Source organism: Rhinolophus sinicus, chromosome 1 (assembly GCF_057876585.1).
Source record: "Rhinolophus sinicus isolate RSI-liver-muscle chromosome 1, RSI-T2T, whole genome shotgun sequence".
Lineage (NCBI taxonomy): Eukaryota > Metazoa > Chordata > Mammalia > Chiroptera > Rhinolophidae > Rhinolophus > Rhinolophus sinicus.
The window spans coordinates 12,835,019-12,977,898 of record NC_142501.1 but is presented as its reverse complement, the minus strand read 5'-3'; the positions used below and the strand labels follow the sequence as shown (position 1 = coordinate 12,977,898).

General features: G+C 48.7%; 2 protein-coding genes across 6 annotated transcripts; both read left to right on the top strand.

The window, feature by feature from the left end:
* Positions 1-70,868: 70,868 nt before the first annotated feature.
* Positions 70,869-101,917, top strand: HMGXB4 (HMG-box containing 4). Of its 3 annotated transcripts, XM_019728414.3 has the most exons (12): positions 70,922-71,004; positions 75,544-75,642; positions 76,260-76,408; positions 76,670-76,748; positions 76,856-76,968; positions 77,834-78,789; positions 91,429-91,510; positions 92,482-92,546; positions 93,550-93,655; positions 94,626-94,792; positions 99,177-99,299; positions 99,789-101,917. In XM_019728414.3, the coding sequence occupies exons 6-12, from the start codon at positions 77,902-77,904 to the stop codon at positions 99,831-99,833; spliced, it is 1,476 nt and encodes a 491-aa protein (XP_019583973.2). In that variant the 5' UTR covers positions 70,922-71,004; positions 75,544-75,642; positions 76,260-76,408; positions 76,670-76,748; positions 76,856-76,968; positions 77,834-77,901; the 3' UTR covers positions 99,834-101,917. The 3 variants fall into 3 exon arrangements, with proteins under 3 accessions (XP_019583971.2, XP_019583970.2, XP_019583973.2); XM_019728412.3 differs by lacking the exon at positions 76,856-76,968 and having other exon boundaries at positions 70,869-71,004; XM_019728411.3 differs by lacking the exons at positions 75,544-75,642; positions 76,856-76,968 and having other exon boundaries at positions 70,895-71,004.
* A 2,836-nt stretch (positions 101,918-104,753) lies between these two features.
* Positions 104,754-138,897, top strand: TOM1 (target of myb1 membrane trafficking protein). 3 transcript variants are annotated; one of them, XM_074326278.2, is made up of 16 exons: positions 104,754-104,982; positions 116,788-116,872; positions 120,065-120,143; positions 121,072-121,221; positions 121,547-121,681; positions 121,789-121,935; positions 124,460-124,576; positions 126,924-127,057; positions 128,872-128,905; positions 129,275-129,368; positions 130,034-130,154; positions 132,549-132,624; positions 135,446-135,499; positions 136,914-136,973; positions 137,879-137,918; positions 138,005-138,897. In XM_074326278.2, the coding sequence occupies exons 1-16, from the start codon at positions 104,931-104,933 to the stop codon at positions 138,157-138,159; spliced, it is 1,533 nt and encodes a 510-aa protein (XP_074182379.2). In that variant the 5' UTR covers positions 104,754-104,930; the 3' UTR covers positions 138,160-138,897. The 3 variants fall into 3 exon arrangements, with proteins under 3 accessions (XP_074182379.2, XP_074182380.2, XP_074182381.2); XM_074326279.2 differs by having other exon boundaries at positions 104,755-104,982; positions 135,446-135,484; XM_074326280.2 differs by lacking the exon at positions 135,446-135,499 and having other exon boundaries at positions 104,756-104,982.
* The last annotated feature ends 3,983 nt before the right edge of the window (positions 138,898-142,880 follow it).

Below are 142,880 nucleotides of genomic sequence, written 5' to 3'. Positions count from 1 at the left end.
GGGATATGTCTCTCCGGAGAGCCCAGGAATTCTGGGAATCAACATTCAACCATCAGCAAACACTCTCTATACTAGACACGGACGCTGGAGAAAAAAGAGCCAAAATCCTGCCTCCTGAGGCTAGAGAAGCCCCAGGAGGCCCTCAGTCTAGTGGGAAGACGGCTGCAAATAAACGGAGCATCACAGCCCATAGCTAGGGTTTCCAGGTGGAAATTCCTGCCCGTTCTCAGGAATTTTTTTTCGCTCTCCCATTCCCAAATCCTGAGATATAAACTGTTTTCTGTTCTCCACAATGAATCGTTTCCACAAAGTGATGGCCGATACTACCAACCACCTGGGTTCAAGGAGCCGATTTCCCCGATTTCCCGACCAACTTTTCTCGGGATTCAGGAACAGAAAAGTGAAAAAATTCCCGAGAATGGGTGAGAATTCCTGCCCAGAAACCCTAGTGATAAATAGGAAAAATGTCTAAGAGCTACATTGTGAGTAGTATGTTTATTTCCCATTGTGTGTATGACTGCGTACAAGGAGCCAATTGACCCGATTTCCCGACCAACTTTTCTCGGAATTCGGGAACGGGAAAGCGAAAGAAATTCCTGAGAACGGGCGGGAATTCCCACCTGGAAACCTTACCCATAGCAAGAGGTGTCCCAGGAGCGGGCCGGCCAGGGTCTGTGCAGTGCAGAGACACAGACGAGGGCCACCTGGGCCTGGTGCTGAAGTGAGAGCAAGAAGGCATCAGGAGGAGAACAGGCAGCCAAGCAGAGGGGAGAGCATGAATCAGCTGGGACAGAGGGAGGCTGGCAGAGAAAATGAGCCCCTCAGTTCTCCCACAAGGAGAGCCCCACAACCAGTGGCATCACAGGATGGCCAAACCGGAGCCAACTCAAGACCCCTTGCCTGGGAGAGCAGCCCAATGGTCACCTCACTGTCCAGGTGGCTCCAGACATTTTATACTAGACCTCAGGTATCGCCCAGCCCAACCCCCTCACGTTGGAGATGTGTGCTCCCCCATTGGCCAATCACCCTGCCTCTCCTTCCAGGTGAGTGCAAGGGACACCTCCTCTGTGAGGCCTTCCCTGACTTCATGGGCAGACATGCTCAGGCTTCTCTTATGGAACTTACGGGGTGTATTGGGATTACCAGCCCGCTTCTGTGCTCAGCTGTCAGCTCTCTGAGGGCAGGGACGGTGTTTCATCACAGCACAGAGGGCAGAACCTCCAGAAAGTACACAATTAATCACAGCCATGATAGCGGTAATGACGAACAGTTACTGAGCATTTCCTAGTGCCAGACGTGATGCTTAGGGCCAGGCTCTGTGTGCCATCACCATCCACAGAGGCTCACTATTCGCTGAAACTTCTGACGTAGTGCTGCTACTATCCCCATTTTACAGATGAAGGAACTGAGGCTCAGAAAGAGGGAGTGGCCTACCCAAGGTTAGACAGCAGTACTTCAGGGCCAGAATTCAAACTGTGGTTCAGACGTTTGTCCCTAGCCAGGTCAACGTTCCTGGATTTTAGCAGCAGCTCCCCTGACCTCTGACACCACTCCCCCCAGCTCTTCTGGAACTTACATAAGCCCCTGCTTCTATAGTGATCCTTCCTGCCTGGAATGCAGAGAAGCTTCTGTGTTCCTGCCCAAACTCTGACCAATATAAAAGTTTATGCCGAAAGAGAACATTGACTTTTGACTGGACTATGGATTTATGAGAAATGTTGAAATGTTAGGAAGAGATGTCTTTATGTTCCATTAAGTTCCCAGAAGAGCTATGATCCAGAAATGAGCTGAATTCGTAATCCGTGTCAAAGAGGACACTGAGCTCTGGGGACAGACCTGCCGGTGGCCCTGACTGATAAGCCAGTGGTGGCCCCCGACTGCTGCTTCCAACCAGGACTGTCTCCTGACCATTTTGATTTTGGAATCCCATTTGGCGGAAATGGAGAAAAGTGCAATGTGGCTCCTCTTCGGAGAAGGCAGGAGATGAGAGGGGAGGGATGACGGCAGGGAAAGAGGACGAGACTCGCACTAAGCAGACCGCTGACTTCCACCTGCTGACTCTCACGCTGGTTTTGCCTGCGAGGCCCCGACAATAGGCTGGGCCTCGTACAGATAGCCTGTCTCCTGAGAACCACTCCTACCATCCCAAGTAGGCGTGACAGCCAAAACATTGTCCCCAAAAGACATTCGCCTGTGAGTGCTACCTTCTTTGGGAAAAGGTTCTTTGTAGATGAGAAGTCAAAGGTACTGAGAAAAGGAGCCGATCCCGGAATTTCCTGGTGGGTCCTAAGTACAATGACCAGTGTCCTTATAAGAAAGAGGCAGAGGGAGATGTGAGACAGACACACAGAAGAGAAGACAATGTGAAGACGGAGGCAGAAGGGACTCCCGGCTGCCACCACACTCTAGGAGAGAGGCATGGAACGGATCTCCCTCAGCATCTCTGGGGAGAGTGTGCTCTGCCCAACACCTCAATTTCAGACGCCGGGCCTCCACAATTAGGAGAGAATAAATGTCTATTGTTTTAAGCCACCAAGGTTCAGGTCATTTGTTACAGCTGCCCTGGGAAACTAAGGCAGTCGCACGCGCTTGAGACCCTTCCCCCACCCCCCCAGAGCCTCCGTGAATCCTCTGCAAACCCTGCTCCCAGGAGGGATTGTGGGGGCAGCTTCAGGCAGGGGTGGGGTGTGGGAAGTGGACCAGGCTCCGGGCCTGCTGACCCACATGGGCCAGCGCAACTGCCCAGCTAGCCACACGCTGTACGACTGGGTGAGATTAAGAGGTAGTGGGGTGGGGAAAAATTCTCCAACACACCTCTAATCCAGTCCCTTTATTTTTCAGTTTTCTCAGAAGTGACTTGCTACTGGTCACACGTCAGTAACAGAGCTGCAGTGCGAGCCTGAGTCTCTGGGCTTTCCACAATGGCACCCAGCTCCACGCTGCACCATTTCACTACACCAGGACCTAGAGCTGGGAAGCACTGCAGGACGCTACAACGTCTGATTAGATGGTTAAAAGGCTGTAACTTGCATGAGACAGAACTGCAGCATCGACCAATCAGCTGCCACGACCGCTTCCCTGCAAGCACGGTGTCGCCTCCTGACGGACTCTGCATCCAGCTGATCAGCTTCTCTCAAGGGCCTGTGAACAAGAAGGGTGGGAACTGAGGTGGCCCAGGTCACTGACACGCATGGACGAGCTCTGGACTTGGGTTCACTAGAAACCGACTCTGAGATGGAGATGTGCTGTTTCCTGAGGAGCCCTTTCAGGGACAGCACCTGGAAGAAAGTGCAGGTTGCAGGGCTGGGCAGAGGGAAAAGTTGAGCTGAGAAGCAATTATTAGAGAAGCTCAGCTGGTCCCACGAATTGCTAGAGAGCTGGGACAGCCTTTCAAAGACGTCCCAAATTGTATACCGGGACTGGTCACCGGATACAGGTGGCCCCCACAAAGGGGGGGGCATGATCTAGGACAAAGTCACTCCCTTCGACCAAGTACAATGTCGCAGAAAAGGATTCAGCTGGGAACCATCAACAGACTCCAATCCGGGCAGCTGGAGGAAAGAAATGGGTGCCCTGAGCATGACGGGACAGCTGGGCAGCCCACTGCAGGTCCATTATCTATATAGTCCTCACCATTTGACAGAAAATGATGCCTGGAGGACTTGGTAAGCAGCCACGGTCAGAAAACTATTATGATGCTTTGATCATAGGATGACTATCCCTAGGATTTAATAAGATGTCAGGGTTGGGATGAGCCCTCGAGTTCATTTAGTCCAGAGGTGACAAATAAGTGGCATTGATAATGCCAGTCTCCCACTCCAGGCCATGGCAGACATCACTAATCAATCATAGCATTCTTTCTTTGCAACAAGACCGCAGGCAGCCAGTACCAATCAAACAACATTGACCTGCAAGGTCAAATCTGCCCCATCATTTTCCAGAGGACACCTGCTTAAAGAAGTGGCTTACTCTCCAGCGCACAGGAAGTTAGAGCAGAGCTGGGTGGGAGTGCCGGTGCCTAACCTCCTGCCAGTGCCTCACAGGGCACTATGAGAGAGCAGCCGCTCTGCTCCCTCCCCTTGCTGAATCCGGGTCTCAGCAGCAGGGCCTGCTTACCCATGCCTGCCCTGGGACACGGCCCCCCACACCTGCCTCTGGCAGCCCTGTCAGGAAAAGGTGGGGTTTTGCACCAGGACTGATTTCTATCATCCTCTCAGTGGGTTAGCAAGGGCTTAAAGTAATCTGCAGCCCAGGCGCCAGGAGGCCTTCCTTAAGCATTAGGGGGATAATACTGATCGTGGTATCCAGGAGTCTTTCCCTAACTTGGGAGAAAAGAAATTCACAGGCTCAAAAAGTGGGGGAGAGAACACCTAAACAAGTTGTCATCCTCGTGCTGCTATTTTTAATCCTCCATGACAGTCGGAGATGGCAGCCAGATGTGGCGGCTCAGCACCCCCCTCGCAGAAAGGCAGAGCTGGAAGGTTAGAGAGGGGGGGAGAACAGCCCCTCAGTGCTGCAAATGGTGTCCCTGAGCGGATTAGTGACAAGCCCAGACACCCACCAAGCCCCCCACCCAACCCAGGACTCCTGACATACGGGCCAGGACTTTTGCTACCACACTCTGCTGCCTCCCAAAAGGGTCCGGGCCGTGGCGTGGCACGTGACGAGGTGATGTGTCCAGCTAGTTTGCCCCAACGGGTCTGGCTTCCCGCAGTGGAGCTGGCGCTAAGAGCTCTGTCTCCCCCTTGTGGCAAGACCAGGGATGTGCCCAGAATAACGCTGTCCAATGTCAGGGACAGAAGGGGAGGAAGCGAAGGAAAAGCGAAGAGGTGAAAGGAAGCCAATTGCCCTCCAACACCACGCAACCAACCTAAACGTCACTGTCCTTGGAGTTCCTCTTCTAGAATCTCTGTCAAGTTTTCACCCCCAAAATAGTAACAGAAGGGACCTGCAACCCCATTGTGGAATGAATTGTGTCCCTACAAACATTCATATGTTGAACTCCAAACCCCCAGTGACTCAGAATGTGAATGGTTTGGGAGATAGGGTCTTTTAAAAGGTTATTAGGGCCTTTTTTTAAAAAGTCCCTAATCCACTATGACTGGTGTCCTTATAAGAAGAGGAGATCAGGACACAGACCACAGAGGAAAGACCACGTGAGACACAGGGAGAAGACAGCCATCTACAAGCCCGGGAGAGGTCTCTGGGGAAACCAACCCTCTGACACCTCAGTGTTGGACTTCCAGCCTCCAGGGCTGTGAGAACATAAATTTCTGCTGTTTAAGCCGCCCAGTCTGTGGTGCTTTCTGACAGCAGCCCTGCTGCCTCAGACAGATCTCCAGTCCTTTTTCCTTCTGGCTTCGCTTTCTGCTTCTCTCCTCCCTCTCCCCTTACCGGACTCTTTCTTTCTCCTTCTCTGAAGATAAGCCCGTGGTCGTTCATTCTATAAATGTTTACTGCGCATGGCAATGGACTAGCTCCTGGACACAGAGAAATGAAAAAGAACTTTTATTCATTCAACAAATATTCACTGAGCACCTATTAAGAATCAGCCTCTGTTCTAGGCATTGGCTTATGATCATACACAAGACAGGAGGGGTCCTGCACTCAAGGTGGAGCCAGTCTGGTGAGGGAGACGGACATGCAAACGTCTTCCACCACACGCTGGATGCAAATTCTATGTGGAGTTTTCACTGGGTGCCTGGCTGCTCAGAGGAGGAAGTAACGCACTCCCACCAGAGTGGAGAGGAACGGGCTTGGGAAACCAGTAGGAAGAGGCAAAGCTTGTGCTAAACCTTGAAGGATGAGGAGGAATTCTCTCTTCCTCCCAGTCTCCAGAAAAGTGTCCATCACTGAGCAGAGCTCAGTGGATATTTGTTGACCACGTGAGCAAAGGAATTAAGGGATGCAGGTCTGGATGGGTGGAGGGAAGGGGGAACAGAGGAAGGGATGGGCAGGCAGGGGCAGAAAAAGGAAAAAGAAATTTGCGCTCCCCAGAGAGGTTGGCCCTCCCCCAGCTGTCATCTGTTCTGATCTGAAAGTTAATTATGGTATTTGGATGTTTTATTTTCCATCCTGCTTAATAATTACAACAGGACCCAAAGTGTGGGATAACTGAATCATAAAATGAGATTTAATTATTCTCCCAACACGCAGGAATTCACGGGCTTCGGAGAACACACATGCTTTAACGTAGCCATTTGGCAAAGCAGGTGTCTCCCTCCTAATTCCTCCAGTCCCTCAGAGTCAGTGTGCAAAAAAGCCTAGATGGCAGCTTCTCCCCCAGGCGCATGAGTGTGTGCACGTGGGCGCACAACTGCACGTGGCTACTGTGTCCGAGAAAGCAGCCTGGCTCTTCCTCCGGGGTTGGAGTGGTCCCTGTAGTTGGGACTGTAGACTTACTCAGCGTTCCTTCAGTCAACAGAAGGAGTGCCTACTATGTGCTGGGCATCGATCGTCCTAGGTCTTGAGCGAGGCAGGGGAAATCCCTCCTCAAACACTGTGTTCCAGACGGCAGACTAGACTAATAAACAATCGAAATAGCAGATCGTGAGAAGTGCTGTGCAGAGAATTTAAGTAGGGCTTTGGGCTAGATGGCTGGATGGCTATTTTAGACCAGGTGGCCCGACACAGACCTGAGAGGAGGTCTGAATGGAGCCTGCACACAAAGTGGGTTTGGGGAACAGCAAATGCAAAGATCCCCAGGTGGGAATGAGGGAGAGGAGGGTGCAAGGAGGTGGGAAAATGCAGCAGATGAGTCTTGTAGTTCAGGGTAAGGAACTGGGATTCATTTAAGGGCAAAGGGAAACCATGGAAGGGTTTTAAGGAGTGGAGTGGGGTCATCTCATTTTATACTGACCTCTGTACATTAGCAGCTGAGAAGGTATTTTAGTTTTATTATGACATTGAATTTTGATCCTCATAACAAATGCAAGAGACAGGTAATGTCATCCTTGCCTCACAGATGAGGAAACTGGGGCTCAGAGAGGTTGAGTGACCTGCCCAAGGTCACACAGCTAGTTAGTAGCAGAGCATGGGACTGGAAGTATATCACCACCTGATGAGAAACAGTTTGGAGAAAGAATGAGGTCTGGTTTTTTGGAGAAACCTAAAACTTGCCCAGAGGCAAGTTTTTTGGAGCAAAAGCCAGGATTTTTACAGCCTAATGACCTTCATGGCCACACCCTCCAAAGAAATGCCCACTGTGAGTGGACACTCATTCTAACAAGACGCTTGGTTGTCAGGACATTTCCAGAGCCAGGGCAGAGGGGCAGATGGGTATGTACTTTGGAGCCAAATGTTCTCAAACGAGATTCCAAATCAGCCACTTCCTGCTGGGCCACTGGGAACCTCTGTCTCCTCAACTACAAGTGAAATTAATTTCAGAACGGCTGCAAGGCCTGGGGCATCTTTGAATTTTCTCTGTGGGGGGAAATCTTTATCATTAGGGTTAGTTTGAATTTTTTGAAACATCCCACAGGTGTTGGGAGTCGGGGGATACGTGGGTGTGGATGGCAGGGACACTGAAGCCAAAAACAGTTGTTCCGTGTGCAGCTCAAGGCCTGGCAGGCTGAGGCGGCCCCCCCCCCCACACCCCCCCCCCAACCCCCGTCTCCGCTTGGGGGATTCCCCACTTCCATTTTGGACTCGACTCGGGCAACACCGCCACCTAGTGGCTCCTGTCTCCTCTCTCCGGGATGGATGAAGAGTCAGGTAGACAATGAGGCTTTAGGCAGGAATCAGTAGGCATCCAGTAAAAATGCAGATTCTGACTCAGCAGGTGAGGGATGGGGTCTGAGACTGCATTTCTAAGGCGCTCCCAGGAGAGGCTGGTACTGGCAAGGAAACACATTCCTGAGCCACGCTGGCCAGCCGCAAACTGGCGGCGGCTCATCCACAATGCTTCCAGTGTGCCCAGTCTCCCAAAGAAATAGAGTTGGGCTGGGTTACACATGAGACAACGCTTCCCGGTGTTACCAAAAAATGTGTATATGGAGAGTGCCCACAAGTACAGGACACAGGGGCAAGCGCTGGGGATGGGAAGAAAATGAGCTCACAGCTACAGGAGTCCCGGGGGGGTTAAAGCTGATTTCTTCACACTCTCAAGAACTCTGACTATTTCCAGAAAGCCCAGCAGGAGGCAGGAGAGGGCTGGTATAGCAGAAAGGGTCCTGGATTCAGAGTTTAAAGACCCACATGTAATCCTGGTTGTGCCTTTACTGGGTTGCACGACCACAGGCAAATAAATCCTCCACTTCAATTTTGGGGAGAAAGAAAAGGGGGGGGGGGGGGTTGGTCACTGGTTGACAACATCTCTAAGAAATTTTCCGTTAGTGAGATTTCAAGATTCAAAGAAAACTGTGTACATAGCAGTTAGCACACAGACACCTGTCTGCTGGGCTTTGTAGCCTGCCTCTGCCTCTCCCAGCTCTGTGACGTGGGGCGAGTTACTGAACCTTTCTGTGCTTCAGTTTCCTCCTCTGTAAAGAAAACTTACTTCTACTTCATAAAGTTCTCAGAAGGAATAAGTGAATTGATTAAAAAACACTACCTGGCCCTTGGCAATTGCCGCCTGAGTCTTCACTATTATAACATGAAGTGCTCTTAATTCCTTATCAGTCCTTTAAGAACCTCATTAAGCCCGGCAGAGTGGGAGAAATTCTGAAATGGTGAAGGTTCTAAATTATGGAATACTTTAAAACCAAGGCAGTTTTAAAGTGCTGGGCATAGGAGTTCTTTCCCTGCCCCCTTTGTTTCTGGTCCTAGAGCAGCTTTGCAAGGGAGATCCCATCCTCAACTGGCCTCAAAAATCACACACACACACACACACACACACACACACACACACACACACTTTTCAAGCCATCTCCTTATGGCTAACTATTGGGAAAGAGACACCTCTTTTCTCTGGGATCAATAATTGTGAAGAACTGGAACCCTGGCACTACCTGTGTCATCTTAGCTATCACAGAGAGAGCCTGCCTGAGAATGGGGCCAAAACAGAAGAAACCTGAGCCCAAAGATGGAAAGAGAGTTCTGAGGGTGTCATTTGAATTTCTGACCCAGACAGTCCTGACTCCAAACACCCAAACTTCTGAGTTACATAGGCCAATCATTTCTTTTTATTTCTTAACCTGGATTGAGGTTTCGCCTGAAACTTTACTAGAGCGTCCTATGATGGGTATAATGGAATGTCTCTTTTCTGTCCTGTGAGGTTCTAATCTAAAGTCTCTTTCTTTGTGGAGGAAAAGGAGACACCTGTCACCACAATGCATGATGAGGGTAAGTGTGCCCACTGTACAGATGGGGAAAGTGAAGGCAGCACATCAAGGCCACACAGGTGGCAGAACTCTATCAAACCTGGTCTATCCAGCTCCAAAGGCCATGCTTTCTACACTAATCCACACTGCCTTCCTTGAACCCACCCATTCCCCTCCCCATGAAGGAAACAATGTTAAATGTAGATTGGTGGTTCTTAAAAGGTGGTTCCTAGATCAGCAGCAGCAGTATTGCCTGGGAACTTGTTAGAAATGCAAATTCTAGGCCCCTCCAGACCTACTGAATCAGAAAACTCTGGGGGGGGAGGGGGGCATGAATCTTTTAACAAGGCCTCCAGGAGATTCTAATGCACATGAAAGTACGAGCACTTCTGCCAAAAGTGAACAAATCAGCTTCATTTGCGTTTAATTAGGTATTTGCTGAGCACTGTTTGCCAGAGCTGGCAGTGTAGAAGAAAGCCAGACATGGCCCTTGACCTTGAAGAGCTCTGAGCCTGGTGGTTAACGGCCAAGTCCGCACTCCACAAATACCCAACCAGCATCTCTGTTTTAGGGGAATCTGCCACCACCGTTTTCTTGGCCATGACAAACACCTTCAAAGCTCCAGACCCTCATGTACTCACCCCATCTGCTTCCATCCTCTCCACCTTGGAAGACTGCTGCTCTTGCCTCAGTATCACCTCCCTGAGGCCTCCGAACAGAATTCATCAGCCCTCCCCTGGGCGGGGAGGGGGGGAGGGGTCCCACAGCAGGGCCTTCAGCCCTCTCTTGGCACTGCTCCCTGCATTCATTAGCAGTGCTTATTGAAAAGGGATGTCTCCCACCCAACTGTAAGTAATGTGAGGGCAGGCACTGCGGTCCGTTTCCCTTCTATCCCCAGAGCCCAGTGCATGGCCTGGCTCACAGTAGAAGCTAATAAATATTTGATGAATGGCTTAATAAGGGACTTAAAGGCAGTCTTGAAGGACAGGAATGGCTCAAAAATACAGTCGGGGGTGGGGGTGGGGGGTTTTCTACACCTCGCTCTTCCTTGTGCGGTCCGGGGCCAGCAGCATCCCCTGGGAACCTGTAAGCACTGCACCATCTCAGGACCACCTGGACCCACTGAGTCAGTCTGCGTTTTAACACAATGATCAGGTGACTCGTGCATTCTAAAGCTTGAGAAACTGCACGGGCTGTCTCACCCCTCTGCATTCACGCTTTCAGGAACCATCATCAGGGTGGATTTTATGCATACAGAACTCATATATAGACACAGTCGGCTAAAGCTTCTTTCTTCTCCTCCTGGGAAAACTCCCAAACTTGACACCTTCCAGAAAACGAAGAGACCCAGGGACAGACAGCCTCTTCTGTCCCCACGCTCAGGACATAGCCGTTGGGCAGCATTCTGAGAGGAAAACAGAAATACGGCTTTCGCTCTCGGCTGAACCCGTGGCGCGGCGAAGACTTCCAAGAAAGATACACAGAGCTTAGTTCTGGTCGGAAAGTCTCCACTCATCTAAGAATGCAATCAATAACGGCAAGGGGAAATCGATGGCCCAGGAGATCGATCTCTGTATTTATGGAGTGCGGATCCCAAGCTGAAGGGAGGTTTCGGCGGACGGGACAGCCTATGCCTGCTTCCCAGAGGTCCCGATTCCCTTCCCAGGAATTATGGGGTGTCCTTTGTCTCTGCTCGATAACACCCTGGAGTTACACAGCCATTTAGAAACGAATTGGCTCATTTTTCTCTCTCCTCCTTGCTCACGGTGACAGGGCGTCCTAGCCTAGGAGTTATTAAAGGAGCAGACAGGACACTTTGCCCGTTCCATCTGGCCCGTGTCTGGCTTCACCAGCTCCCTCTGTCACCAGCAGGCCTTGAAGCTTTAACTCCTCGTCAGACATACAACATTCCAGAAAAAAGAAAAAGTTGCAAAATTGAGGAGTAGGCATTTTATTTTATTCCAAGTGTTGTTGTTTTTCTCGGAGGGAGAACATAGCATTTTTTTTCTGAAAGATTTCCCATTTTTCCCACCTCTTTATATGCCTTACCTAATAATCCTATGAACAGATGGTGTGACAATACAGGGTTTATTTTTCCCCAAAATTAGCAAAGCCATCTCCTCAAATTAAATTTACTGCAAGAGTAGGATCGAGACAAGGCACGTTAGCTCTCTGAGCCTCAGTTTCCCCATCCGTGAGGCTGGCAATCCCAACTGCTAAGGTCACTTGAAGGAAAGTGCTTCATACAGTGCCTGGGGCATAGGATATTCCAACAGTCATTAATTCATATCCATCTATGATGTGTTATTGTGAGACTGTTAACTGCCATTTACTGAGCTCAGGCCCTCTATGAAGTTGGCGTCACTTCTCACAGGGAGGGAGTGCCCTGTGCAGTGGCTAAGGCTTTGGCCCTGCTGGTTACTGGCTGGGGGTGGGGCATTGGTCATCTAACCCCTGAGCATCCTCATCTGTGAAATAGGATGATATTAAGGTATCACACAGGGATGGAGGGAGAGTTAAACGAGAGTGAGAATATTTAGTAACTCGTCGGGAACAGGGCTTGGAATGGGCTAAACCATCACATTTAATCTTCACAGGAACCTTGGTGCTCATTGTCAACTGCCCACATTATACCAAGGACCCTGAGACTCACTCAAGTAAACTGCTCAAGGTCAGACAGACAGCAAGTGGCAGAGCCAGGAATTAAACTCAAGGGTCTGATTGCACTGGGTCTCACTGATTTCTGAGTAAAACCAGCTCAGCTTCAGAGAAACCAGTTAGAGCTGCCCCCACGCTTGTCTTTGAAGGTGGTAAGCCACCTGTGCCTCCAGGCTTGGAACAGAAGCAGGGTGACCTTGACCCAGAGACTCTCTGGCCCTCCTGCTTCCTGTGGGGTTCAAACAGTGGGAGGCAGCAGAAGGGGACTGAGGGCAGGAGGAAGGAGAGGGTGAAGCGTTTATTCCTGGCTTTGTCCCTCTATCTTAATTTTAGCCTGCGTTTTCCCCATGGCCTTCAGGCAAATAGCTCCTGTGAATAGATATGTGAATCATTAGAGGAATTCTGCTGGAGGCTTGAGTTTTTGGAAGAACAGCCCCTTGCCAGGGGGTGCCTCTGCCAAGGAGGTGGGGAAACATGCAAAATAATGACTGTTTATCAAAGATTTACAGGCGCTTCAAGACCAGGCTCCAAACAGCAAGTGTGAACGGACTGGGAACAGCAATTTCAAGATTTCTACTCTTCCCGCATCCCTGTTGGTGCCCAGAGGTCTGCGGTTGTCCGTCACTGTTTGCCCCTCCCATTCTCCCTTCCCTTGACATAAAAAAAGCCTGAATTCTGGTCTCTCTTAAAGTGGATGTGAGGAACCTCTAAGCTCCCCATCTTCTCTAGCTGGCACCTTCTCTCGATCAATACCTTTCCTTACTCCAAACTGACATTTTGAATACTGGCCTTTTGAAGCCTCAGGCCCAAGGACTTCAGACGGGTAACAAAAGGAGTCCCTTTGGCAAACCTAACTGGCTTTCCGCTAATGCTTCAATGGACTGCTGTGTCTGAGGCATGTCTGTCAAGTTGTGACCGTAGGCAGAAAGAACAGGGCTGTGGGGAGATGGGGGGACGAACGGAAGGAAGACGTGTGGGAAAACCAGAGCAGCTGAGATCATTCCCAAGAAAAGGTGCAGCTACAGCTAATTGTCATAGATTGTAACACTTCTAGCATGGCAGGCAGGGGAAAATTGCTACTGGGTCGCCCGGACAGTTCCTACAAGGGAAGGAATCCCACCTCCTAACGGGAAGGAGTGGTCGGCAACAGCAAGGACCGGTGGGGCCCTGGGAAGGCCTGCGACACCACCCCTGAATATTTTGTGCCCTCACTCAAATATAATCCTAAATTTCTTTGTTCTTCAGGGCAATTGCCCACTTAGTAAGTCCTCGGCTTGCCTAGCTTTGTTTGCATGTATCAATAGTTTGGTGCGTCCAGGAATTCCTTCCCGTGATGTTTATTAAGGACCCTCTCATTCTCCCGGTAACAAGGTAACCTCTGGGGTAAACAACAGAATGGGTGAGAGTGAGCGGACTCTGAAGCCAGAGGTCTCCGAGTTTGAATCCTGGTTCTGCCTTTTACTAGTTAGTTTGAATAAGTTAATTTCCCTGTGCCTCAATTCCCTCATCTATCTGAAATGGAAGTAAAAATAGGACCTCACTCATAGACGGTCTGTGAAGATGAAGTAAAAATACATGGAAGCCTCTGGCACATATTAAGTACTCAGTAAATATCAGCTATTATCCTGACATCCATCTCCTGCTCACAGAGCAGGCCCTTTTATGTTTCTGAATCTTTGCACATGCTCTTCCCACTATTCAAAATGCTGTTTCTCTTTCTCTGCCTGGTCGACTCCTATTCATCCATCAAGACCCAGCTTAAAAATCACCTCCTATGGGAAGCCAGTTAGGTCAGTTGGTTAGCGCACGATGCTCTTAACAACAAGGTTGCTGGTTCGATCCCCGCATGCGACCCTGTGAGCTGCGCCCTCCACAACTAGATTAAGACAACTACTTGACTTGGAGCTGATGGGTCCTGGAAAAACACACTTAAAATAAAAGTTTAAAAAGAAAACAAGTCTTAAAAAAATCACCTCCTAATGGAAGCCACCAACAAGGATAGCTGCCCCCTCCTCCCTGCCCGATAGCAGCAGTTGTCAACCTGGGGGCATCAGATCCTAGGAGAAGTGGAGGAAGTGCAAGTGTCCATGATTCAAACATACACCTATCACCCTCTGAAGGCTAAATAAGTACAATGTCCCACAATGTATGAACAACTGCTCTGTAAATGGTTGCTGCTGTTGTGATCAATAAGATACGAAACAATTAGGATGTTGCTACATTCATAATATCATGTCATGCAATTCTATTACTGTAGACCAACAGGGCAAGGACTGCCGTCTGAGAAACCTTGACACTGTGTTTTTGTCGTGTATTTTGTGTCTGTGTGTATGCGCTTTTATGCTCATAGGAAAAGGTCTACACCACCAGCCAACAGTGCTCACGCTGCAGAGATTGCACTAGAGGGATCTCCATATACTCTCGGGGAAGACTTCCCCTCTCCTGGGTCCTCAGGGGGGGCTGGGAAGAGCCAGGACACTTGCCTCCGGTCTGACTCCCCCTTGGTCCTCCGAGCACCCTTCACCCAAGCCCCTCCTACAGACCTGCCCCCACCATTCCCCAAACTGCCTTGTGCTTGACTCAGCTCTTGAACTACCCGCCTCCTACCCTCAGCTACCCAGACACCTGGAGAAACAGAGAGTCAGTGACTGAGTGAGTGAGTGAGTGAGTGAGTAAGCAAGTGAATACATGAAAGCCAAAGGAACCACACTGTACCGGTAAGAACCCATGAAAACCTCAGAAAGCCCAGGTTTTTCCAGGAAAGACTACTAAAACAGAGAAAGATGTTTTAAATCCCTCATAAAAAATAAATAAAATAGGACTATTCTGCAGAAGGCTTGCTAAGGGCCTCAGGGAAGGACCAGCCCAGGGTCAAGGCCAGGAAGGTCAGTGGGCTGTGAGGCTCGCCCCTGGGTGGCATTGGCAAGGGGTGCAGTCAGCAAGCAGGCCAGGGCCACTTGTCTAAAGGGAACAATGAAGACTTTGGGCGTTCCGAGTGATGAGGCCCGCGGGTCGATGCCACAGGAGAGGTCAGGATGTGTGGTCATCGAGAGGGGCCTCCGTGGCCCAGTGGGGCCCACCAGGCTGAAAAGGTCCCAACCAGTGAGTGAGGACGAGAGAGACAGAGTCTAGACTCTGGAGAGGGAGTTTGCTGAGGCTGGGCAGGGTCTCAGGACCCCCAAAATACAGGCTGCGGCGTCAGTAAAGCAGTGCCGTACATACACAAAGTCATTCCCGAGCCAAGGATAGGGCACCGTGGCAGAGGTGGGGAGAAAGTTTGCCATGTGGCCGCCATCCAGATGCCCAGGACTCACCCCGTGTGCCCCAGTGACTGGGCTTACGACAGCAAGACTGGCCTAGGCCCCACTTGCTGGTGGGCCTGTGGACCCCTCTGAAGCCTGTCAAGTTTGGGTCATACAGCTAGTAATTGACAGAGCCAGGACTTGAACCAAACGGGTCCAACTCCAAAGCCAATGATGGTGATACTAGGACACACACTTCTGCACTGGATGGATGACTACAGAACAGCAAACCCAGAAGGAACCCCCCACACTAGTAGGTCCCCTCAGTTCATAGAGGGGGATGTAGAGACCCAGAGAGGGGAAGGGTCCTGCTTTGGGAGAGCCGGGACTGCAACACGCCAGCCTGTTAAGAACATGCTTCTCCAGGGGGTTTCCGTGTGTGGTATCCCCTTAGCCCGCTGCCTCTCCGAGGGAGGCTGTCTCAGTCTGTTTGGGTTTCTGTGACAAAAATAATACAGACTGAGTGGCTTATAAACAACAGAAATTATTCCTCATCGTTCTGGAGGCTGAGAAGTCCAAGGTCAAAGCACCAGCAGATTCAGGGTCTGGTGAAAGCCCATGGCCAAGTTCACAGACCTCCATCTCCGTGTAACCTCACATGGCGGAAGAGGTGAGGGAGTCTCTGGAGCCTCTTTAATAAGGGCACAAATCCCATTTCTGAGGGCCGCACCCTCGTGACCTAATCACTCCCAAAGGTCCATCCCCTAATACCATCACATTGGGGGTTAGGTTTCAATATATGAAGTGGGGAAAGAACACAAACATTCCATCCACAGCAGAGGGACTGTCTTTCTTTCAGCTGTCACTTAGAGGAGCATAGTTTCATCATCAAGTGTCTGTGTGACCCCGAGTGACTCCCATCCCCTTTCTGGGCCTTGGTTTTCTCATATTGGAAGGGCTGGGTCTACACCAGACGGTGGACGCTGTCCAGGAGCCATTCCCCTTCTAAGCGTTGTCATTCTGTTAGAAGGATTGCTACAGCCCAGAATTTCCAAAGGGAACAGGAAAAGGAAGCAAAGATTCTCCTTTCTCTGATGAACCAGTAAAGGACCATTAAGCATTCAAAAGTATAAAGGGACACAAAAAAGCTTAATAACTGCCAGGGATTATTTGTGAGAAATGGCAGAGAGAAAAGAAATGGGAGAAATGAACGATTTCAAGCCTGCAAAGTGGTTTTGCTCGCAGAGGACCTAAGAAAGATGCTTAAAGTTCAACTCCATTTCAGGACAAAATGAAAGATGCAGAAGCCAGGGCTGTGAACACAGCAAAGGGAGAGCAAACATTTACCAGAAATATTACAGAACAGGGATTCATCGCATTATATTCAAAGATATCATACAAATAGAGAAGAAGAAACATGAATCCCTAGTGGAAAAGTGAGCAAAGAATAGCTCATAAAACAGAAATGGTTAATAAACAAAAAAATACAAAACCTCACTAACATAGACATGTATATTAAAATAACAATTAGACACATTTTTTCTACCCATGAAAGAAGCAAAGTTGTTTCTTTCATGGGTAAGAAATGTCCATTTGAACATATCAAAAGTTGAGATGATAGGCGTAAATTTGTCCAATCTTCCTTGAAAAACAATAATCATTAAAAATTCATATCCTTTGGCCATTGAATTATATTCCTAGGAATTTAACCCAAGGAAATAATCAAAGATATGAACAAAGATTCCTATATAAGGGTCATCATCACAGGATTAATTATAATAAAGAAGTATTGGAAACTACCCAGACGCTGAACAACAAGAAAATGGGTTAAGTACATGCCTCTAATGTACATACAATGAACCTATGATAGTACATTCATATAATGAAACGCAAGCATGCTTGAGACGTCAGATTTCCCAAAAACATTTAATGGCATGAAGAATTGCTCACAAATGATGTTAAATAAAAATATAAGACACAAAACTGAGTATGTAATATTAGGTAAAAATATGTAATATTTGGAATACATAAACACAGTACAGAAAAGAACACAGAAAAATATGCACCAGAATGTTCACAGTGAGAGTTTAATCAAGAAAAGTTTACCACCTGAAAATAATAATAATAATAATAATAATAACAATAATAAAGAAAATAACAGTTAAGATATAAAAGGCCTTCAGATAAAACTTGGGATCCTACAGGAACTATTCGGCTGAAATTAGATTTCCGCCAGGTTGGGGGGGGCGGGGAATAGACACTAATGATCACGGTAGAATACAGATGGCCCATTAGAAACAGGAGCAGGGAAGGACTAAGTCCCAGCACCCAAGAAGTTCAGGTAAACTTTCTTGGAGAGGAGGGGTCCAGGATATTTGAACAAGTCTTTGAACAAGTCTATAGAAGTTAGCCAGGCAGACTGAGAGGGCAGGAAATTCCAGGCAGAGGGAACTGCAGGTGTCTGAGAGGCAAAACAATGGCCCCCTAAGGATGTCCATCTCCTCGTCCCTGAACCTGTGACTACATCACCTCACAGGGCGAAAGGGACTTTGTAGATATGATAAAAGGTTAAGGACCTTGAGTTGGAGAGATTAGCCTAGATTATCTACTTGGACCCCCATCTAATCACACGGGTCCTTAAAATCAGAGGCTCTTTCTTGACTGGTCGGAGGGAGATGTAACTACACAACAAGCTCGGAAAGATCCAACGTTGCTGGCTTTGAAGATGGAGGGAAGGCTGCAACAGGCTCCAGAAGCTGGCAAAGGTAAGGAAACGGACTCTTATTTCCCTGGGGCCTCCAAAAAGGCAAGCAGCCCTGCCCACACTGATTCTTGGCTCAGTGAGACATGTTTCAGGCTTCTAACCTACAGAAACGTAGCATGATAAATTTATGTTGTTTCAAGCCACCAGGTTTGTGGTAATTTGTTACAGCAGCAATAGAAAGCTAATACATTGTGCAGAGGCATGGAAATGGGAGGCGGAAATGCATATGGAAGGAACCACAGCGAGCTCAGTGGCGTAGTACATAATATTTATTGATCACCTGCCAAACATCAGCTCTTCTCTCCTGCTTTGTGCAAAACCTTTCAGAGCTCACAGACCAGCGCTAGAAAAGTGACAGAGCTGTGGGAGGCTCCAAGGAGGGCAGGACCCGAGTGCCTGGAGGACAGTGTCATGGCTCCATTGAGAAGGGGACCACGGGACTGGCCCTGGAAGAGTGAGTAGCCACTGACCTGGGTGAAGGTCCTTCCAGGGTGAGGAACAGCAGAGCAAAAACACTGAAAATTGCTTATCTGGGGCATGGCAAGTGGGCGAGGGTGACCCGGAGCTTGGGCAGAGCTGAAGTGTTGGGAACTCAAGCTGAGCAGGAATGACCGGTTTGTGAAGGGCCTGAAATGGTGGGTTACTGACTTTGAACTCTACCCTGTATGGAGCAGGATGGGGCATCTGGTTCTTAGCAAACAATAGGCCTGCTTCTCTTCTAAATCCCCGATGCACCGGCATTTTCTGGACAAGAGGACTTCCAGGTCTGAGGTGGTAGAAGACATCCAGACGGCACTGAGCTGGGAGGCTGAGCCATTCAGGACCAGCTTGGGACTGGCGGGCCCAGCTGGCAGCAGCTTTGCTCACACCTGCCTCCAGGCAGCGCTCCCTTTCCACGAGGTATTCCCAAAAAGCAGCAGGCAGGGATTGAAGGCCATCAGAAGATGCCAGCCTCCTTTTCTGCCCCTAGCCTCCAGGCCGGCCTCAGCATCACTGGGAGGAAAGTGTATCTGGATCTCCATGCCTCCCCACGCACACTCTACAGTCCCCTTTGCTATGCCTTCCCCATCCACCTCGAGCTCACCACTGTGTATGCTGTGTACGCTGGCCTTCTCTTTGACAAATAAAGATAGGGAGAGCTACATGAAGGGCATTGTCTAAATCAAGAAAGGCTAGAGCACATCAACCATGGTACTTGGTCCTCCAGCTTTTTCTGCAGCCCAGGTTCAGCATCACCTCCTCCAGGAAGTCCTCCCAGACCCACCCAGGCAATGCTAACCCTTATCTCCCACATGCCCTCATGTACCTGTGAATGACACTTATCTATGGAACACAGAGCATGACTGGGGTCTGTGTCAAAGGCTGGTCAGAAACTCACAAAACTTATATCCTCTTCTTGGGTTCACAGCCCAACTCCATTTCCCAGCCCCTCAGCATCTAGGTGGGACCATGGGCCTTGCTCTCACTAATGGAATGTGAACAAAAATGAGGTGTCCCTTCCAGGACAAGGCAGTTAGGAGCTAGAGTGTCTCCTCTAGGCTCCTCCTCTCCCCCTCAGAGGCCGTGCACAGGGCTCCAGATGGAAGAAGCCAGAACCCGAGTCGCCACCCGGAGAACTGCCTGAATAGGAGCATCCACAGAGGACTGAGCCCATCGCGAGCTCCTCAGGAAGGTACAGTCCTCTGTGCTCTGCAGGCAGATAGCCAAGGGCTGAGATCTGTAAATCCAATAGGGCCAGGCCCTGAGGTCCGGGTAAGTGATGAGTAAGGACTCCCATGACCGGGCACAGGATCAGGTCTCTCTCCATCTCTGGACCTCTCTGTCTCGGCATTTCCGCACTCGGGGTGCATCCCCCCCTCCATCGTGAGCCTCACAGAGCCAGGTGGTGTAGTGTAAGCCCAGACAGTTGCTGCTTTTTTGCTCTTTTTGTAAAGGAAGTGCCTGACTGAGGCTTTGATTGTGAGGCATCCACTTCAAAGATGGACGTCTGGCCAGGTCTCGATAAAGAGCCAGGCTGCCTCCCCCACTGAGCCTCCTGCTTTAGAGATTTGGGGTGATTGTGATAACTGACCATTTGGGCCACTTGTTTTTTCTGTTCCCAGGCTTTAAATTCCTGCTATTGTATTTTAAATTCACCAATAGTCTATGGAACCCTAGGCCCCCACCCTCCACCCCAATAAAAGCAGATCCCCCAGTCTCTCTCTCTCTCTCTCTCTCTCTCTCTCTGTCTGTCTCTCTCTGTCTCTCTGTCTCTCTGTCTCTGTCTCTCTCTCTCTCTCCAGGTGTGCGATGTAATTCCCAGGACCTGTAAGTCATAAACCTTTATATCTTTCAAAGTTTCCTGATGGGTATGGCTGAGGGCATCTCGCAACCATAATAAGAATCACAAGGGCCAGTCCAGACACACTATGGGTTCTTGACAGGCTGAGACCTGCACAAAGCAGGCTGTGCCTTGGTTTCCCCAGAGCCAAACACAGTGATATCATACATAGGAATGTTTACGGATGGACAGATGGATGACACATGAGTCAACGAACAGAACTCAGGTATAAGGCCGACAAACAGTCCCCGAGAGGAGCCAGAAGCCCATTCCTGAGGCACAAAGCCAGCGTAGCTCTGATAGGAATGAAACGAGGACGTGGCCTCCGTGCTATGACCTAAGGCTCTGCAGTCCAGGAGCACGCTGGCTGGATGGTGAGCGCAGGCCTGAGCCTTCAGGTCGAGGAGCTGCAGCTCCAGGGGGAGGAAGGTCATGAACAGGGAGGGGGCAGGCAGGTCAGGGCCCCTGCTGTCTCCTCCCGCCAGAGGCCAGGCTGCGGCTTCCTGCGTCCCCAGAGAGCAGGCATCATCAGTGGCTGTCACCACTTCCTGGACACCCCCTGGGATGCCCCTGAGCACTGTGGCAAAAGGTGACGCCTTTTCCTTCCTTTTGAGCCCCGAGGGGCTTATCATAAAATACTGCCTGCTTCCAAGTCTATAGGAGAAAATGCCTTCTAAATCCATTAAGTTGCTAATGCGTGCATTCGCAGACCAGAGAGAAAGGTGCGGGATTGATGGATGGACTTGTCATATTTATGGTTTGTAGCCATGTGATTAATGGGCTTTGTGGTTTATAATGCAATGCTCATTTCACTCTCCTCTTTAAGCTCGGGGTGATTTATAGGGCCGGCGTTGCGGTGCATTTCAATGGGATGACAGTGATAACATTTTATCACCCTGGATTATCAATTAGTCTCCTGTGAGAAAAGGATGCCCTCCAATCGGGATGGCAACAGGATGGGGAGAGGGGATGCTTCGTGAGAGCACCTGGGTCCCACCACCTGGAAACCGCGGCCTGAGAGCTGTGTCTCTTAGAGCCGCGTCCCAATTCAAGTCTCAGATGAGAGGCTGCAGGCGTTCAGAGACAGGACAGGAGCTGGGACCGTCCCGACGCAGCGCCTCCTCTCCGCAGAGACCACTCGCAGGTCTCCTTACCCTCCTGCCCGCGCTAATCCAGCTTCCACACACCGCCTCCAGAGGGATTCCTATGGGCTGGCATGTGCCCGCCCACCCTCGCCAACTTTACCTATTGCAGCCCTAACCCCCAGGACCTCAAAATGTGACGGCATTTGGGGATGAGGTCATTAAAGAGGTGAGTAAGGTAAAGTAAGGCCACTAGTGTGGGCCCTAATCCAGGATGACTGGTGTCCTTGCGGGAGGAGGTTAGGACACAGACACCACAGAGGAAAGACCACGTGAGACACAGGGAGAAGACGGCCATCTACAAGCCAAGGAGAGAGGCCTCCGGAGAAACCAACCCTACTGACACCTCGACTTTGGAACTCTAGCATCCAGGACTATGAGAACATAAATGTCTGCTGTTGAGCCCCCAAGCCTGTGGTCTTTGTCGTGGCAGCCCCAGCAAACCAATATAAAGATCCCCCTTTGTACATTCCCATCCTTTCTTAAAAACTCCATTCTTCACTACTGTCTCACTGTGTGACCTTGGCCATACCACTTAGCCTGTCTGAGCCTCAGCTTCCTCATCTGTAAAATGGAAATAATGATTGCATTGCAGAGCAGCTGAACGCATTGCATTGCTTAGCACTCGCCAGAGACACAGCCTGTGCTGCAGCCAGGCTGCCATCCAGCTGCTCCCTGAGGCCAGAATGCCCGGCCCCACTTCTCCCCCCACCGGGAAATCACATCCCTCCTTCAAGTCCCAACCCAAGTGCCGCCCCATCTCTGAAACCTGCTCCCACGAGGCTTTTCTGGACCTGTCCTTGGGCCTGTGCCTGCCTCTCTTTGCTCCACTAGCCTTGTCTCATGGTGCGACTGTGGGTTCCTGTAGGGTGGGATTGGGTCCAAGCCTCCTCTATCAGCCACACCTAGGGCAGGGCCTGGCACACAGTAGGTGTTCAATACAAGGACCTGGGACGGCCAAGGGCAGGGGGAGGAGGAGGCTGGGGCGTGGGTAGGAGCCCAGGTGTATCCTGGCGAGATCTTAGGAACCAGACAGGACAGAAACCCGAGTGTGGGTCTAACCGACTCACGCAGTCACCTGCCCCCTTTCATCCCAGCCTCTCCCTTTCTCCCCATCCTTGGTCTGCTTCTGCCCTTGGTCAGTCATCCAACAGACATGAATCACAGCCCACAAGGGTGCAGATACACATGGGAGCCAGACAGAGACGGCCCCTCCCTCGGGGGCTCGCAGCCTGGTGGGGAGTCCAGTAATAAATGAGTCAGCACATAAATGCACAGTTACAAATCTGACACGAGCTGTGACCACGCAAGAGAGAAGGGAGGACCAAAACAGCAGAGGAGACCTACTCCAACTGGGGCATTGAGGGATCCTCTCCAAGGAACTTGTTCATGATCAAGGGTAGAAGAGCAAGGCTGGCAGTCAGGATTGCAGCTGGTCCATGTGGGGCCTTTGTGTGACTCAGACACAGCCTTAAGCAAGCACTCAGGGAGGAGAGGACAGGCTGGATTTCAGTCCCCACTCGCCCTGCATGGTAGGTGTCCCTTTGGGCAGTTCACAACCTGCACCACTGAACACAGCATCCGAGTGTCCCATTTCTGGACTCGATGCCCCAGTTGGACTTGCGGACTCTGATCTTTTGTGCTTCCGAGAGCCTAAGTTCACATTCGTCACTTGTCCCCTCCCACACGTGGCTGCCCTGATCACACTCTTAGGATCCAGCGTGACTCTGGAAAGCAGATGTTGGTTTGAGCTCCTGGCTGGGGTTTCCGGGAGCTCGTGTCCGCCTCCAAACAAGAGGACAGAGACACCAAAGCAGAGAACTAGTCAGTGAGATAGAAGTAGGAACTCAGAAAGCAAAGAGGGACACGGACAAGGAGCCCCACAAGGGCAGGGACCACATAGTGCCATCACCACTGGGTCCCCAGCAGCCACTCAGTGCCACGCACAGAATAGGCAGCAACATTGATGGGAGGGGTCAGGAGGGAAGGAGAGACAGAGGGAAACTGAGGGGCAGGACAGGGAAGCATAGAGGGAAGGGAGAGGGAAGAAGGGACAACCTTGGGGACAAGAGCCCAGACAGGAGCTCAAGCAGCAGATCCAGGGGGCAAGGGTGGAAGAGGGACAGCAATTAACGCCACTGGTGTCATCCAGCTGAGTGACGCCAGAGGACATAACAGCAGACCTAGAGAGAGTGGACATAATTGAGACATATTTGGGGACTTATAAGGGAGAAGGAGGAATTAAGGATGATTTCTGAGCCTCTGCCTTGAAAAAAACAAAAAGAGTGGACATAAAACCATTACTGAGATGGAGAAGACGGGGAGAAAAGTAGGTTGGGGGCAGGGGTGAGAGGCAGTAGAATCAGGAGTTATTTTTGGAGTTGTAAATTTGAAATGTTTGTGAAATATCCAAGTAGAAATAGACACCTGTCAAGTAGACAGTTGGATATACACATCCAAAGTTCAAATACACATGGGCAGAAGATATAAATTAGAGAGGAGTGAAAGTGTGGAAGGGGGCCAGGGCCAGGTCAGCCTTTGGAAGACGAAGAGCCAGACAAGAAGCGTGCGTGACAGTGAGCAGGGCGATAGGAAGAAAACCAGGGAAAGTGTGGTTTCACGAAGCCCCAACAGGGGAGTGCTTCTAGAAGGAAGGAATGACCAGCAGGATGAAAAGTTACTGAGAGGTCAGTTAAGACGAGAACACAAACAGCAGATGTGGCCATTTGGGGTTCAAATTTGGGGGAGACGTACGAACAGATGCCTGATTGGGGTCAACAGTGAGTGAGAGACGAGGAATTCATTCAAGGGTGAATGACGGGAGTATAATAAACCCTTTCAAAGAGTTTTGCTGTAAAAGGAAGCAAAGAAAAGAGGGAGGGGCCCGAGCAGGAGGGAAATGTGGGGTCAAAGAAGGGTTTTGTTTAAGATGGAAAATATTACAGCATGTGTGTGTGCTGATGGGAACGATCCAGAGCTGAGAAGGGAACATTGATCCCACAGGAGAGAGGAGAGAGCTGCTGTAGTATCGTCCTCAGGAAGACAGAGCATGTCTAGTGCACAGGTGGGGGTGGGGGAGGTGGCCCGAGATAGCACAGCTCATCAATTGTACCAGGAAAGTAGCAGATCTGGACACAGACACAAGCCTCACACACACAAGATGCTCAGTGTACGTAAAAATTATTCTCTAAGGCGGCCGGTTGGTTCAGTTGGTTAGAGCGCAGCGCTCATAACACCAAGGTCGCTGGTTCGATTCCCACATGGGCCAGTGAGCTGTGCCCTCCACAACGAGATTGAAAACAACAGCTTGACTTGGAGCTGATGGGTCCTAGAAAAACATACTGTTCCCCAATATTCCCCAATAAAAATTAAAAAAAACAACCATACTCTACCACCCACCTGATCCCACAGCGGTTCAGCGGCTTCTCATCTGTCTTCTTGGCCTAGACCCACCGCCTGCCCTCTGCTTATTCCCACAGACCCGTGGCTGCCCGTGGCTGGCCTGGTGTGAGTCCTCCGCCTTCCCCCATCGTCCCCCACCTGGCCTTTCCTCCATTCTCAGAACTCGCATCTCTGAGACATCAAGCAGTGCCCGGAACAGGCAGCGATGGGCAGGAGAACATGGCCATGCCCTTGGAGGCCACGGGGAAGCTTCGAGAAGCTGGCAGCCGAGGAACTGAGCCATCTGCACAGCCGCACAAAGTCAGCGACCTCTTGCCAAATGTTAATGTCGTCACAGAAATTAAAATGCTATGAGTCCCCACTCTCTGCTTCCTCTCTTCTCTGAAGCAAGCCCCTTCCACCGCCATGTCTCCCCAAAACTAAAGGAGCGAGGCTAAGCCAGGCATGTCTGCCAAAGCCGGGGGCAGCCTTGATTGAAAAGGAGAATTGGAGAGCACTGAACATCACAGAAGCATGCGAGGAAGGCAAGGGAGACGCAGCCAGTGTTCTCTGCGGGTTCTCTGGGCTGGAGCGTCCATCCAAGCACGTCCAAGTGTGTGGCACTGCACAGCGGTCGAATGGCTGGCAGGGGAATAAGCACAGTAGGGATGCTCCAGCTGATTCCACATGGTCAGGGTTAACTTCCCGGTCTTCTTCCTAGGGAGTTGTCACAAACAGAGCTCAACCAGCAGGGAGCTAGAACCAGGACGCAGGGGAAACCTCAGCCCAGCTCTGCAGCTCCTGGCCCATCCGGGACTGTTCTGACCTGCTGGAGGCTGAAGGACCATCTTCCGGCTAGACACCAACAGTCAGCGCTGTTAGCTGGAAAGTGGTCGTTCACTGGTTGGTAAATACTTCAAAATGGTGGGAGATAGAGCAAAGTCTCTGCCTTCAACACATCAGAAATAGCGTGGCTCCCGAGTTCTCATCAAAACCTTGATGGATCTGTCTGTCTCCCTGACTCTGTCCCCCCTCTCCTGCTCGCCCCCTTGGCGGTTTTCTTTTTCTCTCCTCCTCAGCCTACCTCTCTTTTCTGCCTCATCAGTCCTCTTCCTTCACGGCCATGCCTTCTCTCTTCACCCCGCATCCTTCTTCTAAAATGATTAAGAGAGTGTAGGTATTATTTGCTATTTGCTAACTAGCCACTATTCCCTGACTATTAACATTAAGCCCTGAGCTAAAGTCATTAGCTAATTACACACACACGCACACATATGTATATCATATGTATATATGTATATATACATATATATATATTCCACACAATAGCCCCAAAACATAAAAATAAAATAATAATATATTTTTACTGTATGCCAGATGCTTTTCAAAGTCGTTTCACGAGTATTAAAACACATTTAATCCTCATAATAACCCTAAAGCCAGGTACTATGATTATCCCTTTGTGATGGAAAACAAAAAAACAGACGCACAAGTAACGTGCCCAAAGTCACACCATTCTGTACTGTGCAGAGTCAGAATTCACATGCAAGTCATCTGGATTCAAAGCCTGGGCCACTGAGACTCAAAGAGTCTAAAGTCATGGAGCCGAGAACTTGAGGGACCCGCATGGAAGCTCAGGAATGTCTGATCCCAAAGCCCAATTCCCACCTCCCGTCACAGGGGAGTGCCATTGGTCCCTGCTCCTGATTTGGAAAGCAAAAGAGATGGACATTCTACACTTTATTCTGTGATTCCTTGTCAGCTTTTATTTCTTTTATAGGGAACCCTTAACGAATTCTTTTCTCCCTAGGGATCCCAGGCTGTCACTAGGATTAAAAAATTCTCCACCCCTTAACCTACCTGAATTATCTCTCTTCAAAGGATACATACAGGGGCCAGCCCGGTGGCTCAGGTGGTTAGAGCTCCGTGCTCCTAACTCCGAAGGCTGCCGGTTCGATTCCCACATGGGCCAGTGGGCTCTCAACCACAAGGTTGCCGAGTCCTGCAAGGGATGGTGGGCTCAGCCCCCTGCAACTAAGATTGAACACACACCTTGAACTGAGCTGCTGCTGAGCTCCCGGATGGCTCAGTTGGTTGGAGTGCAGACTCTCAACCTCAAGGTTGCTGGTTTGACTCCTGCAAGGGATGGCAGGCTGTGCCCCCTGTAACTAACAACGGCAACTTGACCTGGAGCTGAGCTGTGCCCTCAACCTCAAGGTTGCTGGTTTGACTCCTGCAAGGGATGGCGGGCTGTGCCCCCTGTAACTAACAACGGCAACTGGACCTGGAGCTGAGCTGCACCCTCCACAACTAAGACTGAAAGGACAACAACTTCACTTGGAAAAAAAAGTCCTGGAAGTACACACTGTTCCCCAATAAAGTCCTGTTAAAAAAAAAAAAAAAAAAAAAAGGATACACACAATTAAGTACACACCCAACTAAAATTGCCATGATCAGGTACTAATTGCTTATTTTTCCTTTGACTATTCATAAGTGCCAGTGATTCATGTGTATTAGGTCATTGAACCAACATATCTTGAGTGTCCACTGTGTGTCAGAGATAAAGTGTTTCACAGCCTTCAAAAAGCATGCAGTCTGGAAGGGCAGATAAGACAGAGCCATTAACTCAGTCAAGGTTAAAAAATAGGTGATAGAAGCTTAAAATTGGAACAGGTAAACATGACAATGGGAGCTTGGGGGCTAGAAAGGTCCTGGAAGGCTTCCTGGAGGAGGCCTTAGAGCTGGGATCCTAGACACACTGGATTTGGATATTTCCTTTCCTGTAGAGTGTCAGCACCACCCTGCAGGTATGAAGATGAAGAAGGTGGGGATACTGGATAGACTGTGTCATTCATGTATGGATGTTGGGTTGTCATTCCTGTTAACCCCTCTATTCTCACCTGACACAGATCACTGTACATAGGATAATCGGTCTCTTTCTCCTAAAAAGAGGAGAAAACCGTTTTTCATAGTTTTCTGGTTTGTTTGTTTGTTTTTTCACTTCCTAGTTGCCTCAATACCAGAAAACCAAGGCTAGTCTTCTTAAAACACCATGTCACCTAGGCTTAAAACTCAATGCCTCCCCATCCCGCATGCCTGCAGGATTCCGTCCAAACACATCAGCTTGGCACTGAGGTCTTCCATGATCTGGTTCCAAATGATGGTTCTGGCCTTGTCTCCGACATTTGCATTCACTCTGGGTATACTATGGGAGTGACCCGTATGTTGAAAAACAACACAGAATGCTCTGAGAAGAAGGTCAAAGAAGCACCCAGGTAGCAAGGTGGCACTATGTAAACACTAGGACATTCCCTACTGAGCTTGTCCTTCCCCACTGAGTTTTCCCAACTCGTTTTTGCCTAAAAATCAGGCTCAAAACACCACCCAAGCACCGACACAGAGAGTATACCAGACAGACATCCAGGGGGTAAATCAGTGCAACTCTGGTTGGCCCAAAACATCATTCAACCATGTGGTTCAATCATTATGGGACATCTAGTAAGTAAGGGATACAACATAACATAATACAGTCAGTAGACTTGTGGGACTTGCTTGATAGAACAGGCAAGGAGGGTTGGGGAGATCCTAGGTGAAGCACATGATATCCCAATAATAACAATAATAGTCACCACTGCAGATGGAACCACCATTGCCAAAAGCTCAAGGATGCAAGAAATTAAACTTATTTTGCCATCACTGAATTTAACTTCTCTCTTAAGATTAATTTTGGTTGGTGGAAAAAACTAAACCAGTTTCTGGTCTGTTTTCTCACTGGGTAGTACTCATATTCACAGTTTAATGTCAACTCACAGGCATAAAGAACAGAATGTGGTCCTCAGACAGCTAACCATTTGGTATCTTCAGAGACTCTGCATTGCTGTGTGCTTGTCCCAGCAACAAAGCCTCCAGGCTCTCTCAAGGCTAAGTTCTACTCAAGGCCTTCAGAAAACCCACTGGGGATGGCTAAGGCTTCTCCTAACCTCTGTGATACAGCTGGGGTCCAGAGAAGTCCTTCTTTGCCTCCAGGAAACTTATGAGATTCACCCAGTAATCTCTACCTGACAGACACTTGGAACCATTTCTACTCAATTCCTCAGGCCACATGGGACACAGGAGTATCATGGGCATTGCCATTTTCCCAAAGCGTAGGCAGGAAAAGGGGCACATATTCCCTCTGCTATCAGGTACCAAAATTAATAGTCTTCACTGACTGTTCTCTCTCTCTCTTTCTCAATTCCAGAAGATTGGTGTCTTCTCTGTGGTGGGAAATATTTTAAATCATAATGCATTCTCACCCTTATGTTGAGTAAAGTACAGACTTTATGCAGTGAGTTAATCAAAGCTTACATTTTTGTTTGAAAAAACTTTGTTTTAAATTTCATTTCTAAATTTTTGAAACTCAAAAATTTATTTTAAACCCACAAATCCAATAAGAACAGTGGACTCCAAGCATGATAAATACAAATAAACCCACACCTAATCCCATCATAGTCAAAGTACTGAAAAGATAAACAGTATATTAAAAGTGTCAAGAGAAAAATGCCACATCATATATAAAAGGGACAATAATAAGAATGATGGCTTATGTCTCAGTGGAAACAAAGGTGGCCAGAAACAGTGGAACAGTATCTTTGAAATGTTGGAAGAAAAAAAAAAAAAATCTGTCAACCAAGATGTCTATATCCAATGAAAATATCCTTCAAAAATGAAAGTGAAAGAAAAACATTTTCAGACAGATAAAAAAGCTAAGAGAATCTGTCTCCATTAGACTTTCACTATAAGTGCTAAGCCAAGTTCTTCAAGCTAAAAGGGAATGAAATCAAATGGATGCCTAGATCTGTGGGACGAGATAGAGAAATAAGAATGGTAATGATAAACATGAGGGTAAATATTTATGTCATTTTAGTTACCTTTGTTTCATATATTATATATTTTTAAAAGACTGTTTAAAGCAAAAGCAATACAATTCATTGTGGGGTTTAGAATGTATAAAGAAAATATGTAACAAGTGTACAAAAGGCAAGAAGGGGGTAAAGGAAATATTGTTTCAAAATCCTTACCTTGTGAAGGAGTATGATGTTATTTGAAGGTACACTGATGAGTTAAAGATACATGTTGTAATTTCTAGAACAATCACTAAAAAGCAGACAAAGAAGTACAGCTAAAAATAATAAAAGAGATTACATTGAATACTAAAAATTATTCAACTCACCTGAAAAAACTCAAGAAAGGAAGAACAGAGGAACAACGAATAGATGAGGCAAATAAAAAACTCACCAAGATGGAAGATCAATACAGTGGTACCTCGGTTTTCAAACGTAATCCATTCCAGAAGACTGTTCGAGTTCTGAAATGTTCAAAAACCGAGGCACAGTTTCCCCATTGAAAGTAATGCAAAATGGATTAATCCATTCCAGACCTTTACAACCAACCCCTAAAACTGCAAATTTAGCATGAATTTTACTATCTAATGATGCCATAGATCCATAAAATGTACGACATTCATAAACCAAAATGTTTGTCAATGGAGACATTTGAAAACCAAGGTACTATTGTATTTTCATTAAATGTAAATGGACTAAGCATTCCAATTCTAAACCAGAGAGTTTTGATTTAAAAAAAAAAAAAAAAAAAGACAAGACCTAACAAATAACCTTGTTACAACACTTTAAATATGAAACACTGGCAGATTAAAAGTAAAAGTGTAAACACTTTAAATATGAAAACTGGCAGATTAAAAGTAAAAGTGTAAAAAAAAAACACAATGACATACCATGTGAACACTAAGCATAAGAAAGCTAGTATGCCCATATCAATACCAGGCAAAGTAGACAACAGATAAAGTGGACAAATTTCTTGAAAAATACAACTTACCAAAACCAACACAAGAAGACATAGGAAATCTAAATAGCCTTGTATTTGTTGAAGAAATTGAATTCTTCATCAAAAACCTTTCCACAAAGATGATTCCAGGACAAGATGGTTTAGCTAATGAATTGTAACTAATGAATTGTAATATTTAAAAAATAAATACAACCAATTTTACATGAACTCTGTCATGGGTTGGGTTTCCCAAGAAATAGACTTTGAGATGGAGTTTTAGTGAAGTGGTTCATTAGGGGATGCTCTTGAAAACAACACCTAGAATGGAGAAACTGAACAATAATGGAGTTGCCACAGAGGTTTCAGCCTCTTTAAAGTTGTCCCAATCAGAGGAGGGGTCCAGATCCTTCGTAGTCCTACATCACCCTCGTCACTGGGTGCAGATGAGGTGAGAGGGCTCCATTTGTCCGAGGGAAATTCCGGGGGAGGGGTCAACAGGAACCATTCCTGGGAGCTGGACAAAGGGGTATCTGGAGTGGATGGGGGTGCCATAGGATCTATTACAAACTTTTTCAGAAATTAGAAAAACTCAATCTGTGAGGCCAGCAAAAATTCAATAACAAAAACTGAAAAAGGTATGACAAGAAAGAAAATTACAGGCCAATACTCCCCTTGAGCATAAATGCAAACTTTCTTACTAAAATATTAGCAACTTGAATTTGCAATATAGTAAAAGGATAATACATCATGACCTAGTGGTGTTAGTTCCAGGAATTTGAGGTTGGTTTAATATAAGAAAGAAAGCCATGTAATTCACCATACTAAAAGAATAAAGGATTAAAATCACATAACCACCACAAAAGATGCAGAAAAGACATTTGACAAAACTCAATTCACATTTGTGATTTTTTAAATTCTCAGAAAACTAGAAATAGAAAGGAGCTTCTTCAATCTGATAAAGAGCATTTGTGAAAAATCTACAGCTAACATCCCACTTAATAGTGAAACATTGAATGCTTTCTCCCTACGGTCAGGAACAAGTCAAGAATGTCTGCTCCCACTGCTTCTCTTCAGCATTGTACCAGAAGTCCTATCCAGGGCAATAAAGTAACAAACTGAAATAAGGATAAAAATATCTCATTTAAGGCAAAATAGGAAAGAAAAATACTAGAAAAAATGAGATGCATAGAAAGTCAAAATTAGATGGCAGAAATAAATCTAAATATACATACGAGTATATATCACAATCAACATAAAGGAGCTAAACTCTCCAGTTAAAAGACAGAGACTGTAACACTGGAATAAAAACCCACTTATGTGGGTTAGGGAATGGGTTCTGCCTGGCAGCCTCTAGGGATTTTCTGTTCTGATGCAATCTCTGGCTCAGTATAGGATGGGACAAGGAGATGGATGAATATTTATTTGCTGATACCCTATTTAATATCCAAAAGGAATCAAAATGGCTTACAGAGATGTGTAGAGTAAAACAATTATAATGAAATCAAAGCCAAAGGAAAATAGGGTGAAAATATAAGATGAAGGCATAGCAGCACACAATATATTCATAAAGCCTTGCTGGAGGTTGGCTGGGGAGTTAACTCTGAGATTCTGAGTAGCAAAAGCAGAGAGGAAAACATGGGCATTATTATAACATTCCCAATGTCCAAAGCATTAAATACAAACCAGTCAGGAGAATGGCAGCTTTTTCTGGTACACACCTCAGAGAAATAAGTCCCAGTAAAGAGGAAAGGCTGCAAGGTCATGGAGACCACTTTCAATGTACCCCTATAACCAATCCTAGGACCTGGTTTGTTACAATGTATCCCTATAACCAATCCAAAGACCTAGTAAAGGCCAACATGAAAGCAATTCTACAAGAGCCAAGACAGTCAAGTCCAGATACACAGTTCTCTGCTGTCTCACTTGATCCAAGGACAAAACTGATAAGAACTGAGATAATGGTCCTTGATTGTTTGGGGTCGTAGGCCACTCTGAGAATACAATTAAAGCACAGAGGTGTCAGGAACATTTCCCGAAAGAAGTTGCACATTTGCTGAGTCTCAATTCCGGTGCCCATGAGACTTGCTACATTAGTTTGCTACCCTTGGGTTCTATTAGAGCTGAAGAATAACAACAGTAATAAGCAATAACAGTAACAGCAGCAGCAACAAATGCTTACATAGTACCACGAACCAGGCACTTTCTTAAGCATTTGGACAAATTTTGTAAACCCGTCCTCCATGCACACACACGTGTTTCTTGAGCAAGCCTGTACACATATTCTTTCCTTAAACAAAGATTAGGCATTAAAAGCCCACAGTAGGTTCTTTTAAGAAGTGGAGTAAGACCAAGACACCCTGTTTCCTCTCTCAGGAAGCTAAGCAACCTGAGATGAAAGAAACAAGAAGCAGGAAAACTGGTAGGGAGGGGCTGCAGCAATCTCGGCATGAGGTAGTAGAGAAAGGATTAAATACACACATATTAACAGAAGAGTCAACGATGTTGGACCAATTTGATGAAAAGGGCCGTGGAGAGGGAAGAGTTAAATCTAGGTGGCCGTGCACAAGTTGCTCTCCTCTTCTGTCCTCGGTCTGCCCAGTCGGGCAGTCTCTGACACTCTGATCACGTGAGCTGGCCTAGCAGCAGCAGGGCAATGCTGGGTGATGCTTATTATGTGTGTTGTCTGATTTAAATCGATGGCCTGGAAGTGCTCCTGAGCCTTGTAAACACTGAGGAAAGATTCAATTACAGCCACTGCAGCTTTGTTGTTGGGAGTTTTTTCTTTCTTCATCAAGAAGCTTGAGAAAGGCTACCAGGTGCCATCAACTGAGCTGGGGACCCTGAGATAAAAAGAGACAGCTCCTAGCCTGGAAGAGCGCCCAGTCTGCAGGCCCCGACCTGGGGAAAGAAGGATCTCCTCCAGATGCTCAAAGCCTGGGAGACACACGTAGAGACCCAGGGAAGGCCTGACGAGGGTGAGGGCGTGCTGCCCGAGCTCGCACACGGGAGGAATCTGGGGTCTGACAGGAGAGCACGATGGATTCCAGTGCTGTGCCTAGAAACAGGTAACTGACCACTGGGAAACAGGAAACCCCGTGAAGATGATTTTGTTCTCTCCAAAACGAGTTAAATCTTGAAACCTTATTAAGTGGGGAGAAAAATGGCAGAGGGATTTGAATGCCATTAAAATATAACCAGGGTTCTTAAACACATCAGTTTTTGCCATTGCCTACGAAAACACTCACTTTCACCAAAAAATAGATAGAGCTAAATGGCGGTCTCAACCTTGAGAGGTGGCCTGGCGGGGCAGAAAGGACAATGGTCAGGGCCTGCCTGGTCTGCCCTATGTAAATCGTACCATCTCCGTGCATGTTCATTTCCCCATGTGCAAAAGAGCTATAACAATTTCTGCCTGCTTCTCTCAGGAACGTCACCGTTACCACTTATTGAACACCTACAACATGCCAGACACCACACTAGGAAGTTTACGTGCATTTACCGTATCGATTCACAGGGGCAGGTCGTTATTATTTCACTGGGACCGAGGCCACGGGGAGCTGACATAACTTCATGAGTTCAGAGGGCTGTGTGGGGTGGGGGGAGCTACGTGCTCTACCCAGAGCTGTCTCGCTTTATGGCCTGTGCAACCGAAGTTGTTTTGGGGAGTATGGAACTCCGAGGAAATAAATTTGGTAGACATACGCCGGATTGGAACGCACCGTGAACACCAGGCTGAGGGACAAGGTGACACCGTCCCCTCTTTTGAACCACGTCCTCCCCTGACCTAGGCAACCCTGCAGTCAAAATTAAGGATCCAGCTGTCCAAAGAAAGACATAGGTTCTTAGCACTCGCCACTCTGTTGGCAGGTGCTCGTGAAGAAAGAGTCACAAGTAGATGGAGTCGCGTGAAACTTTCCCTCCCGCCTCTTGCCCTCTCTCTTGCCTCAGACCCCTCCAAGTGCTTTCCACCCCAACCCCCATCTCCACAGAGCCAAGCATGCATGCAGACCCACAGGAGTCCCGAATTAGCTCAACCTGCCTCCCAGCTGCTGGATGAGCCTAATTAGACCAAATTAATAATTTATTCAAGCAAAATGAGACATGCCAAGAATCTCCGGGGAGGCTGTAAAATGATAGTGCCATCTTATTAGAGAAATGTGTCAACACCCCATGCAAACTCTGGTTCTGGGAGAGAAGCGGGAGGCTGGCAAGACCCACGTAATTCACCTTCTGAGGCCAGCCCCTGGGCCCTCCCGCCTACCTCTCTCCACGCGTGACGTCTCCTGTCCCACTGCACATGCCTCCTGTCTGTCCATCCTCCCCCTCTCCCTCCCTCCCCTGCGGCTCCTCCCCCTCTTCCCTCCCCTCCTCTTCCTTCACCCTGACACATCATTAACCTAAACTCTCAGGATCACCCTCCCCCACCAGAAAGGAAAGCCGGATGACAAGCTAATATTTCCATGTCACACACTGAGTGATTCTTACGTAAAAATTAACAGGCACTTGACAAAGTCATAATTACTAACTAATGATGCATTATGCGATTTCCATAATTAGTCATGTTATTGATATTTCCTCCCGACCACAGAGCCGATGGGGCCACCTTTATTTATAGCGAGAAAATGGCTGGTCTGTGTGTGGGCTGGTGAGGGAGGACTTTGGGGGTACACTTTCCTTCCAGCACCCACCCAGACCCAGCTCACAGCCTCCTGTGGGCCAGTCCCCTCTGACCTGGTTTCTCTTCTCAGAGCAACAGGAACAAACCAATCAATGTGCACAAGTGTCAATTTGAGGACAGTGAGGGTTGACATGGGGCCAATTTCCCACTATCCCAGCCATTTGAGGCATGTCGTGCAGGGTCTCTGCTCCCCACACGAGAATGCAGGAGGTGGTGAGGCCAAAAAGGAACACCCACAGAGCCATAGATAGGGGAGTCATACCACTATATTCTCACTGGAGACACAGAAAGGAGCCAGCCACACGATCCACAACCTGCCGTCTGCTTCTCAGCCAACCGACCCCACTTGCTAGCCACAATCCGTGCTTGCTAGCTTAGCCACCGCAGTTAGATTAGTGGCTAATGGCTAACTGGTTACAGCTGATGGCCATCTACTACCCGAGCCAGCACCTTTCCATGTGAGGCCGAGAGCCTAGAAACTGTTCTCCTGACTCTGTCCCCACAAGGCATGTCAAAAAAGCAGACGTGGAAGCTGAAGACTTTTAAAAACTTTGCAAATAGCCTTCACTCACCATGCTCATAGCAATCCTCCTAGAGGTTGTGTCTATTCACCCATTTTATAGGTGAGAGGACTGAGGCTTAGAGAGGTGAAATCATGTGCCCAGCACACAGTGAGCATGCAAAGCTGGGATGCACCGAGCTGAACAAAGAACCTTGGTAAGGTGCTCAAAACTGTGAGCTGCTCTTTCTAGAACCACTTGTACTGTAATTATTCTTCCTGAGTGTTAAGCACACCCAGCTCTGTGCCAGGTGCAGTGAGCACACAGCTAACACATTCAGAGCTGGAGCTAAGAGCTTTACACATATTACTTCACTTAAGCTTCACAAAGACCTGGAGGTGAGCATTATTACTATCCCCAGTTTACAGGTAAGGAAACTGAGGCATAGAGCGGTCAATTAATTTGCCCAAGGTCACTAAGTGACAGAGCCAGGATAAGAAGCCTGAAAGACTGGCACCAGCATCCATCACTTTGGTCACTAAACAGCCTCTGCCTTGTGAAGATAAGTAAGGCAGCGTCTCTGCTCCAGGCAAGCGGACCGAGTACCCAAAATAGAGTAACTGCCCCGCCTATAATTGTTTACTTAATCAACTAATTATAATGCATTGCATTTGGGCGGAGAGGAGCCACTCTGGGCCACAGAAACCACACTGATTCTGTTTCCTCGCTGCAGTCAGCGTGGATTTGCCCTCATTTAAGCTGAGAGGTCACTTAAGTCATAATTTCAGCTTCCTGCAACTCGATAAATCAATAAAGGGCAACCCTACCTAAGATCTTTTCCTTTGAAGATTGGTGGGGAAAGGGGAGGGAGGCAGAGGGGGCCTGTGGATTATATTCAAGCTTGTATTTGAAATAATTTATAAGGTGTCACATAGAAAATGGGCCTTTAAATGGAGCCCGATGCTCCTTCGTGCTGCCATTTCTCTTCTCTCCACCCCTGAGAGGTGTTCTCGCTTCACTCTCCTCCTTCCCCCACCTCTGAGCAGTGTACAGGCACATTTCGGAGGGGCCAAGAATTAAATCAAAATTACACTTCTCCGGCTGTCTCTCGGACGCATGAAATGGTTCACTCTCATTGGCTCCTGGAGGCTCGGGGGGCCTGGGGAGGGTTAATAACAATAATACTATGTATTCATAGACCACTGTGCAGCAAGGAACGCCTGCAAACATTATCTTGCAGCAGCCCGTGTTATTAACCGGTAACTGAGCTTTCAGCCCTAAGTCACAGGCTGGCATGAGGCCCCTGAGGCCAGTGAGAACTGAAAGCTGTTTGTAAAAATGGCTCGATCAAAGGGTTAGTGCTCTGTGTAAGCAGCCAGTGCTTCCTTGGCACCCACCCTCCTACACAGGCCCACCCTCCTGTCTGAAGGTCTCAGTGCCTCCACCTATAAAATGGAACTTCACAAGGGGGAGGCAGAAGGCCTCTGTCAATTAGGGATACTTTCTGCTGCCCGTAACAGAACATCAGACCAGCACAAACAAACAAGAGGCTGCCAGAATCGATTCAGTATCTCAGTGATGGCAGGGCTGCAGCCCTGCAATTCTCTAGTCCTTTCCCTCATGGTGATAAAACAGCTGCTACAGCTCCAGGCATCGTGCCCCCACTCCAGGCAGGATGAAAAGCAGAGGAGAGTAAAGACAAGTCTAGCTATCCCACTTCCCAGTAAAGCACAAACTTTCTCAGAAGCCCTGCCCCCACACCCAGCTGATGTCCACTTAACATTTCATTGGCAAAAATGGAATCACATTGGGGCCGGCCCGGTGGCTCAGGCGGTTGGAGCTCCGTGCTCCTAACTCCGAAGGCTGCTGGTTCGAGTCCCACATGGGCCAGTGGGCTCTCAACCACAAGGCTGCCAGTTCGATTCCTTGACTCCCGCAAGGGATGGTGGGTTATGCCCCCTGAAACTAAGATTGAACATGGCACCTTGAGCTGAGCTGCCGCTGAGCTCCTGGATGGCTCAGTTGGTTGGAGCAAGTCTGCTCAACCACAAGGTTGCCGGTTCAACTCCCGCAAAGGGTGGTGGGCTGCGCCTCCTGCAACTAACAATGGCAACTGGAGCTGAACTGCGCCCTCCACAACTAAGATTGAAAGGACAACAACTTGACTTGGAAAAAATCCTGGAAGTACACACTGTTCCCCCAATAAAGTCCTGTTCCCCTTCCCCAATAAAATCTTTAAAAAATAATAATAAAAAAATAAATAAAATGGGATCACATTAACACAAACACACCCAGCTGTACTAATCATCAAGGGAGCAAACGTTGGGAGAGGCTGCGGGGTTAACCAGCTGACAGTGCAGGGCAGTGAAAAGAGCACTGACCTGGGAGTCAGACCATCGGGCTCTTCTACCACCTGGGGCTATGGTCTCAGTTTCCTCACCTGTAAAATGGGGAGCATTGAACCAGATGGTCCATAGCTCTGACACTGAGTTAGTTTATGACTTTCCTGGGGCTGACACAGAAAGAGGCAATGAGCTGTGATGCCCGGCTCCTTGCTCCACTCTGCAACTGTTAGCCCCGAGCACTGGAGGCCTCCCGAATGTAGTGTGAGAGGGAAAGAATTCAGGCCTTGGGGAAATGAGAGAGACTGGGGGGGTGGGGGGTTGTTGTCAAGACGCCTAGGTTCCCTTTCCTTATTCATACTGCTCATTCCCCAAGGGTTTGGGTGTGTCCAGAATACTCTGCCAAACAAAAGTCACGTCACCTGAAATAATAGTCATAGCAAAAATAGCAAACGTCAAATGAAACTGCACTATCCACCAGACACTATGATAAGAGTTTCGCCTGTGTTATCTTATTAAATCCTAACAAGTCCCACAATGTTATTAATACACTCATTCAATAGATGAGTAAACTGAGGCTCCGTGTCATGCCCTTGCCCAACTTCACACAGTTAGGAGCTGGGGCTGAAACCCAGAGAGAATCTTACCAAAAGCTCAGGTTCTTAACACAAGCTCCATCCTCTACCCATCCGTTAGTTATCCTGCTTTTCCTTGTTGCCATGGCAACCCTACAGGGTATACACTATCTCACCTTTTACAGATGAGAAAAGCGAAGCTCTGAGACATGACATGATTTACCCTAAAGTGACCAGCTGTGGAGGCCGAACTGGAATGGGGTGCTCGCTCGCGCTGTGCTCTTGCCACAACGCCACGCTGTGTGGGCGAGTGCCCTGGGAAGGGTGCCGGGGAGGCGCCTCACCTGTGGAGTGGCCCTGTGTCAGCCCTGCCAACAGGGAAGGTTCCAGAAAGCCAGTCAATGCTGACCCCGCTTGGTCTTTCCTGCTAACTCTGGAATCTGCAGTCAGAGGGAGTCTGGGGAGGGGCGTCCTGAGCCGGCTGTGCTCCTTTGGGGGATCCTGTGGAAGGCAGGGGGTGTTGAAAGAGCAGCGACTGGGGGCTGACTGACACCACAGACCAATCCCTACCTCAGCCAGCTGTTCTGAGGCTCAGGATGAGTGGTGATGGGGTACAGGAGGGAAACTGAGCCCCACAGCCTCCCTATGTGACACTCAGTTCCTACGGGGGTGGAAGGCCAATCTGACAATGGCTGTGGCTTCCTGGAAGCTAAAACTCCAGCACGCTGGTCTGAGGAATTCTGGCAACCTGACCCGTCGGGGCCACCATTTAAAACTATGCAGTGTGTAAATTCCCTCCAAATGTGGCGGCCCTTGGAGCCTCCCCTTAAGTCTCACAGCAGACCCACGCCCAGCCGTACTCAGCTCCAAGATGGAGGGAGGGCACTTGCTGTGAGGATGCAGTATCATTCGGGATGTTTTCCGGAGTCCAGAGGAAGCGCAGGAGAGCTCATGCTCCAAGTCAGCGCCCCCACCTCCTTCCATCGACACATCCCCACAGGCAAGTAAAGAGGGAGCCCCAGAACAAGGTGGGCTCCCGGCCAGACCCTTACCTCCCTCTCCCCTGGCCCAGTGCTCACCACCTCACAACTGCCAACTGTCTGGAGACTCCCAGGGCGATTCCTGTTGTGCCCTCTGTCCTCCTGTGTCAGTCCCCACTGGCAGCCCAGGGCCCCCGGGACACCTCATTCTCTGGACTCCTCCCTCATTTGGCTCAGCGGCTGGAGAGGTCACCCTACCCCAGCAGCACCCTTGCCTCCTTTATTTTTTCCCATGGCTCTCAGCCCCATAAGAAATTCTCTACGTTTTACTCATTGATTTGTCCACTGGCTGCCTCCCACAACAGGACAGTCCGCTCTAGGAGGACAGGGATGTCACTGCCTAATCCCCGGTACCTTGAAGGAGACTGAGACATGGTGGGACCTGCACAGACAGTTTTCCAACAAATGAACCAGTGGCTGAATGACGGATGAGTGCAGTCATGGATGCCGAACTAACAGTGGGGCCTTTCTTATTTTATTCACAAGAAGTGCAGAGGCAAAGTGCTTCCAGGACGGGTAAATCGGCAGCTCCATGACATGAGGGATCCAGCTGGCTTCTCTGTGGTCCATCGTGCTTGCAAGATGGCTGCCCCAGCCCAAAGCATCACATCTCCATGTGACAATGTCCCAAGACAGGAAAGAGCAAGTCCCCGCCCTCCGCCCCTTTTTAAGGACAAGGACAATTTACCCAGAAGCCCCCTGCAGCTTTGCTGGGCAGGAGAAGGTGGGTAGTGTGTTCAGCCCCCACCACTCAGCACTCGTCGCCCCTCCCCCAGCTGGGGCGGGGCCCACAGGCTACCTGGGCTCCCATTACCTGAATAAGGCCTGGATGCTATAAAAAGACAGGCGGGAGGGAAGAAACGCCTATCGGGGAGGCTGTGCTCAGAGTCGCTCACGGACGCCTGCATTTTAAATGCAGTCTCCTCCTTAATTACGCTTCTCACATGGGCAGTACACTGCGTTGTTCCCTAGTGATTCGCTGCTTCCCTCACACAGCCCTCCTGAGGAAGGCATGGCAGGGAATGGTGCCCGTTCACAAAGTAGGAAACAAGAACTGAAGAAGCGAACGTCACTGGGCAGTGACAAAACCAGAACTGAGTTCCATGAGTGTCAGAACCCAAGTCGAGGCCCTTTCCATGTCATGTCTCCCTGGTGAGGGTTACTTTCTGGAGAACTCTTTCCTTAGGAGAACCTGAAATCTCTCTCTCTCTCTCTCTCTCTCTCTCTCTCTCTCTCTCTCTCTCTCTCTCTCTCCCCGCCCATCCTCGCCTCTCCCTCACCCTCTTCCTCCCTCCCGCCTTCGCTCCCTCTCATATATATCTTAGTTCTTCGTCACATCATTACTTTTATTCCATGTAACCCCTATAAAACCGAGCTGCCTCGGGGTCCTGCCTAAGTAAACACAGTATTGCATTTGAAGAAGTACTGTGTTCTAAACTCTACCCTATGGTTTTTTCTTTTGTGAAGCACCGCCAATCCTCACTTCACGTCTCTCACTAAACTTCTAAAGAAGGACATTCTATTTGTAACATGCAACTAACGTCTCACTATCCTCTTTCCCCAGTTCTCTCAGCATCGCCCATGAACACCTCCCCCCAAAACTCCTGTCCTCCCTTTCTCCAACTTCCCCAATCACAGTCCACTTTGACTCATGTCTTTCTTCACCTTCTCTCACCTTTCAGATGCACTCATTTCGCTTGGCATCGTGTCTCTCTGCACGTCTTCTGTTCCCAGCATAAATCAATCCAGCCAGCCTGAGTAACCGCTGCTGCCCCAACTCATTATCTCAGCCCTGCACAAGGGCGCAGGAATCACCGGGACAAAGACAGAACCCCCTCGGCAGCCGGGGGGTGTGGGGCGCGCCATGTCAGCTGGCAATATCTTTTCCCGTCCCAATCACACGTCAGAAGTTCGAAGAGCTTCTCACACCAGTGCTGCCTCTAGGAGCAGCTGGTAAGGAAAAACACCATGAGTGAGAAAACATACATAACCTGGACCCACATTACGGTGCCTTTTCAGGGTCTAAAGAGTATTCCCTTTACATTGTCTGGTCTAATCCTTACAACGAGCCTGAGAAGTGACTGTCATGCTCACGCCCATTTTATAGATGAGGAAATTAAGAATCAGAGGTATAGGGTGGTTTCCCCAGGACAGAGCCAGGAGACCGAGAACAATTCTGGCACATAGCTGATGCAGAAATGAGTGCCCGTTGGGATGAACGCATGGATGGATGGACAGATGGATGGATGGATGGATGGATAGATGGCTCCAAAACCCATACATGTTTCACCACATCCCCAAGACAAATGCTACTTCTGAAAACTTCCTCAAAGATCTCTTCTCTGACTCTCCTCCTTATGTCACTGCTCCCTGGCTGAGATGGGGGGACTAGATGACAGGTGATTCCCAGGCAGGAATTCCAGAATCCGTTTTGACAGTAGCACTAGATTTACTCTGTAGCCCCACAGTCAGGTCCTGCCTGGGCCCCGATCCCCTGAGTTTTCCTCTGGCTACAACCAAGGCTATTTAGCAAGCCTCCCCCTGCTGTGGGTTCAGCCCCACTCAGCCAGACATCAAATGAGGATAGAGCCTCCTGTGGATGGATTTAAGCACTTGACCCTCAAAGTGGGATCCCCAGACCCACAGTATCGGCACCCACTGGGGGAGCTTGTTAGGAATGCAGCATCAGCACCCCTGACCTAATAAATCAGAATGTACATTTGAGTAAGATGCCCGGCAGATGCCCAGGCGACAGCAGCCCCAGTCAAGCCTCCTTTTAGGATGCAGCCCCTGCTCGTGCCCGACCCCTCCCTGTGCCTCACTTATGCAACTAAAGTTTTGCCTTGTTTCCAAGAGAGGTTCCTGCTTCCATTCCACTTAGGATCGCTATATTCCGGCATTGTTCCCTGTAACCAAGTGCATTTGGGGACCCTGCCTACTAGTCCAGGCTCGCTAGGGCTGGGAGCCCCCATTTAAAATCCTGCAGTCTTATTAGAAGAGAAAGCATGTCCCTGTGTGTCTATATAGATCATAGACAGACTTTGGAATTAGAAACACCTGGGCTTGAATCCTGACTCCACTATTTTACTTGAAGTAAACTGCAAACGCTCCAAGCCCTACCTGTAAAATGAAGGCAATAAACCTCTGTGGCTGGATTTTTACGAGGATTACACGGATGACAGAAGAAAAAGCCGCTGGCCCAAGGTAGGTGTCCCATAAATGTCTGATACCCTGCCCCACCCATAGATGGCTGTGTCACCCCAGCAGACAAACTATGGTTCTGACGTTGTGAGTCAGTGATTAGTCCCCCAGCTCTGATGGGGTGCTCTGGGCTACGGGTACCAGAAGATCTGACTAAACGTGGGTTAGAGGATAAGGAATTGATTATCTCACATAACAAGAAGCCCAAAGAAGCCCAGGTTGGCAAGTTGAGTGGCTCAACACCACCTTCAAGGTGCCAGGTGCTTGCTTGCTGCTCTGTGACCTTCAGCGTGCCTGATGTGCCCAAGGAGGCTGCAGCACTTCCAGGCATCACACATCACATCCAGCAAAAAGGACGCCATTTCCTATCCTGCATATATTTTTTTCCTAAGCTTTCCAGATCAACAGATTTCCTCTCAGTTCCATGGGCCAAGACTGGATTATACACTCATGCCTTAACTATTCACTGGTCTGGTCAACAATGATTTGCTCCCTGGAGCTGGGAGAAAGGGCTCAGCATCTAATGAAGCACCTAGTTTCTCTCAGCCCATCCATCAACACCTGCTTGCCAGGGTAGACCTTCCCAACCCCGCCTGCTACACAAAAGCACCACCCAGAGCCCAGGGCCACACTGTCAATATCCCCATTCTGCCTAAAGCGCTTGTTCTGAAACTTGCCTGGGAATTGCTCGGAGAATTTTTTTTAATTTTTTTTTAAATACTGATGCCTGGTCCCCATCCCAGAGATTGTGATTTTAATTGGTCCAGAGTGAGGCTTGAGCCTGGGGATTATTTAAATCTTGTGAGAGGAGCAATGTTTGAGAACCACCTGTCTATGCCAGCTGTGCTCAACCTTTAAAATACATTAGAATCGTGCCCCGAATTTCTGATTCAGCAGATCTGAGGTGGGACCTGAGGGTCTGCATTTCTAACAAGTTACCCAGGATGCTGCTGATGCTAGACCAAGGACCACACCTTGAGAACCACGGGTCTAGGTGAGTGCTTTTTAAACTTCCATTTGCATATGAGTCACTTGGACAATCTTGTTAAAATGTTGATGATAGATAAAGGTTGTGCCTGCGTCCTTCCCTGAACATATTAAAATTACAACTAAATTATAGAACAATGAACGTGGAGAACCATCTGAAGTTTAGCTGAACAGAAGTTTTATAACTAAAGCTATAAAAAAGAAGCCACGTTGAGACTGGTAGGAGAAGCAGAGACGCAAAACAGGCTCCAAACCTCTGTGTGGCAGTTGAGAAATAGGAGAAATAGCTCAACTGCAGAGATTCCCCCCAGGAGGAGCGAGGGACCCCAGCCCCCCACATCAGGCTCCCCAGCCCAGAGTACTGGTGATGGGAAGAGGAGCCCCCACATCTGGCTGTGAAAAACAGCGGGGATTCCAACCATCCGAGTGGGATGGAAGGCTGCGGGAAACCCAGACACCAGACATCCTGTTAAAGAGATTGACTACAGACTCATTCATTCACAGGCACTCACCCTGGGCGCTGGTGGAGTGATGGTGACTCGTGGGGTGTTGAAGGCATACAGGGGGCAGACTGAAGTGTGTGGCTTTGGGACAAAGGCTGAAGGATAGTTGCCATTTTCCCTGTGTGGGGTCCTCCTTCCTTGCAGCCAGCGGGTGGGCGCCATTTTTCCTATGTTGAGCCCTCCCGCACAGGCAAAATCTGAATCTGATTGGCCTGGTGAGCTCAGCTAGGACCCCGCCCCACTCAACACCCCCAACGCCAGAAACACTTTCTCTTGAGTAGCCAGCCCCGCACGCATTGTACTTTCTTGGCAAACTATCAAAGTCCAGCAGGCCCCAGGCAGGCTGTGACCGGCCTCAGTGTGCTCTGAGACTTTTGCTGAGTAGCTCCAGGCTCAGCACTGGCACCAAACCAGAATTTACATTAACCTGGTGACCATAACTCTTCCAACTCTGGTGACTCCCCAAGACACTGCCTCACCCAACTTGTGTCCCACACAAGGCTCTATCAGAGGCCGAACCTTAAGAGAGCCACCAGGTGGCAGCAAGCCTCAGAGTGTTCTGACTTTTTATGAAGTTTCCCCAGATGCAGTACTGGTGGCAGACATCCTTCGTTCACAGAGGCCTCTCCCACCTGCCTCCAGGTTTAGCACAGGCAGCAAACAACTGCGGATCACTTTGCAGCTCCTACCAGATAGCCCCCAGCAGGTCACAGGAGGTGGGTGACCTGAGCCTGCACTGGAGCCCCTCCCAAGCGGCTCCAGAACCCACATACTTGGAGGTTAGCTTCAGACCACAGCAGAGCACCATCCAATTAGCCCCTCAAGTGGCACACACAAAGGGAAGACTCAACAGGCACCAGAGCCCACTGGGGTGGATCCCACTCAATGGGGTAAGCCTCCCGCACAGCAGCCCATAAGCTGTGGATGTGGCCAAACCCCACAGCCAGTGAGGCTGAGGGCCAATGCCACCCACTCACGGGACAATAGCAATCAAGGCTCAACTATCACAGGAGGGCACACACAAGGGACAGTCCTGGAGCACCCAGAGCAGGTGAGCAGGGAGACTGTGTCAGGGCACCACAGGACACCTACCGTATTTCTCCGAAAATAAGACATAACTAGAAAGTAAGCCCTAGTTTGATTTTTCAGGATGCTTGTAATATAAGTCCTACCCCAAAAATAAGCCCCAGTTAAGATCGTCAGCCAGATGGACACATTTAGTACGTCCATTGCAACACACAAAGGACGTACTGAATTATAAAATAATAATGTTAATATATAATTAAATATAAATAAATAATATTATTGACATTAATACTTAAAATAAATTATAATTAAGTATTTGTAAATACCCAAGCGGGCACCTTTGGACGAGAGATAAATGCCTATGTAAACAGATGAACTCCAGACTTATTGCCGAATGACCAACAGGAGGACAGACACAATGCACGAATAACATGTGCACTTGATAACAAACGGACGTGGTTGTGTCTAATATGAATTTTCATAATTCAATATGTCATGTGTTGTAACGGACGTACTTAATGCACTCGTGTGAAATAAAGAAACGTTTTCTGAATTTTGGTGCCTGCAATTTTTCATCGCTTTTGTGTGGACCATCATTCTTAACTGTCATCATTTTTGTTGCCACTCCTGTCTTGTAAGTCTTCAATTAACACTTGATTTAATGGTAGATTTAAAGGGAATCATATTTTGACCCCCAGACAAGATGGGTGCAAAAAGAAAGAGTTATTCCGTCGAGTACAAGAAAGGAATCGTGGAGGACTCCTGGGGCAAGAATCTTATGGCTTTCTGCAAAGAGAAGAAGTTGGATCTCCGAATGGTCCGAAACTGGTGAGCAAATACGATAACCTCAGTCAACAGGTGGACGAGGGAAATGCTAAGAAGCGCAAGTGTGGATCAGGTCGGCAACCATTATTTCCTGAGCTGGAAGACATCATCTGTGACTGGATCGCTGACAGGAGAGCAAAGGCTTTGGTTGTGTGCAGGGCTGATATTCAAGCATTTGCCCTTGAAATGGCATCACAGTTAGAAATATCCCCAGAAGAATTCAAAGCACCACAGCACTGGCTGGATGGCTTCCTTCCGCGATATGAACTGTATCTAAGTTCGACAACACTGTTCAAGCTGGAAGATACTGAAGTTATTAAATGTACACTTGCATTTGTTGATGGCATCAACTTTTCTAAATACCGACTCTCCAACATGATTGCTATGGATGAAATTGCAGTGTTTATGGGCCAAGGATCTCAAACGGCAATTGAGCAGAGGCGTGCCTCGTCAAACCACATTCCCTCCATTGGTTACGAAAGTGCACGTGTTACCTGTATTTTGGCAGTTCGTCTGGATGGAAAGAAAGCCCCACGTCCAATCATCACTAAGGGCAAGAAAGAATGTGTTTCAGGCATTTATGTTCTTGAAACTGAAAAAGCCTGGTGCACACAAGCAATTACAAGGAAGTGGGTCAATTTCATGCTGCCACTTGTTTTGCGAGGTGGCCAAAGTGGTCTGCTAGTCTGGGATTCAATCAGCACTCATCACGCTAAAGACACTAAGAACTTCCTTGTAGAGAGAATAGTTCAAATAATGATTCCACAGGAATGACTGCCTATCTCTAGATTCTTGATATTGCAAGAAACAAGCCAATCAAGGACAGTTTACGCATGGAAATCAATGACTACATTGAAAATAGAATGGAGAGAAATCATTATGGAAACTATGAAGCCTAGCCTGCAAGAGGTCATGACATAGGTGAAGAATTCATGGGATAAAATCACTGACAGCAGTGTTGCCAATGCACTATGAGCTACATGGACAAGAAGTGCTCGTTTAAGGAGAGCTCTATCACTGGACATGAGAGATTGGGGCCAATGGTTCTACAGGAAATGGAGTCGCAAGAAATTCAAGCTGGAATTCGGGGTTTGGAGAGTTATGACGATGTTCCAGAAGAAGATGACATGACTGTATTTGAATAAATGTAGATTTTTGTACATGAATAAATGAATAGATGTAGATTGTTGTACATGACAAAATAAGACATCCCCTGAAAATAATGAGTCTTTTGGAGCAAAACTTAATATAAGACCTCGTCTTATTTTCAGGGAAATGTGATACTACATAAGGCCACCCGGTTAAGACTGGGAGACATAGCAGACCTACCTAATACATAGAAACAAACACAGAGAGGCAGCCAAAATGAGGAAACAAAGAAATACAGCCCAAATGAAAGAACAGGAGAGAACTCCAGAAAAAAAACTAAACAAAATGGAGGCAAACAGCCTACCAGATAAAGAGTTCAAAACACTGGTTATAATGATGCTCAAGGAAGTTAGTGAGAACGTCCAAAAAGCAATAGCAAGCATAAAAAAGGACATAGAAACCATAAAAAAGAACCAGTCAGAAATGAAGAATACAATAACTGAAATGAAGAATGCACTAGAAGGAATCAACAGCTGACTAGATGAAGCAGAGAATCAAGTCAGCTATTTGGAAGACAAGGTAGCACAAAACACCCAATCGGAACAGCAAAAAGAAAAAAGAATCCAAACAAATGAGGACAGTTTAAGAGAACTCTGAGACAACATCAAGCATAACAACATTCATATCACAGGGGTACCAGAAGAAGAGAGCAAGGGATTGAGAATCTATTTGAAGAAATAATGACTGAAAACTTCCCTGACCTGGCAAAGGAAACAGACATAGAAGTCCAGGAAGTGCAGAGTCCCAAACACGATGAACCCAAAAAGGCCCACACCAATACACATTATAATTAGAACAGCAAAGGTTAAAGACAAAGAGAGAATCCTAAAAGCAGCAAGAGAAAGGCAACTAGTAACTTATAAGGGAGCTTCCATAAGATTGCCAGCTGATTTCTCAACAGAAACTGCAGAGCAGAAGAGAATGGCAGGAAATATTCAAAGTGATGAAAAGTAAACTACAACCAAGGTTACTCTACACAGCAAAGCTATCATTTAAAATGGAAGGACACATAAAGAGCTTCCCAGACAAGAAAAAGCTAAAGGAGTTCATCACCACCAAACCAGTATTACAATGATTGTTAGAATGGCTTCTTTAAGATGGAAAAAAAAATTCAAAATTAGGAATAATAAAATGGAAATAACTACATATCTATCAACAATTACTTTTTTTTTTTTTAACTTTCATTTATTTTAAGTATATTTTTCCAGGACCCATCAGCTCCAAGTCAAGTAGTTGCTCCAATCTAGCTGTGGAAGGTGTAGCTCACAGTGGCCCATGCGGAAATCGAACTGGCAACCCTGGTGTTACGAGCATCGTGCTCTAACCAACTGAGCTAACTGGCCACCCCCAACAATTACTTTCAATGTAGTGAATTAAATGCTCCAATCAAAAGATATAGGAGGGCTGAATGGATAAGAAGACAAGACCCTTACATATGCTGCCTACAAGAGACTCACTTCAGATTGAAAGACGCACACAGAGAGAAAGTAAAGGGATGGAAAAAGATATTTCATGAAAATGAAAACCGAAAAAATCTGGGGTAGCAATACTTATACCAGACAAAATAGACTTTAAAACAAAGGCTATATATAACAAGAGACAATGAAGGACCCAATAATCCCACTTCCTGGTATTTATCTGAAGAAACACAAAATATTACTTTTGAAGGGACCATGTGCATCCATGTTCTTTGCAGTATTGTTTATAATGGCCAAGACGTGGAGGCAGCCTGGGTGTCTGTTGATGGATGAATGGATAAAGAGGAGGTGGTACATACATACAATGGAATATTGCTCGGCCAGAGAAGGGAATGAGTTCTTGCCATCTGAGGCGGAATGGGTGGACCTGGAGGGTGTTGTGCTGAGGGCAGTATGTTAAACAGAGACAGATGCAATGTGATTTCACTTATATGTGGAATCTAAAGAACAAAATAAACAAACAAAACAGAAACAGACTCATAGATACAGAGAACATATTGATGGTTGCCAGATGGGATGGGAGTTGGGAGTGTGGGTGAAAAAAGAGGAAAGGATTAAGAAGTACAAATTGGTTGTTACAAAGTAGTCATGGGGATGTAGGGTACAGCATAAGGAATATAGTCAATAAAATTTGCTAAGATGTCCATCCCTCCCCCATCACACTGAGACACACATCGCTGTGTGGACTGAGCCATGGCATGAAGCCACACCCCCAATGTGCTCCTGAAAAAAAGCGCGAACTGTCCTCCCTGGAAAGAAGGCAAAGAAAGACAATTACTGGCAACAGGAGGTGGCTTTTCAGGCCTCCGTGTCCAAACGCAATGGACAGGCCCTTGGCAATGGGCTCCAGTTGAAGTACCCGGAATCCCCTGCTTAAAACACTGGCACAGTCCTTTAGAACACCTCAAACCCCAGCTTGAGAAGGAAAAATGTTGTTTTAAAAAATCAAATGGGCACTGCTGTCAAGTGAAACAACAAAAGCAGCCCTGCCACGTTCTCCAAAGCCATACAATGTACACCAAGAATGAACCCCAACGTAAACTATGGAATCTGGGTGGCTATGATGCGTCAGTGCAGGTTCATCTATTGTCCCAATGTACCACTCTGGTGCGGATGTTTATAATGGGGGAGGTTGTTGGGGGAGGGGGAGGGAGGCAGGAGATACATGGGAAACCTCTGTACCTTCTTTTCAATTTTTCTGTGAATCTATAACTTCTCTAATATAATAAATAAACAGTCCTGCCACTTCACGACACACTCTTGAGTTTGGGGGCATCAAGAGGTAGTAGGCGGGTATGTATTATTTAGCCTCCAGAGCGCTTTCGCCCTTATTCTGGAATTGCAGCTCCCCTCTAGAAGACGCTTCCACTCCACCCAACCAAGAGAGCTCCCACCCTCCTCAACCTCTGTGCTCCTGACCAGAGGGGATCGGCTCTGGAAGAAGCCCTGACTCGACTTGAGACGGTCATAGGATCCCAGCACCCTGGCCTCAGGGGACTGGCCTAGAACTGGGCTTCTCACTCACGATGGGTCAATCAGAGCCCTTCCCTGTAGGATTAGGGCAGAAAAAATGAATCTCCATCCCTCTTTGGTCAGGAAGTTGAGCTCTGTGAGAAAAGAAGTGTCAGCAACCACGTTTCCCAGCATGGGGACAAAGCCAGCCTGAAAGACTGAAGCCAACAGACAAATAAAGCTAAGATTTGGTGGCGAGAGAAAGAGAGAGAGAGAGAGAGAGAGAGAGAGAGAGAGAGAGAGAGAGAGAGAGAGAGAGTTCTTGCAGCATTCAAGACTCCATTGAATGCTGGGCCCCTCCCCTCGCCATCGTCATTTGAGCCAAAACATCCCCTTTTTTGCTCAGACTAGTTTTAATTTGATTCGTGTGGCATGCAGCTGCCAAACAACACATGTCTGAGAGGGGCTACTGTGCACCGGGGCTCCCTCAGGTGGACCCAAGATGCAGCACCACGTGGGTGGGGCTCAGAGGAAAGAAAATAAAGGGTATGTTTTCTGCTTTGATACTACGGGAAGGAGGAAAGGACCTGTATTCGTTGTGTTTCTGCAGCACTAAAGCTTCATGATTAACTCCAAAACTCAGTCTTAAAACAAGCACCTATCTTTTGTACACTAGGTGTGACGCCCTCATTCTCCTGAGGTGGATTGGATTATTGTTCCCAATCCTTCACTCCCTTTTCTGTAATAGAAACACATGCCCTTTGCCATGTGACCCTCCAGCACCTCGAGAGATAGCCTATTTGCCCCAACCATTGACCTTGGATTTGATCATATGACTTGCCTTGGGCTGTGGAATGCGAGCGAACATGAAGTGGACAGAGACTCTAAATGTGCTTGTGTGGTATGGTGCTTGTGCTGTCACTGCCCCACGGGGAGCAGGCCCTGGGTAGATGCCCGTCCCATAATAGAGACATGTGGAGCAGACCTCTACCTGGAGACAAGCCCGCCCAAGCCCAGAAGAACCACAGCTGACCCACAGGCACATGCCAGAAAAGCAAATGCTTGTTGCTGTATGCCGGCGACTGTGGGGTTGTTTGTTACACAGCATTATTTCAGCAGACACCTGACTGATACAGGAAGTAAGCGATGGAGGAAGTACTCACTACACAACAGGCAGTGGGCTAGATGCTGAGCACGTGTTTTCTTATTTAAGCCCCGCAATAACCCTGTGAGGCAGACCTTATTATCCCCATTTCACAGATAAGGCAACTGAAACTTATGGAGGTTTTTTCCCCCAGTTTAACATCACAGATAATGACAGGATCTGATTTTTGACGCCTACAGACCCATTACATTGTGACACAGTCCTCTCATAATGCGTGTACATTTTTTTGAGTTAGAAAAAAAAGTGTTTAAAAGGGTCCCTGCCCTGATGGTTGGACATCTGTTATCACAGAGCCATTATGGTACAAATACAGTGGAGCTCAGTGGGGGCTGCAGCTGTCAGCCAGAGGGAGAGAAAGTTCCTTCTAGCTCTTGCCAGGCTGAGGCAAGAGGCCTGATGTGCAGGTTCAAGGTGTGGAAAGGGTCATGTGTACCCCCCTGTTGACATTCAGTGATGTCCTGGCAGATACCAACGATGGCCTGTCGAGGTGCCATCTTCCCCCTCCCGCTTAATAACACATCAGTTTCATGCAGGTGACAAAGTGCCCAGCTCAGGAGATGAACCATGATCAATTGGTCCAAACTCGTCATGCACTCTTATTTCCCTTTGCCAGGTACTAGGGCCAGGTGTGGACATTTGACCCCATTCTGGAAAATATGTTGCTCAGGGAAGTCTCCAGTTACCTCTGGAAAAGCTATTTCTCCCCAAACAAGAGAGAGACACCCTCTCCCTTACTGCTGACGAGGACGCGATGCTCGAAGCTGAGGCAACCATACTTCAATCATGATAGGAGACATCACCTAACACACTGAGAATGACAGAGCAGAAGGAAAGACCTGGGTCCAAGACAATATCACTGAATTGTTGAAACAGCCCTGTAACTACCTCATTTCCTGTTACGCAAACAATTCATCTTTTTACGCGTTAAGCCACCGGAGCTGTGTTTTCTATTCCTAGCAGCCATACACATCTGGTTTAGTTACCTATGGCTGCATAAAATTACCACAGACTTAACCATTTCAAACGATAAACATTTGTTATCTCACTGTTTCTGGAAGCCAGGAATCTGGGCACCACAGAGCTGAGTTTACGCTGCAGGATATGTCGAGAGACAGCAGTCAAGGTGTCTGCTGGGCGTGGGGTCTCACCGGAAAGGGCTCTGGTTGTGACAGGATTTGGTTCCTTGCTGGCTGTTGGCTGGAAGCCCCCCTCAGTTCCCTGCCGTGTGGGCCTCTCTCTAGGGCAGCTCGCAGCACAGCAGCCAGCTTCATCAGAGCCAGCAAGAGAGAGAGGCCACGAGCATCACAGAGGTCAGAACGTCTGTAATCTAGTCACATAATCTAGTCACAGACAACCCTTCACCTTTGTCACAGCCCATTGCTTAGAAGCAAGTCACAGTTCCTGCCCACTCACAGGGAAGGAATTAGACACAGGCCTGATTCCCGGGACGTGGCAATTACTAGTGCCATCCTACCGCCTGCCCCTCACTCATCCTTATTGGTACATCCGTCCATCAAATTCAAAGGAAAATCCTCCCCACCCACCTTGCCTGGATCCTGAGTTAAACAACCCAACTCCTAAAAGATACCCTTGAGGCACATGGGAAATTTGGAGTATAAACTACATATTAGATGATATGGAGAAAATCGTGTTATTTTGTTGTTGTTGTTAGGTGTGCTAACAGCATTGTGATTAGGTAAGAAAATGACCATTTTTCGGGAAATACATAATAAAGTATGTTGGGATGAAATGCCATGATATGTGAGATTTGCTTTCAAGTATTTCAGCTGGGAAAAGGTAAAAACAGAGAAGACAGAACAAATGTGGCCAAAAACATGGTAATTGCTGAATCTGAGTGATGAATATATGAGTATTCATTATACTCTCAACTTTTGAGTATGTTCAAATTTTTTATAATGATGTTTTGTAAATCTGGCTAGCCTTTTACGACCTCCATAAAGCCAAGAACTCCAAATGAAACATAGGGGAGGGAGCGAACGTGTGTTGAGAACACAAGGGTGGCTCTGAGCTGACGACAGAGTTGTCCTGGAACGAGACAGTGGTCCCTGCCTTCCTGTCCATCCTGCTGCTCTCCTACACATAGGCTCTACCCCTGCCATCCCAAACCACACCTGGGTCCCCAAACAGACCTCGCTCCTCATGGCCCCACCCCAAGCTTTTGCATTTTCTGAACCTTTGCCTGGGGATTTTGTCCGACACCTTCCTCAATGTCATCTGTCTGGTCTACCTCCAAAATGCAATTTAAGGACCAAATCTTCAGGAGGTTGTCCCCGACCCACTATGTAGAATGGACCCTCCGTCTCTAGAGCTCCCACTGTGCCTCACGCAGAAGATTATCATCGTATGTATCACGATGTATTACAATGATTTATCTTCACATCTGATTCCCTCACCAGGATAAGAGATTCTTGAGGAAAAAAAAGAAAAAGGTTTCTCATTCATTTCAGGATCCACAGCGATTAACACAGAGCTTGGCACATGGTAAGTGCTAAATAAGTGTTTGTTGAGTAAATAGATGAATAAGTAAGTGAATGAAAAAAAGGTAGCACTACACCTTGCAACAATATCTATACACTCAGTTTCACTCTATTGATGGGATGGAGATGAGTTTTGGAAGAGCTTCAGCTTACTAAGTCATTTCTCCAACCCAGCGATGCCCTCGTCCCCCAGCTGAGTCTCCCTTGGTCTAACTAAGGGATCATTCCAAATCCCAGTACAGAAGAGACTCCAGGACACAGAAATTAAGACAAAGCACCAAGTGTAATTCCATCGTATGGCTCAGAAAGAACCACCAAAAACAACGCCTAAAGAGAAGCTTCAGAAATTGTCTTAGAATTCGTCTTAGGCAGGATGGCTCTGTTGGCAGCTGCCAGTGTATGCAGGAGGCACTCAGAACAACAGGGCTATGTGACAGGAAGGCAGATTTGGGCTCAATACCAAGAATTTTCTTTAAAAGTTTGAGTTGTACACTAGTGGAACAGGCTACCTCATAGACTCAGGAGTTCCCCATTCATCCAAAAGTTAACAGTTGTTAATATTTACTGAGTACCCACTGGTCCACGTGTTGGGTTACGACAGGATGCAACATAGAAAGGTAACTACCCCTCGGAGGTGATCTCCTGTATAAACCAAGGCAAAGCTGGGGGATTCCAAGAACGCTGCAGGGGGTCCTCTCCATCTAGACTCCCAAACATTGGACCAGAGGACTTCCAAATACAAGAGCTGCTTCTCATATCCTGGTGATCCTTGCCCAGTTAATTTCAGGTAAGGCTAGTGGCTTCTAGGGATCTCCTGGAGAGACTGGAGAAGATACTAGAAATCCAGTACCAAAGAACAGTGGATAACTTAAGTCAACTTACATCTCAACAAAACTGGGGAAGCGGAGGAACGTAAATCTGAACCTTTGTTCATCCTACTTCCTGTGCACTTAGGTCCCTTTCCTGGCTTAGGTGCACCAGCCCCACACAATTCTCCAAACAAGCATCACCCCCCTATCAAAACATTCCTGACCCTCCTTACATTTAACCTGTACAGAGGTCAGTAATAATGATAAAAACAATGAACATTTGAGCACTTACTATAATCAGGCACTCTGCTATGCGTTTGTCATTTAATCCTCTCATCCACTCTTGACTAGGCACTACTATCCCCATTTTACAGATCAGGAAACTGAGGCTAAGCATCTTGCCCAAAGAGCAGGGCCCAGATTCAAACCCAGAGCCCACAACCTTGCCCACTCTCTGCATATTAACACTTCATCACCTGACCTGTTTGTTGCTTTGTACCCCACCAGACTCTGAGCTCCCCAGGGCTGGGACCTTGTCGGATCTGTTGCTCTGTCTCTGCATGTTTGTGCTTCCAATGCCTGGCTCAACGCCTGGTGCATGGTGGGCCTCACAAAGGCTTGGGGAATGAATGAACAAATGAATAAATGAATGAATGCATGCCTCAACCTCACACTGGTAGCCACCGGTCACAGTGATCAGAAAATCTGCAGTCCCTTTGACAGTGGTTATTAACAAAGAATCTCAGTGTGGGATAATGAAAGTGACAGTGTGTGCCGTCTGGCCACACAGCCTCCCTCTGTCTCCGTGCCTGCACGTCTCAGTGAACAGATAACTCACGCTGAGATTTACTTAAAAGGCATTTAACTCAACTCACACGTCTGCCGACCAAGCCTATTTACTTGCAGTAATCTATTCCTTGCATTACCATTTTGATTTTCAGCACGGAGACAGGGTGGTGGCTTGGTAGGATTTTTTTTTTTTCCCCTCGCCAGTTGAGTTACTGACTGCTTTTGTGGAATAAATTGCTATAAATTGAGTTACCAGCACTCTAAAAATGGGGAAATATATTTTTGATGCTATATGGGCAGCTGACAACTTTGTGGAAATATACAAACTGTGTGTCCCAGTTGATGCGGATGGTGATGAGCTGTGATGGATGATGGGAGAATGGGGGCCACGGTGGTGGAGACACACACTGCACACTCTTCCTCCGACTGCAATGGGTTCAGCCTCCTAGAAGGGAGGCCTAGAGGTGGAACGTTAGGAAGACCACAGCTATGAGGACAAACAAGGGGGCTGATAAACCAGCTTGGGAAATCCAATAAAACCGGTCCAGTAAAGAGGGTTCTGGGGACACCATCAGTGCCCTATCTTTATCCCCTCACACGGCTCTTCCTGTCCTGTGTGCCCATCTGCCAGCTTCTAGGCACTTTGCTTGTAAAGGCCGCATCTGCAAACTCTCTTTGGAAGCCTGCCTTGGGCTACTGGAGTGGCTTTGCAGCTCTGAGGCCCCGTAGGGCAGCTCTTAGCCAAAGACCGTCTGATGTAAGAATATGAACGCCCAGTGACCTTGCTCCCAGTGGAGACGAGTGGGGACAAGCTCTGAAGTCTAATAGACACTCCAGAGCTTCCCACGGAATCAAACAGATGCGGGGGCTTCACCTAAAGTCACACGTTTGCTTGGCTTCTTTCCCTTCTCTGTCCCCTTTTCCCAATGTGCTAACGGCAGTAAGAGATGATGTAACAGACGCTGGCTACCCAAAGCCATTTGTACCCCACTGTCCCCTGCCTCCCGCTATATAGAGTGTGGAAAGTGAAGCAGTCGCCTATCCAGATTCCCCTGCAGCCGGGGGAGTCATGCGACACGGCTCTGGCCAAGAAGATGCAGATGGAAGACCCTAGAGAGTGGCTCCCTTCCCAAATAAAAAGACGAAGGCTCTCATTCAGAAGAAGCTAGGGCCTGGGATGTGGAAGCAATGCTTGGAGAAGCAGCAGCTATCTTGTGACCACGAGAATCAATGCCAAGACTGAGGATGGTAGAACAGAAAAAGCAGGAGAAGCCAAGGTCCCCATGACATGCTTGGGCTCCTGGTCCAGTCCTGAGCTGCCTGCACATGATAATGTACCCTTTACCTTTTTAAGCCTCTGTAGCCCGGTGTTCTTGTACTCAATCCTGGCTGATAGGAAGGATGAGGGCTTGCCCCAGAGGGACAGAGGGGAGACTGTGGGTGCTAAGACTGGACGCCTGATTCAACATGAGAGTAGGAGGGCATCAGGACGAAAAGAGTGAGTATCTTTCCCGAGATAAGGACTAGAGGAACACAAACACATCTGAGTGGACAGACGCAAATAAACACCATTTTAATATGTTGCTATGGACTGAATTGTGTCCCCTGCCAAATTCATATGTTGAACCCCAGTGTGATGGGATTTGGAGATGGGGCGTTTGGGAAATAACTAGGATCAGATGAGGTCCGGAGGGTGTGGCCCTGGTGACGGGGTAAATGACCTCCTAAGAAGAGGAAGGGACACCAGAGCCCTCTTCCTGCCATCTGAGGACACAGCAAGAAGGCAGCCGTCTGCAAGCCAGGAAGAGCGTTCTCACCAGCAACTGAATCAGCCAGCGCCTCGATCTGGGACTTCCAGATCAGTGAGAAATGAGTATCTGTTCTTTAAGCCACGCAGACTATGGTACTTTATGCGGCAGCCAAGCAAAGTAATACATAAGTACTGCGTGCTGTGCTCATGAATGGGTTTTTCTATTGTCCCCCCATTGTGCATAAACCCCCAAACTGAGGACAATGGGCCCTCCATACTCTCCCGTCTAAAGGGAGCTGTGACACAGCCATGAAGGAGGAGCTAGGAGAGGACAGAAGCACCTCTGCTCCCCAGTCATTAGCCCTTCCCCCCAAGTCCCTCCCGGCTTCATTAATGCAGAAGAGCTAGACGAATGCAAAGGGACTGGGGAGAGAAGGCGAGAAGGAAGCCTTTGCACTAGGGGGAGAGGACTGCGACTTTTGCTTTCCTGCTACACAGCCTCTCTCACACTCACACACACACACACACACACACACACACACACACCAGCCAACTGTAAGAAAACCACCTACAAAGCTGAGGGCTCTGTCTCAGTCTGGGTTCCCCCAGAAGGAGACCTTGAGACAAGGATTCCAGGATGTGATTTACTTGCGAGGTGATCCCAGGAGGCAGCAGAAGGGGAGAGAGACCACGAGCTACAGGAGGGAAGGCAGTGGGAAGGGTATGGTGTTCGCGTGATTCCTCTGAGCAACAGGAGATTAATCCTACCGGGGACTGCTGGGGGCCAGCGAAGAACAGGAGACCCACGGCCCATGCCCCTGGAGGGTAAGAGAACTGGGTATTTATCCACCGACACTCATCAGTCATTAGTCCAGGGCTGCGGCTGGGTGTTGACTCTGCCCTTCTGGCTGCCACTCCTGCTGAAGGAATCATAGAAAGCTGTGGGGCAAAGAGACGCAGTCGCTGGCCCCGAAGTCAGCCCGTGAGCATCAGGGCCAAGGACGTGGGTGGGGCACCCCAGCACCTGCTCCAGGCTGCCGGAGACAAAGGGAACTGGGTCTATGTGAACACCACAGACTTTCTGACCTTCCTGCTAGGTCTAACTGAACAGGGAAGAAAAGCTTTGGAGGGGCTCCTGGAGAAGCAGGACGCTGTGAGCTCCACTGCCAGCGATGCGGCTGAGCCGTCAGAGGGCCCCCTTGGGGCTACGGCCCACGTCAGAAGGCTGGACAGTGGGGACGTCTCCACGGGGCCCTCGGAGGAATGGGGTAACCTGTACTCTCAGCCTTCCCTATCCCCCTGCCAGTACAGGTTCCTGGGACCACAGGTCAAGCCTGACCTGGAGAGAGGGAGACCGGCACTAAGTGGAACATGGATTTGAGGTTCTCAGCTGCAAATAACCAACGAGCTACAGGACCTGCCTGCCATGTTGTTGGAGGGATACGGTAGCACATACTGTGTCCCACCTGGCTGAGAAGGTCCATAGGTCAACCAGCTACTGAGTACCAGACACAGAGCCAGGCGCTGGTCACCGGTGAGGTCATTTTGTCCTCTCAACAACAGTACGAGGAAGGTATCAGTGGCCCTGCCGTGCCGCTGAGACACGTGAGGCTCAGAGAAGTCCCCTGGTAACTCAGGACACACAGGCAATACGTAGCAGCATCTGAATTCCAACCCAGGCAGGTCTGCCTGGCTTTCAGACTAATTTTGGATGCCTTCTTCACTGATGGGTAGGCAGATAAACGAATCATGGCATAGCCACACAACAGAATACTACTCAGTAATAAAAAAGAACTGCTGATACATGACAGGACATGGGTGAATCTCACAAACATTATGCTCAGTGAAGGAGCCAGACACAAAAGACCACATGCTCTAGGATTCCATTTATATGAAATTCTAGAAAAGGCAAAATACAGTGACAGGAAGCAGATCAGTAGTTGCCAAGGACCAGAGATGGGGGAGGCAAGGGGATGTAAGGAAACTTGGGAGGGAGAAGGTGATAGAAATGTTCTATATCATGATTGTGGTAACGGTTACACCTCTCCATGCATTCATCAAAACTTAGAATTGGCCACTTGGAATGGTCAATCACACTGTATATAAATCAAACCTCAATAAAGCTGGTAAAAATCTTGGACGCCTTGAGTTTGAGGTGCCAATGGAAACATGGTAGAGACAAGTCTGGAGCTCAGAGGAGGTAAATGGGCTGCAGAGAGATTTGAGGGGTCATCAGGAGAGCCACAGCACCACTGGCGAGGGGGTAAGGTTCCCGAGGGAGAGTGTGCAGAGAGCAAGAGGAGGGTGCAACCCTGCAGAACCCCGAAATTGACGGGACGCTGCAAGAGAACCATCAGAGCAATGAAGGGAAAATCAGAAATGGTGTCCCAGAAGTGACCAGAGGGCTATTCTCTCAGTCCTTAATGTTTCCCTGGCTGGGGTGGCCCTGGGAACCACGGTGACGAAGTGGGAGGACGAGTGACACTAATGGAGGCAGCAGAGGTGGATCAGGCAGAAAGGGCCGCAGTCATTCCCGGCACCTGAGCGACTGAGCACAGGTTGGCTGACCCGCACCCTCCCCCTGCCCACTGTATTCACCCAGGTTATCCTCGGTTTCAGACACAGAAACCCAGAAAAACACACTCCACTGAGGACTCAAAACCTCCCCCTTAGGGTGTTAGCAGAACCAAGGGCGCTCTGGCCACGTTAAGGCGTGGGCTGGACGGAGGGAGGACAGAGCTAGAGAAATAAAAAGAAATGACATGCAAGGTGGCGGAGTGGGAAGAAGGGAGCGGAACTAGAGTAAATATCTAGCTGGACGGAGCCTTGGAGGTGAATTCTAGACCAATAAAAGCAGTGGCAATGGTGGGTGCTCACCCCTCATTCGTTTCCTCAGCTACCACTTACAGACCTCATACTGTGGTCTACATACCGGGAGGTCAAGGTCAAACAGGGCAGAGTCCAGCTCTGTGGGAGGCCACAGCCCAAAGCAGGGGACGGCCTTGTCCGGTGGAAATTTCCTCTCCATGCAGCTCAAGAGTAACAGCGTCCTAACTCCCAACCCAGAGTTATTCAAGTACTTTCAGGAAACGGGGTGAATACAGATGTTGAGGACCTCAAGCCTATTCAGAGCCCTCTATGGAAAAATAATGCAAAATTGGGTTTAAGAAAAAGGACAAGGGGTCTGTACAGGTGAAAGACCCTGAAGCTTAAGGTTTTTATGGCTTTTATAGCAATTCCTTCTCTGACCACATCAAGTTCAAGAGGGGAAGTACTTCTAAATTGGGCCAGCAGCACCCTCTAGTGGGCACACGGAGGAACGCCTCAAGGAGCCCAGAGCCTCTCAGACACACCCAGCGCACATCCTACAGCCAGCCAGGCGGGTCTCCTTCTGCGCCATCAGCTTTCAGGAAATTTCTCGACGGCCTATAGCCCCACCCTCCCAACGCCAGAGTTGTATAATCATGATTAGCGGCTCAGAGATCAGCCTCTGGATACAGTTACTTGTAGTTTGAGTTGAGGCAAGTAACTACCCTTTTGAGCTTCAATTTCCTTTCCTGTAAATAAGATGTATCTAAATACAATTAAGTGTCTATTTCGGAGGGTGGTTCTGAGGATTTAATAAGATGACTCAATGGCAGTGCTTTATACAAAGGGCTTTGATATGTCAGTTATTTTTCAAGGAACATTTATTGACGTTGACATATTTTTCTGCTCCTACATCAACTCTTCTAAGAAATCACCGTTACTATGCACTCAAGAGGCCCCATTTAAACTGTGCAGGGTAGAGGGTGAGGGTGTGTGTGTGTGTACACACCTCATGCACCGCTCTGCAAACCCCCAAAGAGTGATGTGGGAGTTTATTCACCTCCAGAGTCCCCCCAACATGTTCTTGTCTCATGGGCATCACGGGCTTTGGAAAAAATCAGGGTGAATGGATGACTAGAGAGGGCCCCCTACACAGATGCATGATGGGTGTTGCTAAATGAGCATTTTCTTTCTTTTTTACTTCTAGTTATATTTGGACATAATTTCAGATTTAGAAAAAAGTTGCAAGAATAATGCGGACTTCTCGGGCACCCTTCACCCATATTCCCCACCTGTGCACGTGTACCCTATCCTTCTCTCTGTCCTCTCTCCATAGAGGCAAGCGCTTGTGTGGCGTCTTCAGAACCATCTGGAGGAAAGTGCAGACATGACACTCCTTTGCCCCCAAATCTTCAGTGTATATTTCCTAAAAACAAAGACATTCTTTTACATAACCACAGTCCAATTACCCAAATTGGGCAATTCACGTAAATACAATACTATTGTCTACTGCATGAATTTCATTTAGATTTACCAGTTGTCCCAATGTCATCTGTACAAAAGAAAATCCAGGCTCATGCATTGCATTTAGTTGTTCTGTCTTTTTAGTCTCCATTAATCTAGTCTCCACTAATTGCACACACACACACACACACACCTGCACACACCTCCACGCATACTTCATGACATTTTTTAAGACTTCTGTAGAGAAGTTTTAGGTTTACAATAAAATTGAGAGGGAGGTACAGAGATTTCCATTGACATTTTCAAGAGTACAGGCCAGTCATATTGTAGGATGGCCTTCATTTGGGGTTTGTCTGGTGTTTCCTCATAACTGGATTCAGGTTATGCATCTTTGGTAAGAATACCAAACATGTATGGTGCCACCCATGTAGTGTGTGACCTTGGAAATCTCGCTTGACCTTTCTGAATGTCATGCTCCTCATGTGAAAACGACAGGATGAGACCAACCAGGTACCAAAAGGAGAATAACAGGTGTATCTCAAACCACTAAGCACATGAGCTGTGTCCAGGAACACGTGGGCTGGGCAGTACGGAAAAGTGCCAAGTGCATCCACCATGTCGATTTCTTCACACTGGACTTGACCAGGAGATTGCAGCTTTGAGAGTATTTTGAAAGAATAAACTTCAACAAGTTATTCATGTTATTTCAGGAGGTCTGGGTGAAAGGGGCAGTGTTGTTCCATCATCCAGGATCAACCTTAGTCATCTTGTAAATACTGGGAGGTACGGAGAGGGCGGGAGAGAGATGGAAGCGCCCAAGTCAGATACAGAACAGAACTCAGGAAGCCAGAGGTAGGAAAAATACACAAGTCCATTCAACCACTCTGCAAAGCCACTCGGCAATATCTGGTAAAACATGCCTGAGACACGCATTACCACTCAAGGAAATTCTCACACAATTGCCCTGGGGACTTGAACGAGACGTGTGCTACTACTTAGAGCACTTTTGTAAATGGATACAATGTAAATGCCCACAGTGATGAAAATGCATAAATAAAATGTGGTCCATTGCCACAATAGACTACTACACAGCTGTGAAACTAAATTACCTGAGTGCACAGGTACCAACATAGATATATAGCAAAGACATAGTAATTCTGTGCGTGCGCGTTTTACAGCTTGTTTCCTGTGTTGGCATTTTACGCCTTCTTCTTTTTTCCTGATCAGTCCAACTAGAGATTTATCAACATTATTGATCTTCTCCAAGTATGACTTTTTAAAAATAACCTATTTGGAATGATTTCAGACTACAAAATAGTACAGAAAGTTCTCATGTACCCTTCATGGTTGCAATTCCCCCTAATGTTTATTATCTCACATTACTGTTGCTCATTTGTTGAATCTGAGAAACCAACACTGGTACACTAAACTCTACACTTTGCATCTTACTCTGCGGACACCAAGCGAATAATAAGGGAATACCAAGAACAACTCTATACACATCTGTAGGATTGTGACCCTTAGCTTTGTTTTGTATTTGACAAATAAAAAATTGTATAGATTTAAGGTGTTCAGCATGTTTTGATATATGCATACATTGGGAAATGATCAATCAAACTCATTTCCACGTGTATCACCTCCCATATGTTACCCTTTGATCGTTATTCCTTTGCCTTCACTCCCCCAGCCTCTGGTAAGTACCCTACTCTCTGTTACTATAAATTTGAGGGTTTTATTTTTTGTTTTTGTGGCCTTCTTTAGATTCTTCATGAGATCATGCGATGTCTGTCTTTCTGTGTGTGGCATATTTCACTTAGCATGATGTCCTTTTTTATGGCTGAATGATATTCCATTATAGTATAGATACACCACGTCTACTTTATCCATTCATTTGTCAACAGACACTCAGGCTGTTTCCATGTTTTGACTATTGTGAACAATGCTGCAATGAACAAGGGCATGCAGATATCTCTTCAAGATACTAATTCCATTTCCTTTGTATAAATACCCACGAGGGGGATTGCTGGATTATACGTTTGCTCTATTTTAAATTTTTTGAGGAACCTCCATACTGCTTTCCATAGCAGCTGCACCAATTTACATTCCCACCAGCAGTGGAACATTTATCTTTTGACTTGTTTATCATAGCTGTTCTAACAGGTGTGAGGTGGCATCTCATTGTGGTTTGATTTGCATTTCCCTGATGATTAGTGATATTGACCACCTTTTCATATACCTGTTCTCTATTTGTATGTCTTTTTTGGAAAACTGCCTATTGAGGTCCTTCGCCCATTGTTTTTTTTTAATCAGACTGTTTTCTGCTACTGAGTTGTATGAGTTCTTTATATATTTTGAATATCAATCCCTTATCAGACGTGTGGTGTGCAAATATTTTCTCCAATTTGGTAGGTTGCTTTTTCATTTTGTTGACTGCTTCCTTTGCTGTGCTGAAGTTTTTTAATTTTGTGTAATCCCACTTTTTTTGTTGTTTGTTTGTTTTTACTTTGGTTGCCTGAGCTTTTGGTGTCATGTCTAAAAAATAAAAAATTGAAATCCTTCCCAGGACAAATGTTAAGGAGGTTTCCCCTGTTTTCTTCTAGGAGTTTTATGGTTACGAGTCTTACAGTTGAGTCTTTAATGTATTTTGAGTTCATTTTTGTGTATGATGCAAGAGAAAGGACACATTCTTTGGGTTCCAAGGCCCTACTTGGTCTGCTTTGTTCTCCCCAACTCTCGATGTCTTCTTACATTTGTTTGTATCGGATGTCCAGAGTTTTTTAGTTGTACTTAGCAGGAGGAATAGGGGAAAGTGTATCTACTCCACCTTCCCAGAACCAGAAGACTTCTTGAGTTCCTTTTATGTTCTATCTTTCACATCTCTGTTTAGCATCCTGCATCTTCTCTGTACCTTCTTCAACATATGGAATATAATTCTGTTTTTAATATCCATCATCTCTGTCTTTTCTGGGTCTGTTTATATTGAGTGATTTTTCTCCTTGTTATGGGTCATATTTTCTGGCTTCTTTCTAGGTATGTCTGGTAATTTTTATTGAATGCCAGACATTGTGAAATTACCATGTTGGGAACTGGATATTTTGTATTCCTATAGCTAGTCTCCCACTTTGTTCTAGGATACAATTAAGTTACTTGGAAACAACTTGATCCTTTCAAAGCTTATGTTTAAGCTTTGTTAGGTGGGATCAGAGCAGCCTTCTGGGGCTAATGTTCCCCCAATGAGTGCTCTAGTAAATATCCTGTGAATTACAAGATTTTTCCATTCTGGCTAACGGCAACCCGAACTGTTCCCATCCCTGCATGAGCTGCAGAGAACATTCTCTCTAATTCTTTGAGCGGTTCTTTGCCTGGCTTTAGGTAGTTCCTTTGCACACATGAGCTGATCAGTCCTCAGCTGAAGACTTGAGGGGGACTCTGTAGAGCCCCCCAGCGCTCACTCTCTGAGCAGTGCTCTCCTCTTCTGTACTCTGCCTGAGAATTCCAGCCACCTTGACCTCCCAAAGTCCCAGCTCCATCTCCTCAACTCAAGGAGACCACCAGGTTCCACCTGGGTTGCCCTTTCTTACACTGCAGTCTGGAAACTTCAGGCAGGAAGTGGAGATAATCGTAAGGCTCACATTGTTGGTCTCCCATATCTCAGAGATCACTGCCCTGGGCTGCCTGATGTCCAGTGTCTACAATCCCTTGTTTCATATATTTTTCCTAGATTCTTTTAATTGTTAAAGGCGGCAGAACAAATCTGGTCCCTATTATTTCAACTTGGCTAGAAGCGAAGTCTCTCAAAGATGTAATTTTGAATGACAAACACCAGTTGTTACCAACGGGTACATCTGGTTGTATACCACTTATGTAGCTTTGTAAAACAGTGCTAGTACAGTGCAATATAACATAACACCCTATATTATTAACAGATAATAATAGCTAACACACAAAGCATCTTCCAGGTATTGGGCACTGCTGTGTAAGTGCTTTGCTTACATTATTTTTATTTTGAGAAGACAAAGTCTGGGGCTCAGAGATGTCTAGTAACTTGCTTAAGGTCACACAGCTAGACAGGAACAGCGTTAGACTTTAACGTAGGAAGTAAGGCTCCTGAGTTAATGCCCTTAACCATTCCGTGGCTCTTCCTGTCATGCATATCTGTGATCAGGACAAGGGCAGGAAGGACACAGGCCAATTTCAATTCCTCTGAGAAGAAGAGGGGCAGGAGCTATGGGTGCGGGGGATAGGGAGGGGGCTAAGCTGTGTTCACTTTTCCCTCCTAAAATAATAATAATAATAAATAAAATGTAAAAACTGAAGCCATTGTAAGTAGAATAATGTTCACATTCATTCAGTCCTGGAGGTGGGTAAATGGATATTTGTACTTTGAAATATAATTTTAAAATATTTTCTTGTGGGGGAAAAAAAGGAAAGACAAAATGAAGGGTCACTACCACAGGCTAGAAACGCGCAGTGGGAAGAGAAAGGCAGGCAGGTCAGGAGGAAAAGGCAGGGGCTGGCCCCGGCCCTTCCAGACTATACTAATTCTCCAAGTGGCCCCACCTCCCCCAGCACTCCCAGAAACTGGCCCCACAGACACACCACTGCTTGTCCTTCTGAGGTTATGATGCAGCCTGAGCCTCCTTTCACCTGGCTGTCCCCACCAGGAATGGCCTCTCATCCTACCCCATGGGCAAGGACCAGCTCAAAGGCTTCCTCTTTCCTGCAGCCTGGGGACTAGAGAGCGCCCCGGGATCCAAAGAGCAGAGGAGAAACCCGCCAGGTTACACAAAAGGGGAAAGGGGGATTCTGGGCTCACGTGCTAAAGCATGCCAGGGGCAGGGGATGGCTTGGGCCACACACTGAGCATCCTCGAGCCTCTCTGTGTCTTTCCCATTTTCTCAGATAAGCTCCTCCCCACAGTGGAAGGCATGGCTGTCGGCAGCCCCCGGTTCATATCCTCACAGTTAGGATGAGAGACACAAAGGACCTCTTGCCTTCATCTGAAGTTTTAAAACAGCCGCAGGAAAGCTCAGGCAGAGGTGTTATGATTACCACCGCTGGAGTTCTGTGCCCACTCCTGAAGTCCGGGCAGGGGTGTCAGCACAGAAGATGAGGCAGCCCGAGCGAACCAAACCCATCACCACCACACCCTCTATAACTCTCCCAAGCAGTTTCCATCTCTGTCTCCTAAGTCCCAAGAAAAACGGTTTGTCTATTTTTCATTCAACATCATCTAACCCAAAGGATTCGCTGAATACCTACCATGTGCCCAGAAGGACAAACACGACTTAGACCCCAAACTCATGGAATAGGGAAATGAGGTGTGTAAAAGGATTGTTGCAATGCAAGGTGGGACGTCAGTAACAGAAGCATGTTATCAAGTGTGTGGGAACCCCAGAGGGCGACTTAGAGAGGGAGGATTCGAGCTACATCTTGAAGAGTAAATAGGAGCTTTCTGGGTGCAGAGTTGGCAAAAGTGGTGGAGTGTGGGGGACACACTACAGACAAGGAAATGTGTGTCCAACAGCGTGGATGCCCGATGGGGCACTGCAAGCTTAGGGGACGGAGAAAAGGTCACTGGCTGGGGCCAGTTTTAAGGGATGTGGAGAATCAAGGCTGGAGAGGAATTCGAGGCAGATTAAGAAAGTTTTTGACTTTCCATAGTAAAGGGTTCACTCTTTATGGTGTAGACAACATGGAGCTGTTAGAATTTCATGAGCGGGAGCATAACCTCAGCTCAGCTGTGCTTTATCCTGATAGCTACAGGGGGATAGACTTGGAAGTGGAGAGGGGGCCCTGGAGGGCAAGAATCAGCTATGAAGCTGCTGTAATAGCCCAATGAGGTGAGGTCATCTATTGGGGGACATCTTTCCTTTCAATTTTTATCATGGTTTTTACAGACTTCACATTTCCCACAGAACACACACACACACACACACACACACACACACACACACAGGATAGTAAGCTCCACAAAAGCAGGCACGCAGAGTATCACTGCCTCACTATAGAGGATTTATTATTTATTATTTGTCTTTCCAGAATAGAATCCTCCATTCTTTTGTGGCACGACACCTGTCCCATTCCAACTTACGGTTCTGCCAGAAACAATCCATCACAAGACTGACTGAGCACATGACCCCAAGCCAGCCAATCAGAGTTCTTCCCTAGAATTTTTTTCCCATGGAGTTGGTGTGGGAAAGCTCTCTTTCCTCTCTGGTCTGGAGGTTTGCAAGGATGTAAGCCTGGGCTACCTGTAGCCATGGGCACTGCCAGCCTGAGAGAACAGAGCTAACGGAGGGATTTAAGTCCCTGGACCTGGTTGTCTAGAGGGCCAGCTTCTCTCTGGCTCGCTGTGCTTTTTTACATGAGGCATAATTTTACTCTTGCCTCTTAAGGTAGTTTTAATTAGGTCCCATCACTCCCAGTCAAAAGGGCGCTGACTCATGTTCGTACCCATCACTGCATCACCCGTCCGGCCCGACACAAAGAAGCTGCTCAAAACATACCTGGAAGGCGCAATGCATGGAAAAAATGGTCTGAAAAGGAAAATGTCCAAATCAAACCCAACTGGATGGGCCACCACCTGCTACTGCCAGGCACCGGGCAGTGTTCCTCGGGTCAGGTGGACCACAGAACCACCCCAGCCCATGGGACAGCCAGTCTTCACACATCTCCGATGGCATCCTCATCATAGGACAAGGCGTCCTCCTCACGAACCCACTGTGACCAAGTTCCTCTCCAGATCAGGCGACCCAGCGATCCTCCTTTTCCTCTGTCCAAGTTTCAGAAACAAAAGCATCACGACAGGATATTCAATAGAGAATATTTTTCCATCGAGGCTCAGAGGAAGACTTTACAACCATTCGAGGAGCCATGCCGTCCCCGTCCCCACCACCCACCCACTTCTCGCTGAGCTATCTCCCTCCAGGGGACGTCTCATCCGAGAAGCCTCCCCATCACTGTTTTAAAAAACAATCCTCCCCACCTCCACTCCCTCCTGACATTTTTCTCCACCTTTGATCATCACCTAAGGGGGCATCTATTTATTTATTTTCTGCCTCCCAGGCCAATTAGAATGTAAGCTCCAAGGGAGTCAAAGCCTCGATTTTGTTCACTGTCCCAGTCTCAACACCTAGGACAGTGCCAGACGCATGCTTTCAGTAAATATTTGTTAAATGAATGAATGTATATGCAGTGACACAAGATTGGGAGCAAGTTAATAGAGAGCAGACTGAGGAGCGATCTGGCTTGAGGTCTACAGGAGGTTAAGACGAGCAATAACTTTGTATGTCCATCCTCAGCGGAATAAAGAAAGAATGGGACAAATGGGACTCAGGAGGCTTTCGGGTCCAAACTAGTGGTGCAGTTGGGTGGACAGCTATTGTTCCCACCTACCTAGCTGCCATTCACCCTTCTGACAATAACCCCTGATTTTCCTTGAGTCTACTTTGGAGGATGAACATGTGACCTAATTTAGCCAATCGGCGTATCCCATGCTTTTGCTGTGACTGCTTTCTGTTTGGACACATAAGCCAATTCAGCAAGAAGAGTAACACCATGACCTCTGCCTAAACGAGTGGGAAAAAGAAACTTCTTCTCCAAGGACACTGTTAGTAGTAAAGATAATAAAACCTGGAGCCGTTGGAGTCACCACCTGGAGCCTGAGAATAAAGCCAATTCGGAGGAAAGCACCCTAGAGAGATGTCAAGACCTAGTCCCTCCCTGGATCCAGCCATGCCTGAAGCTACTGGACATTTCAATAATGTCAGCCAATAAATTCTCCTTTTCTGGAGAACCTCTTTGAATTGGGTTCCTGTCACTTAAACTGAAAACATCCTGACTAATACTGAAGAACAAGAGGGAAATACATTCTTAAGCCTCGTAAATAGCTCACAGGGAAGCCTAAAATCAAGCCAGGTATCCCAGAAGCACAACGCCACACCTTTCAGTGAAATTCATTGCCTGTCTTTTTGGTGAGGAGGATGGGGGTCGAAAAAAGAAGGCAAGGATGCTAGTTTTATTTATTATTTGCATTTACATTTGGGGAATAAATTCAACAACTTTGTCTCAAGGGTTTTAACATCTCAGCGTCTCACAGTTGTAAGAGCAGTGATTAAACAGAATCTGATATGCTTCTCAGTGCAGAGGGAGAGAGTATGATATGGTGAAAAGAGCACTGAACCAAGAGTCCACTAATCTGGCTCCCTTCTAATCCTTATCTGATCACTAATTGGCAGTGTGATCCGAGACAAATCATCTTGCTTCTCTTGGTCTCAGTTTCTAAGTCTGTAAAATGATCAGCATGACTCTATCACTTTCAGGCACCTGTTCAATTCTAGAATGGCAAGACCACTAGGACAGGGGTTCCTAACCTTTGATGGGATCTAAACCCCACAAAAACAACCGTGTGTACAAACACATAATTTTGCATAGTCTCATGGGGCTCACAACTCTAGAAGCCAATCTATATCTCTAACTGCTCTGCTGTAAACTAACTAGAACACTCCTGCCTGGATTCCTCTAGTGACGGGGAGCTCACTACCTCACAAGGTAGTCAAATAGATTTGAACTGCTCTAGAAAAATAAGTTCTTCTTCATATTGAACTAAGATCTGTACACTGTAGTTTCTACCCATTCGTGCACTCTCCAGACAAATCAGAAAAACCCGTCTCTCTCCTGTGTGCGAAATGTCTTCATTTCTCTGGAGACTGTTTCTAACTTTTAAATGCAAATAATTTATGAGGAGAAATGCAGATGATTTGCCATGCAAATTATTTTACAGTGCACTGTTCTAAAGATATGTTCTTCCACCTCAGCCCAAATATGCCAAACACCCAAATGCTGATGCTAATGGTTCCAAATAGGCACCCTTGCTATTGATGTGCTTGTATCCAGGTTTTGCAAAGAGGAGAAATACTGTATAAAAATACCTTGAAGGAAATAGTATGTTTTTGGAAAGAGCATTGCACTAAGAATCAGAAGACTTGGAGTAGCACCTGCCTCCCACTCCAACTAGCTGTGTATCCTTGGGCAAGTCACTTACTCTGAGGCTGTTTCTCATCTGTAAAACGTGACGAAACCTACCTCAGTGGGATGTAGGATGCAGTGAGGATTCAATGATAGAAGGTTCGGAACGCTTGTAGCCCAAGCTAGGCACCGAGCAAATTCTACAAATACTAGTTCCAGCGCTCAGCAAGCTCCGCGGGCCATTCGATGCGCTCGGCACTCTTTCACTAGCGGGATTCCCCTTCGGAGCCCGAGTCTGCGCTCTGGGCTCGACTGAGGCTCCCTGGCCGCTCGCGCTTTTCTCTCCTTCTCCAAGATGGCGGCGATCGGCGGCGCGGAGGCGGGATCCGGGCGAGCCGAGTGAAGGTAGCGGCGAGCGGAGCCCCCACAAGGCCGGGCTGGGCCCCCACCCCGAGGCGGCAGCGGCCCTGCCCCGCCGCCACCCGCCGCCTGGGCCCCGCGACACCGCCGCGGGGGCGCCCCAGGCCCGTCGCGGCCTAGCCCAAGGGCCGAGCCGGGGACTGGAGTAGCGGCTGCAGTCCGCCCCCGGGAAGGGGCTGGAGCGGGCCGAAGGAGGAAGCCAGGCGAGAGCTATTCAAATGGGGAAGGCGGGAAAGCTGCGGGGCCGGGAGGGGGCGTGCGGCCGCCCCGGGGGCCTGCGGGCCGGGGCCGCCCCTCCCCCTGCCCGGGCCGTCTCCGCCCTCGGGGGCGCGGGGAGGCCGCCGGGGACGCGAGAACGCGGGTCCCGGCTGCGGTGCGGATAGGGACCCGGGATGCGGGGTCCCTGGGGCTGTCAAGGCGAAAGGGCCCTGGGGCCGGAGCGGCGGGAGGGCTGGGTCCTCGGCTGGCAGCAGAGGATGCGAGCAGCTTTCTTTTTTTCACAGAGCTTTGTTGAACTAGCTGTTGCTGCAAAACTGCCGGGAGAATCCCATTGGTTTGCCGTGGGGAACACACAAGCGGTGGTCCTGGGGGCTCTTTGTGTCAATAACCCGGTGTTGTGTGTACTCTCTGCGTGTGACCCAGTTTGAACGTGCCTTCGTCGTGGGGTCTTCTCCTTGCGGGCCCGTTTCCCCCACCGCTGTTACTTGTAGATTCACTTTATTTGATATGCAAAAGGAGAGAAACATCTCATTCTCTTCTCTCTGGTGGTTAAGCTGGAGGCTGATTATCTATCCTCACACCGTAGCAGAATAAATAAAAAACTGAATCCAAAGTCAAGCCTGTTGATTGGAGGAAGCTTGTCAAAATTTGTGTTGCTGGGTTTTTGGAAATGTGTGTTGTCAGCGGATCTGTGCGGTGGTCGTGGTTCCGCTTAATTGCACTGCAGTGAGAGGATTCAGTCCCCATCCCGGGCTCTCGGCAGTTTCCAGAGCTGGCAGGGGCTGTGAGTGCTGCATAGGTAGGTTCTTGGAGGAGGGAGTGGCAAGGATTCGGAGGCGCTCAGTTTTGAGATTGGAGGAAATCCCGACGAAAAGGAGAAGATGTCACCGGCTCGTATCCTAGAAGTAACAACAGTAACAACAATTCAGACACTGGCGACAGCAGCTGGATGTGCATCTTCCTTTTTCTGCACTGACTGGCAATCTGAGTTCCTGAAAGGAGTTCTGGAAGAAGAGACCCCGGAATCTTGAACAAGGCTCTCATCCCGGACCAGACCTGGATTTAGGATTTCCCTCACTGCCCGGTGTCCGGGTTCACTTTGTTCACTCTTTCAATACTCATTCCCATTCTGGGATGAAGAAACTTGTTAGTGATTGCTAGGGCTCAGATTACATCCAAAACTCACCTTCTGAAACTTTTTTTTTCAGTATTTATAATTTGGACTTTGAAAATAGCAGAGTACTTGATTGAGGATTTGGGGTATTTACCTAATTACTTTGGTAATCCGGAAAGCTGTGCCTGAACATGACGTATATATTTATCTACAAGAAGAGCAACTCTGCCACCCGTTTTTCACCTCCTGAAGAAAAATCCCAAAAGAGCCATTTAACAATTTGCACATTTCACAAGTACACAGTTTTATGACCACATGTTTTTTACTTCCATAAACAATATTGAATAACGAACTTTTACTTACATTGTAATTTCTTAGCACACTGATGAGAGGAGCAGAACTGTAAAATTATCCCTGCCTCTTGAAGTTTGACAACGTTGAATTCTATAAACCAAAATTACAGAATTCAGGAGAATGGGTTTTAACACCTGTTTTTATTTGCCAACAGTTCATGTAATTATGGCCTCTGTTTTCTAATGTGAAAAATCAAAGCTAACATTTTTCATTTTCACTAACCCTCACAACCTGCTGCCTGACCCTGAACTCCGAATTTGTCATGGGTCACATTCGAGACCCAGAAGGAATATCGGGAATCATCTGATCTTACGTAAATGTTGCCCTAACTCTGCCTTTCTTCCATACTGTTGCTTAAGACTTCTTTATCTGGTTTCATCTTCTGTGAGTCAGCAACCAAAACTAACCCCTAGGCTGCAGTAATATCCTGATTTTAAAGAACCTAGAAATTCAGGGTCGGTCAGTAGTTACCCAGCTGTGAGGGACATAGTCCACTGTGTTTTTAATTTTAGTTGTTTAAGCTCGTGGCTGGCCCAGTTTTTTAGTGACTGAGACTTGCCTTCAGGCCACGGTCATTTTTTTCTTGCAGGTTATTTAATCCTATAATTTATGAAATGCTCTTCAGTGTTTTTTACGAAAATTTAAGCAGTAGGAGGCCTAATTCTAATACATGATGCTAACACCAGCATGGGTTTTCTGTGTTGGCCTGTGCCTGTGAGGGTCAGCTCCTAATTTTCTGTTCCCTTGCACAGCTTTTTAAATTCACTGGTTGTTTTTCAAAGCAGTCAGTGTTGACACCATGAGCACTTTTTCGTAGTCCAGTAAGAGGCCATTGTTTTCTTTCTCATACTGTCTTTAGAGGTACTTATTCCTGTTTTAACGGTTAGTTGTTCAACTCTGTTTTATGTTTTGGTGCTACAAAGGGAAGCCCTGGTTATAAGTCTCAGGACCTGCCTCTGCTTCATATAAAAGTGCATATTGGTGTCGACAACGGATGGTGGCCATATTGATGATGTTGAATATTTAAGATTTTTTTCCCATTATTTCTCAAGCATTGTTTGCCAGAATTCATTTGGCCTGGGAAACATTTAACTTCAGGTCTCGAGCTGTGGTATTTCTTGGCATTATCAGCCTATGAAAACTAATGGGATCTATATATTTTTCTAATAAACTTGATATTTCAGTGTCAATGAGATGATACACTATTTTCAAATGAATGGCTGTCATTCCGTATGACATTCTCTCTCCCCTTACCCCTTTTGGAGTTAGTGCCAATTGGGTGGAAAGGGGAAGAGACAGTAATTTGTGTTTGAGAAAGTTTAATGCTTAATACTAAACGTGAGAAACTGGCTACGTTGTGTGTCTTGCTTCCTTATATTTCTACGTGAGACCTGACCTTATATCCCATTCGTTTCCTATGAAAAGGCCTTTGAGCAAGCAGTTTTCCAGTTTATCTTTAAAATAATTCAGGTCATTTTGTTTCTTTACTTTAGCTTCTCTTACCAAGTCCATTCTTCATTCCACTTCTTAGAGAAGTGGAGAAATGCTTTTTTGTGTTTCTTTCCTTGATCTTCTAAGTCATTCTAGGTGATAACTTCTTTTTTCTGTTTTCAATTTAGGCATATCTATGCGTTGTGCTTTATCTGACTTATACAGTTAAGCCTTTTCATTTCTTGTAAATACAACTCTTGTGAAAGTTTTCCTTGTGAATTAAATTTTTTCTTTTGTTTCACAAAAGTTACACACTTCAGTATTATCCATACCTATGTGAAGGTATTGTCAATGTCTCAGCGAAGTGTTCTTCGGCGTTTCTAAATCCCATTATAGTAATGAAGGTAAAAGAAGATTTAAATAAATGACCAATCAGATCAACTTTTAAGCATCTCACTAAGTGGATGAGAACATTTTCAATATATTTAGTATGTAATATTTAAATTTAACGACTTCATGCAGGACTTGTGACGTTGTCTGTCCCTAATATATTTGAAGAATTTTACCTTCGAGTACAGTTTATGGCTTGCCATCTTCAACGTCAAAGTGGACATATAAACTTGAATGCCAAAAAAAGTAATTTTAACAAATTCAAGGCAATACTTAGAGCATTTAAGTCATAGTAATTTTTCAAATTACTTAATAATCACAATTTTATCACCAGTGGACAAATGACAATTCTTCCCTGTTTTTACCTGGCCTTTAAGAAAGGCTTGATAGTATTGAAAGCTGCCATATGGCCAACTAACATAAGTGTACCTACTTTTACACTTCTGTGATTTTGAACAATTTCACGTAGCTCAACAAAATGCATACAAAAAAATATGTTCTAAAGGTCTTTAATGTCCCTATAATGTGACCATTTCTGTCTAAATTGCAATACAATAGATTTTAGCCTGTCACCAAATGGTAGGAGTTTATGGTCTCAAATGTGTGGTGTAATCTCTCTTCCTCTGCATCCTGCTTATCTGTGCATTTTATAACCATGATTGAACCTCTCCCTCTGACTTAATGTCGCTTTTTGCCCTGTCTCAGTGTTTGTTGTCAGTCCTGTTGGCATTTCAGAAATTCTCATTAATTTGGAAGTATTCTTTACGTGGGAGATATTTCATATACCTCCCCAAACAACGACTTTAATTCATGAATCAAATCAAATTAAGCCAAGTGCACTTCCTACAGTTTCAAGCCCAATATACTTACAAACAGAATGAGGCGGTGACAAGACTCTCCTTTATTTCTTGCCGCCCTTCCAGTCTGCCCTTGGATCACTCTGCATTTCCATCTGGAAGGTTGCTTCTCCACAGTGATTTCGCATTACAGGAGGGTTTTCCTTCTTTGTTCCTCAGGCCTGGTCCTGTAGCCGGGAAGGAGCCTGGACACAGTGACACATTCTCAAAGGCCCTGCAGGACCGCCATGGCTTATGATGACTCCGTGAAGAAAGAAGGTATGACCCCTTACTCTGAGAAGCATTCCAAAGGGTGTGTCCTCTTCAACCCCTGCAGCCCATGGACATAGAGACCAGGACTGGCCATCACAGCCTGGACTCCCAGGTGATGATCCAGAGCACTGTTAAGCCTCCACGTCATCCCCAGACTGGGCCCATGGAGACGAAAACCAAGACAGGGTTCCAACACAAGAGTCTGAAATAGTCCACTGGGGTGATCTCTTGCAGCACTCGTGGTCCTTGCCAGCTCCAGTGTGCAGGAGTCTGGAGATAGGAGTCACGTATTGGACTCCCACAGCACAGCACCTGAATCCTTATTTTCAGCCTTACCTCTGCAAGTCTATGTCCACCTGCCAGATCACAGCTAAGAAACCATTTCTGAGGATGCACATTGGGCCTTTGCATAGCGTAGAACCATTGCTTCTTCAGATTCGATTCTTGTATTTGCAGCCAAGTCATCAAGAAATACTCTTGTCCCCTTGGATCTAGACTTGTATTCCAGTGGACTTAAGGAAACATTTTAATTTGGAAATGGAGGGGCTGTGGCATTACGTATGTGGTGATTTGGTTACTTACTTGACTGTCTCATTTCCTTTCCCAAATGAACCTGTGCTCAGATTGCTTTGATGGTGATCACAGCTTTGAAGACATAGGACTAGCAGCTGGCCGAAGCCAACGAGAAAAGAAACGTTCTTACAAAGATTTTTTAAGGGAAGAGGAAGAAATTGCTGCTCAGGTCAGGAATTCTTCCAAGAAGAAATTAAAGGTAAATTCTAAACGTGTGAGTTAGGAAAATTTTAAACCATTACACATCATATTCCTAATATTTGAAGAAATATTAGGAATATGTTTACTTTTAAAAACTTTTAAAAAGAAAAGTAAACATCATTCCCGTCTATCTTTATTATTTTCTGTGTTTTACTTTGTTTTCTGAAGTCAGAAATCATCAAAAAGCAAGATTAGTTCCGCACTGCTTTTGCCTCATCATCTTGTTCATTGGTCAATTCTTCTTCCTCTTTAATTCTAGGAGAGTGAACTTTACTTCTTGGGGACGGACACACACAAGAAGAAGAGGAAGCACTCCTCTGATGAGTACTACTATGGAGGTAAGGGTGGGGAAGGGCCGCAGGTGGGACAGACACATCACTGGTTCTTGGAGTCGGGGTAGGGGCAAGGGATCCAGATGTTGCTGACTCAGTGGCCTATTTAACAGGACAGTGGTTCTTGTTCTGAGTGCCGATAAACCAGTGTGAAGGAGGAGAGAGGTGGAGGGCTGGTATTTTGGAGGATTCAGCATAGAAGAAGTCTTCATTTGTGATACACCAGGTACCAGGTTCCTTCTCTCCCCAATCATCCACTTCTCTTGTGCCCATTGTTACCCAGCATCCCTTTTGCCATCTGTAGTCCTGGGCCCTCTGGCCTGCCCCTTTGGGTTACTTCTCAGTCCAGTGCATATCCACTCACAGACCAGCTTCTTTGAGCTATATTATGCGCATAGCTGACAAGACTAACTCTGTACTAGAATGGGTTTGTGCTGAACACAAACAAACAATACTCTGTCTGCAGTGTAATCTAGATTGTAACTGCAATTGACCCTTGAACAACATGGAGGTTAGGGGCGCCGACCCCTGTGTAATCGAAAACCTGCACATAACTTGTGACTCCCCAAAAACTTAACTGCTAATAGCCTATGACTGATCGGAAGCCTTACCGATAACATACACAACATATTTTGTATGTTATATGTATTATGAACTTTATTCTTACAGTAAAGTAAGCTAGATACAAGACAGCGTTATTAAGAACAGCATAAGCAAGAGAAAAGTACATTTAGAGCATTTATTGAAAAAAATTTGCATGTAAGTGGGCCCGCGCAGTTCGAGCCCGTGTTGTTCAGGGTCAGCTGTACTTATAACCCACAGCTGTAGCCATTCTTCTGGGGATGCTCTCTTTGGTTGCTTGTGAAGACTCAGTGAAGAAACACAATTCTAGTGGCGAGAACTGTCTCCAGGGTCAGAGGCAGAATCCACCAAGCCAAGAAGCTCAGGGGCATCGTCTCTGAATGTTAAGAATTGGTTGAAGGGCCTCCCCTTGAGTTATTCCTCGTGTTAGTTGGGTGTTTTGGGTGAGAGAGAAAACTTGTTGGAAGTTGTTTTGTCGTATGGACACTACTTCTCTTGATTATTTCTAGATATTTCGTCTTTGGAATCGTCACAGAAGAAAAAGAAAAAGTCCAGCCCACAGTCTGCTGATACAGCTATGGACCTGTTAAAAGCTATCACTTCCCCACTGGCGACAAGCTCCAAGCCGTCCAAAAAGACAGGGGAAAAATCCTCTAGTTCTTCAAGCCATTCAGAGAGTAAAAGGGAACATCACAGGAAGAAAGTCAGTGGCGGCAGTGGGGAACTATCCCTGGAGGATGGTGGTTCCCACAAATCCAAAAAAATGAAACCGCTCTATGTGAACACTGAGACACTGACCCTTCGTGAGCCTGATGGTTTAAAGATGAAACTTATTCTCTCACCAAAGGAAAAGGGAAGCAGCTCAGTTGATGAGGAATCTTTTCAGTATCCCTCTCAGCAAGCAACTGCAAAAAAATCCTCTAGGAAATCGGCTCGGGATGAGCAAGGTGCTTTACTCCTAGGACATGAGTTACAGAGCTTTCTGAAAACAGCCCGGAAGAAGCACAAATCATCCTCAGACCCACATTCATCTCCTGGCCCCGAAGGCTGTGGGTCTGATGCTGCCCAGTTCCCAGAATCCCACAGTGCTAACCTGGACCTTTCAGGGCTTGAACCTATCCTAGTAGAATCAGACTCATCCTCTGGTGGGGAGCTAGAGGCTGGCGAGTTAGTGATAGATGATTCTTACCGGGAAATCAAGAAAAAAAAGAAATCAAAAAAGAGCAAAAAGAAGAAGGACAAGGAGAAGCATAAAGAGAAGCGCCACTCCAAGTCCAAGAGAAGCTTAGGACTTGCTGCTGCCACGGCGGGAGAGGTCACAATGACACCTGGCCCTCCTCCCAGCGTCCCCTACTCGGGAGCAGCGGCCCCGCCCCCACCACTGCCTGGCCTCCACACAGAGGGGCATAGTGAGAAAAAAAAGAAAAAAGAGGAGAAGGACAGAGAGAGAGAAAGGGGAGAAAAGGTAAAACTTTTTTTTTTTAAGTAGTGGTGATAAAAGATGAAGCAGGTTTCTCCTTGATGGTAGTAAATGGACTTGGAATTAAGCAGCTCAGGTGACCCACTGGAAATATAGCAAGGTGACTCTCTTGGTATGATACAAAGTATAATATACCGGGGGTGCCAGAAAAATGTATACAAGTGGACACTTTGGTCAACGTTGCTCAAGCAGGAGTTCGCTGTAACCAGAAGTGTCTGGACGCTGATGGTAACCACTTTGAGCACCTCTTGTGATTGCAGAAGTCAAATATGACTTGTATTCATCTTTTATTATCGGTATATATTGAGTATTAAAATTTTAATATGTTTTCCTTAAAATGTGTATACATTTTTTTGGCACCTTCTGTATTACCAGTGGCCGAGTCTGGTACAAAAATAGGAGCAATCTTAATTATTTGTAGGTTTTCTTAATACAGTTGTTGTCCTGTTGTGCCCGGCATAGATTTAGGTATACCAAGGCTTATTCTGACTGGTACTTAGCATTCATAGAAGGAGCTAACCCCCATTTCTTGCTCTCAGCAGCACTGTCTGCCTGGGGCAGTTGAGAGCTATGAAAAGGTATTCTGTCAGTTCATTTTGAAAAATAGGTGTTCAAAATTCGGAGAATCATAACCAAGTTAACAGAATGAGCTAATGGTTTTCCACTACCTGGTGTTGGCTGCTTTCTGATATTTTTGGTGACCAGTGCGTGTTCTTTTACCATTCGAGTGCTTACCGTTTGCCAAGTCCAGTGCCACAGTAAGTGCCAGGAGGTGCAGAGGAGCAGGGCCTGCTTGCAGACCTTAGGGAGCGCCCTGTTGAGGCAGGAGGAGCAGTCAGCCACCCTGGCTTGATTTCTTTCTTCACAACTTGAGAAGTTTTCTAGCAGTTGTACTTTAGGGGCTCATGACAATATCACTAAAGACTCCCTTTTAAAGAGAAACAGTTTTTCCTCTGTTACCAAGGGAATATATTTTTGTAGAAATTTAGAAATTCAGAATCATAGAAAGAAAAAAATCAATCATAGTTTTGCCACCTAAGACATCCATTTTTCTTCCTTTGTTTATAGTTCTACAAAATGAAATGTCAGATAAAATCTGAAAGAAAAGCTACTAAGAAAGAGAAAATCAAATATACGAGGTGTGATCAAACAATATGGTGAATGTTTAAATTTTTAAAAAGTTATTATAGGGCGGCCGGTTGGTTCAGTTAGTTAGAGCGCAGTGCCCATAACACCAATGTCACCAGTTCAATTCCCACATGGGCCAGTGAGCTGCGCCCTCCACAACTAGATTGAAAACAACGACTTGACTTGGAGCTGATGAGTCCTGGAAAAACACACTGTTCCCCAGTATTCCCCACTAAAAACATTTTTTAAAAAGTTGTTACAGTAAAAGACACATTGCCGTTAATCCCCCTCAAAATACTCCCCATCGCATCAAACACACTTATCCCATCTTTCTTGCCACCTTCTGAAGCAGTTCTGGAAGTCCTCTTTCATGAGTGTCCTTAGTTGCGCTGTCATGGCTGCCTCAATGTCCTGAAGCAGTTGAAAACATTTATCTCTCATGGTCATTTTGACTTTGGGGAAGAGCCAGAAGTCACACGGTGCCAAAGCCAGTGAATAATGTGGATGAGGACACACTGTAATGTTTATTTGACAGAAATTGCCTTATACCAGAAGCGATGTGTGACACAGAGCATTGTCATGATGGAGGAGGATTTACGGCACACTTTAAAAAACACCTTCTCCCAGCCGTAGCTCACACCCGACTGACTGTACCAAACAAGTTGAAACTTGTCACACACTGTTACTAAGGTTCGATGCACCGCTTCCCATATTGAAGATCCCTGCCTTTCTGTTGGATGGCACTCGGCAGCGGCATTAACTGTATTGTGTAATCACAACGAAAGTCTCCATGTCACATATCGCTTCTGGTGTGGCAATTTCTGTCAAACAAAAACATTACAGTGTGTCCTCATCCACCTTATTCACCGGATCTGGCACCGTGAGACTTCTGGCTCTTCCCCAAAGTAAAAATGACGGTGAAAGGTAAATGTTTTGAATCGATTCAGGACATCAGGGCAGTCATGACAGGGCAACTAAAGACACTCATGAAAGAAGACTTCCAGAACTGCTTCAGAAAATGGCAGGAACAATATGATAAGTGTGTTTGAAGTGAGGGGGAATATTTTGAGAGGGATTAATGTAATGTGTCTTTTACTATAATAAATTTTTTCAAACACTCACCATATATTTTGACCACATCGTATTACTAAAAATTTGGGAATGGCAATTTCATTTCAGTCTATACTTGAGATGCAAGTTATTTTTCCCACTGCAAAGAGTGCAGAAAACATGTCTTAGAAAGAAAAACAAAACTATACCTTTTGAGCCAAGAATCAATATGAGCGTAAAGAACTGGATAGTCAAATGCTAGGTCAGGTTTTATTCATTTGTTTGAAAATTGCTTCATGAAATAGTATATATTCTGTGTAAGGCTCTATTTATCTTAAGAATTTCCATTCTAGTGATAAAATGTCATAAACAGTCTTACAGAGCTGAATGGGGGAGGGCAGGATGGCTGGAGAAAGCTTAAAGAAGAGAAAGGATTTCCGTGGAAGGGAATGCATGGGGGCAGAGAGACGTTCAGGAAGTAGCACTGCAAAAAACTGAACTCTATATACCATGTTTCCCCAAAAATAAGACCTATCTGGAAAATAAGCCCTAGCATGATTTTTCTGGAGGACATCCCCTGAACATAAGCCCTAATACATCTTTTGGAGCAAAACTTAATTCCATGTTTCCCCGAAAATAAGACCTAGACAGACAATCAGCTCTAATGCGTCTTTTGGAGCAAAAATTAATATAAGACCCGGTCTTATTTTTATTTTATTTTTTTAAAGATTTTATTGGGGAAAGGGAACAGGATTTCACTGGGGAGCAGTGTGTCCCTCCAGGACTCCTTCCAAGTCAAGCTGCCATCCCTTTAATCTCGGCCGTGGAGGGCGCATCTCAGCTCCAGGTCCAGTTGCCGTTGCTAGTTGCAGGGGGCGCAGCCCACCATCCCTTGGGGCAGTCAAACCTGCAACCTTGCAACCCTGTGGTTGAGAGGACGCGCTCCAACCAACTGAGCCATCTGGGAGCTCAGCGGCAGCTCAGCTCAAGGTGCCGTGTTCAATCCTAGCTGCAGGGAGCGCAGCCCACCATCCCCTACGGAAGTGGAGGAATCGAATCGGCAACCTTGTGGTTGAGAGCCCACTGGCCCATGTGGAAATCCAACCAGCAATCTTCGGAGTTAGGAGCACAGAGCTCCAACCTCCTGAGCCACTGGGCCGGCCCTGGTCTTATTTTACTACAAGACTGGGTCTATAATACAATATAGCATAACATTATATTATAATATATAATAAATAAATATAATATACTAATACCTGGTCTTATTTTACTGTAAGACCGGGTCTTATATTAAGTTTTGCTCCAAAAGACGCATTAGAGCTGATTGTCTGGGTAGGTCTTATTTTCGGGGAAACATGGTAATCCTGCGCTTCTCACTGCCTGGTCAGTCTTTCCACCTGCATGCCTTGTGTACCTCAGACTCCTGCATCTCCTCCTCCGTCTCCTATATTCCTCATGTCCTACCAGTCATCCCATACACAACACTTTATTATGAAATTTTTGAAACAAAAAGAATTGAAAGAATTGTCCAGTACATATGCCACTCACTGAAATTCTACAGTTAATATTTTGCTCTTTGCTTTATCATACATCTATCCATCCATCAGTCCATCCTATCTTTGTTAATGTATTTGAAAGTAAGTTGTAGGTATACATACTTCACTCCTAAATACTTGCATATCATTAACTTCAGCTCATTTGTTTTCTGAGCTTTTTTTACATAAAATTTACATACAATAAAATACACAAATGTTAAGTATACGTTTGATGAGTTATGATAAATGCACACACCTGTGTGACCAAGCCTCTGTCAAGATAGAGACATTGCTGCCATCCCACAGACCTCTCTCCTACCCCTTCCCAACCCCCACCCACCCCCTTTGCCTCTTATTAGTCTGCTTTACATATACTGTGTGGGAGCTAAGCTTGTTTCCCATGCATTCTCATCTCCATTCCTTGGCTCATTCTTCTCAGTGCCTTCTTCCTCTTCTCACATACATTGAAGCTGTGGCTTCCCTTCAAGACCTAACCAAGTGCCGCCTTTTCTACGCCATCTGACCCTCCAATCAGAATTAACTTCTGTGCTCCCATAACACCTTGCTGTCTCTCGCTTACTGCATTTATTTGTTTCCTTATAGCAGTTACCTTTGTACATGTTCCATTTCCCCTATTAAAGACGATAAGCTCCTTACCGGTGTTTTAGCTCCTAGGGACTCTCTTAGTCACCTTACTAGTGCCTTCAGCTCCTCAGTGTCCTTGGAAGCATTTTGTGACATATGTCAAATGAATGACTATATGGATGAAAACATGTGAAAAAGCAGATTCTAGAGAGCAAACTAGAGAATGTCATGCCAACATGAAGGGCTTGGCAGAGGGCACTGGGGGTTGTGGGCAGCGTTTCGATGTTCTCTAAGGGATAATTGGAGAATAAAAACAAAAGAACTGCACCAGCTGGTTTAGACTAAGAGAGACTTGAGACAAACCACCCAGCAGGTTGTTGTAGTCCAAGGTCAGTAATGAAAGCCTGAGAGAGATAAAGTTGAAGAGACAGAATCAGGAGATACTCGGAGAAACTCTGACAACTGGGCTTTGACCTGGCAAGCCAGGAACGTAAATGAATGTAAGCTTTTGAACCTGGGTACCTGGGAAAATAAGATTACAGCCTCCTCAAGGATAGGGACTCATTTATAATTTCCCCATGTGGCTGGCAGTTGCTAGTGAAAAATGAATTAGAGTTTATGGCAAAAACCTTATTACAAATCAGTATTTGATCATGACGGTCCAAACCTGAATTCGTCGTATTCTGAATGTAGCCATTTATTTATCCAACAATCATTAATGGACATACGCCATGTTTTTCAAAGCTGACCTATGTATAAAAATTTCCTGTGGAGCTTTAAAAAATATATCCTTTCCTAGGTTTTGTTTCCGTATGAAAAAGAACTGTCTAAAAGGCCACCTAGGGGCTGAAAGGAACGCGTCACGATTGGTGTTCCCTCAGCCTGCAGTGAGCAGACTGGAGAGCTAGCTGGTAGGGATGCTAAAGCCTTCGGCAAGCCCTTCCTGCCTTACTTAGGTGCCGTGGCCGAGACTGGCTACAACTAGAGAAGCAAAAAGAATGGCTGGTTTGGGAGAAGAAGATAAGTTAGGTTTTGATTTTAAGGTATAAGCATCGAGAGATTCAACATCCCTAAGTGGTTAAGAGAGTGAGCAGATAGGTAACACTTCAAAGGTGCCTTACTTTGGGTTTTACTAAATCAACAAAAGCCCATCCACTCCCACTCAAAATGGTATCTCTGATGTCTCCACTTCCGAGGCATGCCCTTCAGTTACCTGTGTATGTTCCAGAATGTTCACATTCCTCTAAGCAAACCAAGGCTGGCCTGGTCCCTTGTACACTCGGGTGTTGCTCCAAAATTCTGAGCTGCAACTAGACTCATGATGGTACTTAGTACATAAATTCTCTCTCTGGTAAGCCTGAGGTTGAACAACACCAGCACTAAGTGGTAAACGCTAGCAACTACTGTCTGTCGAGCCCTGCTACGTGCCAGGTTCTCCGAGGCACTTGACATATACAGCAGTCGTGACTGGTAGGTATCGTTAGCGCCATAGGACAGAGGAAGAAACTGAAAAGACATGGAGCCAGAATTTTCATACAGGTTTCTTTAACCCCAAGCCTGTACTCTTTCTGCTCTAGCACATGCCTTTCTAAAACTCTTATTGATGGCCACGCAGTGGCATAATACATCTTGGATGAGGCTAAAAGGAGGTTCTGGGTCAGAGGAAACCAACCTAGTGTGCTGCTGTCTGAGGTTAGTCCTATGACGGCATACAGATGTTTTACATTGAAGAGGCAGAGTGTAATGAAGTGGCCGAAAGCTGGGGCTCGGATTCAGCAGACTTGGATTCTTGTTCTAGTCTGCTACTTACTAGCTCTGTTTTCTTGAGGTTGCCTCCTCACTTCTCCACTCATTTGTAAAATAGGATTATTTACATTAAATTAGGTGAAACATGTAACGTTTAGCACAGGGCACGATTCAGTAAATAGCTGTTGTTACAATTACAGTTGCTTTCATTCTAAATTCTTCAGAAGCATAAGATATACTTGAAAACATTTTTTAAACTTTTTTTCAACCACTCACAGTTCACATTTGACTAAGCAAAGGAAACTACACTTTAATGGTTTTGTTTTTGTTTTGCTTTGCTTTTTAATAGAACACCCACCTTTTAGGAAGCAAACTACAGTTATCTCACTTTTTGAAAAAGTTAAGAACCAGAAAGAAAACAGGATCTCGTAAGGAGCCAAAGTGGATGTTGTAAAGCGAGTTTCTTACAGCTCATTGGAGTGCTTCGTGGGTGCTGGGGAAAGGAGCGGTGCTGGAGACGTGTCACGTGACCTCGCTCTGAGCCTGTTCTGTGCAGGACAGCGAACTAGCTCTCAGCCTCCTTCACCTACAAGGGTGTTGTGAAGATCAGACGAGGTAACACACGCTCAGGGCTTTTCGCACACAATTCTGTCGCACACAATTCTGAGACTTTCTTACTCATTCAGTGCATGTTTATTCTGTGCTTCCATCGCTCCAGGCACTTGCCAGGTAAAAATGAATAAGGTAGTATCTGCTCTCCAAGAGCTTTGGCTGTAGTAAGAAGAGGGCAAGTATTCAGTGGTGAGCCCCAGCAGAGCGATGCCGAGGGAGTACAAGCAGAGCATGGGAATGGCAGGCAAGGGTTCCTGGGGCGGCGTCGTCAGAACTGAATCTTGAGGCCAAGTGGGAATTAGGAAAAAAGTGGGAGAGCTGAGTAAGAATTAGTAAATTTCGATAATAGCTGAGTGTATAGATGTTTTACTGTATAATGTTTTAAACACTGCGCTAAGTTTCTTGTCTGGTATATCAGTAGATTTTCACAAGAACCCAGTGAGGTGTAGATATTATCTCCGTTTCACAGAAATAAGCTTAAAGAAGTAAAACTCTCTGCCTCAGAGCATACCTGTTACAGTGGCAGAACAGGAACTTGAACCCAGGTTTTTCTGATTGCAGGGTCCATGCTTTTTCCACCATAGAGGAAGAGTGTTTATATTCAGTGGTGTATTATTAGAGAGAACAGAGGTATAAAGTAGATTTTAGAAAGATTTCCATTCAGAATGGTTAAAATAAAAACTTCGATGTGGAAACCTTACTTCTCTGGCACCCTCTTCATTAGCCAGATCAGATTTAGATTTAGGGATCGCAGTCAAGTTCATTCAGAAAAGCATCAGATGGTGTAATGGTTATAAGTACAGGCTCCAAAGCCAGACTGACTGCGTTCAGAGGCTGGCCCCGCCACTCCCTAGATATATGACTGTGGGTCTCAGTTTCTCATCTGTAAAATGACAGTAATGACGGATGGCACTTATCCTTGGAGGATTGTTAGGGGGTTTATGTGAGTTTCTACAGGTCATGCTTTTATAACCATGTCTCCTGCACAGTGTTAATATCTGAGAAATCAGGTTCCTGTCATTGGCAGAAGAAAGCCAAATTTCCTTTTTAAGATTCACAAGTAGTGTTTTGCCTTAACCCCCAGAAGTTTTATCCTTTAAAACAGGTGCTTAAACTAGAGTTACGGATGGGCTTGAAGGGGGCTTTTCATCAGAATTTCAGAGAGCTCTACGACCCAAAAGAGCTAAGCAGGACTGCTTTTTATAAAGAGCAGTAAGAAGTTGCCCTTTGAAAGGTCTTGATATTTTGACAAATGTCATGAAACATTTAAAAGAATGTTCTGGCTCCAGTATTACAACATTGTGAGTCACACTTAGTAAATGGATTTGTTGCAAGTCATTTGCTACTAATAATCAAGTATCCAAGATTCCAAATATTAACATTTTATTCAATTAAAGGGGAGTCCATAGTATTCCAGACACAACAACCACTGTGATTCACTTGCAGTACTGTATGTTTTCTTGCATGAGAGAGTCTAGAGTAGAAATACTGGCCTGGCATTTAGAATCACGGGGAAATGTTTTGTAGGTATAGAGATCATCCATTACTTGTATATTTCAACTACTGATTTAGAAAAAATGAACCCTGGAAAGATTCTAACCCTTAAGTTTGAATTCCGAATTTTAGGTCCACAGACTCGAGTTGCATTTTACACACTGGTTAGGTTCGAAGGTCAGCACATAAGGTGAAAACTGTCAGTTTCCCTTGGAAATCCCTTAGGAAGGCTCCACAGTGAAGGCAAGCAGATTCTGAGTCCAACCGAATGTCATCAGTCCAGTGCAGCTAGATTTTTCTCTCTTCAGCACCAGATGAAGTCATTGGCATATGTTTCCCCAGAACTATCGGGGGAAAGCAGATCTGTGCTCTGTGTCGTACTCACTCCGTGGACTAGATCCCTGTGGAATCACCCAGAGTAATCGACCCAGAGCATGAGCACGCCGTTTTCCCATCCCCCCAATGACCAAATAGAGAATTTAGGTAAACTTGTGTGTGTGTATGTGTGTAGTGCCTCTGCATTGTATCTTGGGCCCAATAAAGGGGGATTTCAAAGGAGGGAGCCTTAGTTAGACTACTTAAAGCATTTGGGGGCATGAAGCTGCTACTAAATCAATACAGGAGATAGGGCGCTCATAACTCTGTAATATCTCTAAACGGGACTGGCTCCACCCAATGAACAGTACAAATGGGACCTTTACTATTTAAATGAAATGTTTAAAGTAAAGGCCTTCTTTGTCTGATTTAGGTCATATGATTTCACTCAATGCTCCTTCACCAAAGTTTTCTGTTTAAAAAAACTTATATTGGCTTTTTGGATGCCACAACTTCTATTTTGAAAAACACAGAGGGAATAGAAAAGAACACATTGTTGTTTTCTCTTGTAGCACAACAAATTGTCACAAACTCAGCAGTGTAAAACAGCATTTATTTGTTATCTCACAATTCTGGACATCAGAAGTCCAGCTGGGGCTCAGCTGGGCACTCTGCTCAGGCTCTCACCAGACTGACCGAGGTGTGAGCGACGTCTTCTGGGTTCTCATCTGAGCCTACAGCTCCTCTTCCGGGTTGGTGGCAGCTCACTCAGGTTTGTGGCAGTATTCAGTTTTCTGCTGCTGGAGAACTCATGGCAACTTGTTTTCTTCAAGTTCAAGGCCAGTCAGAGAGGGCCGGCTGTTGCATCTTGTCTCTTTTACGGGCTCGCTAATAAGGTCAGGTCCACGCGAGATAATCTCCTTTATGATTAACTCAGATTCAGCTCACTGGGGACCTTAAGTCCACCTGCAAAATCCTCTTTGCCATGTAACATAAAATAGTCATGAGCATCGGTGGCCCATCGTATTCATCAGTCCTGCCCACACTCCAGGGGAGGAAATCAGACAGGGCGTGTAAACCAGCGCACGGAAATCTGGGGAGCCGTCTTGGAAGTCGGCCTGCCACAGTGATAATTGATAATATTACTGAGTACCTGCTGAAGTGCCCTACCCCGTCTGATTAATTCCTGCCTTTGAGTGAAATGATGTTTCCAAGTTTGACTCACAGGGAAACTAAAGCTCAGGGAAATAAAGTAATTTGTGTGACTAGCAAAGAGTGTGGTCGGGATGCTAGCCTAGACCTGCTGGCCCCCAAAGCCCAGGCTCCGTTTTGCCGCACTCTCTCTTCCCCTCCTTTCCGATGCGTTTCTTTTTCTCCAACCCCTCTGTTGTTGCTGTAGGTCGTTGTCAGCTGTCATCCGTCCCAGGCACTGCTGCAGCAGCCCCCTGAGTGGTCCTCCTACCTGTGCTCTCGCTCTTCTCCAGTCTGTTCACCACCGTCCTAAAGTGCAACCTGACCGTGTAACTTCCTGTGTAAAAGACCTGAATCGCTTCTTTCGGGCAGAGTCCATACTCTTAATACAGGTGACACAGAGTCATTCTGTGGGCTCTGCCTATTCCTCCCCTCTGTTTAATGAAAGTACCACATGTTTCCACTGCCTGGAACACTCTTGACTGCTCTTCATCAGGATAATTGTACCAGCTTTTAGGTCTGGATTAAATGTCACTTCCCCCATGGGCCTTGTCTGACTCCCTCATTAAGTAAGGTGCTCCCACGGCATGTTCCTGTAGCATCCACTACTTTCCCTATAATATTGCATTTCAGTATAATAACAGGTTTATGTGTCTTATCTATTAGATTGTGGGTCTGATTCTTGGCTATAGTCCCAATGTCGGGCACATAGTGGTCCCCTAATAAATATTTATTGATAGATGAATGATGGAGTATTTTGATAGGTTACTTTTTTATGTTGCCTTTGAAATCTTTCCTTTTTACTCTCTGCTTTTCCTCCTTTTTCATTGAAATACTTTTAACATCACATATCAGAAGAACCATCCACTTTATGTGTTTTACTCAGGATCAAATTGTATACGGTGAAGCTGGGAAAAGATGGTGGGCCTTTAAACTTTAAATTTCCACTATTTTGTGCTGCTTAACTACCTTGTATAAGATCTGGGCTTTGAGCTTCTCCTCCTAACTATTCACTGTACCCAGTACAGGTCTTCAGTAAATAATAGTTTATTTTCTACATAATTGAATAAAGTCCTTTATGAAAAGGAACCCTTTCTTCAGTATGTGTATTTGAACCATATATTGGGCAAGAGTTGTGATTAATTTTGTAAAGTTAATTTTATGTTGCAACTATAGATAGCCTTGTGGAATAGGGAGCAGTAACCTTTTGCAGTATTACATCATGTTTAAGAAAACATTGTTAAAACTCCTTGCGAGTTTTATACACCAGATGAGCCGTGAGCTCTCTACAGTTGAGAAAGATTTGGCTTTGTAGAGACTTCCACAAATTATTCTTGCATCGTGTACTCTTGTAAATGTCAGGCCTATGGATATGCTGTTTTAAAAGATTAGTTTAAGATTGTTGAAGCTAAATTTGTAACAAACATGCCACAATTTTTATATCCAAAGACTTGCCCTCTCATTCCAAGCATTTACTGTGGAAGGTGTTACAGAAAGAAATGTTTCCATTCCTCAAAATGGCTTCAGAATTCCTTTTAGAATTAAAGTCAGAGCCATCAACCAGGTTTTTTATTGTCATGAGTCCCGGCCAGTCTTTGGCTTTTGAGGGCAGGGACAACAGCATTAAATACTAAGTCAGGTAGCAAAGCATGTGACCAGGCTTAGTTTAAAACGAGGTGCAATTCTCAGGTCATGAGACAGGACTATGTTGTTTGTTGGTTTGTTTTTAGTCATAAAATCGGACTCTTAAGGCAAACAGAACTTCCCAGTAATTTGTAAAGCCTCAAACGTTCATATCATTTTAATAACTGCAAGTCCAGAAAGGACCATCTTAGGAGGAGATGGAGGACAATCATCATAGTTTGATACTTACAGATGAAATTTTAAAGGCAAGCCGTACTGAAAACATCTCAGTTTATTAAATAAAGATTATAAAGGGATAATTCTTTTCTTTTTAAATAGTAACTTTTTTTGTAAAGAAGCAACATGTTTTCTTTCTTTGGCACATAATGTATAGCCTGGAAGTCAAGCTACCTCTGTGGTAGTCCCTGTGGTGTTAGAACTAGCTTAGCTGTGGGACCCAGGCAACTCACTGTTGTCTGAGTTTCCTTTTTCTCATCCTCAAAATGAGAGGTATGGACAGATGCTACCTAATGTGTCTTTTCAGGTAGGAAAACTTTTTTCCCTCAGTTTATGGACAGTTGTAAAATGGATAATATATAGATAATACAATCTGTTGTTTTAAATATCCCTCGCTGAACTGGTTATTTCTCAAAAGTCACGCTTTGCTCTTGGAGTCGTCATAATACAATGAAGACTAAACATGCTTCAGGTCGTGCAAAGGAGTTGGTTGAAGTAAAAGAGGTTCATCTTACATTGACTACAAAAGACTTGTCTTTGTTATTTACTTACCTCTCACCTTGGACCACAAGAATGTGAACAAGAAAATAATGATAAACTACCAGTGACAGTAAAAGCAGGATCAGGGAAATTCTAAGATTAGAAATCAAAACCAGAACAAAAAGAACATGGATTTGGCTCTTGGCTTTCAAAGTTTAAAGAGAAATTGTGTGGTGGTTATTTCCTGAAGATGAGAAAATCCCAGGAGAGGTAAAGAATTTTCTTAGCACTTAATTCTGAAAGTATATGTAACATGGGATTATATATAGGAAGAAGGAAGGGCTTTACAAATAATTATCACGCAGCTGCAACAACCTGAAATATCTAAAAATTAGTTAGCATGTGTTTTTTGTGTTTTTTACATTCTAAGAGTAAAACTGATAGTCATTTCTGAGTGATAAGTAACATGGATTAAAAATTAATTTTCCTGTTTAGGAAAGTTCGTCAGTAGTTTAGAACTCTTTCCTTGATGAAGAAGTATCTTTCCTGTTTTGTGACCATAGATTCAGGCTTACTCAAATTGTGTTCTAATTAAGTGTCACTCTGTTCTATTTTTCTGTGGCACTAGCCAAAAAAGAAGAACATGTCGGCCTACCAGGTGTTCTGTAAAGAGTATCGTGTAACCATTGTGGCTGACCATCCAGGTATAGGTAAGAACATGTCTGAACTTGCGTTTTTCACTTTCCGTTTGTATCTTTGAAGCGGTGCAGTTAATTCAGTCAGTCAGCAGGCAGCCTCTTCCCACAGTGTTAAAAGAACACAAATCTCATTTTTTCCCCTCAGTTCTGTACTTTAGATTTTGTCTGGGTTCACTGCAACCATAAAAGAGATAAGCTTTTTATTTCTATCTCTTAAATTGATAAAATAGGAAACCGTAAAATTAAATGTTACGAAGCACAGTACGTAAGCATGCAGTTGTTTATTTCCAAGATCCCACAGTTGCCCTTTTCCTGAAACTGCCCTTGGGTGTGGAGCCATAGTGAGATGACTTATATTGTTGATATTTGTCTCTGTATTAGAAGTTAGTGAGGTGAGAAAAACACTACACTACAGACCTTGGACAGGGTACTTAACCTCTATAAATCTCACTTGTCTAAGGTGTAAAAAAGCTTCCCGAACTTCTCATCAAGGTTGTTGTGAGGCATACGTCAAGTACCATAAAAGATGGGAATGTACTTTATAAAGACTGACCTTGCTCTACAAATGGAAGAGCAGCGTTCACATCTGGGGGATTGCTTCTGAGCTGCTCTAGGGAAATTTTTCTTTGGTTCTGAGCTCTCAGCAATTCAGTAAAATTCTAACATCCTTTATAAATTCTACATATTTTCTTCAACCTAAATTGATAAGCCCTGTATCATGCGATCAAATTAAATTAAAAGACACTAGAAAGAATAAATCCCTAGAGAGTAGATGTGTGAGGATTTGAACCTGTCTCATGACCACCAAAACAGCCCCTTCCCTATAGAAAAGAATCTGGAAAACTGATGGGGTTTGGTTTTCTGAAAGAATCTTGTGCTATTTAAATCTCATTTTCAAAACCCTTTTCCAATTTTTGCTCTCATCAATCTTCTGTTTTGTTCATAAACTTTTACTTTATTGGGTTTTTTACTCTTTTTGCCAGATTTTGGGGAACTTAGTAAAAAACTGGCAGAGGTGTGGAAGCAGTTGCCAGAAAAGGACAAACTGGTAAGTACACTTTCTTACAAGCATGAGTTTGAATCACTTTATGCCTTCCAAACTGTGCGATTCTCCTATAGCCCTCTCAGCCAAACAGCGCTGAAAACAGTGAAAATATGACAAATCAATGGAAAGTGGTTTAGTAGAAGCGGACGTTAACACTGGTTGGTACACATTTATTCTAGATGAGGATTTAGCTGCAGGGATGCTGTCTTTTCTAACCTCTTCTAATTTTTTGCAACAACCTTCCATTTGAGTCAAAAGATGACCTAACTTGGTCAGTGATTAAAGTGTCAAAAGACAAACTCTAAAGTCCCATTACACGAACACCTACTACTCAGCCGTGATCTGAGAACTGAGGAAAGTCATCCACTTAATAGTCACCGCAAATAATAAAAACATGGGACTATGTTTACTAGGTAGCCAGGTTCCTGGTCAGGTCATCATCCTCACCAGCCACTACCAAATAATGTCCCCTACTGTCAAGAAGCTGGTAAGACAGTGATAAATGGTCACGTCTCAATCGTTCATAGTTGTTTTCCAGTTGAATCATATCGAGGTGGTCTTCAAATTAGAATTATCATCTTGTTTTAAGGTGCAGCTCATCTAGGTGAAATAACTAAATATTTCTCACCCAGGTGGATTATCTTTAGTTGCTGTTTCTGTGTCAGTGTTACCCTGCTGTTGCTATTAGACGAAACAGTTAAACCTCATGGACATCATACTGAGCCAGCTGTTTACTCCATGACTTTACATTTGGACCTTAGAGTGATCGAAAAGTCAGGCTGAGATCCGACCTTTAGCACTGAGGGATGTTTGTAGGCCTCCTCCAAGCTATGCCTGTAATTACTGCCTGTAGCCTGTTCCGTGGCCCTCGGCTTAAAAGTGAGCATTAACCCTCTGTCTGCCCTGCCCTCCACTCTTCTCTTTCTTGTCTTCATTCCATGACTGCTTTCCCTTTTAGTTTTTGGTCCTTTTTAATTTATTTTATTTTGACCTGATCTGACTGCAGATTTGGAAGCAAAAAGCTCAGTATCTGCAACACAAACAGAACAAAGCAGAAGCTACGACTGTGAAAAGAAAAGCCTCCAGCTCAGAAGGTTCCCTGAAAGTAAAAGGTAGTTACCACATCCCTCTCCTGCTTTGAATTCTTTTCTGTAGAACACTAAATTTTCTTCCTTACTGAGAAATTGGGAGAGCAGCCTATATTAGAAGACAATGTTGGTACCCAGGTATTACTGAAACCAGGGGCCAACCGTGTCCGGGAGCTTGTGCAGCCTGCACCGCTCAGCCAATAGACCCACACAGGAGTTGGGTCATAGAATAAGTGTTTATTACCAGAGCACCAGTGGTCTGAGAGGGCAGTGGGTTAACACCTCCAAAAAGTGCCTTAACATTCTCAGACCGGCTAGGGGTATTTAAGGGAAGATGTGGGCGTTCCTCCAGAAGCTACTTGAGGGTTCTGGGGGTCTACATGGAGGCTTCCCTCTGGCAATGTGGTTTTCTGGTGGAGTCAGCAACCCAGGAACAATGATGGGAGTAGCCTGGTAGACCACTGAGATTGTGATCAGTCAGCCTAAGGCTATTATTAATCATAGTTTCAGGGTAATTTTCTAAAATGGAAGTGGGTGGGAACAGGGGACATTGCGAGCTCAAGTGGCAAGGGGATGATCTGTCCTTAAGCTATAGATCAAGAAAAGGTAAGACTGGGGAAGTTGCAAGGCTTCTATTACGGGGGTCCCAACCGGGCCCTGCTTCATTACTGAACATTAGAGGTTGCAAAAATAATTTTTAAAATGTAAATCAGCGAACGTTTTCTGTAAAGGGCCAGAGAGTGAATATTTTAGGTCTTGCATGCCAGGTGCATTTTCTGTCACATATTCTTTGTTTTTTCTATAACCATTTAAAAATGTAAAATTATTCTTACCTCACAGGCCATACAAAAATAGGTCATAGCCAGACGTGGCCCATAGTCCATGGTTTTGCTAATGCCTGGTGGAGCTCATGACAAGGGAAAATCAGGAGGGACATTTTGTGTGTTCAAGGCTATAATGAAGCTTGATCTCTGTATTTTATCTCTGTTCTCAGCTTCCTCTGCAGTGTTGTCACCCCAAAAGAAATCCCCGCCCACCACCATGCTGTTACCAGCCTCACCGGCCAAAGCCCCTGAGACAGAGCCCATCGATGTGGCTGCGCATCTGCAGCTGTTGGGAGAGTCCCTGAGCCTCATCGGACACCGCCTGCAGGAAACGGAGGTGAGCACTGCTGTCAGCAGCATGACGCCATTTCTGCGATCCTCTGCATCCATTCGCTCATTCCATGTACACGCACTGAGCAAGTGCTTTATGCTAGATTATGGCAGGTGTTCAGGAGACAGTGATAGAGAAGACATCTGGTGATAGAAACATCTAGAGATTTGGAGTCAAAGTTTACACTAATACCATCCTACTGAAACAATAGCACAAAAGAAGTCAGAATACCCTACAACTTTTTTTCTAGTTTTATGGAGATACAATTGGTATATAACCCTGTAACTTATTTTTATTTTTTAAAAATGCAATGGGAAGACTGAGTACAAATCCCATGCAAGTTTTGATCACTTATACTTCTAAGACAATTTGAATTTTTCTGTGCATTTCCAGCAAGGTTGTGAATAGACGAATTAGATTGTATATAGAATTGAGAGTTCCCTCTACTTTTTTGAAAATAGGTAGCAAATAGGGAATTGAGGTTCTCCAGCTCTTCATTCCTCTGTCCTGTACTTGAATTGTACAGTGCAGCATGCCTCAGGGAGATCTTTTAAGCTTCAATTTCAAAACCACTTAACCTGCAAAACTGTCATGTTCCATTTCTAGTACCATATTCAGTTTCTAATCATATTGCCCCTTTGGCTAACCTCACTACTGATTCTAACTCAGTAGTGTAGTATTTTAGTTTTCTACTGGGTTCTAACAGGATACGTCAGCAAAGAAAGCAATCTAAGCTGCCAACGCCATTTTTAACCTGAGAAATCAGTGTAGGAATATAAAATTATTCACTTGCTTCTATGTGGAAGTTGAATTATTATTCAACAAATAAAATGCCAAAGGCCAATAGGAATGAAGCTGTATCTGAGTTCTTTGGCTGTTTTCAAAAATTTAGCAGGTATCAAAACAGCTATTTCAATGGACATAGATATTTCCAGAATAAAATATCCTAGAATCCTTATTTATTTTTCACATTTAGATATTCTTATGTTTCCTAAAAAGTTAGAATTAAACATAATTTGTTTTATGCACCATCCATATTCCAGGTTTTTCCTCATGTTTCCATTTAGTTTGGCTAATGTTTGTTGAGTACCAAGGAATTATTCCAAAAACTTGAGGGAGTAGAAAATCTGACTAACTTCCTGATTATTTCTATCATGAGGAAGCTTACAGTCTAATTGGAAAGAGAGACTAGATATATAATTAACAAATTTAAAAAAGCCAGTTTCTGTGAGCGGTTGTTCCGAGTTACATATATATATGTTGCCCAGAAAAGGGAAAGAATTTTGCAGGATCCCTAGTTCACTTTTTTTCATACAACAGTCTTATTGAGATATAATTCACATACCATAAAGTTCACCTTTTCAAAATGTACAATTTAGTGTGTTCTAGTATATTCACAGACTCGTGGACTCATTACTAATTCCAGAACATCTTCGTTACCCCCACAGAAACCCCAGGCCCATTAGTAGTCACTTCCATTTCCCCCTCTACTTCACTTTTTCCCACACTTTAGTTATTTGCATATACCCTCACAATTTTGCAATTTTCATGTATCACTTATGCTAATACTTACATTTTTACTTAAATAAATCTGTCCATGCTTTCACAGTGATATCCTTGATATCATAAGTGTGATATTCTGTTATTTTTCTAATATGCATCAAAATGGATGTATATCAAAATCATTGTTCACCTATGGGCCACCTGAAATTACCTACTGCACTTTAAGGAACGTTGATTTTCTACAGTTTGCCCATTTAAAGATTGAATACCCAAAGCCTAATGAAATGAAGTGACGATTACTGGTTTACACGACAATTTTTGTAACAGAGCCCAGCTTGCCTCACATGTACCCCTGTATCATCCTGATGTTACGCGCTCGCGGAGGCAGTCAGAATAATGTTGGAGAACAAAGAGAGTGCGAGGGCGTTGGGAGAGGCTCTCTGAGTGGGAGGTGGTATTCCCACTGGACCTGAAAGGATAGAGAAGCAGGAATGTGTCTCGTGGAGACGTTGAAGAGAGACATTCCAAACCAAGAAAGCCATGTGCTTCTCTGTTTCTCAGCCTCGAGGTCTTCTGCAGAGACGGGTGAACGAAGCCTCCATAAGACCCACACTCACACTTGAACCAGATCATTTGATATGTTGGGGTTCCGCATAAGTTTATTTGAAAAAGGGTTTTACTGCTAAAATGATGAAAACCCGGAATATCCAATGCCTAAGGTGGAGGAATGTTGACTATTAAGGCTCCAGCCCAAATTACAGAGGGTCTTCACGGGCATTCTAAGGGCCTATACTTCGCTGTCCGGAAACTGCTGCGAGTTTTTGAGTAGAGGGTAATGTGATCAGAGCTCTCATTTGGTTTTCTCTGAGAATAGCTTCTATTTAGATTATGAGTGAAAAGAGACGAGAATTGAAGAGAAGTTACAATGTCTAGTCTAGATATCACAAAGATTTGAATTAATCCAACAAATGTTTCCTGAGAGCTTACTATATGCAGAACACCAGCAGTTATTGGGCAGATATAAAAAGGAACAGAACATGGTTCCTGCCCTCAAGTTGCTTATAATCCATTAGGAGAGTCAGACATAAAATATTAGCTATAATTAACAATAGGGTAAAAGTAATGGAATATTACTGATAGCTAACTTGAATTGAATGCTTACTCAGCCAGCCTTGGTTCAAAGTGTTTTATATGTGTTTTTTCATTTAATGCACATGGTACCTTTGAGGGGCAGAATTTGTATTTCTCCTGTTTTGCAAAAGAAACAGAGAGGTTAAGCAACTAACTCTGGAGTTCAGCCCCTAAGTGCTGAAACAGGCTTGAATTTGGTGGCTCGAGGTCCATGGTCTTAAACCCTTGCTGTACTGCCGCCCCTGGAAGGGGGAGCTCCTGCTGTACATTGGATGGGAGGGTGAGGGGAGGGAAGAATCAGTGACAGCAAGGCCTTGAGACTGGGCAGTTGTATGAATGGTGGTGACTTAGAGAAAGGAATGCTGGGAGGAGGGGTAGGGTATTTCACATTACAGCACACAGACCTAGCAGGCAGCCAGAAATGCAGTTTTGGCAATGAGGATGTTGGTAACAATAGTGATAATTACTGAGGCTTTTGAGCATTTGCCATGTACCAAGCACCATCCCCACTACTTGATTATCTCACTTATCCCCTATGCTACAGATGCTGTTAGCACAGCATAGTAAGCTCTGGTGCAAAAACAGTGTGTGGCACAGCCACGTCCTGGCCCCAGCCGTCCTGACCCAGAGCTCAGTGTGTGAAGGACTCTGCTCTGTGGCCTGCCTGGGTGACACAGCCTCACAGTACTTCTAGGTGAAGCAGATTAGCAAGAGCTGAGCAGCGGTGTTGGCAGCAAGCAGTCTTATTTCTTATCTCTCTGAATCACAGAGGTAGACAATATGAATTGTACAAGATGTTAAAATTTGAAATGAACCAAGTTTATTTCTTTTTGAGTGTGAACAAAACCCAGAAAAGTGAGATCAGCTATGAAAAGCTGCATAATGATGAAGAATGTGCAAGTTTGTATTTAATGTTAACGTGTAGGGCTATAGAACTCTTAGTTCTCCCGTTTGAGCTGTTTGTGGCGTTCATCAGAAACCTAACTTTTGCATACGTGATCTTCACAAACCTTTCCAGCAGTTCTCTAGCGTAGGTAAGGCATTTTTTACTATTCCTAAGTGTAGGCTTTTTTTGTTTTTTAACTATTCATAAGTGACTAACACAAGGTTGCATAGAGGGTAAGATGGGTAAGGGATGTAGAAAAGAAACCTGGGGATGTATCGTAAACGTTTTCGCTTCCCCCCCCTTCTTCTACATCCCCCCCCACACCCCTCTGGTTCAAGCTGTTGTCTCTCAGTCTAGTTGTGTAGGACACAGCTCCCGGGCCCATGCTGGTCTTATGAGCCTTGCATTCCCCTCCCCCCTTGCTGAGGTCATCGGTCGCCGGTCATCTGTCGGCCGCTCACAGCAGCCCGGCAGCTGCCGGCTGCTCACGATGGCTGCGGGCTAGCCGCTCATGGAGGCACAAGGTGGCCCATGGCAGCACACAGCAGCCCACGGCAGCTCACACCGACCTCCAGGGAGAGCTGTTGTTCACAATCTTAGCTGTGGAGGGCGCAGTTCACAGGTTCATGTGGGAATCGAACCAGCAGCCTTCGCAGCACAGCGCTCCAACCACCTCAGCCACCGGGCAGGGCCAAAAGTTTTCTTTTTAAACAACTTAGAGTTATCAAGGCAGATACTTCCATTTCTGCTGCCAGTTTCATAGGACTGCCTAAGACCTAAGAAGCATGTGAGGAAATGAGCCCCAACATGGAGGGAGTGTTGGGGGTGTGATTTGCCTTACCACCTCTCCTTTAATGCTCTCCCTTTCAGGGTATGGTGGCTGTGTCGGGCAGTCTGTCAGTGCTTCTGGACTCCATTATCTGTGCGCTTGGCCCCTTGGCGTGTCTGACCACACAACTACCTGAGTTGAATGGCTGTCCCAAACAGGTCCTGGTGAGTTTTCCTTGGATTTTTTGTGCCAGACCCCTTAGGAGCCGGAGAGGTGCTGCCTTAATGAGCTCTGTCAGGCCTCCTGGCATAGCATACAGCACTCCCTTCCTGTGTCGGCCCAGGCACAAGACACTGTACTGTTGGATGCATGCAATGCTTGCAGTGAAACTAGAAGACATGCATTTCCTAAAACCGTCCTTTGGAGAGGGCATTCTAGCCCTTGAGGTACTGCAACTCCTGTGTTTCCTGTTTGCTCTTCTACACACAAAGAAAGTGCAGGAGTCTTCTGGCTCTTTTTTACTGGGATTAATGGGAGAAGTCAGCAGAAAACTTCCTAGCATGACAGACAACAGGGTGCTATCTTCATTCTACCATTTTCTCTAACTCTGGTTTTTTTCTCTCATCTCTCTCCACTGAGCAAAGAAATATGTGTCAGGGAACTAAGGTGTAGTACTCCTCAACTGAACCTTTTCCCTTTGTTTTGTTTTGCAGTCAAACACGCTAGACAACATTGCTTACATCATGCCTGGACTGTGACAGCAGAGAATTCTGGGACAGAAACCTTATCTTCCCCCATTGCTGGTTTGTGTATATATGACTGTTCCAGATCCCTTCACTGGCGTCTGGGAGTAGGTTTTAAATTTTTATATACATACATATATATATATACATATATATATAATGTACAATATATACATAGGACTGTAACTACTTTGCTTTTAATAATTTTATGAAATGGCAAAGGTTTAGCCAAGGGGAAACCTTGGCATGAATGTCGGCTTGGAATTCTTTTTTCTCCTGTGGTGGATAAATCTGCCTTAAAAATCAATGTAACTTGGGGGCTGGGGCTTGTTCTGGGTGCCAAGTGCATCTCTTTATAGACAGCTAAAATGTGATTTTTTTCCAAACTCGGTTGTACCTCCAGACCCATCACTGACCATTTGCCTTACCTGTCTTATAGTCTGAAATGTAATAGGAAAGATTATGGGAACATGCCAGTTGACTGAATTGCAAACCTTTTAACTTGAGGTGACCCAGGTGGGAGGTGATAAAACCGTTCCCATCTTAGAATTATTGCGATGGCTTAGGTGAACTTAGTATAGGGTTCATGCCAATTCCTGCTCTACAGGTGTCCATGTCTCAAAAATTATTGTAATCATTGGTACTATTGGCAGCCTCAGGAGAGGCCGAGGAGTTTTGTGAGCCCTGGCAACATAAAACACCTTGGAGAGGGCAAAGCTGTCAGTGCCACCAGTTGAACTGCATATATTGTGAGTTGACCCAGAATCTTTGGTCTGCAGAACGAAGAGCTGGTATCTTCCATTGGCAGCATTCGCTTAGCCGCCAAGTCTTCACAGGTCCCGCTGCTAGTTGCTTGGTGACTGTGGATGATGAGCTTGGCCCGGCGGTATTCTTGGGTTCATCTCATTGGCTCCCCTGGGGGGGCAGATACACCGTGTTCTGCATTCCACACACGAGTGAATTGCAAAAAATAGTACTCGATTCTCACGTAGGTTTATTTATGCGCGTGTGTGAATGTGTGTTTTAATTATGTGTATTTAACTCTTTAAAATCTTAGATTTTAATTTATCCTGTAAATTTCTGTACATATAATTTAATAACAAAAGTCTCCACCAGCAACAGCATGTGGAAGATAGACTTGTTGATTTCTTCCCCTCCCTTCCTTCCTCTGGCCTCCTCTGTAAACTCCCATCTACATTTTAAGGTATCATGCCTCAACAAGGTATCATTATGTAAGGATTCTAATTCCTTATAATTCAATAATGTCAAGAAAGTAAAATAAAAAGGAATGTTTCCCTTCCCAGCTACCCTTATTTCCAAAGAACCAGACTTTTGCTTCCAGGTTCCAAAGAAGACAGTTGAGCGCTTCAGGGTTGTTTTTAAATGTGGTGTAAGATTCCCTGCCAGAAACCAGCTCTGAGGTAACTGTGCTTTCTTCCCGGGGCCTAGACGGAGCTCCACAGCATCAAGGTGGATCGTTGAGGACAGTGCAGCCAGGCTGCATCTTATTTAATTCCTTCCCTTCTCCCCACCGTGGGAGTCACCGGGCTGTTTCTTAAAGGTATTCTTGCTGCTAAATGCCTTTCTCAGCTCAGAGCAGTTCTGAGTTTTAATTGGGGAAACAGAAGGAAACAAGAATGGTCTGGGAACCAAAATCAAGAACAGAAATCTTGTTTTGATTTCGTGTGTTAGAACTTGTACCGTGCCTCATCTGTACCCCTGGAAGTTTCCTGTTTGACACAGGGTGTGAAGGAGGGGCCTTGGAGACATGGATTAATACGGAAAGAAGTCCAATCCTACCATTGTCATTTGAACACATTAATGAAATCCTGATGAGGACCTGTTTTTTGTTTGTTTTCCTTTAAAATCCAATCCTATTGTATTTGTATTTAAAATTTGTACACATTTGTATAATAATCTGTATCTTGTGGTATTTGGTACTATTAGAGGAAAAACTTTGGATTCAGACCTTGCAGTTTTTATATCATTGTTTTATTTTGTTTTTTAAATAAATTCTAGCGGTTTGATCCAAACTCCATTACAGTTGTATAAAGAAATAAAATTTTGTACTTATATTATTAAAAATCACATTTTTAATATTTGTAGTCCAGTCTCAGCTCTTTTTTCCCTGCTGCCAACCAAAGTTGCTTCAAAATTATAAAACCTGTTTTCCACACTATATCCTACCATAATTATCTTAAAAAGAAAAACCCATCTGGAATAGAGGTCAAGTTTCTGATCTTAGCCATTTTCCTAACGTACACCTTCCTCTGTTTCTATTAATAGTAACTCTGACATTGTGGAATCTCTCATGTTCTCTCTTTTGCAGATTGCAAACCCAGTGACTCTGATAAAGTATAGTTCTGTTCATTGGCAAGTAAAATTTTATGTACATTACAGTGTTCGCCTAACTCAAGAAAATATCCATCTGTAAGGTTCACATCTGAATCATGTGCTTAATATGATATATTTCACGCTGTTTCAGCACTGTCCTAACTTGGTGATATTGGATAAGTCACTTAATCTTTATAGGTGTCCTAAGTCACATCTGTAAAATAATGTTCATGTCACTTCCTTGTCTCCACGCCAGCAGCCAAGCCAACCTGACATGAATGTTTAGGACTAGTGTGAACATTTAATATATGGAAATATGACCTTTTTCAAGGTGAAAATTTCAATGCAAACACAAGGTGTGATTAGTCATAAAGTGAAATATTATGATTGAAAGGCTAACTTACCTTTCAATCAAGGCAGCAAGAAAGACATCACCATATTGCTGAATACTATTATAGAGAATGACTTGCATATTTTCTCTCACTTAATCCTCCCAAAAGCCTTTTGAGTATTATCCCCCTTTACAAATAAAGATGCAGAAAAGTACTTTCCCTAAGGTTATATAGCTAGTAGTAGACGGTAACACCAGAATAAGCACACAGTTCAAACTGACCCCAAAGCCTACGCTCTCTTCTACCCAAAGCCACTTATGTATGTAATCCATCCGAATCCTCCATTATCTACAGTACTGAGTGATCGTAGGAAAACTGTCTGAGACTGTTTCATTGTTCAAATGCCCTTTTGTCCTAGGTGGATTTTACGATACAGGCCTCACTTTCTTGTCATACTATTATCTTTAAACTTTGTTGGCAAAGTATCTTGATTTTTGTCTAACAGCACTTAATGAATATAATAGATCACATTGCATTTAAGCAATATGTCAGTCTTAAGGGACGTTAAGCATTTTTACCTTTGAAGGTAAAAGGAAGGCATTTGATACTGATAAAACACTTAAAAGGTAAAATTAAAATGGAGTTTTTATTTAATGTTTCTTGCTAGCAAAAATTTTTTAAACATACCTTTAATCAGCTTTGTACTAAATATTTTCCATTTATATTCCTATCGTTTGTGTTGACAAAATCCACACACTTCCATTTCTAACTGAATAGATATACAGTATTCCGTTTGCATGGAATTAAGATGATTCTACTCCCCGCTTGGCCAGTATATGGGTTGTTTCTGCTTTTTTACTATGAGGGATAAAACTTTCAGTGGTTTTATTCTTGGCAGTAAAGCCAAGATCTTTTGCCCATAATCACTTTAAACCAGAGTGATGCAGGAAAGCAGGAACTTCTGGTAAATCACCACCCAAAGTAATGGAAGAAGCCAAAGGAAGTTCATGCTAAATATACGCCGTACAACCGAGCAATATTCTTCAAGGAAGAAAAATATGTATGGTACCTGACATGAAGTTTATCTTAAAGGTACGTGCCCCCCTCCCATAGTCCAAATACCATTATTGAAAGGTAGAATGATTTAAATTTTCTTGTTAGTCATTGTGCTAGACAATAGTGGTGAGGAAAGTAGAAGTAGTATCCCAGCCCTTATGGAGCATCTAGACAAGTGGGGGGGGAGGGCGTTTATTAAAAGGATGTGCATTATTAAAACACTTCAAAGCACAGGAGTACGTGACTCCCATAAAGTTTTTATATTGTGCATTAAAGATGTCAGCCCTCAAACAGGTTGACATCTGTTAAACACGTTAACACACAGAAGTGATTAAGTTCTAATTTAGGTTTTCCATCCTAAATTTGTGCACAATTTAATAGGCTTTCAAATTTAAGAATCACAAACATCATGGTCAGTAAATACTAAAGCCACTAACTACCAAAGCAGTGGTTATTGTATCTTCTTGGTGTGCGTGTCAGAAGAAAAAAAACATAACCAATAGATCAGATCTAATGTGCAGGCAACATCTGAAACATGGCAGGAAAGGAAGGTTTAAGGAGATACTAGAATCACAAAGCTGGGGAAGGCCTTTTGAATCTTAATTCTTGAGGTCCACAGCTGTACTTCGGCGACCCCAGAAACTCCCTGAAGTTAAATTGTGTCCCTGCCTTTTCTCTTCAGAAAGGCTCATGGCTTCAAATTCTCAAAGGAGCCTGTGACCTAAAAAAATCAGAGTCCTCGATCTAATTCCAGCATCCAGAGAAAAATGGAAGCTCACTGCTTGAATCACACGGTAAGTGGCAGAGACGGGCCCCACGCCCTGCTCGTGGCTACATCTGTGTGCTTCCTACCACCCTGGGCTCTAGCCCGTCCCAACTTGGAATTGAGTTGTCTCTCAAACCCCTGGACCTCGACCTCAGATAGGAAGAGTTCTACCAAGGCAAGGAGACAGCCGGCCAAAGAGGCGTCAACCGCAGCGCAAGGTGAGGTCCCAAGAGCTAAAACACTTAAGAGTGAGAACTGCAGTCTGGGCTTGCTCGGCAACCTTACCCAAGTCATTTCCCTGGTGTGGGACCCGGTTTTCCCGGTGTGTTAAGAGATCATTAGGCCACGCCCCTAAGCCTTAGAAAACGTCGAGGGCGTGGCCTAAAGGTCCAGGCTCTCTACCGCGCTACGTTGTGCGTGACGTCCGCCGACACCGAGGGAGCCGCAGTGAGGTCACCGCCCTCCTTCTCAGGGGCGGGGCCTGTGGCCACGCTCCAGACTGCCTCCGCCCTGCCCCCACCGGCGCCACCTCGCGGACCATCCGGCGCGTCACGTGACGGGTCGAAGGCGCTGGCGGTTGCTGTCAGCTGATTCCACGGGTTGGTGGCAGCGGCAGCCGCAACGATGGACTTTCTCCTGGGGAACCCATTCAGCTCTCCGGTGGGACAGCGCATCGGTGAGTCCCTGGAGTCTCGTCCAGCCCCGACGCAGGGCTTCGCGCCCGGCCTCGGTCCCCGCGGGGCTGCCCCACGTCCCCAGTCACACACCCGAGGGAGGCAGGGAAGAGGAGCGAGCCTGGCGCGTCTCTCCGAGACTTGGCCCCGCCCGGTCTCCCGCCCATCTTGATTGACAAAAGCCTTGGTCCATTAGGGAGCCTCGGATTGTGATGGATACCTGTCACAGCCAATAGGTAAAGAGAGAGGGCGGGTCCGCCCGCGGCTCAGCCAATGCGCGGCTGCTGGGGTCGCGAATGCAGGGAGAAAGTTTAGACGGTTAAAGGGACTGCCAGCTTTTGCAGTCCTTGGGCTGTTCGACTTTTTACTGGGGTCGCGCAGCCTGGGCTCTTGCCGTCTCCTTCCTGGGCTGCCAGGCTTTCCGGATACGGATACCTGAGAAGGGCTAGAAGTTCATTCTCCCGGGATCAGAGCTGGGCGTCTGGGAAGCGACTTGCGGGGACCGGGCCAAGCAGCCCTGCTTCCCCCGCGCCTGACACTGGGAACCCGCTCGACGAGGCGGGCAGCCTTGGAGACCACGGTCTCAGGACGCATCTTCTTTGGCAGTGCTCACCCACCGGCGTCAGCTCTACCACCTAGAGTCGCCGGGATCTGAGCTGCAGGCATCTCAGACACCGCCTGACTGGGCCTCCTTTATGTCTCAGTGGCTCGCGTAGCCCAGCACTCTGGCCAGAGACACAGGCTTACTCAGAGCCCGGGTCTCCCGCCTCTCTCGCTCCCTGTTGATGGGACACGTACTAGTTCAGTGACGCTGCCTCTCTGCGCCGATGTTTCCTTCCCTGTAATTAGCGGATAGTAAAGGTCCCTGCCTCCGTGCGGTTGTTGTGAAGATTAAACTCATTAATAAATGTAAAGTACTTAGAACAGTGCCTGCCACTGTTCCATAAAAGAAAGTGGTAATATTGATTGTCAGTGTTACTGAGATGCCACCAAGGGAGGCCCGGGAGGCCCTGGAAATGGCCAGGTAGTAGCTCTCATGGGTACTCACACCTGCCTACGCCCCGGGAGGACCCACGGGCCCTCCCTAACAGCTAACACTCCTCCAGGCGTCTGGCTTTGTCTCCGTCTTTCATGAGGAACCCGCAGGCAGTACTGTGACATTCTCTCTTCATCTTTTTTGATAGTTTAAAGCCTGAAACCCAGATTGGGAAAATTGGATCTTTTAAATAAGACATTCTTTCCATTCTTAAAGGTCTTGGAAGCCAAACCTAACTGAAGTCTGTCAGTCCAGCTCGGTGTTGTAATTGTCACCGTGGCTGTTTGTGGCTCTTCTGAGGTTTTGTAATCAAATCTCTCCCACAGGGGTGTGGCAGTAGAGGATTTACAAACCACCAGGAAGCTCCTGGACCCAAGAGGGGAAGCTGTCCTCTCAGGACCACCAACACCCACCCCCTCCGATCCCCCGCACAGCACACACACACACACACACACACACACACACACACCAGTCATTGTCTTAGAGCTGAAAAGAAGGTAGCTCTCGTTTCATCTTTATTTCTTCAGCTACAGATACCACTGCTTTCATCACATGCCAAGTTTGAGACTTAACTACTTAAAACAAAACTCTGCCCTTCTAAGTCAGCCTATAAATACCTGAGGCTTTCTTGAAAAGCTCACCTGAACTCTGGGCCTCAGATGGTCAAAGAAAACAGCTTCTCTTTTTACCCTGAAAGGGTTGCCTGCCTTGGGTAAGAAATACTCTGTCCAGAGAGAATGCTACTAAATCCTAATACCTTAGAGCACAAACCAAGTTTCACTGCCGGATGGGTCCTTACCCCGGGGCTCTTCTAACCTAAGTTTCTCATCTGAATCCCCTGGAGATCTTATTAAAGCACCGCAGGCTGGGCCCCACCCCCAGAGCGTCTGACTCTACAGGTCTGGGGTGGAGGCCTAGAATTGGTATTGTTAACAAGTTCCCAGGGGATTCTAATGCCACTGGATTGGAAACTGCATGTTGAAAACCTGTTTCAGTCCATCATCTTCGTTTTACGCAGGAAAATGAGGCCCAGAGAGGGGAAGCTAGAGACCGTGACTCACCCAGGACCCCGGTGAAATGATAGGAAAGATGCGATGAACTCCCCAGAGCAACTGAACTTTAGAGCAGAAGAAGCTCTAAAAGTAGAATTAAATGAATATCTGCCCTTGGTATTCCATATTTTTCTTTTAGATAAAGAGGCGGAAGTACCACTGATTGGCTGTGATTATTGATGATCCGATATTAGCGGCTCGTATTTCTGTAAATTACCCGAGTACAGTAATCTCAAGCCTGCCAACTCCATCCCTTGGTGAGGGTGGAGCCCCGTAGAATTGATGTCCCTGAACTCAGTGGATTCTGACGCTGTGTTGGGCGGTTGTTGTGTTGTGTTATGAAACATGTGCCCTGGTACCTGCCAGACAGTAAGTGTCCATAATCGTTAGCCATTGTGATTTTTCACTGGTGTGATCATCATTGCAGGGGCACAGTCTAAGTTAGTGGCAGAGCCAAGGTGCCAACCAGGGCCCTGACTGCAGTGCAGCCTCTGTGTTGGTCGCGGCATCATTGGGAACGAGCAGTCACGGGCTGGGTGGCAGCCATATTCACAGACAGGTCAGGTTTCAGGCTGTGGGGTGGAACCGGTTCTCACTGGGGAATTAGAGCCTTTGACTGGCCCTACAGCTAGAACTGGTGAATAGGTTTTGTTCCCTCACTGAGTCAAAGAAATAAAAGTCAAGTCCCGGATTTCCGCTCTTTTGGATTTAGAAAATAAAAACAAAAACCATCAGTGTCTTCTAATTAGCCTAGGGCCATCACCCCATGAGACGCAAGGGGATTCAGGACAAGTTAACTCTTCGCCTCCCTAACCCAGGAGGCCCGTGCTCTCCAGACTTCTGTCCTTCACACACCACCTTCATGCTTTACATCTGCCTCTGTGCCACCTTTAGTTTTATTTTCATAGTATTTTCCTTTTGTTGTCTCGCCTTTTAAAGTTTGACCTCATCCTGTGTAATTATATCCATGAAATCATTACTTTGACGAGCTAGCTCATGTTTTGGTTTTTCTTTCTATTCCGTGTTAAATCAAATATGTAACTCCAAACGCATCTTTAAGTTTGCCCAGGAGCCCACCTTACGTGGTCCTGAGTAGTACATTTTGGTCATTCAGATGTAAACAGTCTGAATAGGGTCAGAGCTGGGATCCTGCATCAGAAAATCTGTGTTCAGATACCAGCTCCACCCCTCCCCAGCTATGTTCCCCAGACAAGTGACAAACCTCCAAGGGACTTATGGCTTGATAGACGTGGGAAACTTGGCAATTGATAGAGCATTGAGAAGTGCCATGGCGAGCCAAACTGCTGTGCAAGACCCGAGGACAGGAACTAGGCTTTGCCCGATGGGGAAGGTAAAACAGGGAAGGAAGGAAGAAAGGAATCCGGGAGAAGGAGGAGGGAGAGGAGCCAGCCAGACCACAGGAAGCTGGGACAGGGAGAGTTTAAAGACATACAGAGTTGTCCCCTGTTGGATTGGAACTTGTTTGCGTTGGTTAGTATAAACCTCTTGGGTGGTTAATTTTATGTGTCAACTTGGCTGGGTCATGGGACCCAGATATTTGGTCAAACATTATTCTAGATATTTCTTGAAGGTATTTTTAGATGAGATTAACATCGAGTAAATCAGATTATTCGATATAGTGTAGATGGTCCTCAGCCAATCAGTGGAAGGCCTTAACAGAAGAAAGACTGGCCTCCCCAGATGAGGGACTTCTGCCAGCAGACGACCTTGGGACCCGAGCTGCATCTCTTCCCTGGGTCTGCAGCCTGCCAGCCTACTTGTAGATTTTTGGACGTGCCAAACCTCCATGATCCCATGAGCCAATCCTTTAAACTAAATCTCCCTCGATAGAGAAAGGGGGAGAGAGAGAGTTCTCAGCAACACCTTTCACACTCACGAGTTGGAGCAGGAAGAAAGAATGTCCTTGTACACCCTGGCCAGCCACTTGAAGCCTCTGCTTTCACAGCCTTGCTCACTCTTACCTGGGTAGGTTTCTAAAATCCTCCTCCATCTACTGAAACAGTCTTCAGTTAGGTACTCTAGTTAGTTACATCAACGTTAGAATTACGGGTTGTCTTCTGTGAAGTATTTTAGAGTTCCTCTTGTGGTCTGTGGTTACAAAACGGCAGGGCAGAGGCAGCCAGGGTTTTGAAGAAGGACTGCTCAGCAACTTAGGAAACTGCTGGAACTTTCCAAGCTAGGTCTGGAAAGAGTTGTTCATTTGAAAAGTAGGCTTCGAGACAGTTTGCTGGCAGGGGAAGGAAAAAAAAGTGGATTCTGCATGTATATGACTTAAAAATCTATTTTACGAGAGTGCTTAAAATTCTCAAACGATTTTTGGTTGGTACTTTTACAGTCGGTAATGTTTGTTTTGGGTCTTGCCTTGTGCTAGTAGGATGCAGAGCGCTGGAAGTGCGTTCTCTCATTTCCTCCTCGCACAGCTGCAAGGTGAGCGCTTTAGTTGTCCCCATTCTGCCGAGGAGGAAGTGAGGCACGGAGAACTCCTCCTGGTCACAGCCCTGGGAGGACCTGAGCTGGGATCTGTCTGTCTGTCCTAACTTTTCTCCCTCATTGCTTCCCCTTAGAATTGAAAGGGACCTGCTGGGTTTCCTTTTGATGAAAATGCCTGCGTCATGTGGAATGAATCTGCTCTGTATTTCTTCCTCCCCCTGCCCCTTAGCACGTTGGTCTCAACTTGGTGCTTGTCCTCATATAGCAGGAAGCTACCACTGCCTCTGTTATCGGGAGAGCCAAACCTCCCCCAGGAGCAGGAGAATTCCACTTATATTTCCGTGGCCAGAACGGGGCCACTGGGCCACTTGGAGACAGAGAAGCTAAATCCTGTGGGCCGTGACAAACTGAGTCAGCTCCAGGCGGTGGAGCTAATAAACATCTAGTGTCGTCCCGGGTGCATTAATACAAATACAAATGCAGTGAGGGCAGGTGAGTGCGTTCCCGTACTGCATGTCCAGATGGATGGCCCAGCTGCCCTGCGTCCCGATGGGATCCATCAGAAAGGTGAAGGCTCTAGAGATCGTGTCCTGAGTGGAATGGTCACAGGAACTGAGGACGTTAGATTGGAAGGCAGATTAAAGAGGGTCGTGATGCATTCTCAAAACAGTCAAAGCACTGCCAATTGGAAGAAAGGTTAGGATTTCTACACATCAGCTACTCAGGGATCAACCGGCCCAAAGGGTGAGAGTCTGTCATTTACAGTGTTATAAAGGTTTATTGTCCTGGTGAATGTGATGTCATCCTTCCTTCAGTCATGTGACAAACAGGTCTAGTAGAGAGAATTTGGTGACTCATGGACATAATTGCCACCTTTGTGTTCACAGCCTAATGGGAGACACAGACAGAAACAAAGAAATCAATACTATAGAGTTATTTTAACATCTCCACGAAACAGACCTCACAGTCGTCTGTGCAAAATGCTGCTGGCCCAGTAAATGAAGGGGCAGGCCCTCTGGGGGGTCAGGGCAGACTCCACAGGGAGGCCAGACCTTGAGCTGGGCTTAGGAGCCTGAGTTTAGGTAAGGAGGGAGCAGCACATCCCTGGAAGGAGGATGGCCTGCTCGCAAGCACAGACGCCTGAAGGACTAGAACTGGGGGTGCCAGCAGAGGCCTGGGCTGGTGGGAAGGGGCGTGGGGAGAGTGGCTGGGCTGGGTCTCCACCCAGCGTCCTGCCGACCAGACTTCCATGAAGTCCAGGTTCCATAGCGCAGCAGTCCCTGGGGAAGCCAGGGCAGCGGCAGTGAGAACACCATGAGGAATATCAGTCGAGTACCGTGGCTGCAGGTGACAGGAGACCCAGCCACCACGGGCCGGGCCCGCCACCCGGTGCTTTCTTACCTAACAAGAAGGCTGAAGGTCGGTGGTTTCAGGGGTGGTGTGACAGCTCAGGCTCTTTTGTTCTCGGTCCTTAGCATGTCGGTACTTTGTCCTGAGCTTGTCACCTCCTCGGCGCCAGGCCAGGGCACCCTGTTCCCATCCTAGCCTCCTGAAAAGCAAGCAAGGAAGGAGAAGGGGAAGAAAAGGCTTCCCCCTCCCTGAGCTGTGCCCCTGCGTCCCAGAAGGGACGCCTCCCGCCACTGCTGCCCAGCAGACACCCACCCCCTTTCTCCCCAGGATCAGAACTGGGTCACTTGCCCCCTTCTGGACCAGGCGCTACAAAAGGAATGGAATTGCTGCTTTGGGAGGGTGAGAAGGAAGGGGTGGCTATTGGATAGGCCAGGCAGGCATCTGCCACTGTGGGCCTTGCTGTGGTTCAGTGCCTGATTCCATCTTTCCGGCAGGAGGTTGGTCTGTCCTGAACTATCGGCATATTTCCTTCTGCCTCAGCAGCCACTCCTTTTTCCTCTGGCTGCCTCACTCCCTCCTGGAACCGTCAGCCTCCCGCAGGTCGCTGTTCTCCCCAGTCCCTGAGACTGACCCTCAAGCCCCTCTTCTCTTCTTCCCTTCCTCCTCCGTGATGATTCATCATCAGTTCATTCATTCGGCAACTGCCACACCGCTACCGGACTGTCCCTCCTCCACCTTCCCCAACCTGGCGACTCAGGTCTGTGCTCAGCTCAGGTGGCACCTCCTTGCTGGACCTTCCCGGTTCCTTCTGCAGGTGTTCACCCCTTGTCACCGCTGCTGCCACCGCACCCTGGACTGACACACCTGTCAGTTCACTTCGTCCATTTTGCACTCAGAATGTTTGTCCAGCGGTTACCCTGACCACTTTGGGGCCTCCTCAAGGGCAGGGATTCTGTTTTTCTTCATCTTGGCTTCTCTAGCACCTGGCACAGGGCTGGGCAAACAGTAGCAGCTCCAACTACTGTGGGAGGGCAGAGAGGTGGGTGCGAGGGGACTAGGCCGGCCGGAAAAAGGCATTTAGAAGGGAGGGTGGATGGGATAAGGGGGCACCAAGGGATGGAGGCAGATGGTGGGTGGGGAGGTGAATAGAGCTGTGGGTATTGCTTCTAGCAAATTCCAAACATCATATCGTTTTATTCATAAATATTTCACTGTCTCTAAAAGGAATGGAATGGGGTTATTATTTAACAACAAACAAACCATAACCACAATACCATTACAGACTTTAAAAAATTGTACAGATGTGTTTTTTAAAACCTGACAACGGTAAAGACTAGAAGGAAATCTTCACAAAGGTTTACTGGGGCTTCTTTGAGTGATACCAGTAGGTGACTTTTACGATGTACAGATGGCATTCAATAAACGTGGTCCAGAAAGGAAATGGCTGTGCCCTTGCTGTGGTGCCAGTCATGGGAGGAGCTCTCAGAAGAAGGCCTGCAGGAGCCACCGAGAGCTGATGCAACGTGTCACTGTTTCCTTTATCATGCTCAACTAGCTCCTGTGTGTCCCTCTCCCCTGGGTCAGTGAACCCTGCCCTAGACTTGGTCATAGTCTCGGCTGGGACTAGGTGTGCTGTTAGCATTGCCTTTAAGACAGTCCCTTACTATTTACAAACCATATTTCATTGAATCTAAGATACTGTGGAGTGTAAAAAGAAAAAGCTGTCAACAGAGCTGACAGGTCATCATTTGTGAGAAACCTCATATCAGAGGGTTTCAAGAGTGGAAAGGGGAGCTTAGTCGTGACACACCGTGAATGTTCTCCAGGGTGGGGTGTGGAGGGGACTCAGTGCTGAACTGGAGCAGCGAGGCCGTCCAGAGGCGGCCAGCCCTTCGCACGCATTGAACAAACCTCTGCTGTCCAGCCCAGCAGATAGCGGGCCCAGTGAGAGAGGTGCCCCCAGGAGCTCCAAGTCCAACCGAGGCAGGTGGAGACGTCCTCCAAGGGGGCAGAGCAGAGTGAGGGCTCACGGCTTAGGGCCACACAGGCCCTGCTTCTTCCGCCTCCAGTCCTGGGCTTTGGGCATCAGCTGCCCCCACATATTGTTGGTGGGGCTGTGGGGATGTGACACAGGAGGTACACCGAGCATCCTGCACAGCCTGACATTCCGTGAATGCCGGTTCTTTTGTCACTGTTACTCAGGATGTTACTGGCACAGTGCAGGATGACAGGTAACACAGTCTGTCCAGTGGGAGGCAGTGCTGAGGGCCTGGCCCTGGGGGAGGGCCTTAAACGATGAGCGGAAAATTGCCAACATGTCCACATCTCAGCCCTTGTGCCATCTCAGCGCCCGGCCCTTCCTGGCACGGCATTTTTCCTTTTGCAACATCAGCCTTCCACCGGATTGTAAACCTCCTGAGGGCAGGACCTGGTCAGTTGTGCTCACGTCTCCTGGGCCCTAGACAAGTGTTGAATGTGTTTAAGAGGCACATACAGTGGTTAAGAGTCTGGATTGGGGAACCAGGCCTCTTTGGGTTCAAATCTCTGCTCTGCAACTTACGAGTTGCATGACCAGGGGCAAGTCACGGACATCTCTGCGCCCCTCAGTTTATTCATCCTCCATCTGAGAGCTGTGAGGAGTGGTAACGGACTTTGTAAAGTGCCGGGTCCCATGCCTGGTGCATGCTTAGTGCCCAGTCCTCATGGTCGTCATTGTCACCTGTGAGCCGATGCCTGACTGAAAGGAGGAGAGGCATTCCAGGCAGAGGCGTGAAAGAACAAGTGGGCAGGACACAGCTGACTGTGGCCGCAGTCAGTCCCGAATGTCCTTTGGCCCTGAAGAGTTCCGGTTTTTGCCCTCAGGCAATGAGGGGAAGGGGGCCTGGGACAATTTTTAGACGGAAAAGTACCAGTTGGATTTATGTTTGAGGAGTGTGGAGGTGATGGTCCAGGCCTGGAGGAGGTAAGGGCCTAAAGCAGAGCTGTCACTGTGTCAATGGAGTTGGGGGGCAACTCTGAGCAGCTGGAACCTACAGGACTTGGAGACTGAATGTGCAGGGTGGGGAGAAGGTTCTCGGCTGCTCCCCTCCTGGCCGACTTGGGGAGAAGGAGGTCAGTGAGCCCCACATCCATGATGCTGACCACGGTGTCAGTGAGCAGCGCAGAAGTGGCCTCCTCCAAAGCAGTGGAAGGAGCAGGGTTACCCCTGTGGCTGGGAGGGCCTGCTGCCCCCCAGATACTCGGGGTCCGCTGGGGGTGAATAGGCTGGGACCACGGGCCTGGAGCAGCCGTGTTTTGGTGGCTGCTCTTTCTTGCACTTGGGCCAAGGCACGATTTTGGCACTTAGCAGTTACTGGTCACTGCTCTTGCTGACGTGGTACATACATTATCTGGCTGAAAAGTCTTAATGTCTGTGAAGCCGTCAGTCTTATCTGGGTTTGACAAATGAGAAACGGACACTCAGAGGGCTTGGATCCTTGCCCTTGGTCTCTAAGTAAAGAGGTGAGGCCAGACAGCTCTCATGTCTGTGCCTGTGTCCAACCTGACTGTGCTTTTGCCACCGTACTGAGCAGAGTCTCTGGAGCCGTCGGGGGGTGGTATCTGCACCAGGCCCAACGTGGAGGGACAGGCTCCCGAGCACACAGACAGGCAGGCGTCCAGTGATCAGACCCACAGGCTGGCCAGCCCGAAACAGCAGTGTGGCTGGGGGAGGTCTGCAGGGCCTGGCTTCCTCAGGAGCTGGGACAAGAGCAGAACTGCTCCTGGGGGCTTTGAAGGTTACCACCAACAGCTCAGAGGCAAGGAAGTCAGCTGTCATTCTCTTGGAACTGGTAACCACTGTCAGAGTTTTCATCCCCTTCTCTAAATAGCAAACTGAGTTACTTTTGTGGTTAAACACGAAAGCAAAACAAATATCCCCAGATTCCTGTGGGTTTAAATTTCTGCCCGTAATAGAACACACCTCCCCCGTAGAAATCTTTATTAAGGAAGTCATATATCTCTCCCAATCCTGCGGTCTACTGCCACACCTGAAGGAAGTGGCAAGTCACGGATGGGTAGGTTGGGCCCGTCCAGGTCAGCACATCTTTCTTCCTCTAAAATTGTCACCTGGGTCTTGTCTCTCTTCCTCTCCCCTTTCCTATTTAGGCTGACTGAAGCCCCCCTTCCCCTCCACCCCTGCCCCAGAAAACACTCCATGCTCTGAATGGCTCTGCCCACTGCTGGCACTCAGGCCTAAGGAACTGCCAGCTGTGCTCAGGTTGACAGCAGACGGTTCCAAGTCCTTCGGCACCCACCTTGGTTCTTTGGGATGGCTTTCCTGACTTCTAAATATCCCAGCTGCCCCTTTCCAGCCTACCTGATCACAGTCCCTTCTATAACCTTGTGTTCTCTCCCTCGGGAGAAGAGAGGTGTGCATCGTTTTCAGGGGTCACTGGGGAGTCATAAGGGGATCTGACTGAGGAACCACTGTGAGGCCTGCTGGTGGAGCCAGGGGTCCCGGAGGAGGGGGCAAAGGGCCTGAGTGTTCCAGACGACCCTTCTGGGGAAGCAGAGCTCCCTGACCCCTGATGAGAGATGGGGCCAGTGGCATCAGTGGCCGCTCCTCCCTTACCACAGTGTGACACGTCAGTTTCCTCATGAGTTGGCAATAATGTACACGTTATAGGGCTGTGAGGATAAATCACATTCTTCATGGAAACAGTTAACGGGATTTGGTGCTGCGCAGAATATAACTCGGGAAGTTAAAGCGTTACTGTCATGGAAGGGTCTAGCGGCCTGGCTGAGGGTGAGGGGGCCTTTGAAGATTTGGGGCACAGATGGAGACCGTCCCCTTCAAGCGTCAGAAAGTTCCCTCTGGGCTGCAGGGAGAATGGACGGGGAGGAGCGAGGCAAGAGGAGCCGAGGCGTCCGTCCGAGAGGGGGAGGGTGCTGGCCGGCTGGGTAGGGTGATGGGGAGTGGGTCGGATGGAGAGTCAGGCCAGTTAGAGGGAGTCCAGGAGTCAGGGATGACCAGTCCTTCTGGCCTGTGTGACGGGGGTCACTGAGAAGTGGCTTCTGAAGAAGGAGGAGGTTCTGCATGGGTCGTTAGCCACTACTCCCCGAACTCTCCAGAATAGGGTCCAACCCTCTGCTCAGAGGGGCACGTGTCCAGCTCTCGTTGTTTCTTCCCATTTGGTTCAGTAAGTGTGTGAGTCCCCAAGGGTGGGGAGTGTGACACAAAGAAGCCACACTCAGAACATACTTATAAAGTGAATGAGTCCGTCTTTCAGCCCTTTTAAGGGGAGCCTTTCCTCATCCCCTCCCCCAGCCATAATCTAGGGAATAAAGCAACCCACCCTGCTGCTGCGTCTCTACCTGATGCCTCAGCTGCCAGGCATGTGTCCTGGGCCACACTGGCATCCATCTGGCCACAGGACCCAAGGTAGAACCCAGGGTGGAATGAAGTCAGGCTAATTTCAAAACCAAGGTCACAGAAGCCACAGTTACCAGGAGCTGACCGTGCTGGCCCTGCCCAGTCACATGGCGATGGCCCCCCTCTGCCCGGACAGGCCCAGGCTCAGAGCCTCGGCCTCTTGGGCGCCATAGGGTGGGGACCGCGTCCATCGGGTCTGTTTTTGCATCCCCAGTGCCTGGTGCAGGCCTGACACATCTGTTTGGTACTCTGAGCCACAGCTTCCGCAGTGGTCAAGACAGTGCTTCTCCCAAGTCCCATGTGGCTGCTAATAAGAATTAAGTGACTCGATGGGACAATGTAGAGAACACAGTGCCAGGCCCATCTCGGGTGCCCAGAAAGCATCCATCATCCTCCCTCTCCATCTCTTCCACCCTACCCCCTCCCCACACGTCCCCACCCCACCATGTGAGTTTGTCATCGGGGACACCACACACCTTTGTGACTTGTGGTTTTTTCTCCTCAGAGAAAGCTACAGATGGCTCCCTGCACAGCGAGGATTGGGCCCTCAACATGGAGATCTGTGACATCATCAACGAGACGGAGGAAGGGTAAGCGGGCACAGTGGGGACGGCCACCTGCAGCGCAGCGTTGACCGCTGCGCCCTGCCTCCTGCCAGGGGCCCCCGTCCCCGGTCCCACTGCTTCTGCACAAAATCCAGGCCCTGCTTGGGGTCTTCAGGGTCAGGAGGGTCTGCAGAGGTTGTCTGAGCCCCACCCCACGCAGCAGTGTGGCATTTTAAACATTTTGGAACCAAGATCCTGTCTTACCCTCTCACTAGATGCATGAGAAGCCCAGAGATGCCAGGTGCGCAGCTGGCCAGCGGGCCCCGGGTGCTGCCAGCCCACGCAGCCTCGCGGCAGAAGTGCCGCCAGCCGATCTTCCTAGAACATCAGCGAGGCAGCCTCTTCCTAGGACAAGTCCAGCTTGCGACCTTTAGGATGAGGAAGCGGCCCTAAGCACACTTCTGCGTCCCGTAGGCTGGAATGTGTGTTAGGGACTCCCAGCTTTTCTCAGTGAGCAAGAACAGACTTTCATTTCCTTAAGATTTGAAATCAGCAGGGAGGGTTGGGGGTCACGGGGAGGGCAGTGAAAGTGAAGCAGAACTGAGAGGCTGATCAGTTGGCCTTTGCCAAGCGCTTCCGGTGCACGGTTCACGGTGTCCTGCTCATGCCGAGGAGTCCTGCCAAGGCACTGACGTGACATGGGGGCGGCGTCACCTCCCTGGCTCCTGGTCTCTGGCTAGCCCTCCCTGACCAGCTAGCTGTGTGACCTTGCGCAAGTCACTACCTCTCCAAGTCTTTCTCCTCCAAGGCCAAGCTCCTTTCCGGCCGTCCAGTCATATGCCCAGGGCCCTGCAGTGAGCAGACTGGGGATGCTGGCTCCACTGGCCTTCTCAGGAAAACTCCAGGATGGGTGGGGAGGGTTGTGCTGACCACAGCCAGCGGGACATGCAGCCCGCCGACACCTCTATTCTGGAAAGTCAGGATCGGCGGTTGGAGCGGGATCTCATTTCCCTCCTTTTTCATGGAGATGACCCCATTGGCCTGCGAGGGGTCCTTTCAGCCAGGCAGTGCTTTGCATGTAGAGGGGCAGGCGGGAAGCAGGTAGCAGGCAGGGAGCACCCAGCCCAGAGCCCCAGGGAGGCTGTGGGGGTCGGCGTCACACAGCCAAGGCCAAGTCGGGGACACAGTGGCTGCTGGTGCCTCCCATTGTCCCTCAGCCAGGCCTCTAGACCCATGTGCTTGCCCAGGCGCTAGGAGAGACGCTATACCTATGTCTGGACTCATAAGCATGATGGGAGGGCCACCCAGAGAAAAGGCAGGAGGCAGGAAACGTCGTGGAACCTATGACAAGGCCTGGGTCTTCATGAACATCGAGGCTGAAAGTCACCGCTGGGTCCTTGGAGAGGCAAGGCGCCATCTGTCTCCCTTGTAGACTTTGGCAGAACTGGGGCTCCGACTCCCTGAGGCGCGTGCTGTGGCTTTGAGCAGCTCCTGTGCTTCAGGCACTTCACGCGGCTCTAGGGAACCAGCAGTGAGCAGAGCAGACGTGACCCAGGCCTCTCTAAGCTTGTCGTCGAAACTTTCGTCTGTTGTCCACGCCCCCTGGGTTGTGGTCTTCTTGGCACCCATGTTGTACCCCTTCCTAGCAGAGTACGAGGCACACAGGCGGCCCACAGCAGTGGCACACAAGCCAGAATCCCTGGGTTCCTATGCTGTGGCCTTCTCCGGGCCACTCTCTAAGAGGTGGACACAAGTCCCTTTGAAGCTGAAGTGGCCCCAGGTGAGCAGCCCGTCCAGGAGCAGAAACCAGCTTCCCCCAGAACGAGCCCCGAGGGTGAGGAGCTGTCCCAGGGCCCTGAGTTGAAAACAGCTCCCACACTTCTAGGACGGGGCCCCTCCCCTGCGTGTCCTCTCCATCGCAGCCCCAACGTGGGGTCTGTCCCCAGGAGGGCTTTCCTGCCTCCTCCTCTTCTGTTGGGGGACCCACGTCAGGGTTCCTCACTCTCCTGACTTGTCCTTGGAGGTCAGCACTGACAGGCAGACAGACGCCTGGTCAGAGAGCAGGACAGGCCCCGGCAGCCACCTGCTGGCCTAAGATGTTGGCCCCGGCGGAGCAAGGTGTCCAATAGGATGCCGCCCCTGCCCTCCGGGAGGCGCCAGTTAGTGCCCTGTGGCAGCACATGCCAGGGAGATGGAGGACTAGGAAAGCGTCGTGGGCGAGGACATGGAAGTTGGGGGGCCACAAAGCCTTAAAGCAAGAGCAGTCGGTCGAGGCAACATGGATTTCACCTGTACGGGGCTGGGGGCAGGGGCAGGCGTGAGGCGTGGGGATGGCAGTGGAGTAACGATGGGACAGGGAGAACAGGCTGTCACCAAGGCCTTCGGGCCCCCTGTGCACTTAGGTGCATCCACCCTCCCTGCCACGTTTCAGGCCCTCGCTCCACCGCCCCCACGCTCGGTGTGGCCATGTATCAGTTCCTCCTCACCCAGGACCCTGCCCCAGGCTCTTGCCTCCACCTTAACCACTTCCCCTGCTCTGCCAGCTGGTGCCATCTCCACTGTCATGCTCAGCTGTCATGCCACCTCCTCAGAGAAGATTTCCCTGGCCCGCTGCCCCCGTCCCACGCCTATTCACTCTTACCGTAGGACCCGCTTAGTTCCCTCATTTATGCCCATCTCCCTGGAGCATGTGACCTTTGAAAGCAGGGCTGTGTGGTCTTGTTCCCCTGTATGTCCCCAGCACCCCACGTGGTGCCAGCACATGTGGGTACTTAAAAGACTTGAGTGGAAGAACGGATGGGTAGAGGAACCTGGCCAGGATGGGGCAATAGGACTCTGTGCCCACCTGTTATTGGTTCATATTAAACTTCAGTCTGTATACGAAGCCCGTGAGGCCTGGTAAGCACGCAGATCCCCTGAGAGTTTGGTTCACAGGGCCAAGTCAGAGCCTGGGGTTCTGCATTTTTAACAAACACTCATACCTCCCCCATAAGGTATTCTGGTGCACACACATTGGGAATCCCTGCCAAGTATTCATGATCTACTGGGAGGACTTTGGTGGGGCAGGTGGTGTGATTAGAACCTGATACCCAGAAAACAGAGGGGACCCAGGGAGAATGGTTAATAAGAGCCATTCCCTTTTCCCAGAGCCCCCTGATCTTAGACAAGCAGCCCCCCCCCCCGTGTCAGAGAAGGGGGCCCCATGCCTCAGCCAATCCTTCCTTTTGTCCTGCCCAGTCCCAAAGATGCCTTTCGAGCAATAAAGAAGAGAATCGTGGGGAATAAGAACTTCCACGAGGTGATGCTGGCTCTCACGGTGAGTGTCCTGTCTGTCCGTCTGTCCATGGACAGCCTCCATGGACAGGCACCATGGGGCTTCTCTTCCAAGGGCTGGGAAGGAAAGGTCCGTGGGCAAAGCGCCGTCCTCTCTATACTGCTGGAAGACACGGAGTGGCAAGAAGGGCCATTTGGAAAGACGTTCTCTCCAACCTGCTGGCATGGGGAGCTGGCACACTGAGGCCCCCATCCCTCCAGAACCAGTCGTGGAGAACTCAGGCCAGAGGGGCTGCTGGGTAATACAGACACTCAGTGAACCCAAGCTTCTCAGGGGCCAGAAAGCCTGGCAGGCCAGGTTGCGTTCTGATTGGCACTTGGACGCCCTGAAAAATGAACACAAAACAAATGCCAGTGGCTGAGGACAGTCTTTGCCCACAATAGGACAGGCCAGGTGTGAGTGGGCATTCTGGCTGTCAGGGTGGGTTTGGCTGGGGAGTGGGGACGAGAGCATTCTGTCCCAGCGTCCCCCACAGCACATTATATCCAGGTAAATGCGGCTGCACTGAAAAGCGAGTTCTCCTGCCAGGAACAGGAATAAGGAGTGGAGAGGGGAGGAGAGCAGCTTTTCCTTCAGCTGCAGGGTCACCATTTGATTGAAAGTTCTCTTTGGTTTCTACCCAGAGAGCCACCTCCCCTCCAGGCTGTATTCAGCTCAGAAACAGCATCAGGACAGGGTTCTGTGGGCACTGAGGCCACTCAGCGAGGGACCTCTCGCCAGCACACCGCCCTCTGCCCCCTCCAGCCCCCTCCCCAGTAACAGGGCCCCGCGCCCCAGCGTCGTCCCTGCTTGTCCATGTTCCAGGGTCTCATCTCAGGCGCCCTCTGGGACATAAGTGGAGTGTGAGCGTGGGGGGCCTGGGCGCTCCCCTTCCTCTCACTGGTGCTCACGGGTGCCTCACGGCCTCCAGGTCTTGGAAACCTGCGTCAAAAACTGCGGGCATCGCTTCCACGTGCTGGTTGCCAGCCAGGACTTCGTGGAGGGCGTGCTGGTGAGGACCATCCTGCCCAAGAACAACCCGCCCGCCAGCGTGCATGACAAGGTGCTCAACCTCATCCAGGTGAGCGACAGGTGGGGCGGGTGGGGAGCTCAGTGCCAGCTTCCTTCCCTGGCACAGAGCTCTGGGCCTGGCCAGGGAGAAAGATGCTGTGCCACTGCTGCTCTTTCTCTGTTGGCTTCAATCTGCTGCTCGTCTGGGGCCACCTCACCTGTCTGCTGACTGGACGTTCTGAGTGTGGGCCTTGCGATGGGGTGGGCTGTCTGCGTGATGTAGTCAAAGGACCCGAAAGTCGGAGACGGGTCTCTGCTCTCGCGGGGGCGGGTTGGGCGTTTCCAAGAGCACCATGAGCCGTGGTTATCAGCCGTGTCCCCTTGTTCCCTCTCAGTCCTGGGCCGACGCGTTCCGCAGCTCGCCCGACTTGACGGGTGTGGTCGCCGTCTACGAGGACCTGCGCAGGAAGGGCCTGGACTTCCCGATGACCGACCTCGACATGCTGTCGCCCATCCACACACCCCAGAGGGTGAGGAGATGCACCGGGGCAGCGGGTGGGGGAGGCAGGAGTGCTCACCAGAGAGGTTTCTGCAGCTATTTCCCGTCACCCCTGACTTCCAGTTGTTTGCTCTCTAGACTGTTTTCAGCTCGGAGGCACCATCAGGACAGAATTCGGTGGGCACTGACGCCAGCCACCAAGCGGACTCGAGCCTGCACACGGCCCCTCTGCCCACCCCGGCCACTCTGTCCAGCGACACACCCATAGCACCAACCCCCGAGCAGGTAAACAAGCCTGGGTCAGAGCCACGAGGTGCAGGACGGTGGGTCTGGCCCCTCCCTCACATCATGGAGGGGCTTCTGTCATTTGTGGGGACTCCCTTCAGTCCTCACAGCAGCCCCACAGGTGTGTGTTACTCTTCCTGTTTGGGAGATGAAGCTGAAAGGGAGAAATTCACTTGCCCAGAACCACACAGCTCATCAGAGACAGAGCTGGGATTCAAGCTCAAGTCAGTCTGACTCCAAGCAGGCTCTGTCCTGGGCCTCGGCTGTTCTCCAAACCGTGTGCTCCGGGGAGCCCCTTGGGAAGCACCAGGAAAGGGAAGCGCCCAGAGCGTAGCCCGGCAACCATAGCAGCTCCACCTTCTCCGGATGGCGCATACGATTTCATCTGAACAGAGGTTCTGGCTAAAAACAGTTTTAAGACATCCACGCACAAAATAATTTTGAAAACCCGTTCACTGCTTCCTGACGCTTCATGCGAAGCCCCAAGAAGATGTGAGGCTCAGTGTAAGCTGCTCAGGGGCAGAGCCGGGCAGAGCTTTCCCAGGGCCCTGGGAGTGGCTGTGAATGATTACCTTTCTCCTGGGCAGCCCCCTAGCTTGGCCCCTGTCCTTCAGTTGCTTCCTCCTAAAGCTGGAGGCGAGGTGACCCACCTGTTGGCCCTGGGCAATGTGTGGCATATGGAAGCTGATCCCCCTACAAGGGATGTCCGCAGCCAGGGTGCTCCATCATTTTAGACTTGGCTCCTGGGGTCTGGGTCAAAGCCTTGCATTGTTAGGGTGCCCACTTCTGAGGTGTTTTACACCCTTCAGACCCATCACATCAGCTAAGTATAACAGCTTAGCTGCTAAAAGTGCTGGTGAGATACACAGGTACACGATGGAAACAAAAGTGAAACTTGACTTTCCAGAGTGTACCCGCTGATCCTCCCGTACGGTATCGTCTGGATGTTTATAAATAAGTCAACTCACCGACAGCCTTTAACACCCTAACCTATTTGAAGAGAAACTCCTGTACTTTGATACCTTCCAGCAAGTCATAAAATCACCTCCCAGAGTTACAGATATTCTTAGAAACGTTTTCCTAACTGGACAAGTAATTAAAGGTACATAACAATTGTAAAATCACCCTGTGATCCAAAATATATCTATCTTGGTTGTAATTTTAACCACTTTGCCTGAAGTCTAGCATGTCCATGGATTCAGACTCTGAGTATATCCAGTGGAAGAAGGTTCTTACTAAACAAAACTGAGTAGTCTTTGTTTAATTTCAGAGTCCCCTTTTGTCTCCTGGGACATGTTAAGATTTTTCAAACATGCAGTGATGTAACTCCCAGACTCCGTTGTAATTGGGTCCCATCTGACCTGGACACGCTGGGTTTGTGATCAGTAATTTTTCCACTCACTTATACCAAGAGTGTTCATTAAATGGGCCAAATGTATCAAACGTTTTTCGAGTTTTGGAAGGTGTCAGTGGACCATCGTGGATGTACTGCCTGTGTCTGCCCTCCCACATCTTCACCTGTAAAGTCTGGGGGTAATGATAGGTGCCTCATAAGGCTGTGGTCAGGCTTAGGTAGCAATATACGTAAAACGCTGGGTACTTAGTAGCTGCTGTCACAGGCAACATGAATTTATATAGCAGCACTCATTCTGAAATCAGCGAAGTCACACAATTGAGACTGAGCCTTTCCTAAGATGTGAGCCACTCACTACTAGACCCATGAGATATTCCCAATCACAGGCTCCTTCAGCCAGATGAACTTGGGGGCTCCGATGCTGATCCCTTCTTGGATCCACAGTGTACAGTGTTCACAAGGAGACTAAGTGCCCCGCAGAGCCCCACAGCGGGAGACACTGGCCTTCTACCACCTCGCCTGTGCAACTGCAATTCCCCAGGCCAAGGCTTGGACCCTTTGATCACTGAAAGCCTGCTAACGTCCCTTGAACAATTATTGTATCTGAGTTGCATACTCCAGTGAGGGGTACTGGGACTCATCCTTGGAAGAGCTTGGGACCCCAAAACAGATTAGGGGGCACAGACCAGGAACAAGACAAAACCCTAGGGGAGGAGAGAGGGTGAAGTCCTGTCATCCTAGGGAACAGGGTAAGATCCCACCCCCCGAGGAGGGAATCGGGCCTGCTGACTCCCTCCGCTCCCCTTGGGGGACTGCCCTCCGGGACCTCGTTAGCTGCCCTTGGACCGAGGAGATGCTGGAGCCTTCTGGCTGTGCTCTGTGGTGCACTCACCCTCTGCTTCTTTCCCTTTGGCCTCTCACTCCACCAGGCTTCCCAGTTCGGACATGGTAACGGTAGGTAATGCCTCTGTGAGGGGGGCCTGTGGGAGTCAGGGCAAGCCCACTACGGGCCTCTTAGTGCAGGGCTGTGCCCGGGAGCCGAGAGAGGGTGCTAGAAGGTCAGCGCCTCCCGGCACCACACACAGGGCTGGCAGCACCAGGCTCTGGCCCTGCGAGCGGCAACAGCTCCCACCTGTGGCCTCTCTCACCACGCCCAACCGTGTGTTTCAGATTGGGAAGCTGCGCAGCGAGCTGGAGATGGTGAGTGGGAACGTGAGGGTGATGTCAGAGATGCTGACGGAGCTGGTGCCCACCCAGGCAGAGCCTGCAGACCTGGAGCTGCTACAGGTGAGCACACAGCCTCCCCCCAGGTGACTTCTTGCTCATTTGCCTACACACGTTTCTTCCCCACCCACACTACAGTTTTCATGCTTACTCGGAACTGCTTGGTCACCGTGGGAGATGTTAAACCAGGGACCTTGCACTCCATCAGACTGGAATTCAGGGCTTTACAGCTTTCTGGTTTGAACAGAGTAGCCCCTCTGCCTCAGTTTCCTCATCTGTAAGATGACTCTAATAATCACCTTCATGGTCAAGTTTGACATGAGAATTAAGTAAGGTTTTGCCCACCGTGTGCCTGGTTCAGAGTAAGATCCCAATAAACGGTATTGAGAAAAAGCTGGAAGGTGAGACTTCCACCTTTCAGAATACGGAGCTTAGCACGCAGGTGTGACAGGTGTGAGAGCAGTGCTGGTTTTGAAATGATAGCGGCTGAGCTCGGGAGTTGAGGCAAGTGGGAGCTGTGAACTTCAATCCTGTGTGTCACGCGATATTCCCACAGTCCCGTCCCTAACTTGGGGGGGCAGGCACTGGAACAGAAGTGCTAAGTTTGGGGAAAGGCACCTACTCCCCAACACACTCCCACCATGGAGATCATAGAGGTTCCGAGAAAGCTGGGGGACCCCAAGGCCCACGAGTCACCGGTCCCCTGAAGGGATGGAGTGCTTGGTGTGGTTGTCTCATTTTGTGTCGGTCTCCCGCAGGCCTCAAACTCCTTCAGAACAGGGCTGTGTTGTCCCCATCCCTGTGTCCCTGTGCCTAACCCAGCTGACAGTGTACTTGTTCAGGGGTCTTTACCTTCAGATGGGAGTGAAACCAGAGTCTCGGAGTTTAAGGAACACATGAATATGAATATTACATGAGGGTTTATGAGAGGAGCTTGGGTGAGAGAGGAGACAGCAGGACGGCTGTAGTGCAGTTAATCTGGTATGTCCCGAGCCAGGGCCATGCGGGTGTGAGTGATTGCTGGAGCCAGCAGGAGAGGTTGACACAGGACCGGCTCACATGCTTTCAGCACTTCCCATGTGCCAGGCTCTGATGTGGATGCTTGTTAAACATTCACTCACTTAATCCTCACCTTCTCCTATGAGGTAGATACTCTTATCCCCATTTTCCAGGTCAGCAAACTGAGGCAAGGAGAGGTCATGTAGTGTGCCCAGGGTCATATGGCTGGTAAGCCACAGAGCTGGCATTTGAACCCAGGGGCCTGTTTCCCACTGCTGCTCTTCTGCTCTTGAGAAGGCAAGCAAGTGGGAACAAAGCCATACGTGGGAAGAAGAGAAGGAAGGTCCGCTTGCTGTTGAAAGTCCTCAGGCCCACCGTGCCCCTCGGTAAAGGCTCATAAGGACATCTCAGGAGAAGAAGACCTCCTCTAGGAGAGGGTAGGTAACAAAACATGTCCAGAAAAGAACCAGAATCACTCCTGGGGCAGGGCCTAGTCCTAAGGATGCCTCCAGGAGAAAAGAGCTGGTGTTAGCCAGTCATCCGTGCCTGGCAACTGTCTGGACCTCAAGACCATGACCCAGGCAGGCACCTGTGGGTACCTGGTGGTGGGTACCCGAAAAAAGAAATACTCAGTCCTTCCAATGAAAAACTTACAATGCTGTGGCTTTCAATTGTTTTCCCCAAACAAATTTAATTACACAACACTTACTAATTAAAAGTCAGTCAGTGACATGGCGACTAAATGCAGTGTGGGATCCTGGAAGAGAAAAAGGGCATTTGTGGAAAAACTGGTGAAACCTGAATAAAGTCTGTAGTTTAGTTAATCGCATGTCTTGGTTTCGAGAAATGCCAGCCTAAGGAGAAGCTGGACGGAGGGTTTACAGGAACTCTCTGTAGTCTTGGCAGCTTTTCTATAAGTTCAAAATTATTCCAAAATAAAAGTTTTGAAAAAGAAATAAGTCGGTGAAAATTTATGAGACAAAAATTCAGAATTGGGGTTTGTGGATAATAGTTGGAGTCATTCTGTTTATTTTTTAATATTTTGGTTACAAAAAAAACAACAACCCAGTATACCCGGAGAAGTTGCCGTGCGTTTAGCCAGCCACCTGGAAGTTTCGGATGGCAGCAGGAACGTTCTTCTGAAGTCTGCACAGAGCCGAGTTCCGCCAGCAGCACTGTGTAACGTGCTGGGTGTCTCCTGTGTGGTGAAAGTCAGTGTGTAACACTTCGGAGAAAAAGTCAGAGGCTTGCTTGCAGAACCCCCAAAGCTCTTCTGTGCAGCTTGAGGTCCAGCCTGGAAACCTCTCCATCCTCCCAGGCACACCCACAGGCCAGAGCCCAGGGCCCGTCCGTTAGAGGCGACCTCACTCTGGGCCAGTGGCCACAGTCGCCTCCCTTCCTCCCTTGGCAGGAGCTGCACCGGACGTGCCGAGCCATGCAGCAGCGCGTCCTGGAGCTAATTCCCCGCATCGCCAATGAGCAGCTGACAGAGGAGCTGCTCATCGTCAACGACAATCTCAACAACGTGTTCCTGCGTCACGAACGGTAGCCCACCTCTTCCCCCGGCATGTGGCCAACTGCCCTCCCCTTCTCCCTTCCCTTCCCCCGTTCTAAGCGCCTCTCACCAGCTGACCCTCTCGCGTCTCCCTTTCAAACACCAGGCCGGCCAGCCAGTGCCTGTGTCCCCACCTGTCTTCCTCCAGGGTGGGCATGCATGCCCAGCTTTCTACCACTCTCATCTCCTTGCCAGTTAGCCCTGCACCTGTGTCCCTGTAGCCAGCCCCCAGAGATGGCAGCGGTGGTGGCTGAGAGTGTGGGCCCACAGCCAGACAGGCCTGGTCTGTCCTTGCTCACTTCACTACTGCTTGGCTCGGGGGCCTTGGACCGCTTACTTGACTTAATTAGGGCTCATTGACTGCAGGCTATACAAAACACTTCTGGCTGACTTCAGCAGGAAAAGATTAGGAGAATAGCCTCTATTAGATGGATCGCTCCTAGAATGCAAAGAAGAGTGAAACCGTGACTCTTCCTCCCAACAGAGCAGGAAGGACAGACCCCATGGCGGCTCTGAGGCCTTAGGGACAGAAACCGCTGGCCCACGTCCCCAGGGTGTTGCCGTCAATAAATGTGTCCAAATGCTGGCTCACCTTGTATCGCCCTGTTCAGGAGTCAGCTCTGCAACAGAAACTCTGATTGATTCAGCTTTGTGCCTGGCAGTTGGGAGAGAGAGGGTGGCACCTTGGTGGCAGCCCCACCAGGATCACAGGAAATGGGGCAAGAGCAGTTCCCCAAAGGAGCGCTTAGGTGCTCTTACAATCAAAGAGAGAAAGGGGTGCTGGGCCTGCAGGAATGACACGTCCCCCACACTCTCACATCTGTAAAACGGGGCTCGTGGTGGTACCTGCCGTGTAGGGTCACTGGGAGTCCACGTAGTAATGCCTGTAAAACGCTGAGCACTGGGTGTCCGGGACACCAGCTGTTCCAGCCTCCTCTGCCCCATGTTCATTTCATATCTTTATCCATCAACAGACATTCTCTGAGTGATTCTAAATCAGTTGAGAGCGTGGTGGGGCTGCTGCAGGCCACCTCCGCCCCGCCTCTCCTGCTCAGTGGCCCAGTGGAAAAAGAGTCCCCTCCTTGCCATTTCAGGGTGTGGGCTGTGAGGTGACTGGAACCCCTATTATACCCACTGTCATCAGACCTGGCATTTGCCTGGGGCTTTCCCGTCTACAGTTACTCAGTCTATTCACTTGATCTTCACATCTGGGAGGCAGGTCCCACTGTCACCCTCTTTTTAATAGCCAGGAGACTGAAGTTCAGAAGTGATCTAATTTACCCACAGTCACAGTTAACAAGTGGCAGGGCCAAGACTCGAACAGACCCCAGACCAGGTCTCGATCCCCTCCCCGCCTCCTGGCCTGTCTGAGGGAGGTCCCGTGGCTCCGTGCAGAGTAAGGATGTGTGTCTTTTGTAGGCACTTCAGAGAGCCACTGGTGCACGTACTAATACACAGGCATTTACTGACGGAGTTTCATAAAACAGTGCTTACCTTTACCGTGTGCTGTGCATTCCCATTTTCTCTCCTGGTCTATTCTTACTCATTTGCCTACTGCTAGTCATGACTAGAGTGGCCAGGTAATTGAAAATCCAAATTGGGAGGGTTTTGCAAGTGAAAGAGAGGTACTGTTAATTATCCCCTGGGGACAGCAGGCCTCAACGGGGTCTGTCCAGGACAAACAAGATGTGTTGTCACCCTAACTGACCCACCCATTGAATTTGAGCCCTGCAGTGTGAAAAGTTCTGCCTGGAGGGCCCTCTCTCAGTCTGTCTTCTTAATGCCATTCTTTTTTGTCCTGCAGGTTTGAGCGGTTCAGAACCGGCCAGACTGCCAAGGTAAATGGCTTCTTTCCAGGGACGAGATCATGCAGTGCTGACAGGGAGAAGGAGAGCTGTCCTCACCTTCCTCCCCGCCCCTAGATATCCTGAATAGGATGCCCGTTCTTCTCTCGGCTCCTAGAGAAGTCCCCTTCTCACTTTTGTCACTGTCCCTTTAAGGCTGTGCTAATGCCCAGGGGTCTTCCCACCCTCCCAGAGGGAGCAGAGCTAGAGGCCAAGGGGAGGAAAACAAACTCCTAAATTATAGCTGCCAGGGCCCTGGTGACAGCTTCTTGGGCAGAGTGCAGGTGCCAGAGCTTCGGGCAGCAGGGCATGAGGCTGCAGGCAGGGAGGATGATGGTGGCGTCCCCCTTTCCGCCCCCCCAGGCCCCGAGTGAGGCGGAGGCGGCCACGGACCTGATCGACATGGGCCCTGAGTCAGCAGCCACTGGCAGCCTGTCGTCCCAGTTGGCAGGAATGAGTAAGTGTGGGGCACCCCTGCCGTTCTGCGGGTGCCCTCCTGTTACACGGTTGGAGCTGGGGCACCACCAGCAGAACCTCAGCCCAGACCCCACCTCACCCCAGTGTCCCAAGCTGACTCTTGCTACAAGATGGAGCGCCCAGGGCAAAACACATGCCCCACAACTGCTGGGCCCTCTCCAACCTCAGAAATCCCACTGTTCTGAGATTGGCCCTCGACACTGAATTCTCCATGGCCTGACTCATCTGGGTGAGCTTGGGCAAGTCACTTGAACATCCTGTGTCCCTGTTTCCTCCTCTGTCATGGGCAAGAATGGGCTTTTTCACAGGACTGAGTCAGCTCATGCATGAACCTGGCTTAGACTAGTGCCGGGCCCAGAGTCTACTCCTAATACGTGTTCGCAAATGCAGGCGTCTCACCGTCCTTGGTTTTAATGTTATTGACTGCCTGCTTCATGCGAAGCCCTAGGAAATAATTCCGAGAGGAAGTGACTGCCCACAGTCCCTCTGCCAGCAAGTGGCCTGCCCCAGCCATGCGTCCCATCCTGTCTCCACCCCACCCGTGCTGCTTATCCAGACGCAGCCCTGGGTCTGGCAGGGAGCAGCTCGGCCAGGGCATGTACAAGGGTGGCCAGGTGGACTCATGTGGCCTTTCTGTCCCTGCAGACCTGGGCTCCAGCAGTGTGAGGGCTGGCCTGCAGTCTCTGGAGACTTCCGGCAGGCTGGAAGACGAGTTTGACATGTTTGCGCTGACGCGGGGCAGCTCACTGGCTGACCAACGGAAAGAGTGAGTGGCCTGGCCCCACCCTGGCCCCTGCAGTTTGGATCGCTCCCTGTCAGAAGACAGCCTCTCTCCAGGTCCCTGAACCTGGCTTGTTGGTGGGCACACCGTGTGGAAAAGCACACAGCCCCCTGCGCACACCCGCTCATGATGGCCGAATTCCTCCCCCAAAGTCAATCCCGCATGGCCTGGAGAGCCGTGGGGCCAGGTGGCAGACCGCTGCGCCGCAGGCAGGGCTGGATGCAGATCGCCTGTAGGATGATGCCCGCTGTGTGCCAGAATCTTGCATAGTCTGATCAGATGAGGAAACAGGCATGGAGAGGCTGGGTCATTTGCCCCAGGTCAGGCAGCTAAGTGACTCGCTAGGTTGGGAGGCCAGGGCCGTCTGGTTCCAAAACAGTGTCTCCAGTCCAACCCAGGTCCCCACTGCACTGTACACTGTGCGCCAAGCCCTCTGGGAGGCAGGGAGGTCCCTGATAAGTCCTCAGGGGCTTGGCCAGGTGTTTCTGTTGTTCCATAGCCATCCTAATCTCCAGAGAAGTCCCTGTTGCCGCACTCGGTCTGCCCACTCCGTACCAGAGCCAGGGTTCTGTCCTTCATGGAGATAATATCAGCAGTCTGGGTACATGGCCAAGTGTCCACCAGGGCCAGCCCCTTGCTCAGCTCCCCATGACGGGCTCCGGTCAGGTGTGTCAGAGAAGCAGCCCCTTGCTTATGACCCCAAGGTTGAGCCGCGGGCAGCCATGATGGATAGCCAAGGAAAGCTCTGGATTAAGGGACCTTTCCAGTAGACCCCTCCCCAACCCCAACCCCCCCAGCTCCCTAGTGGTCATTTTGGTGTCTTTGGGAACTGTCAGTAGACCTCCAAAAGGCCAGAGATACCCTCTCCACACCAGCAAATCTAGGTGTCGCCCACCCAGGTCCATGGGTTGCCCACAGCCCTGCCCCCTGGCCATAGCCATATCTGAGCTGTGAGCGGCATCATTAGCCTGAGGCAGAGTGTGTGCTCCCATGGCCAGGTGCTCAGGGACAGCGGCTCGCGGTTGCCATGGAGTTAGGGGCCCTGTGAGTCTGCTGTGCAGGCGGAAGCTGATGAGTCCCGTGGGACCTGCAGCCAGGAGGGTGACCGCCCGTGTAGGCCCCAGCAGGCAGCACACCGGCCACGCCGGAGAGCCCCTGGCTCCTGGCTCAGCTCAGCTCACCAGCCTGGCTGAGGTTTGCTGTTGCAAAAGGAGTTGTCACTCCTTTGGGGAGCAAGGCCCTGAGGGACAGAGAAAAGCACACTGCTCTCCAGGGCCTGCGCCTGGGGGAGAGGGATGTGCACGCAGACCCCTGCCGTGCAGCAGTGAGTGCTGTCCTCCAAGGGCCTGCACAGTGCGTGGGGTCATCAGGATGGCCGCTCCGGGCCAGTGGAACAGCACTTACAAAGGCTGGGGGGCAGGGGAGAGCATGAGACACCAGGGCGAAGCAGCTGTGCTGAGACATACCCCGTACCTTCCGGGTCATGGGATCTCCTACGGGCACACGCCTCCACACACACCGCCCCCCTGGGGTTGGTTTCCACCACAGCAGAAAGCACCCTGCATGGCCAGGAATGTGCCCCAGCTTGAAGTTCCTCTTTCCTTTGTACTCCTGCCTGGCCGCCCCTCCCTTATGCTTCAGCTGCAGTGTCTAGCCCTGGTCACCTGACTCCTCACCTTGCCCTGTGCCCTGGGACTCTGGAATCCTCCCAGGCCTTTTCTGTCTACCTGGTACCTGGGCCACGCCTCCCTCCCACCTGTGCCGGCTCTACCTGCGCTCGCAGGGAAGCTGGCTCGTTGTCCATCGCGCCGCTGAGACTGGGAAGCTGGGGGAGGTCTCCGTGGGTGAGCCTCGCAAGCTGGCGCCTGACCCGGCAGTCTGCCCGTTTTCAGCAGCGGGATGGAATTTCCCATTCAAATGCAACTTGACACAGAACCACAATTTGTAAAATTACCAAATGGGAGCTGCTCAAGAAAGGGTCTGTAGATAGGAATTCTCCGTGAGCATAGAGTCATTGGTGCTGTTTCTCATCCCAGGAGTTTAGCCAAATCTGATGATACCGTAGCCGCTGGCGATCTTGTTCTTTGGCCATCAACACCCTCCCTCACTCCTCCAGCCTTGCTGCTGCCTGTCATGCAGTCACACCGGATTGCAATTCCCAGAGGCAGGAAGGGACACCTTTCCAGCACTGCAGGCAGGCCTGAGGGCTCAGAGTTGGAGCCTTCTGGGGGCCTGAGCCGCCCCGCCCAGGCACAACCTAAGTTCATGCGGGATGTGAGGCCAGCTTGTCCCCAACCACGGCCTCCATCCTCACGTCAGCTGGCATGCCTGGTACGGCAAGGGCAGCATCTAACAGCCATGGTGGCCTCTGCATTTCAGGGTAAAATATGAAGCCCCCCAAGCTACAGACGGCCTGGCTGGAGCCCTGGATGCCCGACAGCAGAGCACCGGAGCGGTAAGCAGAGGGCCCTGCTGCCACCCAGGGACCCGTCCAGAAGGAAGGCCAGGGAATGCGTGCCTCCCAGTCCCCCCATGTGCCAGGCACTGGCTTGGCACGTCCACCGCCCTTTCCTCGTTTTGTTCTCCAGTTTCCCCTTTGTGGCCCGTGTGATTGTTCCCATTTCCCAGCTGCGGAAACAGAAAGGTTAACTCATCGCCCAAGTTCCCACGGCGAGAGGGTTAGAGCCAGGACGCAGCCTGAGTGTGGCCGGAGCGGAGCCCAGCAGCCGGGTTCCCAGCCAGCTCCACTTACCAGCTGTGTCCTTAAGCAGATAAGCCACCTGCCCGGCCCTCAGTTTCTTCACCTGTATACTGGGGCTTACAGTAGTGCCTACATGTTTATAATAGGATGCGTGAGAGGGTGCATTTAAGGTGCTTGGCACACAGTGAGAGCTCAGTCAATATTCTACCTCGTGGCCTCTTTTAGAGACCTGTTATTTGCAGACGTGTGGACAGAGGGGCCAAGAGAACAAGAGCTGCAGTATCAGCCCTTGCCCCCCCCCACCCCCGCAGTCCATCAGCCTTGCGATTCCTCCCAGCTCCTGGCCTGCCTTCCCACCTCCGACCCTACAACCACAGGGAGGCGGCACCGTGGGCATCATTTTAGCGCCATTTCGTTGCTGACTGTGTATTAAGTGACAGTCACGTGTCAGCACTGAGCATGCTCTGTGGGTGACCCCTCCCCCTTGGCAAGCCACGATGCTCATACCTTTGAATGTGTTTCTAGATGCCTGTCAAGCAGTGAGAATTTTTGTGCCAGGAAGTGCCCAGAGTAGCTCCTTGGGAGGTGGTTAGAAACAGCAGGACCCGGGGTTGGAGAGGCAGGAGCAAGGAAGTGGCTGGCAGAGGAGAGGGTTGGTGACAGCACAGGCTTCTGAGGCCAGGGTGTGACTGGCCGGTGGGAGACGAAGCCTGAGGGGCAGCAGCGACCAAAGGGCCTGAGGGCAGCTGGGAGGGCTATGGGTTTGATTTTGTGTGAGGTAGAAGCAGTGGATAGTTTTGAGCAGAGGGGGACGTTTATCTGACTTTTCATTTTAGAAGGATCCAGCGTAGAAGCTGGGAAAGCAGTTAGGAGGCTGTGGAAGCCACCCAGTCTACTGGGGTTGGGGGGAGGCAGGGGGTGTCCCAGCCAACCCCCAGTGACGTCCCCAGCATCTCAGGGGTCATTCCCTCGGAAGTCATTCCCAAGTCAGAACAGGGCAAGGCCTGGAACACTGGGGGCATCACAGTGAGGGGATCAGGCATCCCCTGTGTGCGCTGTGTGACCTGCCACCCGCAGAGCGCACTGACATGTGTCTCCGAGCGTCCCCTCATTTTTCTTCGTAAGCAGTCGTTCGTCACACCTGCGCTCTGTGCCAGGCCTGTGCTGAGTGCTCTGCCTGCCCCCTTACCGAGTCGTCACACAGACCTTAAGGCGTGTTACTGCCGCCTTCACAGAGGAGCAGACAGTCCCAGGGAGAGGTTAAGTGAGACAACAGAGTAACCTCCTGAGCATGGCACCTGGCACGTGGTGAAGTATTTCATCTTCGCAGCACTGCTGTGTGGTTATCCCACGTACAGAGGAGGACACCAGGCTTAGAATTGTGAGGTAATCGCCCAAGTCTGTCGGGCACTGTGCCAGTGCTGGTAACAAGGTCACCAGGTGGCCTGCAAAGCTCGAAGGAGCAGACATGAACGCTCCCTTCCTCTGCTGTTCCTTCTCCAATGGCCGTCATTCTGGCCGCAGACACTCTGTAAGCCTGCGGAAAGCACTTCCCGCTCGGGCCCCTGGCCTCTGGTGGGCAGCAGTCCCAGCCAACCCCTTCCTGTTGCAGACGAGGGAGCTGTAGCCCAGAGATGGGTGTCACTTGCCCAGGGGTACACAGCAACTCAGGGGCATGACGAGAACTAGATGCCCGGTCTCCTGGCTCCCACACTGCCGTGCAGCTAGCCACAGGGAGGAAACACACTCCTCTGCTTGCAGGAAAGCAGAAACTGATCAATTATGGCTCCTTCCTCTAATAACTTGAGCGATGTCAGGGACTTCCAGCAGATCAGGGTCTGACTTGCTTAAAACGGTCGGTAATCACCTGCCCCCAAGGTGCGTACGTCTGGCTGGTGGTAAGACGCTCCCACTGAACCGTCAGAATGTGATTCCAACCAGCCAAGTACAGAATGGAATCAAGTGGCAGCCAGTGTTTGCCCCCTGGTTCACAAGTCCTGAAACGTGTGGATGTGTGTGCCAGGCCCCTTGTGGGGTCTGTCCAAGGTGGGGAGGCAGTCACAGGTGATGGGTCAGGACACAGGACTCTTGTGTCCCTCTCCCAACAGTCTGCTCTGGGGTCCCAGGGAACCTCCAGTTTGCCCCTCGATAAAACATGAGGGGACTGGGTAAGCCAGTGTTTCTCGGCCTGAGATGCCCATCAGAATCCCCTGAGAGCCAGCTGGCTGGCTAAGGGCTGCCTGCTCTGCTCTCCCGGGATGGCTCAGATCCATTCTCCAGGATCTTTTCGGAAAGGAAGGAGTAGATTCGCCCAGGCCACTCAGGGCTCTGAGGGCCCAGGGCTGTTGTCCACCCCACAGTGACACCCTCTGCTGCTTTTTGTCCCCTTTCACCTGCGGTTGTGCACGCGCGCGCGCGCGCACACGCGCGCGCACACACACACACACACACACACACACACACACAAGTAGGAGCGGGCCAGCAGACCCACTACTTCTCCCTGTTGGAGAAGGCTGCCAGCGCATCAGTGGCCCTGCCCTTCCCGCCTCCCTCAGCGTGACCCTTTCTCACCCAGATGGGAGGCGGCAGTGAGAAGAGCCTCAGTGACTGGATGGTGAGACAAGGCATGGTGAGGAGGGGCTTCCTGGAGAGCTGCGGCTGCCGCTGGCAGGGGTCCCACCCCAGGGGTGCTGTCAGAGGGAGTGGGACCAATAGACCCAGAGGAGAACAAGGGCCGCTGTGAGTGCCTGGGCAGCCAAGGGCCTCCTGGGCCCAACCCAGCACTCAGTGGGGTCCCGCTCCCTCCACTCCGGATTCCAGGGCCCCTGGGTGCGCACTTCCGGTTCCTAACTCGGAAGCAAGGCTCAGGCAGCCCCTCTGGCAGCCGAGAGGTGACGGGTTTCACCTGGTTCTGGGCTGAGTGCTGGCAGAGTTGAGAGCGAGAGGGAGCTCATGAGGGGGCCCAGAGCACTGGGTGCCGCTGCTGCTGCTGCCGCTGCTGCTGCTGGGAAGTCAGCTCCTGCCTCTTTTCTGGGCTTCCTGCTGCCCACCAGGGGCCACAGGTGCTGGGCACAGAGCTTGGGGACTGAAATGGCTTGGTTGGAGAAAGACCACTCGCCACACTTTCCCAAAGCAGCTGACCGGTAACTAGCACTCTTGAGCATCCCCTCTGTGCCAGGCACTGTGCTGGGCTCTCTGTCCATCACGTCGTTTAATCCTCACAGCAACTTGGATGGTAGGTACTGTCATTATCCTCCCTAAAGATGGCCAAAGTGAGGTTCAGAGAAGTTAAGTAACCTGCCCAGAGTCACAGTGCACTAAGGGACTGACTCCGAAGTCTGTGCCCAGAACCTCTACTCGCCTTCTCCCCTGAGGAAGCGTTCAGAGAAGGCAGCCCCCAGCCCCTGTGCAGGAGCCTTTGTGGCCAGAGCGAAATGTCCCCATGGTTATGCACAGCCCCTGAGTCATCAGCCCGGCCTTTTCAGGTCAGCCCGGCACCTCCCTCCACTCGGCCCTTCCACCATGAAGTATGAGTCTGCAGACATGCAGGGAGACAGAACCTGGCGGCCCCTGGCCCACAGCTGTGACCCCATCCCAACCTTGGCAGCTGGCCCTCCCTGGCTCCGTGCCCCTGAGCACCTGTGCTCAGCCCCTGCCTAGGCCTGGAGCCCCACCCCCACTCTTGGTGTGTGGGAGCCGGATGCCCATTCTGTCCTCGTGACCCTGCTCCAGCTGTTAGGAGACCCCGCCCCATCCCCTGCTTAGCCCACTGGCCCTGGGTCCCCCTTGCCTACAGCCTGGCACTATGGGCAGAATTATGGACCCCAGGAAGCTGGGCAGGAGACATCTTGGAAGAGAGGCCAGGGTCTCCACCCCCAGAAGGGGGCGAGGCAGGTCCGACTGGCCCCATTTCATAAGTGAGGAGGCTCAGGGGTGGGTGACTGCCCCAGGCCACCCGTCCGGTAGACCCCTAGCTGGTGGGACCGTGGCCTTGTCGCCCAGTGTGCTGCCCTTCCCTGCCTCACCCCTTCCCTTCCTTCCAGATTCCCGTCACCCAGGCCTGCCTCATGGAGGACATCGAGCAGTGGCTGTCCACTGACGTGGTAAGTCGGGGCCACCCAGCCCAGAAGGAAAGGCTCAGGCCCACTCCTCACACGCCTGATGGGGCCCCTGTTCCTCTCATGAGGAAGTGGCTGGTCGTGGGGCAGGGTGACAAGCTAGTGGTGACAAGGGGAGCATTACTCTGGGACACCTTAGTAGCTGGAAGTGTCCCATCTGCCAGCCGCCCGCCTCGTCCTGGGCACTTCCCTTTAGAGCAGGGCCTGTGCACCGCACCCCACGCAGCTGCTGGAGCTTTCTCTTCCCCAAGCTGCCAGTGTGAGGTCCCCCTGGGTGTCGGGCTCTCCAGAGCCCTGCTGCACACCACTGAGCTCCCTGCCCCCGGGCGCCAAGAACCAAATACCTGGGCACTTCCAGGCCCAGAGGCTGCCCTCTGCAAGCCACTGTCAAGATCATGTTCCTGCCCACGGTCCCGCGAGGGTCCATGTGTTTCTGTCTGGTGGCAGAGGCTTACCCCCCCCAAGCACCCAACTTGAGCGTGCCCGGCCTCAGTCTGTGGGTGTCAGCCTTTCCACCATAGAGGTGAGTCCTTCCACCCCTCTGGACACTGGAAGGAAAAGAAGCAGCGTTCATTGAGGACCCACTGGCACCACACCCCGTGCTTGGCACTCTGCCTATACTAGTCCATCTTATCTTCCCGACAGCCCTGTGAGTTTTACCAAGCAGAAAACCAAGGCTCCGAGATGCCAGGCGGTGACACCCACGGCCCTTTGGCTCAGGAGTGGGTGGGGCCAAGGCTCAGGTCCTCGGCCCACGGAGCCTGAGTCTGGATCACTGGTTCCGCAGCCTGAGCCCTGCCCCGCCGTGTGCCCCACCGCGTGCCCCATCATGTGCCCTGCTGTGTGCCCCACCATACCCAGCTAACGTTTCCCTCCTTCTGCTTTCCCAGGGAAATGATGCGGAAGAGCCCAAGGGCGTCACCAGTGAAGGTAGTGAGGCCCTGGCCCTGCCCACCCACCCTCATCCCCCGCTCGGGCCCCAGAGCCCACCCCCAGCCTCTTTCTTGTTCCTCTAGAATTTGACAAGTTCCTGGAAGAACGGGCCAAAGTGGCTGATCGGTTGCCCAACCTCTCTAGCCCCTCAGCTGAGGGGCCCCCGGGCCCCCCTCCTGGCACTGCCTCTCGAAAGAAGACCCAGGGGAAAGATGACGACATGCTGTTTGCCTTATGAGGGGGTCTGGCACCCTGTAGCCCGAACCCCGACTGCTCCCACATCCCTTGGCTGGGGCCTCTCTCCCTGTTCAGTGTTAAAGCTGCTATGGGGGTGACTTGTCACCCACTTCTCTCCTCCTTGAGGCTGGGCCATACTGTTTAGGGGTGTGGGGAGGCAACCAGATAAATTGGGGGAACAGGTCAGTTCTGTGCTGGGATCCTGGCCAGTCCTGCCTCCTTCTCCACCCTAATCGACCACTACGACTTTGCTGAGACCCAGAAGGCCTGGAACAGACAGGCTGGCTGCTTGGTTGCCCCAGGGTGAGTCTCCTTGCCCTGGGTGATCCTGTCCCTGGACCCCTTCTCAGAGCCCACACTGCCAGTCAAGGAGAGGCTGGAGATAGAAGCTTCTGTTGCAGCCTCTGGTCCCTTTCCCGGGCCCTGTCTCATGGAGCCTGAAGGCTCTGGCCAGCTGTTGAGGGCAGGTCATGTGGCCCTCTGCTGAGCCGCACCCTATGCAGGTACGGAGCTGCACATGGCGGGGGGGGGGGTGGGGACGAAAGCTCCCCAGCCCCAGGCTGCAGGGGAGGCTTCGGGGGGTGCCTGGAGCACCTGTGGCCCCCACAATCTCCTCCACTGCCTTTTTCTCCATCCTTCCTCTTCCTACTGGGCATGGGCCCACCTACCTGTTGGTCAATCCTACTGTACTGGGAGAGGTGCCTTTTGTATCCCTAATTAAAAGTAGAAAACCACCGTGCTAGCAGCGTTCAGTCTCCAGGTAGGAAGTGGCTTCTTGGTCTCGGCAGTGGCAGGGACTGCTTTGGGAGGGGCATCTGTGGGTGGTACAGGCAGGGACAGCAGGGCTGGGCACCCAGCAACACCTCACCAGGTGCAGGCAGGTGCAGCCCCCTTGCACCTCACACCCAGGCTCCAGCCATGACTTGCTCTGCCGGGAGGCCCCATTGCTCTCCCTCTGAGTGACGCCCCTACATGTTCAGGGCACCTTCACACTGCGGTCACCCCTCAAGCCACTCCTGCCCTGCAACGGCGGCACCGCAATCACAGGATGGGAGCAGCGTGTTGGGGAAATGCTCCTGCAGAGCGGAGAGCAGCCATCCTGTCTGAGCCCACGTGCCAGGCACTGAACTAGGCCATATGTGGGCTCATGGAACTGTCACGACAGCCCTGGGCGAAGTCAAGTTACCATCTCGTCTCACAGACGCCGAGTCTGGGACTTGGTCACGTAGCTGTCCAGCCCAGGAGAAAGGACGCAGATGCAGTTGTTTGTCATGTGTTAGGCACCGTCTGCCTACGTGCACTGTCCTCATTTTTCAGATGACACCAAGGCTCGGTGTGGATGATGGCACACAGTTCAAGGAGCTGGGTCATAGGTCAGGCACAGACAGGCCATCGGTTCTTATCTCACTCCTGGCATCTCAAGAGCCTCAGGTCTTGGGTACCGCCTTTTTCTACACCAGGAATCTCTCTACCTGGCTCTGGAGAGTCACCGCTTGAGACATGTCGGCACCTCCTGGCCCAGCCCATGGTGTGGTGGAAGAGAAGGGAGGGAACTGGTGTGGGGCTTGGGAGATTGACCCGAAAGGTCAGCCCATGGAGGAGAGCAGGGGGCCCAGGGCCGCTGGAGGGGCCACCAGCTCCCGTGAGGTGTGGCCTGGAGCTGGGCACACTAGAGACCGGTCCTAGCCAGCCTCCAGGTGGAGTTGGGGCAAGGGTGGCAGCTTGGGGGCAGGAACAATGGGACCTTAAACTTGTCCATCCCCTAAGCAGGGAGGAGGGTGGGAGGCTCATTGTCTAGGCCGAACTTCAGAGCTTGCACACAAGCCAGGCACGGAGGAATGTGACAGCTGTGCCTTACGTCTGACCCATTTCCCCAACCTAACCTACCTCTGTGGAGGGAGCAGCTATCCCACTCTCCCCTGAGCAGCCAGCCATCACCAGGAGAGGGTGGCACCCTGGGCCCTGACCCTCCAGTCATACCACACTCAGTTGGTCCAAACTGGGTGTTACCTCTTACATCATGCATCTGTTAGCTGTGTGTTAGCCCTGGTCACGGGAAGGCTGTGGTCGTAACAAGGTGCTAAGCGTCTCCTAGACATGAGGGCCAACCTCGCTTGGTTCCTCTGCGGCCACCGCTGTGCTGAGGGGGCGAAGCCTTGCCAGCCCTGCCCAGAGGCCACTCTTACTCCAAATCAGGACGAAACCAAAGTTCATGTGTCATGCTGTCACTTGGCTACTTCTGCCTCCACGTGGACAGCAGTACCCCCTCCATCTTACCCTGCTTTAGGTCACGCAGAGGCGGCCAGGTGCTGGGCCTCTGGCCCTGCTCTGAATGACCAGACAGCGCTGCCTTGCTGGCCCTGCTGCGTCCTCCAGTCAGCACTCCTGACGGCATATGGCTTCCGAGGCCCCTTCCTTGACTCTTCCAGACTGGAGCAGCAAGCTGCATGTTGTGCTGGATTCCACCTGTGGGATAAAGGCCCCTGAAGCCCCTGGGTTTTGTGACCCTCTTTGTCATAAATGCACCTTTTTCAGCTGGTCCATGCATCCTGGCTGCGGTAGGCAGCATCCGGGGCCGGATAAGAGCTCTGGCAGTAAGTGCTCAGTTATTCCCTCACTCCCGGCTTAGCTGGCCTGCTGGACTCGCGCATGCACACACACTCGTATTCAGTGGAGCATTACAGGCCTGACCTGGGAGACGGGGGCCCTCTCACAGGGCAGGTGAGGGATGGGCTTCTCCCCTTCCCCTGCAGCCCCCCTGCTCTCCCGTGTCCTGCCCCTCCCCACCCACATCCAGCTGAGCTGTTGTGTGCGGTACCTGGCTTGGGCCTTTCCACACCTCACAGCAGCCCTGTGGGGTCAATGGTTTTGACCACTTACAGGTGGGCAAACTGAGGCCCAGGAAGCAAGGACTTGCCCAGTCTTACACTAAGTAATGGAAGAGTGGGACCCAGTCCTTTGTGCACTGCTGCCTCCCCTCCCTGTCCAACCCACACCCCACTGCCTGCCTCCCACATTCTCTTCTCCAGGTGAGTGACAGCAAGCCCAGGACTCCGTCCCAGTGTCAGCCGGAAGCCCAGGGAACCTCAAGGTCATGGCTTCAGGGGCTCGTGGCCCTGTTGATGGCTGAAGTTGCCAAGTCATTCTTTCCTATGTGTGATATTCCCTGAGCATCAACTACACACCATGCATGGTTGTAGGTGCTGGGAATACAGAGGTGAATGTAGCCAAGTGCCAGCCCTGGTAGGTGACAAGGAAGGGAAGGGGACCATAAGGACATGTAAATTCAAAAAGTGCCACCTGCTGTGAAATGAAGGAAAGGGAAACAAGCAGAGTGACAGGAGCTGGGAGGTCTGGGCGGGCCTCTGCCAAGGGCCCCAGGCTAGAGAGAAGGTGGGGCAGGGTGCAGAGAGCTAGGGGGGAGGGGCCAGGAATGTCCCTGGACTTCCTCTGGGTGTGGCAGCACTGGGCGTCCCTTCTTGAAGGGTCCTTCTTCCAGAGAGAAGGCTGCTGGGGCTGCTGGGGGCGGGAGCGCTGGCGAGAGCCATTAGCACTGGCCCGGCTGGGTTTCCTTGGTGCAGGCTGTCTGGGCTGATCACTCAGCAGCGGCAGAAAACCCAGTGGCCCCACAGAAAGGAGGCCCCGCTGCTGGCGGAGGCCTTGCGCTGTGCACATGGGACAGGGTTAGTGAGGTGCCAGCAGCTCCTGCTGGGCCCTGCTGCCTTGGAAGGTGGCACCTGACCAAGGACGTGGAGAAGTTGAGGGGAGCCCAGCCCGAGGGCAGGGGAAGGGGCGCCGAGAAAGCAGCCCCTGGGGACGCCCAAGGAAGCCCTCACCAGGGCTGTCTGGATGCCTCTTGGCAGAGCCTCCACTCCCTCCTGGCTTCCCTGGGCCACCAGGACCCCACACTGGGCCTGGACACTGACCCCTGCCACCTACGCCCTGCCCCAATGTCGGCATCCCGTCCTGGCGTGGCACTTCAGATCTGTGTGACCTTAGGCAAATTACTTAAGCTCTGCCTCAGTTTCCCCACTTGTAAAATGCATTATAGCAGTCACTCCCTCAAAGAGTGATTGTGAGCATTAACTGAGAGGACAGCATAGCACCTGTCAAGAAAATGCTCCACACGTGTCGTCACAGGTGGTACCCCCTCCATCCAGACCAGCCAAGGCACTGCCCCTCTGACTCCCAGGTAATTTCAGGAACCCCAGCTCTCAAGGGTGCTTGCTGCCTTCAGGAAGCCTCAGTTTCCGCGACAATGCCTTTGCGCCTGCCTCCTGGGCCTGGGCCGCTGCCCCGACGGGGGGCGGGGGCGGGGGGGCACGGGAGTGAGGCCCGGTCCGCCCAGGGGTGGAGGATTGGGCTCTGCGGACTTACCCTGGCACTTCTGGGAGCCCCCTCTTTGGAGATGGCACGGGCTCAGGTCAGTGTCCCATAGTGACCACAAGATGGCAGCAGTGCCACACGTGCGGGCGCCCGCAGGAGTGGAGTCCCTCCACTGCGCCGAGGGGGAAAGCGGGGGGGGGGGGGGGGGGGGGGGGGGGGGGGGGGGGGGCGAGGTGATAGCTCCAGCACTGTCCCTCTCTGCCCTCGGTGCCGCAGCACGGAGGTGTTTGTACGCAAACCCAAACCCCACTCAAACTCCCTTGCCCTCTGCCTCCCCAAGCCCACACACACCTCTCTCGTGGGGCTGGAAGCTCGACCCGGAAGGATGTGGGGGGC

Bases quoted from the DNA above. Each gene is read 5' to 3' on its own strand.
- TOM1 (XM_074326278.2), top strand. From the start codon at position 104,931: ATGGACTTTCTCCTGGGGAACCCATTCAGCTCTCCGGTGGGACAGCGC. The intron at 127,058-128,871 runs GTAGCCCACCTC...TTTGTCCTGCAG, and splicing joins GTGTTCCTGCGTCACGAACG to GTTTGAGCGGTTCAGAACCG. The intron at 136,974-137,878 runs GTAAGTCGGGGC...CTGCTTTCCCAG, and splicing joins AGTGGCTGTCCACTGACGTG to GGAAATGATGCGGAAGAGCC.
- HMGXB4 (XM_019728412.3), top strand. From the start codon at position 75,612: ATGGCTTATGATGACTCCGTGAAGAAAGAAG. The intron at 76,409-76,669 runs GTAAATTCTAAA...CTTTAATTCTAG, and splicing joins CTTCCAAGAAGAAATTAAAG to GAGAGTGAACTTTACTTCTT. The intron at 94,793-99,176 runs GTGAGCACTGCT...TCTCCCTTTCAG, and splicing joins ACCGCCTGCAGGAAACGGAG to GGTATGGTGGCTGTGTCGGG.